General features: G+C 45.7%; 2 protein-coding genes and 1 long non-coding RNA gene across 8 annotated transcripts; all 3 read right to left on the bottom strand.

Moving 5' to 3' along the window:
• Positions 1 to 29886: 29886 nt before the first annotated feature.
• On the bottom strand, positions 29887 to 72351 carry EHF (ETS homologous factor). 6 transcript variants are annotated; one of them, XM_006098074.3, is made up of 9 exons: positions 72207 to 72351; positions 50750 to 50849; positions 46322 to 46567; positions 43770 to 43832; positions 41110 to 41178; positions 40924 to 40992; positions 35919 to 35981; positions 34450 to 34645; positions 29887 to 34349 (listed from the first exon to the last, which is right to left on the bottom strand). In XM_006098074.3, exons 2-9 carry the CDS (start codon positions 50844 to 50846, stop codon positions 34250 to 34252), a joined length of 903 nt encoding a protein of 300 aa, XP_006098136.1. In that variant the 5' UTR covers positions 50847 to 50849; positions 72207 to 72351; the 3' UTR covers positions 29887 to 34249. The 6 variants fall into 6 exon arrangements, with proteins under 6 accessions (XP_006098136.1, XP_023617579.1, XP_006098134.1 ...); XM_023761811.1 differs by having other exon boundaries at positions 50750 to 50886; positions 72207 to 72348; XM_006098072.3 differs by having other exon boundaries at positions 72086 to 72220.
• An 8968-nt stretch (positions 72352 to 81319) lies between these two features.
• On the bottom strand, positions 81320 to 82548 carry LOC111827772. The gene is made up of 2 exons (XR_002831500.1): positions 82457 to 82548; positions 81320 to 81850 (listed from the first exon to the last, which is right to left on the bottom strand). It is a non-coding gene; the product is annotated as an uncharacterized LOC111827772 (long non-coding RNA).
• A 19361-nt stretch (positions 82549 to 101909) lies between these two features.
• On the bottom strand, positions 101910 to 105506 carry LOC102427557 (spermatogenesis-associated protein 31E1). Its single transcript, XM_023761817.1, has 2 exons — positions 104586 to 105506; positions 101910 to 104348 (listed from the first exon to the last, which is right to left on the bottom strand). Exons 1-2 carry the CDS (start codon positions 105504 to 105506, stop codon positions 101910 to 101912), a joined length of 3360 nt encoding a protein of 1119 aa, XP_023617585.1.
• Positions 105507 to 144179: the final 38673 nt, after the last annotated feature.

Here is a 144179-nt window from a genome sequence, read left to right as displayed (position 1 = left end):
CTTCCCCAAGAGGCATGATTGCCCAGGAGCCCCCTCTTTGCAAGCCTTACTCCAGAAGCCTATGGTTTCTGGCTTGCTGTAGCACATGCTTGAGCAGACAAGGCTGCAGGTGGCCAGGAGATTGGGTGTTGGCCTTGGCCACAAGGGTCCCGGCCACCCACGTAAGGTTGGTGAGTCAGGGCTTGCTCTATGCTGTTGCAAGAAGCATCCAAGCATCAAACCTGGAGTTCACAGAAAGGTCATCTCCCATCAGAAGCCCTTACAAAGGTGACGATGTGGTAGAGGAAGCCTTTCCTTAGGGCAGATTCCGGAAGCCACCCCACAGCCCTGAACTGCGTTTCACCTGCCTTCTAGTTAACGTTTAGCTTAGGTGCAACTATGCTCACTACCTGCCCCAAACGAACTGCTCATTCTCACAACAAGATATTGACCATTCACTGCCGTCTATTGATCACCAGCTATGCGCCAGACACTATGCTAGGTTTGTCTATAGACATTGTTTCCCAACCCTTGCAATTCTGTAAGCCAGACATAACTGTCTCTACTTTTCAAGGCGGGAACTCGGTGACATGCCCAGCATCTCATATGAAGGAGCCGAGCTGGGATTTGAACAGGGTCTGTGTCACTTCACACACAAGGCTGCTTTCAATCCCTCTGCCCACAGTCTAGCATCACCCATAGACTGCCTTGGGGTGGACCCTATCGTTTTTAGCTGTGTCAGCAACTGAGTCTCCCTTCCTCTGGGTCTCACGGAGTGCCCGCCATGTACTGTTCCATTGTGAATGAAGGACATCAAAGTTCAGGGCTAGCGAAACCATGTTAGGAAGAGTTGCAACTTTTCCCCCATCTCTCACCTCCCCTCAACCTCTGCCCCATCCTAAACGTCTATGGTGATATTCAAAATTCTTCCAAAGCTTGAGGTTATTCTCAGGCAGTGGTGGGGGAGGGCACCCGGGTCTCCTCTGGTTGTTTCTTTACCTGCCTGTCCTGCCTTGACACCTGTCTTCCCTCACCTCAGTCCTCAAGGCCAGTCAGCAGGGCTTCCTTTTGTCCCTGAACATTCCCACCTCCAAGGCTGTGTCCCCGGTGTGTGCACTGCCTGGAGTGCCTGACACTGAGGAAGCACGCAATAAATAGTCGTTGAGTGAGTCAACGCAAGGCAAATGGATGCATGAATGCCTTCCAATTCATCTAGTTAAGTCCTGCCCTTCCTCCAGGGTCAAGCTCCAGCCCCACCATCTCTGTGAAGCCTTTTCCCCAACATCCCAGCCCGCAGAGCCAGTGGTTCACTCACAACACGTAGAACACGTAAAACCACATGTTTGCCACTCAGCATGCACTGTCTTATACATGTAAGGTGTTTTGTGTGTCCTTCACCATGAAGGCAGGGAATGTGTTGCATTATTCAGTGACGTTGGAGCCAGAGAGAACTGGGTTCAAGTCCCGATTCATCGCCTCCAAGCAGAGTGATCTTGAGAAGGTTGCTTAACCTCTCGGAGGCTCAGTTCCTTAATCTGTTAAAAAGGGACAATGCCCCACCTTACAAGTAAGTTGTGATGAGAGGTAAGTGCCCTTTCTCGCAAGCATCAATGAGTCAAATTACAAAATAATGTGTACAGCATGACCCCATTTTCATAAATTTTGTAAATTTGCAGACTTATAGATCTGTTTGTGTGTGAGTATGTATATAAAGTCTGGAAGTATACACACTTACCTATTAACACTTATAGTTAATCCCACTGTGAGTATTCTATATAGTAGTTGTTCATACGTAAAAGTATATAAGGCCAAAGCTGACTTTCTCAGTTACAATGGGTTGATCATTCAGTGTAACTACCTCAAAATCTCAGTGCTGAAAAGCAAGGTTATTTCTCGCTTGTGGGGAATACATGTCCACTGTACTTCTGGCTGGCTCTGCACATCAACGTCACTGAGATGCAAAGCTGCCAGACCACTGCCATCTCAAATGTTACCAGGGAGCCTGTTGAAGGGAAAAGATAGAGGGAGAAAGCCTTTGCTCAGAGCTCTTGGACAAAGTAAGTGACATGGCCACACTGAACTTCTCAGAAAGGTCATCTCCCATCAGAAGGCCTTGTAAAGGTGAACTTCAAGTGTACAGAGAGGTGAAATCTTCTCTTGTGCCTGGAAGGAGGGAGAGTCCAGATATCTATGAAGTACTTGGCAGACTATGCCACTGACTTAGCTGTATGTCTCTACTCGAGATAATGCTGGGCACATCGTGGTCACTCTCATAGTACAGATGGTTTAATGCCATGCATTAGAATTCAGGTACTGTTTGAGGCTCTGGAGGAAAATATGAAAATGAGTAAGGCTTAGTCCATATAATAAGAAGTTAGCCAGAGACAAATATACATACTCCAGCAATGACAGTGGGTACAGTGACACAAATGGTATAATAAAATTATAACACCCTATGAAAGTGTATTAGTTTCCTATGGCTGCTGTAACAAATAACCACATATTTAGTGGCTTAAAACAAACAGATTTATTAGTTTACAGTTCCATAGGTCAGAGGTCTAACATAGGTCTTGCTGAACTAAAATCAAGGTGCTGACAGGCTATATTCCTTCCTGAAGGCTCTTAAATTCATTTCCTGCTCATTCAGTTTGTTGGCAGAATTCAGTTCCTTGGGGTTGTAGGACTGTCGACCCACTTTTTGCTGGCTGTCAGCTGAGGACTGTTCCCAGTTTCTAGAAGCCACCACATTCCTTGGCTCATAAACCCCTCCTTTATCTTCAAAGCTAGTAATAGTGGGTCTAGTTCTTCTCATCTCTCTGACTTTCTTTCTTTCTTTCTTTTTCTTTCTCTTCTACTTTTAAAGACACGGTGATAAGATTTAGACTACCCAGATATCTCAGGGAAATCTCCCCTCTCAAAGTCCTTAATCTTAAACATATCTGCAAAGTTCCTTTTGATACATAAGGTAACATAATTATAGATTCCAGTGACTAGGGCATGGATATATTTGGGGGACCATTATTCTGCCTCCCAAGGGAGTTTTTAAAACCATATATGTATAAATTGTATATGTGTTATGCGTAGGTGTCTGTGTACATATATATCATTGTGATTGAGCCAAGAAGGGAAAGATTAATTCCCAATAGGAAGACAAGGAAGACCTGATCTGGCCAGAAGGAATTACTCAAACTTGAACAGACAGCAGTGGAGGGATTGCAAGCTGAGGGTGGAGCATGCATAAAGAAGACAGTGAGTCTGTGCCTGGTGTGTTCACGGAACTGAGAGTCGGCTAGTGTGCCTGCAGTGGAGGGAGTGGAGACATGGGAGGTTAGGCAGAACATGAAGGTGAGGTGGCTTGACTTGGTGAGTTTGGCGAGGCAGCATGTTGCTGGAGATGAGCCCATGGGGGCTGTGCAGTCAGACAGACCTCGGTTTGAGTCTCGGCTCTGCCACTTAGCTGCGTGATGATGACAAGTTGACAGCCTCTGTGCATGTCAACTGCCTCGACTGGGAACAGAAACTACTAACAATAGTACCTATCCCATAGGGTTGTTGGGAGGCTTAATTAAGATAACATTCAAAATGCTTAAGATGTAATGAAGGGTGCTGCTATTAGATTCACCAGTCATGCCCTTCCTGCTGTGGTTGGGCCACCTGCACTGAAGGCACAGAATCTGGGAGAACCAGACAGGTGTCTGTAGGAGAATTCTGCCCAGCCTCCTCACCCACCTCCAGAGCTAACTCCATAGGTGGCGTGGGTGACTTTCCCACACACCAGATGCCTTTGTTGTGCCTCGAGGGGAGAGCCTGGTTTAGTCTACAAAAGCTGCCCACCCTGAACTTGCCCTGGCACTGCACTTAACCACGAGGGACAAAGGGACAGTATCAAGACCAATCCTCAGACAAAACTGTGTTCCCGTGCCCTGAAAAGGGGCTGGGCACCTCTTCAATTCCAAGGTGATCTTACCAACACATTCTTCTATGACCCCAGGTAGTGAGCTTGCTATGTCCAGATCTCCGTTTCTCAGTCTACACATTCTGGGCTCTACCTACCATGACGCGAGTGTTCCGCATAATTGAATTGGAGTCAAGTGTTTAGAACCCATCTTCAGAGGATTTGGGGGAGGACACCAATAGGAAGATAGTATGCATGCATGTGTACATCAATAAATATACTTCTCAGGAATTATGCTAAGTGAAATAAGCCAGTCAATGAAGGAAAAATACCACATGATCTCACTCATTCATGGATAATAAAGACCATTACAAACTTATGAACAATAATAGATACAGAGGCAGAGCTGCCTCAAACAGATTGTCAAACTGCAGCGGGAAGGCCATGGAGGGTTGGGGGGCAGGAGGGAGGGGGGTAAGAGATCAACCGAAGGACTTGTATGCATGCATATAAGCATAACCAATGGACATAAGACACTGGGGGGTAGGGGAGGCCAGGCGATTGTCAAGGGCGGGGAAAAAAAAGAGACATATGTAATACTCCTTGTAATACTTTAAGCAATAAAACAATAAAATAAAATATATATATATAAAATAAATATACTTCTCAGGATTGTTGATTCCGAAGCACTTTGTAACTCTAAGCTAAAAAGCAAATGAAGGAGGAGGAACATGTGTATCAGAATTAACAATAAGTTTTCAATTCTTAATTTTCTCTGCAGGGCTCTAGAGCTAGTACAAGCCCTGCTAAGAGAACAGCACAGAACTTGAAGCTCTAATTGCCCTCGACAAGGCAGGCAGCAGATCAGAGGAATGTCTGTTATCCTCACCACCACAACCTCCACCCCAACTATGATCGTTTTTTCATATGGCCAAGGTGATAAGTAATAATTTCAGAAAATACAGATTACTAAACAAGAAGGTTCAGGTACAGACCCACCTCCTAGATAAAACCGTTAATATTTTGTAATTTCCTTTTCATTTTATTCCCACACAAGCACTTTTCAATTTAACCAAAATGAAATGATGATGCATATGCTATCTTGAGAAAATGAATATTTATTAAGCACCTGTATGTCACCTTTCTGAACCCTAGTTTCCTGCCATATATCTCATAAGGTATTTGTAAACTGGTAATATAAATGTAAACATATTCCATACATGTTAACAATTATCGTTATCATAAACCAGAATCATAATTATTATTATCTTGCTTAATCATCACAGAAACTCTGCCAAATGATTACAGATGAAAACAACAACAACAACAACAACTGAGGCTCAGATAATTAAGTCATTTACTCAGTATACATAAATTATAAGTCGTGAATTTGGGATTTGAACCTAGATTTATTTGATTCAAAGCCCAAGATCAGTGCTGCCCCCAAAAAGGTGAACAAAGAGAGAAAGCAAAGTTTCTATAGGGTTTTTAGTCTGGGATAAGACGGTTTGCTCCAGAACCTTCTCAGTGCCATCAACTAAACTGATTTGTAGTCAATAGTTTCAAACCAGATTTTTGCTCCAAAAGTTCCCTTTGGATAAGGACCTGCAAGTAAACCACAGCTATTCAAGATGGACTTTCCAAACCCTGGGCACCCCCAATCCTCCCTCACTGTCTTTATTTCCAATCAGTCAATTCCTTGTTTATAATAATAACCCAACTATAAATCAGAAGTCTTCCAGTAACCAACTGGTTATTCCTAAACCCTTATCAATAGTTTGAGATTGGCCATTGCACCACTGTGCTTCTCTAGACCCTCATTAGAGTCATAATTGAGAACTGACTTAAACAAAGTTCAATTTGTCATTCATCTGTACTTTATTAGACTTCATTCATTTGGTTCCCACAGGCCTCCCAGCTAGAGTGACTTGAACAGGAATCATCCTTCTAGGGGTCACCTTTGCTGCTCTGTCTCACACACAGGCAGACACACGCACATACATACACACGCGCATTCACACATGCATGCACGCATTGGGCCACTGTGAGTCATGTGTTTGACTATCCCAAAATCTGGCACCATATGCTGGGCCTGCCCAGATCACACCAGGGCAAAGGTTGGCTTGGCACACAGCTTGGCTGTCTGAGGGATGTGGATCTAGGTGGAGTTAATTAAGGACGAACTGGCTTCCAGCTCTTAATTAATGTGTTCCTCCTACATCTAGGTTGGTTGTTCTCTTCAGTTCCTACAGAGGGAGTTAATGATGAAACTCAAGCAAGAGAAGGGTCTTAGGGGGCAGCGTCAGCAAGATCCTCAAGCTTACATGGCCTGCAGGATTGTGTGAGAAACTTCTCCCTGAAGAGCACCATTGCTAGTGTAGCTTGTCAACTGAGGGTGACAAGTGCCTGGCATTCCACCATTAGAACTTCATCTCTATGGATTACAGCTTCAGAAGACCCTCTGTTAAAATGCACATACTTGGGGAGGGGGGAGGAAATAAAATAAGGCATATTGATCAGTAATGCTTCCATGTAAATTATTGCATTGGACTGTCTCCTTATTTTACATGAACCAGGACACATAAGTTGGATGGGAGGCTCTCTGGAAACAAGTAAATTGGGGAGAAAGGCAGTAGGGACACATTGGATCCTGGGAAGGTATGTGTGAGAGCAGCGCTGATTTCCTAACCTTGATTCCTACTGGCTGGTGAGGTGAAGGCTGCAGACACTTGGTGACCTTAGCCAATCCCTGGACTATCTTGGTGACTCAGCCACACCCTGAAGGTAATCAAGGTGACCTACAGCTCGGGGCATCTGGGTGCAGAATTAATTAATGACTATGAAGAAGCTTGAAACACAAGCCCACTGATATGCAAGGCATGGTTATTAAGTTATTAGGACTTGTTAATTATCATTTCAAGAGTTGCTAATGGAAGGGGGCAACCACCTGTTGCTCTAGATGGGGAAAACCTTGAGGGAGCTGTGGAAAAGGGTGGGGAAGGTGGAAGGGACAGAGGTGTAGCCCTCACCACTTGTTCTCAGCCTGTGCTGGAAAACCGGGTCTTTCTACTACCCATGGAACAATAATGGCATGTGTTAGGATATATGAAGAGTGGTATCTGTAATGGGTTTTCTGGGCTTCTGACTGGGCTGTTGGTCTTTTCACCAGGATCCTACCTGACAATTAGCTCTTGCAGGAATTGGGACTACCAAGCACTAATAAGAGGAACTGGTCTGTGGTGGCTCCACACCTACTGTAGGTAAGTGTGAAAAAGTGTTCTACAGACCAGGTAGGGAGGACGAACTCAAGGAAGGTGAGGCTAAACTCAGCCACTAGACGGGTGTGTGATTTTGTGCAAATTATTCCTTCAACTTCTTAGCCTCCATCCTTTCATCTAAAAAACTGGGGGTCACAAACCCTATCACAGTTTTATCCTTCAAGGATTGATGTAAATATTGAATGAGACAACAGATATCAAAGTTCTTTGTGCAGCATAAAATGCTAGTTGACTATTATCTCTATAATTATGATCTTCAGTGTCAGAGTCTGAACTGTATCTATGTCTCCCAGACACTTGTTCAGACTTCACTTGGGGATAGAAATGTCTTAAGTTTGACATATGAATCAATGAGGAAGAAGATGCCTTGGGGTGTCATGTGAGGAAGCCTTACAAGACCCAGTGTGTCTCACCCAACAGTCGGCCACAAGCACCTAACATTTTGAGCAGTTGTCAGTGTTTTCTTTTTCTTTTTTTTTTTTAATATATTTTATTGATTTTTTACAGAGAGGAAGGGAGAGAGAGATAGAGAGTTAGAAACATCGATGAGAGAGAAACATCGACCAGCTGCCTCCTGCACATCTCCTACTGGGGATGTGCCCGCAACCCAGGTACATGCCCTTGACCGGAATCGAACCTGGGACCTTTCAGTCCGCAGGCCGACGCTCTATCCACTGAGCCAAACCGGTTTCGGCAGTTGTCAGTGTTTTCATTAAAGAATTTTCCCTCCTGAAGGTTCACCTTTAAAGTGCCTACATGAGCCTAGCCAGTGTGGCTTAGTGGTTGAACATTGACCCAGGAATCAAGAGGTTGCAGGTTCGAGTCCTGGTCAGGGCAAATGCCTGGGTTGAAGGCTAAATCCCCAGTAGGGGCTGTGCAGGAGGCAGTTGATCAATGATGTTCCTCTCTCATTGATGTTTCTCTCTATCTTTCTCCCTTCCTCTCTCTAAAAATCAATAAAAACATATTTTTTTAAAGTGCCTACATGACAGCTGTCATACAATAAATAGATGGGGAGGCATGGAGGAATCCACGGTTATCTACCGGTAGATCCATATACAGTATATTTATCATCAGGTCAGCCTGTTCTCTAGCAAGACCCTGAGCTATGGGACTTGGGGGGAGTGATTTTGATAAATAGTTGGGAGAATTCAAGGAAGCAGGAGCCCTGGGACCAGCAATAGGATGCTGGGTACCAAAAAATTTCAGAGAGGAGAATTTTGCAAAGAAGGGTGAAAAATACTATTGATGTTATTAAGACTTTCGTACCTTTGCAGATTGGGCCTTTTGTGCATATTTTCTCTCCAAATCCTCACAGCAGCCTTTCTTTTTTATGGAGAATAAACTGAGACTTAAAGAGCTTAAATGCCTCGCCACAAGTTACAGATCTGATACGTGGTGAAGGCAGGACTCAGATGCAGGCCTGGAGTCTCAGTCCTGCGTTCTTTCCACCACACCCTCATACCGGGCTTCACATTTTACCTGGAGGGAATACTCTTCTAATTTGGAGTTACCGCCCTGAAGATTTTATCTGCCCTTCTTTTAGGGAGTGACCAAGAGGTTTGAGATGCTCAGCAAGCAGCTGGCTCCCATCCTCTCTTTTTCGTTCTTTGTAGGTCACTGTGCGACCTGTTTCATGGCACGGGAATTGTTAATTATCAGGTAGTAAGGCTGTCTGTTAGTTGGCATCTGAACATTACTAAGGGCTGGGTGTTTTGCATGTGATATACGGTACTGTTGTCTGTATCTATGAGGTTTGTGTTGCTGGTTTGTTTTGTTTTGTTTAATCCCTTCACCTATTTCATCCAGCCCCCCAGCCCCACTCCCCTCAGACAGCTGTCAATCTGTTCTCTGTACCTACCAGTCTGTTTCTATTTTATTTGTTTATTTTGTTCATTAGATTCCACATATAAGTGAAATCACATGGTATTTCTCTGACTTGCATATTTCACTTAGCATAATAATCTCCAGGTCCATCCATGCTGTTGCAAAAGATAAGATTTCCTTCTTTTTACAGCACAGTAATATTCCCTGGTGTAAACGTACCACAGCTTTTCTATCCACTCATCTACTAATGGGCACTTGGGCTACTTCCAAATCTTGGCTATTGTAAATAATGCTGCAATGATTTTTTTTAATCCATATTGTCTTTTCTTTTTCTTAGGTGATGTATATTTCACTACAATAGCTATTGATTTCATTAAATTTATCCCGCTTGTCATTTGTTGGACTTTCTAATCTGTATATTTCTTAAAATCTGGAAAATTCTTAGTATGTATCTTCTCAACATTGTTTTTTCCAAATCTTTCTATTCCCTCCTTCTGCAACTCCAATTAGATATGTTAGCTTTTCTTAGTGTATCACCAACCCAGTTTTTTCTTTCATCCTTCCATGTCTTTCAATTTTTTTTTTCAGATTTTCCACTTCTTGATCTCAATATGCTACATATTTGGGTAATTTCTTCAGATGTATCTTCAAGTCAATAATTAATCCTTCAGCCAGGAGATTTTGATTTCTAGAAAGATTTTCACTCCTATTACTGTTGTGTTTTTTTCATTACTAGATGTTCTATTTGATTATTATTTAAATCTGCCTGGCCCTATTTATTCGTCATATTTTTACTATTCAATTTTTATGCTTTATCTGTGAATCAAGTAGCTTCATTTTGGGGGACCTATTTCTCATTTATTGTGGCTTGTTTTTTCATGTATATTGATTTTTATTTATGTGATCGTTAAGACATTACCTATGGGCATTCTTTGTGGTTGGGTTTAAATGGCAACTCACCAGAGAGGACTCATGTTTGCACCTGCCAGTTACTTGAGAGAGTTCACTCAGGAACTACTTTTGAGATTTGGGTTGGAGGGTTTTGTACCACACAGGTAGTCTGGGTTTTAGATCTAAGTTCATATGAGGGCATGCTTGTAGATAGGAACTCTTCGAGGAAGCCATTCTCCTCTACTCAGAGCCAAAACTGACACACACCCCTCTCCTCACCAGCCCTCTTTCTGGGTGGAGCTTGTTTTCTTATACATTGTTGCACTGAGGAAGTAGTCCTCTCAAAGTCTCAATGTTGTAGAATCTCTGTTCTGACTCCCACCTGGAGGATTCAAGCCCTGCTCCTTGTCTTCATTTGTTACAAGTGTAGTTGTCAAAAACAAAACAAGTAGGAGAGGGAGGGCGGGTGATCTGGAGAGAACAACCAGAAGACTTGTATGCATGCATATAAGCATAAGCAATGGATGCAGACAACAGCGGATGAGGGTAAGGGCAGGATTGGGATGGGGGGTGGGGAACAATAGGGGATAAGGACACATTTGTAATACCTTAATCAATAAAGGAAAAATAATACTAAAATAAGTGATTAGATAAACAAAAACTAAAACAAAAAAACAAACAAACAAAAAAAACCAAGGTTATAGGTTACTAGAGAAGGGTCCAGATGTAGTACTTAACTTCTCTCGGGTTTGCATTCCAATTTTGGATTTAGTATCTGAAGGGTTCTCTTCTCACAATATCACTTAGGTTGCTTAAAAGATTTTTGCTTAACATTTTACCTAGCATTTGTAGTTTTTCCTCCTTACTTTTTCAGTCTTTCTTTTTCCCCCCCAGAAGAATTTTACACTATCCAGTCCTCTATATTGCTGAAAATAGAAACCCCCATAATGTTCTTGCTCCCATTTTTTTTTCCCTGGAAAGCTCTCACTCATCATCTCCTCTGGAGAACATTCACTGTCCCCTAGAAAGCAGAATAAACTAGTGCATTGTCTGTGTTCTCACATACTTAAAACATACCTAGAATAAAGACCTCCCACATTTTTTATTGTAGTTATTTGCTTATCTGTTTCCTCCTACTAGTCTGCAAATTCCTGGTGGACTGTTTTAATTATCATTCTAAGTGGGACACTTAACAAAGTGCAGGACACAAAAATAAACATATTTATTTGAATTTGAATACATACATGAATAAAACATCATTGTTTGCCAAATGAAGCCCAAACTCATTAGCATGTCACTCAGGTACCTCCACAATCTAACTACAACCTACTCCTCCAGCCTTATTACTCATTTAATGCATTGTTAATTCAGGTATTGATTATCTACTAACTCATTCATTCATACATTTATTCGTTATCCAGGTATTTTTGAGTAACCATTATGTGAAAGACTCTATGCCAAATAGTGGGACTATCTCCCTGAATAAGACAAATATGACCTTCCTCTTCATAGAGTATGCTAGTAAAGAGGAACAAATATTAACAAGGAACTACATAAATATTTAATGAACTGTGATAAGTGTTATGAAGGAGAGATAGAAACTCTATGAGATACTCAGCAAAATGTGGTGATGTGCTGGTGGGAAGAGCATCCCAGGCAAACTGGATAGCTGGAAGGCTCTTAGGCAAGAAAGGGCCCAATGAGTTCGCCCACTCTTTCCTCTCACGCACTCTGCAACAATAGCAATGAACCAATCACTGTCCCCTGAATAGGTCTACAATGACGTCTCGGTTCAACTTGTCCCCTCTGTCTGACCTATCCTTATCAGTTGCCTATCTCCTAACACTTTTGTCAAAATATCAAGATCCCACTTCTTTCCCAAAGGTGTTACCCAGCAAGTCTCCTTTGGAATTTATTTGACTGCTCTTTGCTCCCACGTGGCATTTCCATGCTGGCATTTATCTTCTAAGTCAGCTGTCTGTGTACGTGAGCTACGTGAGGGCAAGGGATACTTTTCAGCTTGGTCACTTTCTGCCGTGAAGAATCTCAGTTTGGCCACAGTTTATTTCTGTGGCTAAGTTACATCCAGCTTGTTGTGCCAGACCAGAAACCGCAATGACGTCAGAAAAGAACTTCAAACTGGTTTACCAAGAGAAGTGTTTTTTGAAAAATCAACCAAGCCAAACCACAAGTTCATGAGGTTGTGGACAGGTAGGCAAGGCTTAGGAACTTTTCAAGCTTTCTTAGCTCTGTGAACCTGTCGATTTGGAATGAAATAAAATGTCCTGAAATATTAATCTGGCCATGCCCAATAACACCAACTATCCAGCTCTCCGGGCGGAGAGTTGGGGTGGTATGTTTAACCACCTGCTCCTTCTATAAGGAATGGACTCCAAGGACTACCTGCCCCAAATCATGCTGGATTGGAGGACGAGGTGTCTGGGATGAGAGGACACTTAGGTGAGCTCAAAGCAAGAGTTAAAATGAAGACCCACATACCATATTTTTAAATATTTAAAAATTATAAACTAAGTTCACACAGTTAAATAAAGCATGTTCTAGCCTCCTACCTTGACAAATACACCTTGAAAACAACATGAAAGTTCAGGTTTCAATTTGGGAAGAACCAGCTCCTGGCATTTTCCAGGAACCCTTCTCCTTCTTGTCCCACCCCTGATACCATCCTACACTAAGAGAGTCCTACATGCACACATATGTAGATATCATAGCCCACACATCCAACCTCCACCATACCTCTCACAAATTGGTGCCTGACGACTAACTCTCCTAAAGGCACAGTGGTCCTCAGGAGAATAGACCTAGGGAAGAAGCCTATACAAACCCAACAAGCAAGTTCAAGATCATTTGAACAGGGGAATTATTGGGTTTAGAAGCATGGTCTTGAAGGAAGGATATGGGCTCCAGGTGAGCCCCTTCCTTTGCTCCCATGGACCCTTCACCTTATTGGGAGAAGCCTAGTAAGAGAAGAGCCAGAGTGGAACCTTCTGAAGGGCGGGGCCTGGCTCAGGAGCCCCTCTTACTTGCATGGAAAGGGACTGTGGTCTGGGTGCTAAATGGTGGTAACAAAGAGAAAGGCAGCTTCTAACACTTGAAGGTAGTAAGGCCAATGCATCTTAAAATATCTCCTGTATTTACACTCACTTAGATGATCTCATCCAGTTTTATAAATGTCAATTTTATCTCCATGCTGACAGTGCCCAAGTTTTTACCAGTAGCTCACACTTCTCCCTGACCCCAGACTTGTATATCCACCTGCCTACTCAGTATCTCCATTTGAATGTCTGATAATCATCTCACTTAACATGCTCAAACCTGAGGTCCTTCCTTTTCCCCTCTAGATCTGCCCTCAGGAAGACTCTCTATTCGGGTATTGATGACTCCATCTTTTCATCTTCTCAGGCCAAAATCCTCACCATCCTTGACTTCTCTTTTTCCTTATATCCCACAACAAATTATGACATTAAAAAAATTTTTTTGTAATATGTTTTTATTGATCTCAGAGAGAGGAAGGGAGAGGGAACAAGAGAGAAACATCAATGATGAAAATCATCAATCGGCTGCCTCCTGCACACCTCTAACTGGGTGGGGATCTAACCCACAACCTGGGCATGTGCCCCAACTGGGAATTGAACCGTGACCTCCTGGGTCATGGGTCAATGCTCAACCACTAAGCAACACTGGCCAGGCAAATTATAACATTTTATCTTCAAAATATATCCAGATTATGATAATGTATCCAATCATTTAATACCTTCAATGCTACCCTTGTGGTTCAAGCCACCATCATCTGTTTCTTGGATTGTTGCAATAGCCCAGCTGACTTTGTTTCTATTTTACACCTCCATTTCCCCCACTCCCCCATTACCACCCACTTTTCTCAACACAGCTGCCAAATTCATTTTTTTCAAACATTAGAGTATGTTTGAAAAACATGCTCAAAGTAGCAGCTTTGTCTCTCATTCAAAGTGAGACTTAGCAATAGCCAACCAGGCCCTGTGTAATCAGCTCAGCTACCTGCCTGCTTTCATTCCTATGTACCTCCTCCCTCTCCTACTCTGCTCCAGCCACACCGGTCTCCTTTTATTTGAATACATCAAGTTGTCTCCTGCCCCAGAGCCTATGCTATCAGCTCCTAGTATGTAGGATACAATTGTTTTTTGTATGTCAACCTATATCTTGTAACTTTGCTAAATTCACATTAATTTTAATGATCATTTCATGGATTTTTAAGAGGATTTCCTATGTAAGAATTTTTTTCTCTAAAGTGCAGTTTTCATTACTTCTGTCCACTCTGTATGCCTTTTATTTATATTTAGTGTGTGCTATTATTAAGTGAGCTCTGGGTAGCAGAATTCATTCTCTCGGTTCATTGTGTGATCTTAAGACATGGTGAACCCTCACGGACTTACTTGTCTTTGCTGATATCCTGAGATTACGCAGAGGCAGGTGGGAACTTCTTCTCTCCTTGGTGTCACACATACCTTTCCTTAGAAAATTATTGCTAACCATTTGACATAATGGTTTAAGAAGGCTGTGGGCCCAGGGACAAAAGGAGACATAAACTTGTGACCTGAAAGTAAACCAAGCCACCTTGAGTTTATCTTGGGTTGGGTTCCCAAGAAGCAGAGTCTGAGATGGGGAGATTGATTAACTGAGAGAGTCCTCTCAGGACAAACCTGTAATGACATGAGGAAAGCAGACTAATGTAGAAGAAGCTCGGCACAGACATCATTTCAGGGAAAGGCTCATCTCAGCCTGATCCCACAAGGAGCCCTGGAGATAAATTGTGTCATGAAGGTTGCCCTCCTCGGAGCTTTGGAAAGGGGGATAAGCTCTTATACTCCTGCTTTAATCAGTCAATGAGCACATGCCTACTCCCAAAGCGAAGTTGAGAATCCTTCAGGAATAGAACTTCTGTCGGTCAAGGCAACTGGCTGGAGAAGAATGCAAGTGTGGTCCTTTAGCATCAACACCCCAAACAGCTAGTGGAGTAAAACCAGCATCTGTTACAGCAGGTGACTCTCTCTGTGAGAACCCGACTCGTGGTAGGAGCAGGAGCTCCAAAATGCCATTATGAAACTTGGTTCTGAATGGGAAAGCCAGATGGAAGCAATCACAAAGCCATAGAAGAGCGTGGACACAGAGTTTGGGGAGTGGGGAGCTAAGAATGAATATAAAGCGTTCACACAAAAATAAGACTTCGACCAAAATTCCACCACCAAAGAGAAATCATATGCTAAGAAAGACAGCAATCAAAATCAACAATCAAGGCACAGATTCACTCCTAATGAAATTAATGTTATGCAGCATTCTGACAGAGACTTTCAAATAAATCTTTTTTAGATACTCACATAATTAAATAAAAAACATAACTCCCAAGGGAAAGCAAAATATTATACAACAAAAAATAGAAATGAAACAGCCCTAGCTGGTTTGGCTCAGTGGATAGAGCGTTGACCTGTGAACTGAAGGGTCCCAGGTTTGATTCCAATCAAGGGCACATGCCAGGGTTGTGGGCTCTATCCTCAGTAGGGGGCATGCAGGAGGCAGCTGATCAATGATTCTCATCATTAATGTTTCTATCTCTCTCTCCCTCTCCCTTCCTCCCTGAAATCAATAAAAATATATTTTAAAAAATAGAAATGAAACAAGTAGGAGGATGAAAAAGAAACAGTTAGAAATATTGGACATAAATAAAAACAGTTGTAGTCCTGGCTGGTATGGCTCAGTTGGTTGAGCATTTTTTCATGAACTGAGAGTTTCTGGTTTAATTCCTAGTCAGGGCACATGCCGGGATCGCAGGCTCAATCCCCAATAGAGGGCCTGCAGGAGATAGCTGATTGATCTCTCTCTCTCTCTCTCCCTCTCTCTCTCTCATCAATAAAAACATATTTTAAAAATACAGTCATAATGGAAATACAGTGGAACCTTGATTCTCGAATGTCTCCTGTCTCGCACAAATTAGTTCTTGACCAAGCTGTTCACAGGAAAAATGTCTTGTTTGTGGAACAAAGTTTCAGTTCTCAACCTGACAATCCTTTTATGCTGATCTTCAACATAACAAAGTGTCTCTCAGGCCCTAACCAAGGAGAGAATGTGAGTCAGTTACCCCTAAACCTCTGGGACAACTTCAAGTGCACCAACATCCGAATTATGGGGGTGTCAGAAGAAGAGAGAGAGCAAGATATTGAAAACCTATTTGAAGAAATAATGACAGAAAACTTCCCCTACCTGGTGAAAGAAATAGACTAACAAGTCCAGGAAGCACAGAGAATCCCAAACAAAAGGAATCCAAAGAGGACCACACCAAGACACATCATAATTAAAATGCCAAGAGCAAAAGACAAAGAGAGAATCTTAAAAGCAGCAAGAGAAAAAAGTCAGTTACCTACAAGGGAGTATCCATATGACTGTCAGCTGATTTCTCAACAGAAACTATGCAGGCCAGGAGGGAGTGGCAAGAAATATTCAAAGTGATGAATAGCAAGAACCTACAAACAAGATTACTTTACCCAGCAAAGCTATCCTTCAGAATTGAAGGTCAGATAAAGAGCTTCACAGATAAGAAAAAGCTAAAGGAGTTCATCACCACCAAACCAGTATTATATGAAATGCTGAAAGGTATCCTTTAAGAAGAGGAAGAGGAAGAAAAAGGTAAAGATACAAATTATGAACAACAAATACACATCTATCAACAAGTGAATCTAAAAATCAAGTGAATAAATAATCTGATGAACAGAATAAACTGGTGAATAGAATAGAATCAGGGGCATAGAAAGGGAGTGGACTGACTATTCTTGGGGTGGGGGAGAAGAGGTGTGGGGGGTGCGGGAAGAGACTGAACAAAAATCGTACACCTATGGATGAGGACAGTGCGGGTGGAGGGAGGTAAGGGCAGAGGGTGGGGTGGGAACCGGGTGGAGGAGAACTATGGGGGGAAAAAAGAGGAACAACTGTATTAATCTGAACAATAAAGATTTAATTTAAAAAAAAGAATGAGAAGATAAGTCACAGACTGGGAGAAAATATTTGCAAAAAACCCATCTGGTAAAGGACTGTTATCCAAAATACACAAAGAACTCTTAAAACAAAATAAGAAAACAAATAACCTGACTTAAAAATGGGTCCAAGTCCAAATCAAAGAAGATATAGGAATGGCAAATAAATATATGAAAAGATGCTCCACATCATAAGTCATCGGGGCAATGCAAATTAAAGCAGTAAGATACCACTACAAACCTATTAGAATCGCCAAAATCCAGAACACCGATAACACCAAATGTTGGTAAGGATGTGGACAGAGACTCTTGTTCATTGCCAATGGGAATGCAAAATGGTGCAGCCACTTTGGAAGTAAGTTTGGCAATTTCTTACCAAAGTAAATATATTTTTACCACATGATCCAGCAATCATGTATCTTGGTATTTACTCAAAGGAGTCTACACAAAAACCTGCTCATAGATGTTTATAGCTGTTTTATTCACAATTGCCAAAAGTTGGAAGCAACCCAGATGTGCTTCAGTGGGTGCATGTAGAAACTGTGGTATAGCCAAACAATGGAACATTATTCAGAGGTAAAAAGAAATGAGCTATGAAGCCATGGAAAGATATGGAAGAGAGTTTAATGCACTTACTAAATGAAAGAAGATAATTTGAAAAGGTGATATGCTATATGATTCCAAGTACGTGACATCTGGAAAAAGCAACACTAGAAGAGGCAGTAAAAAGATCAGGGTTATATGTTATTATACATTTGTCTAAACCCACAGAATGTACAACACCAAGAGTGAACCCTACGGTAAACTATGGGCTTTGGTGATAATGATGTGTCAATGTAGGTTCATCAGTTGGAACATGTATATACTCTGGTAAAGAATGTTGATGGTGGAGGAGACTATACATGTGTGGGGGCAAGGAATATATGGAAAATCTCCATATCTTCCCCTCAATTTTGCTGTGAACCTAAAACTGTTCAAAATAACACTCTTGGTTTTTTTAAAAGACAAACTATGTACAAAGTATAGGTACTTCCAAAATATATAGCCAAATGGTTCATATCCAGAGTATATTAAAAATGTTTGCAAAAAAATCCATGTCATGAAAAATGGAACAAGTATATTAACAGGCAATTTGCAGTAAAGAAAAATTGAAAAGATGAAAAATATGTGAAAATGTGCTCAACCTCATTAATTTTTGTGGAATGTAACTTTTAACAATGGGATACCATTTCACATCCATCATATTAACAACAATTCAAAGTAAAGGCATGCCAAGTGTTTGTGAAGACACTGAACAATGGTGACCCTACGCCTGCTGGTGGGAGGTTTAAATTGACACCACTGCTTTGGGAAACATGTTGGCATTACCTGGGAGCACAGAAGACACTCGCACTCTTCAATGCCACATTCTGGAGAAATTCCAACATGTGCACAAGAAAATATGTGCAGCTTTTTCATAGGAACAAACATTTGGAAAGGATTTAATTATCTATCAATAGAAAAATGGATAAATTGAGACATTTGTATATTATAGAATACCATTTAGCACTTCAAATGAAGGTAAGAGAGGAGCATATGTGAATATTGGTAAAACTTAAATTACATAAAGTTTTTTAACAGTGACCATCACTGGGTCTGTGAATTAATGTTGTTTTAGGATTTCTTTTCCTTTACTTCATCTTTTTGTTGTTCAGAAGGGCATTTTTTACTGAATATGGAAGACTCGGATTTTCCTCCATCTGAATAATTTGAATGTGTGTATATGTGTATATGTATGACATAGCACATATTCCTTTAATAATAACAAGGACAGTTGACACAATTGAAGAATTTTTTTCTCCATCAATCATCTAGAACAGTGGTTCTCAACCTGTGGGTCGAGACCCCTTTGGGGGTCGAACGACCCTTTCACAGGGGTCGCCTAAGACCATCAGAAAACACATATATAATTACATATTGTTTTTGTGATTAATCACTATGCTTTAATTATGTTCAATTTGTAACAATGAAATTGGGGGTCACCACAACATGAGGAACTGTATTAAAGGGTCGCAGCACTAGGAAGGGTGAGAACCACTGATCTAGAACATTTGGTGGAAAAGTGATTTTTCCAGACTCTGCAGATGGTAATCTCATAAAGGTCTTGGCATGTATGGAATGACCTCACCGACGGTGGTTTCCAGGGTTTGGATGGGAACCAGTTTCTGGCTATTTCACCACCTTAGGAGAAGTGGAGGTGTTGTTCTGGGGGCCCCAGTCAGCACTGTATCTACTAAGAGGCCCTGCCCAGTCATGCAATTGTTTCTGAAACTAATGAGATCAGCAGCTTTTTACGAAACCATGAGTCATCTCTACTGGTGAGGATTTCCAGGAGCCTGAGGAGTGCCTTGAAGTGCTGGCTTCACCAGATGTGCTGGCATCACCAAGCCTTCTCCTCACACCGAGCGCCACATCCGGCCCCTTGCCAACGTCACAAGGTCACCAACAGCCAAAAACACTCTTGGGCTCCAGATGAGGACCTGTAACATTAATGCAATCCCAATAGAAATTCCAGTTGGATTGTTTTTCAGGAACTTGATCTAACATTTATATTGGCTCACAACTAATCAAGACATCATTATTTTAAGACATATTTTAAAAAAATAATAAAAACAGTGTGATCTTGGTTCAGACACAGACAAATCAGCCAATGGTAGAGAAGAAATTAGTGTCTAGATAAGTTTGATGACAGATAGATAGATAGATAGACCCACAGGTAATTGAGAGGGACACTTGATTAATAAATAGCACTGGGAAACTACAAAACTGACTACTACAGGAAGAAAATAAAAACTAGATTTCTATCTAATTACATGGATTAAAAACCCAAATGTGAATAGCAAAACTATAGAATTAATAGAGAAAATGTAGAATACCTTTGGGACCTAGGAATTAGTGAAGTTTCATAAAACTTCCAGAACATTAATGCTATGACAAGAAAAAAAGAATGAATTTTACTATAACAAAACTAAGTATTTTTTGTTCCCTGAAGGACACCATGAACAAAAGTAATAGGTGAATAACAGAATAAGAAAAGAATGATCTCTAAAACCAACACCTAAACATTTCAAGGAAATTCAATATAACCCTAATAGGAAAATGAGCAGAGGGTTAAAAGGCAGTATATAGAAGAGGAAATACAGAAGGTTATTTAGTATATGAAATGCACTCAAAATTATTAGTAACCAGAGAAAAGCAATTTGAGATAAGATATCACTTTATCGACAAGTTTCCCAAAGCTGGACAATGAAGTCTTGGTGAGGACAAGGAGCCACAAGAACCTTCATGCACTACGGGTGGGAGTTTAGACCCAGCAATTCCACCCCTAAGTGTACATCGTAAATGAATTCTTTACCAAATCCCATAAGAGACCAAGTCCTGCAGTGTTATCACAGTGCCGGCAGAGCACTGGAGACAGGCAGCGTATTCATGGGTGGAAGAGGAGAGAAGTAAATTGTGGAGACACTTACCTTGGGCATTATGTAGCATTGAGAAACAATGGATTAGGTATAAATATACAGTCACGCGTCGCTTAACGACGGAGATACACTTTGAGAAATGTGACATGAAGCTATTTCATGGTTGTGTGAACCTCATAGAGTGCACTTACACAAACCTAGATGCTACTGTCTACTACACACCTACAGATGGTACAGGCTATTGCTCCTAGGCTACAAACCTGTGCAACATGTTACTGCACTGAAAACTGTACACAATGGTAAGTATTTGTGTATCAAAACATATCTAAACATAGAATAAAAGGTACAGTAAAACTATAGTATAAAAGATAAAAGTGTTAGCTGTATAGGGCACTTACCATGGGTGTATTTTGCAGGACTGGAAGTTGCTCTAAGTGAGTCAGTGAGTAAGTGATGAGCGAACGTGAAGGCCTAGGACAGTGATGGCGAACCTTTTGAGCTCGGCGTGTCAGCATTTTGAAAAACCCTAACTTAACTCTGGTGCCGTGTCACATATAGAAATTTTTTGATATTTGCAACCATAGTAAAACAAAGATTTCTATTTTTGATATTTATTTTATATATTTAAATACCATTTAACAAAGAAAAATCAACCGAAAAAATGAGTTCGCGTATCACCTCTTCGCACGCGTGTCATAGGTTCGCCATCACTGGCCTAGGACATTCCTGAACACAACTTTAGACTTTACAAACACTGTCTTGCGAGGCCTACCCCTGATTCCTTCCAGCAGGATCTGAAATAGGCCATCGAAGCTACCAATGCTGTTCCATGAACAGGGATGTGGGCTGGACTGATTGGAAATATCAAGTAGAAACTAGCTGGGTAAGGTGTAGACTACAATAATAGTGACTGTCAGGTGGGAGTGAAAGTTGCCCTGAGGAGCAATAGTGATAAGAAATCAAGTTGGGTACCACCACTGAATGAGTAAACAAATCCACTGATTGGAGGGTCAACCAATGTGTCTGCAAAGTATCTATCCTATCACTTCTCATCAAGGACACTGCTAATCAATCACACCCCCCATGACTCTCCCCCTGAATCCTACCTGAAACTTAGAATTCTTCTCAATACAGTAGCCAGGTTTTTCCTTCTTATCAATTGAAGTAGTACAACGGTGAAGCCTATCTCTGCCTTCATGCATTATTCCTACCTGGGATATTTACATGTTAACTGCTAATATATTTGATCACGAGATCAAAAACTTTAGGCTAAAGACAAAAACTCAAGGTGGAATTCCCAATATATGGGATAGGAGATCTGGAAAGAGGTGCCTTTCAATCCCAACAACTTCAATGTCCTTTACCAAAAGATAGGATTAATGGCAGAGACCCATATTTTAAACCTATGGCAGAATTCCAGGTTTTTCTAAACAGTCATAATAGCAACTATTTCACCACTTATGCTGGTCAGGCAATGTGTTCCAACCTTGGTTTTGCCTCTAAGGTCCCATGTACTCATCGCTTTTTATGTTTCAGGGACGTGGCTCTCAACAGATTTTATGGCAAATCAATTGGTTGCCCAATGATCAATTTTCCTAGCAAAAAGATCTTCTTTCCCAGCAGTCATGAATCCCCCTCCCCCACTTCCTCCAATCCACCCAACCAGAATGACACAGTGCGTGACTGACATGTAGACTAGTCCTCCCACGTATGTCCTAAGAGCCAGTTTCCAGGGAAACAGAATAACAGAACAGGTGGTCAGGGCCATGCCATGCCCATGCTTTGGAAAGCCACTGGAAATGACTGGTGGGTGAGTCATGTGGTTGTGTCACTGCGTTTGCTTACAGGGACCAAAGCTGTATTTGTGTCCATTCAAGCTTATAGATTTAGGGAAGAAACAATCTCAGGAAAAAGCCAGAGGCTCACATTACTCCAAATTATCCACAAAAGGTAGGTGCTAAGTTTCCTGAGGATGGAGATAGGATAGACTTTGAAACTTTATTGAAAAGTACCTGTCCCCATTGTAGTGGGCAATTTGCAAAGAGATGTTTACCTATGAAAAAAGGAGATTTTGTCCTTCCATATATCCAGAGGGGCAGGTGGGAGGCGATTCTAGGGCAGCCTTTGAAATTGCTGGTTGATATAATAGAAAGAACATATAACTTGGTTTCAGAAAACCTGCCTTCAAGTTCTGCATGGCCATATAATCTCGGGTGAGTCTCTTAACTCCCCCGACCCTCCGTTTTATCAACTGTAAAATGGTGACAATAATTATAGGGTACTGAGATGAAACGTCGAGACAGCTTATGTGAATCTCCTGGTGTGTAGTAGGTGCTCAATGAACATTTCATTCCTTATTCATTCTCTTCCCAGTTTTCTCAGATATAGGAGGTTAGGCTTGGAGAGATTCGATGATTTGCCAAAGAATTTCACGCATCAATGGTGAAGAACAGACATCCATTCTCTGTCTGGAAAGTGGGAGAACTGGGGCTCAAGTCTAGTTAGTTTTCTGATTTAAAATTTAATGCATTTTTTGAAAATTCTTTTTGCCTTCTCGCCTACCAACATCCGTTGGTGGGGGCCTGGCTGGGACTGAGATTGAGGAGGGGGTCACAAGTTCTTTGGATCGAGAGAGAAGAAAACCCCGACAGGGCGAGCTCACTGGGAGAAGCACTTCGCTCTGTGGTGGTGGTGTCTTCTCCAGCGAGAGAACGAGGCAGAGGCAGCACGTGGAGGGTCCAGCCCAGCATCACTGCATGTGGGCGCTCACAGCAGTCACCTGGCACAGCCCACCCAACACCATGTCTCTGTAAAAGCAAAACCATGTAATGACAACTCCCACGTACTGACTGCTTCTCGTGTGGCCAGTCACAGACCAAATAGCCAACTTCACAAGGTGGTTGTGAAGTTGCAAAAGGGCATCATATATAAAACACTTAGTAGAGCCCTGGCATCTAGTAACTGCTCAACAAACGGTAGCTGCTGGCACTGTGTATACATGGTCTCATTTCATCTTTCCTTCCAAGGCCAATGACTATCCCACTCCTTTGTGAAGAGTTTCCTGGTTGTCGGGACCAAAAATTAACCTTTCTCTTCTCTGTGCCCGAATCCCTTACTCTGCACCACTCACACACCACATACATACTCCCTAAGACCAGTGCTATTTGTGGACATGCATGCATTCCTGCCGCAGGGGCTGGACGGAGTCCAATGTGTGGTTCCACCATTATTATTACTGGGACCAACCAGACTCAAGAAAAGTCAGTACCTCTCATGAGTCTTGAATTTTGTGTTTTCGGCAAAATTCGACTTCCTATTTCTAAGAAAGCTTACTCAAAGAAGGAAGGTTTGAACAGATGAATGAAGTTCCTTCTTTGAGTAAGCTTTCTTAGAAACAGGAAGTAGTATTTTGCTGAAAACACAAAAATAAACAGGTCCCTGGGGCATTGAGTATAATTTGAAATTCAAAACTCATCAAATTTATTTAATAAAAAAAGAATTTAGCCCTGTCCAGGTAGCTCAGTGGGTTAGAGTTGTCCCAGTATACCATAGTTGAGGGTTTGATCCCATTCAGGGCACATACATACTAAATCGACCAATGAATGCATAAATAAGTAGAACAACAAATCTCTCTCTCTCTCTCTCTCTCTCTCTCTCTCTTCAATTAAAAAAGAAAATATAAAGAATTTACAAGTCACTTTAATAAATATAATTTAATTTATTCTCAAAATAAATAAATAGTTTGACAAAATTATAAAGATTGAAATAAATGCTGGGCTAGATCCAAACTTATTTTCATAAATTTCTGGGACTTTCTATTTGGAACAACCTCAGAGATGACCCGGTCTAACCTGTTGATTTACAGATGAAGAAACCAAAGCAAGAGAGTTTCAGAAACTTGCCTAAGGGCCCATGGCCACTCAATGGCAGAGCTATGACTGGAACCCAAGTTCCATCTTCCTGCATTTTTCTATTATTGATCACACTGCCATGCATTACCCTGGTTATTTGGCGTCTCCCCCATAAAGCAGAAGCTCCAACTTAGAATGCCTGCTTGTTCATGAGGAAGCTGAGGCTTAAAGAAGTTAAGTCAGTTGTCCAAGGCCACCCAGCTTGTAAGTGAAGGTGTGAGATTTGGAACTGGGGTTGTTCCAACTAAAATGGTGTGATTTTTTACTCTATGAGCCTGTTTTTCAGTCCTGGGACTTAAAGATATCTCCTTCCCAAAGAAAGAATGGGCATCAAGGATGGAGGCAGCATGGTGAGGTAGTACTGGAAGTCAAGTGAGCTCTCACACTGACCTGCCAGGTGAACTTGGACCTGTCACTTGACTTTGCCTTTACTCTGTCGTGGGCACTGTGGCAGCAGCTGGTGCAGTGCTAGGGCCTGGGTTGTGATCAACACATAGCTACCAATTGTTGACTAGGTGAAGCACTTTTCCCCCTGTACATGCCAGACAGCCACATCCTTTACTTTTTGCTTTCTCTCTCACGGGGAACCTCAGGACAGAGTCCAACATGGGCCCAGAATCCCGTGTACCCCCATTAAGGTGAGATGTGTCCTCAGATCAAATTTAAGAGATGTCCTGTTTTCACAGCTTCAGCAGGGATCCCAGGCTCTATCTTACGTGAATACACTGTTTGTTTTTCTTCTTCTCTGTCTGTTTGCCATTGGAAAAGACCATTCATGCTGAATGACATGACTAAACAGTCAAGGAGAGAACAGTTGGTGTGTTTATAGCTCTTAGGTAAATACCACTTGTTATTGTCACTCTGAGGCTTTCAGAGAGGTGGCACCATTCCTGGTCCGGGACTGTCCTCTTGTCAGTTCTGTCTCTCAGCAACCTGGAAAGACGGGTTTGAAGAAAAAGGGAGCCTGAAAGGGACTGGTGAGTAAGGGGAAGGAAGGGTATGAGAAAGAAACCGGGACACTGAACGAGACACAGAGAGTACGAGAGAGAGAAGACAGGCATGCACACAACCATGTGCACACATGCGTGTGCGCACACACACACACACAGACGTGCACAATGAAGCAGAGCAAAGACGTCAGAGAGCTAATGATTTGATGCTTAATGGGATCTTTTGCCAGATACACACTCTCGTGTGCTCCTTCCTTAGCACTGCTAGGGGCCTCTGCATGCATCATTTCTCAGCAGCTCTTGCCTTGTTCTTTCTGGCTCCACACCTGCTTCCACTAACATCTAGGATGTGCAATTTTTCCTCCCAGACATGGCTGGGACCCAGATGGGAGATGATGTTGGCTGGATTAGAAGAATCAGCATAAGAAGGTTGCAGGGCATCACCAGGAAGGCCAGGAGGAAAAGGAGCCTTTTTGAGGACGTCTCTATGTTGGCGATGGAAGATCCATGTGATTATGAGAAACACAGGACTCGGAAAGCTCACATGTGGATGAGAGGGTGCATGAACGGGAGCTCCCCTCCTCGCTAAGAGCCTGGGTGACCTGGAGTCTGTGCATTAAGCTCTCTGTGCTCTTATGATGGGAGTTTGCACAAATGAGCATCTCTTAGACTAAAAAGTATTTGGATCAGACACCAAATCCTCTTTGAATTTTAGTCCCTGGTTGGAAACGATCAGGTATGGCTTTAACTCAGGGTAAAATGGCTTGAAAACACCCCTGTTGGCTAGGTATCATTGTGCTCTCAGACTAACCACTCTAAATACTTCTCTTTGAGTTGTCACAAATTCAGTAATAATTCCTTTACTTCATTCAGAGCCTCATTCTTTTCATAACACTTTCCAAAAAAGACAATAGAGTATCATGATAAAGACCCAAACTCTGGACTCAGCCAGACAGTGGTTCAAATCTCAGCTCAGACACATACCAGGAAAGTGAGTTCAAGCAAGAGTCTCTACCTCTGTGAACCTCAGTTTCCTCATCTGCAGAATGGAGATAACAGTAGTAACTGTCTCACGGGGTTAGAATGAGCATTAAAAGAAAAGAAAAAAAAAGCAAAGTGTTTAGCACAGTGCCTTCATGTATAAACCATCCATAAATTATAGAATTATTAAATATTAGGATCTCTCCACTCCATTCCCACAATACGAACAGGAAATTGGTATTTATCTCCATCTAAAAGGTGAAGAAACTAAAGAATAGAGAATTTGAGTGACATGTCCACAGTCTGAAGCCAGGACCAGAAAGAGAACAACCTGTATCTACCTGTATCCTTATGACATCTCTGAACTGAGTGTTCAAGGGGCTAAGCTTTGGGGGAGAGAATGTAGAGAGAGAGGAGAGCTGAGATTTAATCTTGGGAAGCACACACAGTTAGAAGGATGGGGAGAATAAGAACTGAAGAGTGAGTACTCAGGAAAGCAGAAGAAGAAAACTGTTACGGAAAACAAGGGAATAGATCTTTTCCAAAAGTAGAGAGCAGGTCACCTGTGTCAAAAATCATAAAGTCAAATAAAAGATTTTGGAATCTGAATATATTTAATTCAACAAATACTTATGGAATCACATACATACGTTAGACACCTCCTAGCTCTAGGAATATGTTGGTGCACATGGCAGACTAGGTCCCCACTCTCCTGGAGCTTACTATTTGGCAGGAAAAGTAAAATACTAGAAAAGTAAACTAATAAATTAAAAATATAATTTCAGATAGTGTAAGTTCTGAGAAGAAGATAAAAGGAAGATAATGCACTAGGAAGTGATGGGAGGTAGGTGAGCCACTGGAGCCAGTGTGATCAGTTAGCAAAGGCGACTTCTTGAACTGAGACCCGCATGACTAGAAGGAGCCAGCCTCATGAAGATCCAAAGTGCATTTTAGAAAAAAGGAACCACTAATGCAAAGTCCCTGAGGCCAGGATGAATTTGACTATGTCCTTTAATAGGGCATTTTCAGTGACTTGATGTGAACAGAAGCCAGATTGTGATAGACAATGGGAGAGAACTGACTTATAGGGAAATAGATTGCCTATGGGTGAACTACTTATTCAGAAAGGTGGTCTTAAAAAGAAGGAAGAATATGGTACTACTGTCTTTTAGAGCAGAGAGTGGGCAGTGCCAGCCATTCCTATTTGGGGATCTTGCCTTTCCCTTACCATTTCATGATCTCCCCCCACTGCCAAGATTCTCAACCTGAAAGCCACCTCCTTGGAACGAACATTCATATTAATGACTGTAGGGTATTTGTGGGGTTTGGAGATAAGAATAATCAAAGCCTCCCACACCAAGACTCCACTGACAGCATCAAACTTGTTTGCACTGGTAGATGCTGTCACCATTCCAGCAAACACAGAGATATTTGCTTTGGGTCTTTATTTTTTTGTTCTCTATGATTCAGGGTCACCTTTGGTTTCTATGGCTAACTGGATCTTATTTCACTGTTGGTTAGTTTTGCTCACTACCCTTCCCACCCTTACCTCATCCTCCCAGGCTAGATTCTAGAGTAGTTCTGTCCAATAGAACTTTCGTTGATTATGGAAATGTTCTATAGCTGCACTGTCCAATACAGTAACCACCAGCTGCATGTGGCTATTCAACATTTGGGATGTGGATAGTGCAATTAAGAAACTACATTTTTTATTAATATAATTTAAACTAATTTAAGCTTAAATAGCCACATGTGGCTAGTCCCTGTAGTTTTGCACAGATAATTATAAAGAGTTAACATTCAGGAGAGCCTGGACAGAGTGGCTCAGTGGTTGAGCATTGACCTAGCTGTATTTCTAGCTCTACAGCCTTGACCAGGTTCAATTCCTGGTCAGGGCATATGCCCGGGTTGCAGGCTTGATCCCCAGTGTGGGGCATGCAGGAGGCAACCAATCAATGATTCTCGCTCATCATTGATGTTTCTATCTCTCCCTCCCTCTCCTTTCCTCTCTGAAATCAATAAAAATATATTTTTTAAAAAATCAGGAGAGTTTATAGTTCCCAAAGAAGTCACTTTGCAAGTTCATGGTGATTTCTGAGAAATGCATTAATGAAAATAAGTAATGCCCAAGGCAGTGAGGGGATTTCTTTTCATTGAGAATAAAAGAAAAGGAATATACACAAAGTTGGCCAAGTTTGAGGTGCATGAATATTTTCAGCATACTAATTTGGCCCGATATGAAAATACTGCTTCTTCTACATCAGAGAAGTAGTCTTTAAAGAACATCATTTCCATAAGTGTGTTTTAAAGGGTACTGGTTTCATAAAAATGTCTTTGATGAAAAGAATCTGTTGTCAAATGGGCTCGGGAAATTGGGAACACTTTTTCCCTCTCATAGATTAACAATGCACATTGTCACAATAAAGGCTCTGAGAAATTCTAACAGTAGGTAACTCTGAAATACATTGTTTAACTCAGTATTATATGCAACTGTGTGTGTATGTGCATGTGTGTGTGTGATATTAGTATCGTGGCAAACTGGAGAATATTAGGGTTAAGTGTATGGACTTTGGGAAAAGTCCCACATATTTTTAGCTGTTCAACCTTGAGGAAGTCATTTAACCTTTTCTGACCTTCATTTTTCCCTCTTTTAAAAATTGGGAGTAATATCTCTCTATCACAGCCTTCCATGAAGATCAAATGGATGTCAAGAATATATCACAGATTCTGGGACCAAGGGGATCTTCCCAAAATGGTTGGCTATTATTATTTTCATTATTATTTATGAAGTCAAGTGACTGAATGGCTGGGACTTTCTGGGCCCGGGAGAAATATGTTATGAACTGGTAGTGCTCACTACTGTTTTGAAATATTTTTAAGTATTGTATTGGAAACTTGAATGCGAGAGCAATCTTTTCTACCTTCCTTTGTATATCCTTCACTTAGAATGTACACTCGGCATTGAATGCCTTCTTGCATTCATTCTCAACACAAAGCCAGAGGGGTCTTTTTAAACCAGAAGTTGGAGCATGTCACTCTTCTGTGTCTCTCCCCTCACCCCCTCCCCACTCCCCCCCCCCCTCACTCAAAAGAAAACCTAGAGCCTTCATTAATGGCCTCTAAGTTCTACGTGATCTGGTCGACTGGGGCCTCTTTTACGCTATTTCCTTCTATTGCTTAGTCTATCTACTCTGATAAACAGATTTTCTTGCTGTTCCTTGGATATGTTAGAAACACACTTACCTCAGGACCTTTGCACTTGCTGGTCCCTTTAATAAAGAATCATTTCCCCAGTTATCATCATGGCTCCTTCCCTTATATCCTTCAGATATTTACTGGGATGTTTCATTCTTAACCCTGCCTAAACTTGCGATATATCCCTACATACTCCAGCATGCTCCTCTTCTTGCTCTTCATTTCTTGACTACACATCGGACATGCTCTGTTTTGTCCATTAGTGCTTCGTTTCTTGTCCATTTCCATTTGATAGAACATAAACTTCACAAGAGCAGTGTGTTTTGTCTCTCATTCTGTGCCATAACTCAGTGCCTAGGACAGTGCCTGGCACAGAGTGGATGCTCAATAAACACTTACTGAATAAATAAATGGGAAAACTGCATAGGTTTTGTTGCTATAGACTACGTGCATTTCCTCTAAGCCCAGCTGTGGATGGCTTGTGGAAGCACGGAACACACAGTTACAAGATGGTCTATGTGGTTTTTATTAGCGCTTTCTGGGACCCAGCAAACAAAAAACCAAAACAAACGTATTTTGAAAAATATAATTCTTTCATAGAAGAGGAATACTCAATTTGAATTTAACATAGTTTAAAGGGCGAGATTTCTGATCTTTAAAAAATAGTTGTAATAGGGTCATTTCCTACAAATTGTCTACCCAGAAATCAGATGGGAAGAAAAGCAAGATTTATGCAGATAGCTATGAAAAGATTAATCCCAATTCAGCTAAATTTGTGACCGTTTACACATTTCAGTGGTTCATAAGGCACAGCTTCAATGTGTTTTTATTAAACGCTGTATCTCTTATTGCAGAAATGAGGTGAATTCAGCTCTGATATTGTGACTGCTAGGTTGTTCTTTCAGACAGTAAGTGTTCGTCCATTAGGTTCATATGGAGCATCTATTACACCCCATATAATTAGATAAACTCTTCACATACTTGGTTTCATGCAATGCATATCATAGGCACTTGACAAATGTTTTTTTTTAAACTACAGAAGAATAATATGATTGCTTTCCTTCTTACTATTTTTCCTATCTTTTATACATTTGGAAAACATCACACTTGCAAAACTAAAATCTAACATGCATGACTCACCTTATCAAAAGATCCCTCATATTTTTCAAAAAGAAAAAAATATATATAAACCAATCCCCAAATACTAAAACTTAGAACTGCTTTACACTTAAATAGCAATTTACATCATATAAACACATTCATAATCTTCATTGGTTAAAACAGGTCAAAGGTATATTCCTGGTTTCTTATACCAGACAAATCTCACAGTTCCTAATAAAGCAACAGAATTCTCATCCAACACATGACTTTCGGGAGCAAACGGCATGTTTTGGTTTCATTTCAGCGAAGGTTGGAAGGCAAAGTAAGGAGTTTCACAATAAAATGTTCATCTAATAGGGTCACATGTCCTTGAAGTTATGGCCGTTGTGCTCTTATTCCAGTAAAGAAATGATTCACATCCCAATTCTGGGTCTGGCCTCCCAATCCAAGGAGTCTTCCAGAAGACATTCATTTGTTAACTCAACGAATATGTATTGAGCACCTATCTCATGCTAGTTGCAGGGGGGAAATATTGATAAGATGTAGTCCCTGCCCACAAAGAGCTTACAGTCTAGAAAGGCAAACACTTTGAGAAAGGACTAGCTTGTCTAAAGGAAAACTCATAACCTGGGTCTGCCTGGCTCAGAAGGCAAGTTCAAGAAGCTGTCGGTATGGCCCTGGGAGCCAGGGCCATACTCAAGTTTCATCAAGTCAAATAACTAGGCACCATGGATAACCTGAGTCTGGTAAGATCTTAGCAATACATCTCCTGCCTCGGGTTCCCATGAAAACTACATATAAGAGTCTAAGCCTTTAGCTTAAGGAAGGTTCAAGGAGACCATGTGCAGTGACCATGTGAGCACCCAGCACAGACAAGCTTCTCAAGGGAGAAGCTGTGTGTCCCCCACAAAGAAGGGGTTGCTTCACTTGATGCTGGCTTATCTCTGGGATTTTACTCTCCCTTTCAACACTGTGGTGGGAAGTGTTCTGTTCACACCCCAAGTTGGCATGGCTCGATTACCTTGAGTTCTCCAAGTCACGAACAGCACAGAGAAAATGCATCAAACTCAAGCCAAGACAATAGAGAGATAATCTGAGAACTTAATACTCCAGCCTATTTAAGTAGGAACTGGGTGCCAAGAAACCGTCATTCTCAAGAAATAACACAATCTGCTAATTATCTGCAGAACTGTTCCAGTCCGTACTCCCCAGTCTCGCTTACTACCTAGCAAAGATTGCTCTTCAACAGAGAAGGTGCAGAAAGAGCCAATTTGGAGGACTGTAAGAAACTTACAGGGGAAGGGCAAACTCAGAGAACAATCTAGTCACCTTAAGTGACAAATAACAAAGCCAAGGGAGGAATAGCAGAGAGAGGATTAGCAGGTGCCCCTAATATCTTCACACAATTCGGACGCACACAGACACTCAAACAGTCATGTGTTGACACCAATTCAAATATCTGGATGTTTTATTCATTCTGTGTGAAGTATAGTCAAATGCTGGGAAGGCCTCATAGTTCTTAGCCTGGCTTGGAAAACAAGGTGTGCCTTTTACGGGAATGTGTCGGAGCTGGGTTGCTCACTGTTATTTCTCTCGGTTCCCTCAGTAACTGTTACTTAACACTAAGTAACACCTTTGTGGAGGTGACCAAGCCAGGCAGAAACAAAAATGAACTTGGTTGTACCTTCAGAAGGTCATTCATCTCACTACCCTGGTGTGCAAAGATCACCATTCATAATGGTTGTCATTATAAGGAAGACAAATTGTTAATTCTTCTTACTCCTAGCCTTCTAGATACATTACAAACACTTTGCAATCTTTGACTAAGAATTGCTCACCTCTGCTGGCTAAGACATGGTGTCAGGCGGGCCATTAGTTGATGAAGAGCACTCCCTCTTATTGGTACATGTCTTCCGCCCCACAGTATTGCTCAAGAGAGGCAGGAGGGAGGAGAAAGCCAAGGACATGGGGATCCCAAAAGAAAAGTTGCAAAAGGGTGGATGTTCAAATCCATTTGCAAAGTGTCTACAGGCTCACAGACCTCCCAGATTACAAGACCCAGTGAGAAGTCCCCAGGTACCCCCAAACAACCCCACCACTGAAGTCTCCAACTCCTTACTGACTATAGCTCCTAAGCTCTTCTCTGTTTTTCTCTTTCATCCTTTTTTCTATGTCTTTTTTCTTTTTAAACTTTCCTCTGGTTGCAAATCTGCACAATACACCATTCACTTTGGGATGAGTTCATATGAGACAAGAAAAAGATGATCCCAAAGAAGAAAGACTAAGAATTAATATCTGCAAAGCAGTTTTCCCCTGGAACACACACACTCTCTCTCTCTCTCTCTCTCTCTCTCTCTCTCTCACACACACACACACATTTTCTCTTAGCATTTCTTTCTACAATATAATTTTTAGTCTGCTTTGTGATCCCAGAGAAAATGTCTTCTTTTCGTTCTTGCTACATTACTTTGTTCAATTTGTCTGACTTTGTCTCTCATCTGGGGTTCAGAAAAGAAGTCCCTCTAGTTACTTAAGCCCACTTTCCTTAATATTTTAAAAATTAAAAAGAAGCTGGACTTTGAATCTTGCTTCTGCTTCTTCTTAGGGACTAAAAGATCTTACATATCTTATTCTTCTGAGAATAAGTCACCATTGTCATCTTGACTGGCTAAATCGGTGGTTCTCAATCAAGTGCAATTTTACCCCCCTCCCCGCCCCTCCGCCATGGGGGACACTTGAAAATGTCTGGAGACATTTTTGGTTGTCACAACTTTGGAACAGGAGTGCTACTGGCCTCTAGAGGGTAGAGGTCATGGACAGTGCCACACATCCTGCAATGCACAGGGGAGTCAAATAATGCACAACAAAGAATTATTCAGCCAAAAATGTCAACTGTGTTCACTGAGAAACCATGGACTATAGGAATACAAGAGCAAACTCATTGCCACCTCCTTTTTCCCATTTAGTTTTTCAGCAATTGGGACAAAAAATAACCAAGACTGGACCCTTTCTTAAGTATCTAGAAGTGAGCAGAGGTGGTGATTGAAGTTTGTTCCACCAATCATCCACGGGGAAGGGAGGAAGACAGCCTTGGCATCAGAATCATTTCTGAGTGAGAAAAAAAAAGCCCCCACCCTTATTCTTCTGGCTGATTTACTGATTGCAAGTCATGTGATTATGCAATGGTTACAGTCCACCTGGATTTTTGGAAGTCCTCCTTCTCCACTCAGTGGCTCCTAAGGGTCAGGTGAAACTTCCCAGCAGCCTCCAGTTCATGCCGTCAATAGGAGACCCTGGATGGAGCTCATCCTTGCGACCACGCCCACCTCTCTTAATGAGGCCATGTCGTTGCTTAGGTACGAAGGACACATGCCACCTTTTCCTAAATCACTTGCATATAAAAATATTTAATGCCTTCCAATTTTCCCCCCTTCTCTCGGCAAGAAGCATGAAGGCCACAGACCCATTCTTCTTGCAAGTGGAATGAACTTCACAATAAAGGCAAACACCAATCACAACCACATACAGCATCGTAATTCACAGAAAACTGTGTACGCTGGCTCCCCAAACAGGATGTACTTCAAAGTAACAAAATGAGTTTATCAACTGTAGTGTTCCTTCTTCCCGTTAGAAGTCGATTTTTTTTTCTCCCTCTCTCCCTCATGGTACATAAATAGCAGAGAAAAGTCGTCTTGGACATATTTACATCCAGGGGTTCCCGGCTTGCTGGGATGTGGGGTCTGTTTTGGGTTGTGTTCCAAGGGTCAGTTTTCATTTTCTCTCCAGCCACGTGCGTTCTTCCCAAATTTATACACCAGTCTCCGTCCGTCCACCCGCTCCAGGATCTCTCTTTTGTAGTAATATCTGTAACAGAGGACATTGGTAAGGTGGCTGCTCAGATGAGCCTGCCGGGGACTACCTGGTCGTGCGGCCGTCTCGTGTGCGGAGACCAGCACCCCCTCACCTCATGGCCCGGCTGAGTTTCTCGTAGGTCATGCTGCTGTTGTTCTTCTTTTTGCCCCACAGCTGAGCCACCGCCTCCGACTTCAAGAACCTGAAGATGCCCTCCGACCTGTCTTCCCACTTGATTAACCCTGGATTCTTGTCTGGGTTCAGGAGGATGTCCCGGATGAATTCCCATAAGTGAGTCCCTCGCGGGTCTGAGAAGCAGAAAGAGGAGTTTAGTGATGGCCAAAGTCACAGTGAACCAGGCGCCAAGCAAGCATAGAGTTGGAACATGAACCAGGTGCCAAGCAAGCATAGAGTTGGAACATCTTCCATCCGACGGGAGATCCTCAATTCTCCCCCTACCCACCCGCGAAGCCAGATCACAGAATTCCCAAATATTGCACATATTAACAAGATGTTTGACAATGAACGAGCACAGTTTTTTGTTTGTTTGTTTGCTTTGTTTTTAGTTTGCAAAACAGGAAACTGGGACACAGAATTTAAGTGACTTGACCAAGGTTACGTAGTTAACTAGTGGCAAAATCAAGAGGAAAGAATAGGTGTTAGGTGGCCTATTTTTAGAGTATCTTCTAAGTATTGTTGACAACTGTTCTGGGATTCATTTCAACGTGTTACTTCCCCAGAAGGCAACTTTCAACCACTTTTATTTAGCAAGTACTTCACCCATTAAATCACTCCCACCCAGCAACTGTGCACACCGACTGGGTTCTAGTATTGTAACTCCTAGAACAGATGGGGGTGAGGTCTCCCTGAGGTTGCGGGGGTCAATTTAAAAATGAAGGGGTAACTGTAATAAGATTAGCAAATTCAATTATATCCCCCAGTAGACTTGTGACACACAAACCCACCCACGCCTGCCAGTTTGAGGGGCTCTGTGGGATGACCTGGAGTAGCAGATAAGGAAGATGGCCAGTTCCCTGCAATTTCTAGATTACACCATCTTCATTTATTTCTACACAACCCCCCCGCCCCTACACACACACACCTTATCTCTGATATTTCGCACACTTTCATAAGGTTTTATTATTGGGGACATACAACTTCAACCAAGGAGCACGGTTGAATCTTAAGAATAAAGTCATTTCTTGGAACAACAAGTCTACAAAGGTAGGAAGCCAACATTCAGCAAAAGCAAATAATACTGCATCTCAGCTGTTTCTCTCTATCTTTCTCCTCCTCCCCCGCTTTTTTTTTCTGGAGAAAGGGAACCTGCTAGCCCCATGGCTATAGGAAATCTCAGTTTTATAAGAACAAAGAACAGAATGAGACCATATATTCATTGGGGCTCCACTTCAGGGGGTTACTCTGCCAGTAAGTGTTGCCTCTATTTTCTCACCCTCCCCAGTCTGAGGTGAAGAATTGGAGGCAGCAGGCAGAGGCAACATTTGTCTAAAAACTAGTGGCCTCCAAGTATACCCAAGTTGAAGAACGGGCTAAGTGCCATCTGAAAGCCAGCCGACTTACTGTGCTTTTTGGTGTGGGACTTGGCAGGGTGGTCTTGCTCCTTCTTCACATCAGGCGACTCTGCTGAAGAGAAAAACAAGAGCTGTTTAATTTCCCTCTTCCCTTCAATTGTCATTTTCATTTCTTCATCTACCCCTGTAACCAATATTTATTGAGCACCTACTACATGCCTGGCACATTTCCAATACAAAACAGAGAGGATAACTGCTCTGGAAAAAATACTGCAGGGTAAGAACTGAGGATAGAAGTATGGAGATGGGACTAATTGGCAATTTCATATGAGGTGGTGGTTACAGAAGAGACCAGAAGGGCGTCAGGGAGACAGCCATGCAGAGAGCTTGTGCAAGAGTCTTCCAAGAATGAGAATAGTAAGTGCAAAGGCCCTGAGGTCAGTGTGAGTTTGCTATGTCCACAGAGCAGCAGGAAGCCAGTGTGCCAGTGAGCAAGGGGCAGAGGGGAGGAGGCCCGTACCATTAAGGCTTTGTGGGATCTTAGCCTGTATTCTGAGAGATCTGTTGAGCCACTGAAGGATTTAGGTCATTGAAAGGGTTTTTGTTTTTCATGATACAAAAATGTAAACATTTATAACAAAGAAAGACGGCTTTTAAGCCAAAGGAGGGCCTTTTTTGGCATGCAAGTTTACATTTTAATCAGCCTGACAAAGAGGCCATTGACTGGCCTGAGCTCAGTACAGAGGGCCACGCGGGCTATGGAAACACAGATTAGTTTAACAAATGACTCATTATGGTAACCCTGTGACTATCACCAGCAAGGAGATGACAGAGGCGGAATAAAACTTCTTGAAAAGAAAAATAAATGATCTAGCTCTGTGTGTGTGTGTGTGTGTGTGTGTACTTCCCATGTCCAAGGCAGATCTTAGCACACACAAAAAATCACACAATCAAAAATCCACCAGTTTTAATAGAGTAGTCCCTAAATGCAAGCCAGTTTTGCTAAGAAACTGGGCCAGCAAAATGCATCGCTTCTGCGTGTGTTACATTGGGACTTCTTAACCTAGGCTTCACTATCGTAGGTGTGGCCTTCAAGGGCATTTTGTACTGGCTGCATATATGCAAAGGGAGAGGGGCTGAAGCATTCATTCCATTGTCAAGAGTGGGCCATTATTCAAAAAAAAGTTTGAATAACCATTCACTCCTATTTTAAGTAGTTAAGAAGAACAGCTACTGATATTGAGCACTTACTATGGACAAGGCACAGAGCTAGGCATATTACCTGACTCACTTTATTTCATTCACACAATAACCCTGTGAGGTAGGTACTATTAAGACCCAGCATTTACAGCAATGAAGGAGCTGAGACACAGAGAGGTCAAATGACTTGTCTAAAGTCACACAGCCTGAGAGGGGAGCCAAGATGCTAACACGGTCAGTTTGAACCCAGAGCCTTTACTATAACCACTAGTCTCTGCCATTTCTTAAGCTGGTGGCACATAACAGATGTGATGAAAGTCTCCCCTGACGAGAATCAGGGCCAGTTCTCTAATTATGCTCTAGTTAGTGGGGGAAAGTCATTCCGTATTTCCCAGTGCGCAGGGACACACTCGCCGCTCTGATCACCCAGCCTGCCAGGACGCGGGGCTCCCAGCAGTTTCCCCGAGAGCCGTGGCAAGTTGGGGGAGAGAGATTTAATAAGATCTGGTCAGAAAAGGAACCTCTTGTTCTGGGTAAGATTTCCTCCCCTGGCTTTGTCAGCCAGAGACCCGCACCTGCCTTGGGTTTCTCTGAAATCCAGAAGGACAAATTCACAGGAAATGCAAGGAGACTTCACTCTCCCTCCCTGTAGGTTTCAGGGTGAGGTTGCAACATCCCATCAGGATGTGACAATATTGCAACAGGCCTGGCGCTCACCCCGGTTTCCAAGTGTACATCACTCTGACAGGGCCACGTTGTTCTTCAGACAAAGAGTGGCATTTACCCAGCAGGCCACAAGCAAAGCTCGTCTTCAAATGGCAGGGCCTTTATTTCAAAGCCAAGGTTGAATTCAGAAAAAAAAAAACCAGTGTCTCCCAGTTTATTGGCCCCAATCATTGCGTATGGGTTCCATGCTGGTGTCGAATCAATTTAAGGTAACTTTGTGAATAAGACGGAAACCTTAGACCCTTCTCCCCAGGAAAAAATGCACATATTGTTCACTTGTGAAAATCTGTGAACAATCCCAGCAGTTCATGGCTCACTTCCGAGTCCATGGACTCCAGATTAAAAAACCCCAGGCCAGATAGACCATGAGGGAATTTTCTCTCTGAGATGTCAGCCATTTACCTAGGCTAGATCTCCGTCCAGTTCGGAAAAGACCAAATAGAAATTATTCCCCAATACAAATGTTTCCATCATCGTACGGAGGATTATGCAGCCCAAAGCTAAAGGAAACCCTCATTCTTCCAGCCTCCTTGTGCGGTCCCGAGCGCGAGGGCAAGCTCTGGAATCCCTGAGCTGCCTTCACACTAAAACCTTTTGATCTGAAACCTCCCTTTAATATGATGGCCTCTCCCCCTCCTATTCCCCTCACCCCCAATAAAAGTCAAAACCTTTGAAGGCAGCCATGTGGTTAGGTGACTCATGCTTATAAAAGGAGGGCTCGCTCTGGGGCAGTGGTCCAGCTTGGCTTTCTCTCGCGGGGCGCCCAGGCCTCTCAGGCCAAGGTCTGGCCAGGGCAGGGGCAGCACGAAGCCCCGGGTTTATGATGCAAGAGCCAGATGGTGACTTCAGCTAAGCTGCTTCGCAAGAAGCGAAGATTAGAAGCATTTGCATATGATTCAGCTGTGAGCCATTTCTTTACGGGATATACAAATTTGAGTGTTATAATAGACCGTGCCACCCTAGCTTTAGGCTCAGCAAGTCGGTGAATAAACACATCAGGCCCGAGTTGGCGTGATTGGCTCGAGGACTATCGGGCAGATCAGGAACACTGGCGGCAGCCATTTTATGAAATGGGCAGATGGCAGGGAAATCAAAACAAAGGCCACTGCCCCGCCCGCCTTTATCACCGAGGGCATCAGTTTACCGGGCCTCGCCTTCGCTCCACTGGTAACTTGCATTAAAACATAGAAAGGTACTTAACTGCATTCATTCTAATGGGAGCATGAAAGGTAAAGACTCAGACAAACGACCACGCTCTCTCTCTCTTTTTTTTTTTTTTTGCTGGGGGAGGGGCTCTGGTCCCATCCAATAGACACTAAACTATACTGAAAGGAATTAATAATCACATATCCTACTGGAGGGCTGTTATGCCAAAGAATTTGGCAACCCCTGACACTCAATTGGTTCTTTAAGGGATAATTCTGGTGGAAGGCCTGAATTGATTATCTCATTTTCCAGCCTGTGTTACACTCTACACTCGTGGGGTAGGGATGAGGGGCAGGGGGATCATGGGGAGCAGATTTGTAAAGCCCATTTAAAGAAGGCCTTTTCAGAAATAGGAGACTGTGAGTTTTCTGCCGCTGCCAATCTGAAAGCAGGAACTGGCCTCTGGGGCCCCGCAGACGCTGAGGTTCAGAAGTCAGGACACGGAAGAGAGGCCTGGCGGGGAGGGCAGCAGGGCTGTGATTATGGCTTTTAGGCTTCCTAGGCGCCTCAAGACCTACCAACCCCCGAGGCTCAGGAAGTGGTTGGTTCCACCTTACTTCTGGTTGGAATCTTTTGCCATAAGCCAAAGACCCAACCGGAAGGACGTGGGAGGCGACACCTTAGGAAGTGTGAGAGGAAGTCAGAGGGGAGCAGGCGGGTGGTTTCCTCCGCTCTGAAACCTTGCTCAGGACGGGGTGGCAACGATTGCCACAGAAATGTTACCTCGATTGGCTCAGTTCCCCCAGAAGGGCAGATCCAGTGTTGGATCTGTTTCTTAATTTCCACAGATATGTAGAGTGACACAAAGTATGGGTCACTGGGGGGAGGGGGAAGTAGAGAGATGAATTGGCCTCAGTTCTTAACCTCAATTCCAGAAGCATTTACACTGGCTCCCAGCCCTGTCTCGTTCCAGGGGCTTGACCGTACAAAACCTCAAACCAAAAGCTTTCATTATTTCAGTTCTCAAAAACATACTCAGCAAAAGCAAAAAAAAAAAAAAAAGAGAGGGAGGAGGGGTTGTTGTTTGATTCTGTGCTTTCTTCCCCAAACACTCATTTAAATCCAAGGTCTGAAGTTGTCCCAAATTCAATTCCAAGAAAGGGCGATTCACTTGCGACAAGTCTAAGCTCCGTTTCACAGACCCAGACAGATCCACAAGTGCGCACCCAGATTGAAGGTCAACGGGAAACCCTCTATTCATCTCCCCAATGCACTCAGTCCTACCTGCTACATGCCAAGGTACCTATTTGTAAACGGAGGGGGGAGCATAATCTGAAAGGCCCTCTCTCAGACTTTGAGCAGACCAACCCTCTCATTCAATGTAACCTTGATTGAGTCATGGATAGCCAACAGGTGCATCTAATCTTAACCAAATACATACAACTAACGTGAACAGAATTCAAAAAGTGACTGGAGAGTCCTGATGAGCCAGGCTTCAAGAACTGACAAAATAGTGTGATTTCTGGGCTTCTGAAAATTTCCAGTTGCTCCCCCTCTACCCAAAGACCATTGCCACAGGTTCATGGACCTCCGTTAGACCTTCTTTCTCTAAAGCCAAATAGTTTATCGAAAATCAAATATAGCCTTCTTCCCCCATAAGTATACTCAAGTATGAATAATTTTATCAGACAGTTTCCCAAGAGCCAGTTTTTGTTGAAAAGAGAGTTTTTGTTATCACAAGAAGAGTGACGTGGTTTCACAGGAGACAAACACTTTTCCTAGAGGCACCCGCACTGGTCATATTCCATGTACAAATATTGGCTCAAAAGCAGATCTTTTATGAATAGTAACTCTGTCCCTTTCCTCGCCTTTTAAGGAGAAAGACTCCAGCAAAGTGGAAACATAGGATGTTGGCCATTCTCATTAACGCTCAGTAAACGACTTACATGAGGCACACAGCCTCTGATGTCAGGACAACTTACCTACAGGAAGGTGATTGGTGGTTGTCATGGAGATCTGGGCTCGGCAGAATGTTTTGCTGTCCAACAAATCTGTAGCCATGAAAAGATAAAGGACATTGAAAGCTCCCTCTGACGACAGAACTTTTTAGCTATTAGGAGAGCAAAATCAGAAAGTAAAAGGGCATGCAGTGCTGGGGAGTTAGTTACCTACTGTGCTACCATAGTTGGTGTCATATAAATAGTTTTCTTCTTTCCAGGTGTTCATGATGGAAGGGTCTACAAAGGACAGAAAATGGGAACGGTCAGCAATCATCATCCCTGGGGAGGAGCTTCCCTTTTCTAACTCATGGCTCATTAGGGAGGCATAGGAGCTAGGGGGTGGTCCCCAGAGAGTAGGGAGACAATGCTACTCCAGCCACCTGTTACTTTATAATAATGTTACCCTCTGTTTCTTCCAGTGTCCTGGGGAAATGGACTTTGCTATAGCCCTATCCGTGTGTTCTGCACCCGTTGCATTGTGGGGGAAGTTGCAACAGTGGAATTCTGACCTAGACCAATGCTTGGGTTTCCTAGGAATTTTCTCAGACTGCACATGGCAGGGGGTGGGTTCAGGAGCCTGACCTTGTCTTGCATTCTACTACACAGGGACCGGAATATTTTTACACTAGAAAAAGACATTGTTAGAGACAAATAAATTCATGATTAATGAACAGCTTTTTTTTTCCAGTAATATGTTCCTGGGAGAATTAATGATGTTTCCGTCAGAAAAAAAAAAGTCTAGTCATTTTCATCATAGTGTCTTCATTGCTGCAATCCAGAGAGATCTCTCCTCAAGTTGAGCGACAGCCCCCTCCCTCTAGGATTTCTCCAATTAGCTTAAGGGACAACGTGAAATTCTCAAAACACAAATCCAACAACTGTTAAGAGTAGGGCCCCATTGCCTCATCTTGCAAAAGCATCTCTCTCTCTCTCTCTCTCTCAGCAAGCATGCCTGACTCTGATTGACTCTTCAGATTTCAGATTCAAAGGAAACTCCCCTCTACCTACCCCAAATGAAGCCCAACTCCTACGCAACCCCCACATCTGGGCTAGTCTCCAACAGAAGCATTTTCTTTCCTGGCTGGCCGAGAGCTGCAAGATCTGGCAAGGAGTTCTCACCTCGCTCGTCCCTACCAGGAACTTCCTGCTTTCTTCTCTTCACAGATCAAGGCTGCCCTCGGCTCCCCTCCTGCCCGGCTTCTGAATTTCTGGGCCGGGTGGTAAGTCACTGGCCGAGTTTCATTTTGTTTTTACAACATAAAAGGTATAAAACCTGAGTCACTGGCTAAGTCCTCTTGTTTACGACACAGGGATTTAGCTGGTATTTTAACTAATAGCTACGTGTTTGGGCACTCCAAGCCCAATCTCTTGGGGTTACACCCTCTCTCCTTGTTGGGTCACCTCGTACACCTGTTGTTGTCTCTGAAAACAAACTGAACCAAAAGGTTTGGAGGTGTTGGCCCCTCTGTGAGCCTCTTCTCCCCTCCTCCCTGGGCGGACCTTCTCCTCCACCCTTTGGCTTAGCTTTTCTGAACTGGCAACACAAGAATGTCTGGATGGTCAAGGAGGAATTATCAAGTTACTTGGGACCTCTGCATGCCATCCTGGCTACGGTGGGGCTATCTGCCCGGTCACTGTGGGGGTGGGGCACACCATCTCTCTACTAACCCCTTGTGTCTGCCTCTACGACAGCCAGACCCATAAAGCACAGACCATCCAGGTAACCCAACCCCTGGTCTGTGGGAGAAGGCAGAGCTAGGAAAAGCTAATTAACATGCTTAGCAGCTATTGTTTTTGGCTTTAATGATAGTAGACTAGCCCCCTTATAAAAGAGCAAATAATTGCATGGGGCCAATTTGGGCTCTGGGTGGCTCACAAATCACTCCTACTCCTAGGTGCAATTCTGCCCTTAATGGCTGGCACGCAACCCTCAGGCAGGCCTGCGGGCTCTCATGGCTTGCAGCCTCACCGATGAGGACCTGGGCCCTGGAGCAGTGGCAGCTGCACAGTCTCATCATGGCCAGTGGACTTTCAGGGACTTGCATAGCTCCCCTTAGACCAAGAGGCCATAGGCCAAAGGTCAATGTGCAAGGACATCTGATTTGTGCAAGGCCACTGGGCAAAACTTCTTGAGGCAGTTATTGCCCCCTGCAAGTCTCCAGGGGTGACCGGAAGTCCCCAGGTGAGAGATTAGGATGGGGGAAGGAGAACAAAAATGAATAGAGATACCATGGGACTGCAGACCCCATTGAGAGCCCAGAGTAATCTTTCACCTAAAAGAGCACAGAAAGCAGAAGTTGGGTTCCATAGCTGCCTTTGACATTCCTACGGAACCTCTGAGAGCCCTAGAAACCACAGTAAGTACAACAGCAAGTCTGCATCTTCGTCCTTTTTGTGTAACACTCCTACCAAGGGAGGGGGAGAGGGAGAAACATAAACCCTTCCTCTTCTCTCCCCTTGCTTCTCCTAACTTGGTCAAGTCCCCTGACTCTGTGGTGAGAAGGAGGCCCACAGAGACTCTGCAATTTTCCCAGCTCCTGGAGCGGAGCCTGGATGATGTCCTGACCAGTAGTGGGAAGCAGAGAAGTGTGGGCAGAATTGGTCTCACCATCAGTCTAGAAATCAGAAATAGTTGGCAGTCACTGGTCCCAAGCCCAGGGGATGAGGCTCACAGAGGGTGGCCCCTTGGAGACAGCCAGGGAAGAGGCGTCCCTGGGTTTCCTGCCAAAATACTGGCTCCTTCCTGCTCCCACACTCCCTCGCACTCACTCCCCATTGTCCCCCTCAGGGATTTGCCTACCAAGTTGGCTCTCTTTGCTACTACTCACCCGTTTGTTCAGTCTTGACAATGACATTGTGTGTGGACTGGAACAGGTCACTGCTGCACTGGCCTGTGAAGGGCAGAGTGGGAAAGTCAGAGCGGGCCTGCAGGGAGCCAAAACTTAAACAAGGACGGAGCTGACTTCTGGGAAGAGCTTCTGCTAGTCCCACTGCCTGATCGCCTGACCACCTCTGTTTGCTTATGGGAGGGGGCTTCCCTCTCTGGATCTAAAAACTCAAGCCTGCACTTCCTGGCACAGAAAAATCGGTAGCTCGGGCACCCACATCGGATGGAATTATTTGGCCTTGTATAGGGAAGGCATCCAGTCTGGTGGCAATAGAATTTCAGAAGTTAGAAGACCAGTGTTCCACTAGGAACTGCAAGGTACTTCGCCTTCCTGGGTCTTGGTTTCCTCATCTGTAAATTTAGGGGATTAAACTAGATAAAGTCATTACTAGATGGTATCTAAGGTGCTTTCCCAGCTAAGATATGACACGAGATGAAAACGCAAATATAAGGAAAACCAGTTTAATTTAACTGGCTTTATTCTTCTTTGATCTTAAAAGTAATCAAATTTATTTTTATTAGATCCAATCTATGAGCTATGGCTGGGTAAATGCAGTGATTCTTCCCTTCTTTATTCCTTGTAATTCCTCTCTGGATGTGTCATAAGTAAAAAAGCATGTATAAACAGATGAATAAAAGTCATATGATTTTTCTCCCTAGCCAGATTATAAATATCTCAGGAGCAGGGGTCATGCTCTAACCTCTCTGGCCTTCAGTTGTCCCATCTGTAAAATGGGTACAATATTTATTTTCTCAGAAAGTCATTAAATGAATCAACTCACTTAGCATGCCTAGGATACGTAAACACTTAATAAATGTAAGTTAATGGAATGTCTACAAAAAGGCAAACAATAATCAAAGGTGAGAAATCTGGTCATTAGCCACTTCCAGAGGCACCAGCAGCACCCAATGGGACCAAACAAGTCATGGAAGGTCAGAGATGGAAGGTCAAAGACAGCCACATCACCTCCCAGGACTCCCCACCTTGGGCTTCAATCAGGGCAAAGCTTTGAAGGTCTGGATTTAATTGGAGGTGGGAAGGTAAATATTTTTAATTCCTCAAGTGTAAGTCTGCTCTTTCTGAAGATTCCTGGGGATTATTTATAGAGCCTTGTTTGGTTTGGTTCTAGTAAAAGAAAAATGTGCAACCATGTCTGTGAGGTGGGGGGGCGGGGGGGGGGGGGAGAAGGAAGTGCCCAGGAGCTGAATGAGGTCATCCAAAATGGCCAGCACCGAAGCCGGCTCGGTGCCCAGGCGGGGACCTGCTCAGCGTTGACGGCAGCTGTCAGGGACCAAATATGGCACATAGCCCTGGGTCTCATGCTTTCCAAAGCCCCAGCTACCTGCCCACATACAGGTTCTGCTAAGACAGACTTGACCATTCTGATGTGGACAGGCCAGCTCACTCTTGTTGTCTATCACTGCTTTCCAAAATAGCCGTCGTTCTCAGAGGAGCCAGTTGTTTTTTTTTTTTTTTACAGCCATTAGCAGGGCAACTTTATGCCAGTGTCAAAGACATTCTGCAAGACAAGTTGTCTGCCCACTATGTCTTACAAGCCATAGAATGTGTGCGTGTGTGTATAAGCTATCGCGATGCACAGTGTTTAAATGGTGGCTGGCAGGGGGCTAGGTGAGACCTTGAAAGAGAGACATTTGACCTGGCCTGAATGGCTCAATGGTTGAGCATCAACTTGTGAGCCAGGAGGTCACAGTTTGATTCCCAGTCAGGGCACATGCCCAGGTTGCAGGCTCAAACCCCAGTGTGGAGTGTGTAGGAGGCAGCAGATCAATGACTCTCTCATCATTGTTGTTTCTCTCTCCCTCTCCCTTCCTCTCTGAAATATATATATATATATATATATATATATATATGATTTTTTTTTTAAGAAAGACATTTGGCTCTAAGGGCAGCACCAACTCCAGAAATCACTGCAGAAACTTCCTACACGTGTCCAGACCATTAGCTCTAACTCCCTTTTTTGTTGTTGTTACTTAACAGAACTTCTAAGAATCTGCTGAAATATTGTAAGTCTGCTCCCCTTCCCTCCCAAAACACAAACATAGACCTAATTTTGCATATCTTCTTACTATCTTAGGTTCCATCTTAAGAACCTCGGTCTGGAAGTTTTGAAAAAAAAATAGTCATGATGATCTCAGCAAGCAAGTAACTGGGAATTAAGCTATCAAACCCTGTTTGCAAGTCAAAGAGGAAAGGTTTTCTGAGAGGAGCGAGTATTCTGTGAATACCCTGCTAGCACATCTCCTGGATCATCGGCCACAGGAGAGAGTTAAATTACACTTTGTTTGTATGGGTCTTGACACACTCACAGCCTAGTTTTTCTGCTTGTTCTCTCCCCTCCCTTCTACTTCCCTGTCTTGGAAACAGTAATTTGGAGGTGAGACCATCCTTTGATGCCCCTGACTAGGATCCCTGCTGGCTGCAGAGACTTTGCTCTTCTCAGCTGACTCCTAGCGAGATGGAAAGACAATCACCGTTCCACTTGAGATGCTGCAAGTTGCTGTAAAGGAGCTGCCCCGCCGTCCCCGCCGCCCGGATGAACTCCTGCAAACTCATGTTGCACAGGTGCTCGCCGTTGATGTCGAACTCCTGGAAAGGGATGCAGCTGGCGTCCAGCTGGTTGGTGTCCAGCAGGTGCTGGAGCCATTCCCACACCTGGTACTTGGTCCAATACTGAGGATGGATTTCATGCCACTGGCCTCCAAAAAATCCACTGGAAACTGCAAAACAGGGGGTGGTTCTGAGTGACCCATGGTTGTTCCTGGGCATAATCCCAGACAGGGGTGGGGTGGGGTGGGGATGCATCACTGGCTGCCGGAAGTCATGAGGATCAGATCACAACCACAGTCCCTGTGCACCAGAGGGGGCCGGAGCAGGAGACAAGCTCTGTAGAGGAGGCCCTTGGAAGTGTGGTCCTATTTCTAGTTGTGATGGGGCCATGCATTTAGCCCCTGTGCATCTTGATGCCTTCTTCAGTATCAAATACTTACCCCTGGGAGCTGGATGAGGACAGGAGGCCTGAAATACTCTGAGATCTTGAGTTTATTCCCCACCTTCCCCAAAGTTCCATGAAAGAGAAAGCATTGCTGGTTTCAGCAACTTATTAGATATTGTTCACCCCTACATAGTTCTCTTTCTCTCTTCTTCCCCCTGTCTCCCTCCCATCTTCTTCTCTCTCTTACACACACATATACACATCCACATCTCAAATTCAGACCATTTTCAGCCAAAAGTGAGGCCTGAGAGTAAGGTTCTTTTCTCTATGATGCCTTTGCTTCTCCTCACAGTGGTCCAGGTTCCTCATCCGCTAACTGTGCTGACCCATCCCTGCCCCACACTGGTTACTATAGCTACTACGAGGTCATTTCCTTACACAGTTACCTTAACTTAGGTCGCTTCCCATCAGCCACTGAAATTAGGCACAAAACTGCCAAGCCACGCATTGAGGCTCTTCACTAGCTATTGATTCTTCTATGGCCTTTTTTCTATGTTGTTCTTTCAGGCAAGTTTCTATTCTACCAATCGCTCCCTGTTGAATTCCTACCCAGCTTTCAAACTCTGACCACCCCACGAGGGAAGTCATCACAGACTCCCATTCACTGTGAGGGCTGCTGTCCTGTGAATCGCCAGGAGACGTGTTGGGTATTTCTCATAATGACTTTTGTCGTGTTCTGCTTTCCTTTAGGAGTATCTAAGTACTGTCTTATTCTCCTCTGTAAATTGTATGCTCAAGGTCATGGGCCCTGTCTCACGCATCTTTGTACCTCCAATGAAAACTATCTTAGAGGCCTTGCCATCTTAGGCCCTCGCTATAGATTTCTTTAGTGGAATTTGTTGCTGAAAAAGAAATAATGTGGGCACCTGAAAGAGTTGTGAGGTGCATTCACAAGATGGTTAGTTCAAATACCAGTGAAGAAAATTTCATTCCAGCCAATAAGAGTTGCTACGTTTAGTATAGGCTAACCATCTGTGTATGGTTACCATCTCATGCTCTCTTCAGAGAACATCATCAGCCCAAAGTCCTAGGGGATGGAGAAGAGAGAGCCAGCCAGCCTTTGGGGGCATGTAACAGGGCTGAGAGGTCTTATGGTCTCCTTGTAAACAGAGATCTAGGGGGAATAGCTCTCTTCTGGAAAGGTGGGGGACAGGGGCTAGGGCAGTGATGGCGAACTCATTTTTTTGGTTGATTTTTCTTTGTTAAATGGCATTTAAATATATAAAATAAATATCAAAAATATAAGTCTTTGTTTTACTATGGTTGCAAATATCAAAAAATTTCTATATGTGACACGGCACCAGAGTTAAGTTAGGGTTTTTCAAAATGCTGACACGCCGAGCTCAAAAGGTTCGCCATAGCTGGGCTAGGGGAATACACTGTTGCAGCCCACTAAGCTGAAGCAGGGGAAATCTGGCTGAACCTGATACACAGATATTCCTATAAACTCAAGGGTGGAATGTGTAGCACAAGAAAACTGTCCCTAACTTTTGCTTCAAGGTCATCATACACCAGTACTTCTCAAACCTTGATGTAGATATGAATCACCAGGGAATGTAGTTCAAATGCAGATTCTGATTCCAAAGAATCCTGAGCGTCTGCATTCCTAACAAGCTTCCACTGGATGATGATGATGATGGTGGTGGTGATGGTAATGGTGATTATCTGTAGATACAGTTTGAGTTGCAAGGAGCTAAAGAACCCCTAAAGATTGGATTCCCATAATGCCCACGGCCTAGCTCTCAGGAGAGGCTGAAGGGGGAATGTTCCCAACCCAATCCCACTTTTGCTCACACCTTCAGAATCCATCCCCCGCTTCCAGATTTCAGGAGCACTAAGACCAGGAGGTCCAGATGATTTAGGCATGAAGGTGGCTGCTTGGGTAACAGCTGCCACTCACAGTGGGTACTTTATCTCTCATACCTCACGGCCAGACAAAAGCAGCCCTACACCCTCAGCTTGGGCCCTGAAGCAGAAGCCAGTGGTAGAGAGGAATGGGGACAAGGATTGGGAAAATCTAGTCCAAAAATTAAATTACATAGAAATATTTCCAGATATATAAACACACAGAGCTTAGACTGGATGTTTCCAATTCCTCTTCATTTTGGAGGTCTCACAATACAGCTGTTTAAGGAGGGGATATTTTCGTGTGGTTCCACGAGTCTTTGTTCTCTTTTTTCTAAAATAATTGTGTCGCCCTAACCGGTTTGGCTCAGTGGATAGAGCATCGGCCTGCGGACTGAAGGGTCCCAGGTTCGATTCCGGTCAAGGGCATGTACCTGGGTTGCGGGCACATCCCTAGCAGGGAGTGTGCAGGAGGCAGCTGATTGATGTTTCTCTCTCATCGATGTTTCTAACTCTCTATCCCTCTCCCTTCCTCTCTGTAAAAAATCAATAAAATATATATTTTTTAAAAAATAAATAGAATAAAATAATTGTGTTGTTATGACAGTGCAGCTCTGGGAGTGCAAACAAGAGGCAGTCGCTCTCAATAACCCAACAACCTGCCTGCAGTAATTTCTTCTCTCAACTGCACATGACCCAGATGAAAGGATCGCTCCTGACAGTGCATCTTGTCGGAACTTCAAAGCACCAGAGACTTTTATATGAAATTGCCTGGAAAATTCTCCCCATCAGCCAGTGGACTGGTCAGATTCCTGAAATTTTAGATTCCTAAGAGTTCAGCTCTTCTCGGTCTTTCAAAGGACTTCCCCCACCCCATCAATCATGACCAGGAGCTGGGCCTTCTGGGAGGCCTCTGGAAATTAAGAAATAGAAGCAGCACCTACATTCTACTCCCTGCTGAACAAATGGCCCCAGCTTTCAACTAAGCAAACAGGAAAAATGCCGTTTAATGGAGGGTCCAGTCTGAAGACCCTTCCTGCTCTATTTAGAGTCCTCCTTGGAGGTCCCACAGCAACAGAAAACGACACTGCCCAGAAAAGGCAGCAGTGTGGTGGGCCAGGTGACCATGCAAGGGAAGGTCACCTGTGCACGCTTTCAACCATGTTTGGCTGGGGTTCCGTGTTAAGAGACAGAGCTGCACATGGACCAGCTGCAATTGGAGAGCATAATCCTTCGATTATCCTCCCACTCCTCCTCGGACTCTGCTCACAACAGGCCTTTTCCATTTTTTAGGGGAGTCGGAGCAGCCTCTGGAGTGGAGATCAGCAGCAGGTGCGGGGGTAGAAGACTCAGAGCTCCTTAAAGCCCCGCAGTTCACCGCCCAGCAGTCTGCCCCAACTGAATGCCTTCACACGGGGTGTGGGGCCCTGATTCAGCAACCACTTTATTCAGTTTCGCTTCTACAGTAAGCCACGGGCTTGGTCACCAAACCCTCTCTAAGCCCCACCACCAACCCCTCCCTCTTCTAATCAATAGGTTCTAGATTAAAGCACCAAAGGGGGGCCCATGGTCTCCTGGCAAGTGTCTTCTCCCCTGACAAAGGTAGGTCACTGGAGCATGAAATAAAAAGTTGAAGCCGCTAAACCCTCTCCTCCTCGAATTCCATGCTTCCGTGCAACACACACACACACACACACACACACACACACACACACACACGCCTTTCTCTCCTATCCTATCTGGATATCCTAAGCCAAATACTGTTAAAAGTTTCAACAGGCGGCCTTCCCTTTGGGCATCTCCTCTCCAACCCTATCTGCCAGGCTGCCCACCCAGAACCTTGAATCTTGGGAGGAAACCATGACATCTATCAAGTGGGCTTCAGCCTGCAGCACCGGGGGCCTAGAGAGAACTCCAGCACGAAGACTTTCCCCCGTCCCCGCGGTTCCTCACATCTCCTGCCGCATCTCATACCTTAAGTTGGAAAACGAAGCCTCATAAAAGCGAAGCAAAACCCCCCTGAGACTCAGCACCCACAGGAGGGGGGCAGGGAGGGGCTTACCATTGCACATGGGGTAGCTGTCTGTCCAGGTGGGCTGCTGGTGGAGGAGGTTGTTGCTGGGGTTGAGATTCATCACACCACTTCCTTCCAGAATCATGATCTGTAAGGCGATCACACAACCTGTTCAGTCAGTGCCTCTTGGACAAACGTCACCGGAGAGTACAGGTCAGAGAGTTAATTTAGGAGGAAAGGGAAAAAGAATTTGCCCTTCCCACCATGGCCTCCAAAGCCTATTGCTACGGCCCTTTCCGTAAAAGCAAAACTCACTGGCAATTAAAAATTCCCAGGTTCAGTTTTCATATGCACGAGGCAAGTTTTTACAGCCGCCCATTCATAAATGAATAATCTCCGATCGGGAGTGAAGCGAAGGGAAAACGCAATACCTGCTCACCGGGCGCGTCTGGCCAGAAGCCAAGCCTTTTTTTTTTTTTTTTTTTTAACAATAGTGAAAATGCCAAAGAGATTTTGTTTAAAGTGGAATTGCAAACAATGAAAATCCAAGCTGGTAGAGGCACAGACCTGGCACCTGCGTGGGAGTCCTAGCCCACCAGGCAGGCCCTCACCCGGGCACCCAGCAAGTGTATCTGCCACGGGTGGGCAGGGGTCAGAGGGCCTCGGTCATATTTCATCCAGAGCTCCTCTAGCATCTGGCTGCATGATAACATCAGGAATCCATTGGTTTCCCTGACAAGATACTGCCCCTCCCCTGCCTTCCCAATACGAATTCTGACCAGCTTTCTCTCTCCTCTTAGACTATCATAAGCTCCGAAAGTGACCGAGCGGTGACTTTTTCAGTCTGAGGGCTCATTTTCTCAGTAAAGGGCCTAGGAGAAGAGCCTGTCTTCCATGGGCTTGCTTGAATTTGTTAAACAATGTACAAATTTTACACTTTGAAAATACTTCTTCACTTCTCCAGCATCTATCATGTTCTCACCCCAAGCCAGGCAACCTTCCACCTTCAGACCTCAGCCCCATGCGAATGAATGAATGCTCAGTCATTCAAAAGGAGATCAGCCAGGTTCCAGAGGTGCTTGACCCTTACTGGGATCTGGAAGGGAACCTGCACTCCCTAAATGTTGGGGTAGGGACAGGGAGCCAGCTTCATAGCAGCAGATCATGGAAAATGTTCTGCCTGTTTGGGGGGGGGAAGATCTTGTATCCTTAAGTGTCCCCCAGGATCAAAGTGCCCACCCAGAGTGGTTCCAGCCCAGAAAACCCCTTGCTCTGATTTAGCCACCGCTCCTTTGGTTCTGTGGAGGGCCTGGGGGGCGGGGGGGGGGGCCTGGAAAAGGAATACAAAATCATTCGTGTATTCATTTATTCAACAAAAATGTATCAGCCCTATAATAGTCTGGGCATTGTCTTAGGTACTAGGGACAGAGGAGTGATGAGGAGTTAATTAGGTTAGACAGAAACCTTTATGATGATTATAACTAAATAGATCTGAGCCTGTTCTTATCGTCATCACAGTTGTTTGGCAGAAATTGGGCCTGAATCCAGTCTATGTAGAAGATGAGAACGGGCCTTGATTGGAGATTAAATTAGTTCCTACACCTTAAGCACTTGGCACAAAATAGGACACGGCTCCATGAAGGTGTCACTATGAGGAGAGGCGCAATCTTTTTGGATAACCTGAACCAGAAACAGCCATGGGTTTCAGTTCTCTGACGCAAACACCTAAAGAAAGTGACTAAATTGATTTTTTAAAAATATGTTATTGCTTTTTAGAGAGAGAAGAAGGGAGAGGGAAAGACTCAGAGAGAGAAACATCAATCCGTTGTCTCCCGCACACACCCTGACCAGGGATTGAACCCACAACCTGGGCATGTGCCCTGACTGGGAATCGAAACAGAGCCCTTTCCTTACACAGGATGACGCTCAACCAACTGAGCCACCCTGGCCAGGGCGACCAAATTGCTTTTTAAGTTCCCTTACAGAAACCTCTTTGATTCTTACCCTCAGAGAAGGAAAAACAAGCAAACAAAAAAACAACTGAAAGCTTTCCCTTTTCCACAATAACTGGGCCTTTTCCCATCCAACTTTTTAGAACAATCTCCGTAAAGCTAAGAAATCAGGTGAGGGACTTCAAGGCAAAAGAAAACCTCTCAGTCCCCAGAAGGGTGGCTGGGGAAGGGAAGGGGCATGGCCGGTCTCCTGTTTGCTCAAGGCCGGGCTTGTTCCTCACCAAAATGTGCTCAACCACAAGCAGTAAAAAGGTTACTGTTTAACCCTGAAAGGGCTGAAGCTCAGAGCCCAGCCCATCTGCAGGGAGGAATAGGCCCTCCAGGCTGGGGGGATGGGCAGGGAAGCCTTCCCTGAAACTATTATTTCACAAGGATCTGCCTGCAGGGCTGTTTCTAAGTGGCCATTTCAGTGGAAGCGAGACCTGCCCTGGCCAATTCTGAGTTACCTCCTTGGTTGGCTCAGACCTGTCACCACTTCCCAAAAGAAAACCCCAGGAGGCAGGGTGATGTAAGGGCTAAACTCCGGGGTTTGGGAGCTGGGGAGACGCAGGCTCAGATCCTCGTTCCCCCGGTTACTGTGCCTGACCTTGAGCCGCTTCCAAGTCTCTTTAGCCAAACACTTTCTGATGTTCACTTTCTCCACCTGCAAAATGGGAACAACCCCACACTCAAAGTCCTAGGAGGCCATTGAGGCCGTGCCCGGAGAGAACTTAGCGGGCAGCAAAAAAAGAATTCAATGAATGTCACAGGACAACGTGGACCAGTTCTCCCCTGGAGATCTGGTGCCCACCAGCCCCTTTCCTCAGGGCAGACATCATTTCTTGCCATGACCTTCGGGCGGCATCCAGAACTCCTCAACCCACAGAAGAACCTTGAGGGCTACAAGGTCGCAGCTGCCCATCACCACCTCCCCCCCCCCCCCAAGAGGCTGGCATGCATGAGCACTGCTCCCAGCTGGCACCCCCTTTCGTAGGGAAAGCAGCCAGCATAGCGAGGGCCCCTTTTTTACAGGGCGCAGTAAATGGTTACTACTCATAAAAGAGTTTATGTGACTTAATCCTTAGTGAGTCAGAGTTCACTTGAGCTTCACCCAGGCTTGTGAGAAAAGGAGGTCAGTGTCTCTAGTCCAGCATGTCACTGCAGGGACAGTGCCCCTGGAGTGGGCACGGAAGGCCCCGGGCTCACACAGCTGAAGGCCTTTCACCAAGCCCTACCCCCTCCCTCCATCCCCCAGCCCAGGGCCTAGTCCTTCAGGTGTAAAACGAGGGCATTTGCACCCCAACAGCCTCAAGGACTGTTGTGGAGATCAAATGAGATCATGGATAATAAATGTGCCTTGAAATTTATTTTTTTTAAGCATTATTATAACCAACCCACCCACACTCCCATTTACTAATACAGAATTTCTGTGGTACCTTGTGATTCCTTTATGGGGTATGAAAAGCAATGTTTTTCATTTAAAAGTAAGGGGATCGTTTAATGTCCTTCTTTAAGCTTCCTACTTTACCTTCATCATCGCTTTTATTGTTTTCTACCAAAAGAAAAAATTTAAAAAAAACACACAAAAAAAACAGCAAAGCATCTAGGATGTGAGGTGGAGACTTGGGATCTTTGAAACCTGGGGTAGAATTCAGGCTCCATTCTGAGCCAGGTGACTTTGAGTATGTTAACTTATTTCTTCCCTAGTTTAAAAGGGGGAGTCAGGGAAAACATTGATGTCCCTTAAGCCTAGGACTGCTTTGAAGGATAAGTAGTCTAATGGGTTTAAAGGAGTCTAACCCAGCACCAGCACACGTGCCCCCAATAAAAATCAGTTTCCTTTCCTTTCTTTAAACATCCATTCTCAAGATATTGCTCTAACACACTTTACTTTTTCCAGGACTGAAGAAGTAAATTCAGAGCCTAAAGTAAGGCTGACTCCACCCTTCGAGTCAAAAGCAAGCTGGAGAAAGGACTCACCCCTCCTCATCTCTAGCTCAAGGGGGAATTCTGGGAGGTGGTCCTCAGTCATGTGCAGTAGGTGAAAAGCAGCATTTTTCAGCCTCTGCATGACTGATGTTTTGGGCTGGGGTGGTTCTTTGTTGCAGGATCATGCTGTGCATTACAGGATGTCTAGCTGCATCCCTGGCCTCTAGAATCTAGTAGCATCCCCAACCCCCCAAAATGTCCCCTAAAGCTAAATCATCCCCAGCTGAGAACACCGGATTAAAAGTAGAGCCTATGGCAGTGACAGCTCTGACTTTGATCTTCCTAGTGTGATGACCTTGGCCTGTCCTCTACCCTTTGTGAGTGTCTCTATTCTCTCCTGGGAAACAGACATGGCATTACTACCTACCACTAGGCTTGTGGGAGGATGAAATGAGATAGGGGACAGTAAGGCCCCAGTACAGTGCCTGGCCCAAACCAAGTAATCCAAGTAATGGCGTCCTAAGTGGAGGTTTAAGAAAATGCACTGGGTATCAAGGCCAACTTTGTCTATTCCCAGGTGGCATTCTGGAAATATAGCATAAATTGTTGCTTGGGCTACTAAAAATTACACACACACACACACACACACACACACACACACACACACAAACTGTAAATTGCATTTCAAACCCAAGGACTGAAATGGAAGGTAGGTTATCCAGGGGGGGTTTCATCTCCATTCTCTTATCCCCCTTCACATATAAGAAAAATGGGAGGAGCAGTATTTGGCTCCAGACTCCCATTCATCATCCAAACTTTCACACTGACCAAGACGTTACCTCCGTGCAACAGCTTCTAAGACGGACACTTTTGGAGACAGACATGCACAATTTCTTGGAAGAGGAGGAGCCATGCTCCTGCCCAGTAGACTAGAGTATGTATGGATGGGAACCTCACACCAGGCTTCCAGCCAGGACCTCTTAGGCAGCAGCCACCCTGCAAATGACGACGGGCCAGGAGGGCTTGGCCAACCCAAAACTCGTTTTTGCCAAAGCAGCGCTGTGCTGTGCTGGGGTGGCCCCTGCCTGTGTGGTGGTGGGAGAGCGAGGCCACTCTCTGCTCCCCACTTCATTAATGGGCAGTTTCAGGTTGAACACAAATTCCCACACAGCCCCAAGTTGCTTCTGTGCCACCCACACATGGAGACAACCCACCACCCTGTGCCCACACCTCTTCTAGGTCTTCATCAAAGTTAGAGTCCCTTCTGGCCCCAGCTCTACCACCCCCACTCCTGGGGGGCAGGGACCGCAACACTTGGCGTGACCCTAACGTTTCAGAGTCTCACATTTTGCCCGCAGCTCAGTGGCACACATGGGAGAGGGTGAGCCTGGCCACAGAGACGGGAGCTCACTGGCATCTGAATTGAAAGGACAAATTCCAGGTGAGAGGAGCTTCACACCAGCCCAGTGTCGCTGTGTTTCTCAGGGCAGAGTCAGAGCTCATGCGTCAGATTGGAAGTGAGGGTGGAAAGCGAGGGTGGAAATCTCAATTCCGCCAGCCAGCTGGCTGTGTTGACCTTAGGGAAGTACTACCCTCTCTAAAGCCTCAGTTTCCCCATATGACAAAAAGCAGGGAGGGGATGGAGTTGATGTGCAGATTCAACGAGAATGTCTGTAAAATCCTCGGCATGTCATCTCGTACATGGCAAGTGCCAGGAAATGTTAGTGATTGTCACAAGGCCTGTCCCTGAGTCTCCTTAAACTGTGTTGGTTGGAGTTGGAAACATCCTTGGAGCCAGAGCGGACTCTTCAGAGGCAGGATAGTATAATGGTTACCCCCCATCCCCCCGACTCAGGAGTCAAAGAGCCACAGTTCAAATCCTGCCTGGCTTTGCCAATTTGCTGAAGGGGCAAGTTTGGACAAGGAATTCAACTTCTCTGGGCCTTAGCTTCCTCATTTACAAAACAAAGAAGATATGAAAAGGGTTGTTGAAAGATAAAATGAGAGGATACTGTAAAATGCATAGAGAAGTGTTTGATGCATAGTAAGCACTTGTCAATGTTAGCTGGTTCTTATCATAATACTTGTTATTTGTTGTGTTGTTACTATTTTGTTGAATATCCAAGGAGGAAATTGAGGGCCAAGTTAATTTCAAGCAAGGCCTGTAGCCTCTTCCATCTACACCATCTACTAGCTGGCACCATGGAGCCTAGAGCTGGATTTTCCGCCTCCTCACCCCCCATTCCGGCTGCTATGTGGATGCACCATTAGGCCGAGCTATGAGCAGCATCTCTCAGCCATTGCTCACAGAAGCCGTGCTATGCCCCTGTGGGCATGGTGCCTGCCTGGGGGACTGAAAGCCATTCCTCCTGCCCCCATTCCTCCCACTGTGCCCGAGGCTGCCAGGAGCAGTGGGAGGGCACACCTCCACAGACCCCGGGTATCGCTCTGCGTTGCACTCCCACACCACAGCTGGTGTACAGGTGCAAAGGAGAGCATCATGTCTAAATGGGAGCTCCTGCCAGAGAGTGGCCACAGGGCTCCTTTTACCCACAGGGCCCCTTCGCATGAGGAATGCTCAGTCACCACAAAGCATAGGGTCTGGGATTGGAGCAAATAGAGACAAGAAAGCAAGAGGAAGGAGGCACCACTCGGACTCTGGCAGGGAGCTGGGGCCATGTACCCCAGAACCCAGGAGGCTATGTCCAGACTCAGGACTCCTATCAAGGCCAAGGATTGCTCAACAGGCTTTTCCTCTTAAATGCCGAGAGAGAACCTCCCAGCAAAGACAAATACAGCCCAGCTGGGCTTGTTCAGCTGGAGGGAATGTCTTTTGCTCCATGGTGGGGTTACTGAGATCTGGGACTGAATGCTATAAAAATAATGATAATTATCATTATTACTATAGGCCCAGTGCATGAAATTCATGCATGGTAGGGTACCACAGCCCGGCCTGCACCCTCTCACAATCCGGGACATTCCTCTCGTAATCTGGGACCACTGGCTCCTAATGGCTCACCTGCCTGCCTGTCTGATCACCCCTAACTGCCTCTGCCTGCCTGCCTGATTGCCCCTAACCACTCTGCCTGCCTGCCTGGTCGCCCCTAACTGCTACTGCCTTGGTTCCCACCATGGTGGCTTCGTCTGAAAGGACGTCCGGAATGACATCTGGAAGGTCGTTCAGCTGTCCAGTCTAATTAGCATCTTATGCTTTTATTATAATAGATTACATTAAAGTATCTAGGGCTTACTGGACACTTAAAATGTGCCAGCTCTTTGTTAATAGTTTTAAATGTAGTCGAGACAATAACTCCATAAGGCTAATATTCAGTTATTTCACAGATGGCCAATCTGAGGCTCAGAGAAGTTAGGTAACTTGTCCAAGGTTGCACAGCTTAGCAAGAATTGGAGCTAGAAGAGAATTTAATCTTGGACTGTCTAGTAACAAACCCTGGGAATTTAGCCACTTTCTGCTGAGAAGAAGGTATTTCCCAGAGAAGAATGTTGCCCTCAGCTCATCCTCACACCCTTCCATACATAGTCATGCATTCTCCCTGTGCCATTTGGGGCCGCACGCCTTTACCACACTTCTCCAAGGTGATAAAATTCTCTGGCCCATCAATCATGCAGGACCCTGATTGAGACCCTCTTTCCCTTTTGCCAGAGCAATCTCAGACCGTCTCACATTCTAGTATATCCAAGAGCTCCTTTCAGGATGAAAGAATAGGAAGCTGCCTTCATTTTGCCTCTCCTACAATATGCTTAGGCAGGAATATGCTAGTGGTTCCAAAGCTGGGACAGTTTCATCCATGATACTTTTTTAGCCATTAAAGCAGAACTATGCACATATACATAGGTACACACTTACAGGCATACATATACACATACGTGTATACACACATACACACAGGATAGGGCAAGTGTAGGTTTAGTTGTTCGTATGGAAAACAATACAATAATTAATAAATAATAATAATACAGGAATAAACTCTGTGCTTTAGGTACTCACAACTTTTGCCATATCCTGGCAAAATACTTTCTCTATGACTCTATAAAGTCATTTTCTTTTATATTTTGGAATTAAACTGGTCCATAATTATTTGTGCTTTACCTGAATGAGACCTCAGGCCAAAAAGCACAGTTTGGTCCTGCTGCAAGGCTAAGACAGACTGGGGGCACTAAGGGCCACAGAGCAGACTTGAAGCAGGGCTTGTGCCTGTATTCTCTGTCCCCAGCCCCAGGGGACTGGAATCAAAGCCATGGTCTGCCGTCGTCCCAGCTCTTGTATTCATTCAACCACACCATCCCCAAATTGCCACGAAACTGGGTAATTTTACTCCTCCAGCCAGAAGAGCAAGTAGGCATTTGAACAACTGCTGTGGCAATGACAACAATCTCCAGACCATTCTCGGTCCTTAATCAGTTGCCAGCAGGTGAAGTCCAAGTCTTTGCCTTACGGATGTTGCAACAGTGTCCTGACTTCCCGTTTCAGTATGACTGTCATTTCAAAGGAACTACACTCCCAACCAGGAGGGAAGAAAATTCACGTACGTGCGAAGTCTCGCTGAATGCAATACAGGCAAAATTCATGTTTTTCAAGTGAATCAAAATGTGAATCAAGCCTGGGGAATGTATTTGATCCTCTCGGGATGACATCACAGGTAATTTCATAACCCTGTAATGTGTTCTGAAGCAGACATTTCATGCTCCCAGGGGCAACATCTGAAGTACTATTCCTGGGCTTTCAAGCGTTTTCGTGAGCAATGATGCAGATTTGGGAGGCCAAGTGTTGATCCATTATAGATACACTTTACTGACTGTAAGCCATTTGGAAATAAATATACATATTATGCTGATCTTTATCATTCATGGTGCCAGACTCAGACAAGACGAAGATACTGACAGCAGACAAGCGCTGAAGTTGATTGAAAGACAAGATGACCGTACATGGCCTCCGGAGCCTTTATCAGTCCCATTCAGATGTAACAAACAGAAGAATAAGGCAAGCTTTGAATCTAAAGGTCACAGCGCCTTTCAAGATCTCAGTAGAAGCCAGGCTCTTCCCTTTTACCAAAACTGCACGTCCACACCTGGTTTTGCATGTATTCTGTGGGGCCTGGGCTTTCCAAAGACCTTCCATTGACCCCTACAGGTCTATGGACACCAAGGATCTTTAAGAATTCTCTCTTGCACTCAAGCTGGATTGAAATTTAAAGAAGACTTTTTAGTGGAGTCGGGGTTGGGAGACACCTTTATTCCAACCGACAAGAGAAGGCCTGAGAGATTCTCTTCTTCTCTCTTATTTGGCCTTGTTGCCTTGTTCCCCTACAGGGACACCAGAAGGGCCCCGCTGGCCCTCTCCTTCAGCAGTTGATGTGGGAGCCACGCATTCAGCAAGGTCACCCTGGACCTCTGTTTGGCAATGAAGTGAAGAATTCAGCAAATTTTCCTGAACTTCAATCTGTCTTCCCACTAACCCTCTTTCTCTGTTCCAAAGCCAAATGATCCCAAAGTAAAGAAAGTATAGCAAAACAAAACAAAAAAAAAGAGGCCTCACCTCTTATTATAACCAAAGGCTCTCATAGGTCTTTGGAGAGGCAGAGGGACTGTTGTATCTAGGATGACCCTTATGACCTTACTTTCCTGCTTAGCTAAGAGGCCACACAGGTATTTCAATAGACCACCTGCATCCTCATCACCTGAGGAGGAGTTAAACTTGAAGTTTCCTGGGATCTTACCCATGATCTCAGAATCAGGACCTGCATTTTTACCAACCTCCCTTCACCAATGCTTAAGCCCTCTCATGGGTAAGAACTTCTGGTCATAGGTTCACTTACTTGCCTTCCCTCATTTCCCACAATAAGGAGATCTCAGTCTTGAAGGAAACATCCATAAATGCCAGGAAATCCTTGAAAAAGTCAGAGACTACACTTTCACTCCGGAGAACTTAACCTCCAATCTGTCTGTGTGATTCTATCACCACGTTGTCTGTCAACTTGACCCAAAGCAGGTCCCAATGCCCGGTACCACCTAGCTGGGAAATTCAGCAGGGCTCAGCTGCGTATGAGCATGAGTCTCTGAAGCCTGAACAAACAAACCCGGCCCCAGAGCACAGCATTTGCAGAGGATTTTTATGATGGTTCCTCCTACGAAGAGAATCTCGTGGCTGGCTGAGTCACCCCTTACCTGATCCCACCCCCACCTTAGCCTTTCAAAAGGTTACTTAACCACCCTGGATTTGAGGCCTCATATCCAGGAAAATTGGGGTCTCAGCCTTTTAAACTTCAGGGGAGAGAAATGATCATCAAGAAAGTCTTGTCATGCTACTATAAGTATTTATCCATTTCCATAAATAATAACATCTGTATACATATAGTGTCTACTAGATGCTGGGCACTATGCTGGGTGCTGGGTACAAAACACAGACGCTATCCTCCCCCGGTAGACTATTCAGCAAGCACAGCACTTCCAAAACAATGGTAGCTCTCTCCAAAGTCATCTGAGCTCAGTCCCCACCTCTGGTTGGGGACAGAGGGGAGCAAGAGCAGAGAGAGACAGACAACCTTCTCTGGCATTTGGAAATGACCAACCTTGAAAAGAACTTGAACTACGTTTAAAAGCAGGACCGATCCTCTTCTCTCCGGCAACCCCATGCCCTTGCCTTCACAAGGAAAGCCTTACGCAGTCATCAAGTTGGCAGGCAGGGTAAGGCCCCTGAGCTTCACAGAGCAGCCTCAGCCAAAACCAATCACCACTGGGGCAGAATAAAGCCGTCGGTTGTCTGGATGGCTGAATGTCTCTCCCCGAGACAATGGCGTGTTTATGTGTAGGAGGGTTAGGAGCAGGTTGTTAACATGAAACCCACCGTAAACAGAGCAGTGAATTCGGGTGCTGGCAGGGGCTTCTGTTATCTTCGGAATACCCCCCAGAGGGTATAAGCCGTACCTTTTCATTTGAGTTGGCAGCAGAGTTATTTTTTTGCACCTGTTGCTCTGCTCCGATAACAACCAGTTAAGCATTGATTTGTTGGAAAATAAACAGGAAAAAAAAAAGCAAAGAAAGGCATCTGCCCAAACAGCCTGAGCTGGTTTGACTGAGCATTCATGCCAATTTGTTTTTCCTATAAAAACCAAAATAAAAAAAACACACACAAAAAAAACCCAACACACACACAAAACCCTGCATTTTCAGTTCAGATGCTACCCTCCCACTCCCTCGGAAGTAAGAGGGAATCAGGTAGGCCAGCCAGAGCTGGTCGGGCCTAGAGGCCAGAAGACACTGTACTTTTCCATTGGCTGGCTCCGTGGTGGCGCTGAGGGGTGTCCAAGATCTGCAGAATGACATGGCCAGCCTCCAGCCAGCCCAGGGTAAGATCATGAATCAGATTAACATGGGCAGAGAAGGGGCTGCTGGGATAGGATCAAAACCAAACCACACTCCTCCAAATTGTCGACTTCCGAAAGTCAATATGGTCCTGGGAGTAGGTGTGGTCTGCAGGTTACCTCCTGAAACAGAGCCTGGGAGTGCCTGAACGCAGTCTGGCCTCTCCCACAGACTTCCTATGTCCAGCCCTGGGCAAACAGTATAATTTGAAAACCCCAGTCCCCAGACCATAGCTTTCCCACTGGGGAAATGAAGTTACCCATACCTACCTCAAAGGCGGGCTGTGCAGACTCACCCATGTCCTGCCAAGTGACTTGAGGTCCCACGTCCCAGGTAGAAAGGACCTAAGCTCAAGGTGTGATTTCTGCATTAATCCGAGCATCATCACACTCTCATTTCTCATCACTTTGTCAATATCACATGATGAGCTCAAGCCAAAAAGGGCCACAGAGAGCTAAACAAATCATTCAAATGGAGATCATGACAACACCAATTAAGCAATGGCATCATCACCCAGAGAGCAGAAGCCTCTTAACATCTCTTTTTAAGCTTCGAGAAGAAAGCACAGGGCGTGGGCAACGCACGATGTTTCCCTAGGTGACCACCTTCCCCAGCTGTCTCTGTGCCCTTGACCTTCATTACCACCAGACCACTGGCTCAGTGGGGGGTCAGGGCAGTGGGAAGGGCCTCAGAAACACCGCTTCTCAAGGAGCGTTAAGAACAGGGTGTTCCAACAGGGGAGGGATGTGGCTGGCTGAGCATTCCCAAGCATTCTTGTCATGAGCAGGGTAGGGAGTGGAGTGCCTCAGAACCAAATCGGGCAGCCCGAAAAAGAAAAGATTTAACAACACCCTCAGTCGACTGAAAAATAAATAAGATCAACCGCGTAGGAATGCAGAAAGGGTGGAGGGAGGTGAGAGTGGAGGATTGGAGTCAGGGAGGGGCTGGGATGGACTGGGATCATGGATTTGACCATTTTAAGATTCATGTTTCGTCCCAAGAAAAGATCAAGACACTCTATCTAAGGAAAGGTCAACAGCCACTAATTTGGAATCTCAAAGACTGTATAATTACAAAACAACAACTCAAACTATGACAGTGATGACAGTTCATATTTACTGAGCATTCTCGGTGTGGTAGGAATTGAGCTAGGCTTGACAGGAATGACCTCATTGACTCCTTGCAATAACCCTGGACATCGGTACTAATATTATTCATTTTATAGATGAGGAGGCACAGAGAGGCTAAGCAACTTGCCCAAAGACACAGAGCTAGTAAATGAACTGGATTTATTATCATAAATATATCGGAGGGGGGAGGGCCACATAATTCTTTGTAGCTTTGAAAACGAATTCTTATATTTCTAAAGAGGGGGGGGGGAATGTCTCTTAGCATTTCATACTTTTATTTTGGAAGTTGAGATTCCTTCAAGTACAGCTCCTATAATTTTCCCCCTACATGTGAGGAGGAGGCATACTAATCATCCTTGTGCCCTGGTATAAAAGTTCCCTCCAGCCCTAACCGGTTTGGCTCAGCGGATAGAGCATCGGCCTGCGGACTCAAGGGTTCCAGGTTCGATTCCGGTCAAGGGCACCTACCTTGGTTGCGGGCACATCCCAGTGGGGAGTGTGCAGGAGGCAGCTGATCGATGTTTCTCTCTCATCGATGTTTCTAACTCTCTATCCCTCTCCCTTTCTCTCTGTAAAAAATCAATAAAATATATTTAAAAAAAAAAGTTCCCCCCAGCATACATCAGTGTGGGCGCTACAGGAGCACTGTTTCATGGCCACTCACACCCGTCCATCAAAACTTCAGCCTGGCTTCCTGCTGAAGGCCCCTGATTGACGCAGGGGTTGGGCTTAGCTGCCTGCAGCCGCCTCTGACTTCTTAGCCATGACCAAAGAGCAGGTATTGTTACTGAAAAATTAAGGGGGAACTAGGGCTTCTTTGGAAAAGCATCTGATGTCTGAGTTGCCACGGGTCCTGATGACAGACCTGCCGTGTTGTGGACATCACAGCGACGAGAGAAAGACCGTGGCTATGTCATTCTAGGAGCCTGAATAAATAATCCATCACTCCAATCCTCCTCCACCGAGTCCACCCTGTTTGAAACCTTGGAACAGTTTGTAAAAACTTAGAACCTCACCAGGCGTATTCCATGATCATCTTTGCAGTTTAGGAAGCAAATAATATTTGAGTTTTCCTTTCTTTTCTTTTTTTTTTTTAATCCTCACCCGAGGATATTTTTCTATTGATGTTTAGGGAGAGTGGAAGAGAGAGGGGAAGACAGAGAGAAACATCAATGTGAAAGAAACACATCGATTGGTTGCCTCCTGCACAAGCCCTGACTAGGGCCCAAGTGGGGGAGGAATCTGAAACCAAGGCACATGCCCTTGACTGGAATCGAACCCAGGACCCCTTGGTCCACAGGCTAACGCTCTATCCACTGAGCCAAACTGGCTAGGGCAATATCTGAATTTTTCCTCACAGATCAGCAGATATCCTATTTAGAAGAATTGGGGTGTGTGTTTTCTTTTGTACCAATAATCACTAAATGACAGCAAGAAAGCTCAAGTTTCTTTTTAGTGCCTTCACACAAGAAGGATAGACTTGGCTCACTGTGTCCCATTTTCCCTTCCGGAACACACTTTACTCTGCCTCTCCCAGCTCACTGGTCTAGGCAGTAAACCCTCTGGGAAATAAAAAATGCAAAAGGAGGAGAGTCAATAATATTGTCATAACTGTGCATGGTGTCAAGTGAGTACTAGACTTACTGAGGGGGGGGTCACTTTGTAAGGTATATAAATGTCTAACCACTATGTTGTACGCCTGAAACTAATATAATATTGTATGTCAACTGTAATTGAAAAAACTTTTAAATTATTTTAAAATCTTGGGCGGGGTGGGGGCGGGGGCGGGAGAATCATCTGCAAGGCAAGTAACTCCTCACCAGAAAGGTTTTCCAAGGAATCAAATTCTTTCCCGCTGTTCTCCCATTCCTCCAGGTGATTCAGAGGAAGTCTTTGGTGCTCAAACAACATTAGAAGATGCACCAACTCAAAAAACACACACAGCATCCTGCTGGCCAGGCCTCAGCTTTCCCCCTGCGCTCAGCCAGACGGGCCAGAGGAGAAGGGGCAGGGGCTGGCTCTCCACAGTAGCGTCCCGGCCTCGGGAGCCATCACCTGTTGGAACAATTTCACCGCATCCAGAGGCAGGCTCAGCTCCATAATTTGCAAAAGGGAAACGCAGGGCCCCTGTTCACAGTGTATTGAGAATTGCAAGGCAGCAACAACCGGCAGGAAACCGAGCACAGTGTCTTTCGAAGGGAGGGGCCCTGCGTGACGGCACAGGTTGCAGATCTGGACACTGACTGGTCCAGGGGCCGGTCCCCACTTTGGCCTCCACCTGCACCAGTGCTCTATCACCATGGGGGACAGGAGGGGGATCTTGTCTACCTTTGCCCCACCAATGACCACCTGAAGTCGTTGGGGAAGTTAAACTAAATATGACACCAAAAAATAAAATAAAAAGATAAACGAAAGATGACATTGAGCGCGCCTATGAAGGCACCTGGCTTACAGCAGGCCCTCCGCAAAAGTTAGCTGTTATCACCATTATTATTATTGCTGTTGCCATTGTTCTCATTATGCCGACGTCCCGCCGCAACTCTAAAGCTCCCCATAGGCAGGAACAAGGCGTGGGAAACACATACTCGTGTTTTGACAGAGACCATCCATTAGCTGACGCTGCTCAGAAGTCTTTTCATTAGCCCTGTGCGAGGGAATGCTCTCAATTAGGGGTTCCTCACCCTTGATTTATAACATAGACGCATTTTTGAAGTCTGATGAGACCTATGGACCCCTCCTCAAAATTGTTTTAAATGGCAAAATCAATTACATAAGAGTAGAAAGCAAGTTTCTATTGAAATACAATGATCAAAACACTTTTTAAAATAAATGTGCGATATAACAAGATATGTACATCTTTATTAAGACATAAACTAAGATAATGTAGTGCGGGTCTAATAACCTCCATGAAATATAGGAGTGCTGAATGTCACTATTTGGAGACAATTTGTGACGAGTGCAATGTGACAGGAACATGCCTGCACCGTCTCCGGGTCACAGTCACAGTTACAGCTCATGCTACTGCGGAGTTTCTCCTACATTCATGTCACAGGAAAACGTTAAATTCTAGTTAGCTTGCTGAACATAAAAACAATTTCTTCACATCCAAGCTCACAAATTCCCTGGATTCTCTCCATGGACACCAAGAGACCCTCGGATCCCAGATTAGGAACGCTTCCTGTTTTATTAACAGCAAAGACTGCTTGTTCAACTCAGACAGCTTCTAGAAACCACTTCCACGTGGCCAGAAGCCTCATTTGAACAAACTACAGGAGGCAGGTCCCATAATAAGTAAGTAAAGGAATTTTTTCTGAAGCCCGTGGAGCACCCAGGGCAATGCCTTCACTGCAGTGGGCAGTAGTGGTGGAAGCAAGCTCCAGAGTTGCAGGGGTGGGCAGTGGCAGGTGAAGTTGCAGTTAGTCATGTGCACTGCCTGGAGGGGGGTCCGTTTCTTCTGGAGGCTCCTGCCTGCCGGCCATCCGGAGACAGGGATAAGAACGAGCTGTGCTCTCCCCCGTCAGCTCTTCCGCACCCCCATGGGGTGTGGTTTGCAGCCAGCTCGAGACAAGGCTCAGTTACGATGATTTAGCTCATCTCCCTGCCACCCCCCTTCCCCAGTGAAAACCTATCGCATTTCTTTCCCAAGGTCACAGTGCAGAACCATCATCAATCATTTCAAAAAACAAAATCCCAGAATTATTCATACACTTCAGCCCAATAGAGACTCACTGAACAGATTCATGCTGAGGCGCTATCCTCAATTTCCACTCCATATATTACCAAATATTTACTCACAAGCATTTGTCTCGGTGCTTTCAGATTCTGTGTCTAACTTAATCCGGACAGCAGTCCTGTGCAGATGTCATTAACCCCATTTCCCAGGTAAGGAAACTTAGATCCTAGGGCTTATATAACTCACGCAGAGTCACTCAGCTACCCACAGTGCGGTCAGATTTGAACCCAGGTATTTTGACTAACCCTAATGTTCTTTGTACCCTTCCAGCTGTTTCCAGGCAACCAAAACTCATAGCCTCCTGCCCCTTTAATATACAAGCAAAGTCTGCCCTTCATCTGCGTTCCTCAAGCCATCACCTTCTGACCAGTGGAATTAAAATCGGACTGAGGTGCTTCTAATTTCACAAGTGGACATAATTGAGACTGAGGCTGGATTTGGGCCAAATCTAACACCCACTGCAAAGACTAAATAAGTCTTGTTGGTAGTCGGCATGCAGACATGGCTGAAAACAGCCTCACCTTTTCGACCACACTTACCTGAGCCACCAGAACACATCACTATCTCCACTAAGGGAACTATTGAAAAGGGTCCTGAGAGGGATCCCAAAGTAATCTCTACAAGACAGCCACATTCTCCAAGATCCTTTGTCATATGCAAAAAATAGAAGACCTTCTTCATATTCCAGGAAAGACTATTCAGACAGTTAGAAGAAGTTTACATCCAGCGGAGAAAGAGCCAGCGGGGTGGTGGAAATTTCTCAAATCCACAATTGGGTAAATGATGGCTAACCCCCAAGATTGTTTGTGTCTGTAATACAGAGTGAGGGGGGAGTGGGCAGAATATGAAAGTATAAGTTCACCACAATTACAACAGTATCACAGGACGTGTGCATCTAGATAAGGTCGTACAAAAGTAAAAGTAAGTCCGTGTGTTAAAACAGTGGGGTTAATGAGGTGGGCTATTAGTCTAATAATCAAAATACTATCATAGGCATTGGGGCTCCTTTTTGTCTTCGGCTTTGTTTTCATCAGAAAGCATGTTTTGAATGAACCTATGCTGGCCAGATTTTAAATAACTAGGCAGACAACTTTAATAATGATGAAGATGCTTCTGAGAAAGGAAGGAGAGGGGGCTCTGAGGGTCAGGGTGTGGAAGAAGATTGTAGAGAGTAAAAAAGATAATGTGGATCTAATGAACTACAAGAGGGGCCCAGCCCTGTAAAAACAAGGGGCCCGGCCCTGTAAAACAAACTGGAGACAGAGTGTGGTTAGGTGCTAGTGAAATCAATTTTTAAAAGAGTATTTTTACAACAGGTCTCTTTTAAAACGGGGCCAATTAAAACCCTGGGAGCCTCTTTACATGGGCCACCCTGCTTCACCCTGGTGCAGGCCTGGTTGCTGCAGACATAGGCTGAGGCCCTCTGGGAACACCCACGTCCCCAGGTTGGCTGCTCAGTGGCTCAGCCAATTATGCGCCCCTTCTGCTACCCCTAGGGTGTCCTCTAGAAGTGAGTCCCTGTCTATCCAATCTACCCAATAATCCATGGACTGTCAGTCAAGCGAGCTGATCAGCACCACGCAAGCTGAGTGGCTCCATGAGTGTCTGTATGTTCACTTTCCAACAGACGGCTTTGGTGTTTTATAGAAGACGTCAGTAGAGTGCCTTCTCATGTACACCCACTGCTCCCTGTGGTCACAAAACAGTCAGCTTCATCCACCTCGACACTCCCGCCAACCTTGGACACAGGAGGCAGATTGATCAAGATGGGATGCTGTCGTGGGAACAGACTCTAACACCCCAATAGAGGCTCCAGGTATCCGGTCTTGGAACCTCCACCTGTATCCCTTAGCCAACATTCTGAAGACCCCAAGGAAGCCATGTAAGGCTCCTACTGGTGTTTTTTCCTGTCTCATCCTGAAGAGGGAGGGTGTCTCCACCCCATTCTCAGCTTTCACAGACTCCAGGAAAACCTGTTGACCTCCAGGCACAGGAAGGTCGTCAGAATCTAGGGGTTGGAATGGATTCCGCTGACCTTTCATTCTATCCCGGTCATCAGACTCCAGGGGTTGAAATGAATCTTAAAGACAATCAGAGTCAAGCTCCTTTGTCCTGATGAGAGACTAAATTCCAGAGAGGTGGAGTGTGTGGCTCCGAGCACGTAGCTTTGCCGGAGCTAGAAAAGCAGGCCTTCTGACTGCCAGTCCTGGGCGCTGTCCTGCACACCCCCTGTCCACGCTGTGCTCCAATCACTCCCAAGGTGAATCTGAAATTCTTCAGGGACAATTCTTAAAGAAATGTGTGTGTTTTTTCCCTTCTGAAGTCCAATGCATTTTTTATCAAATAACTCTGAGGGACCCATGGAAATTTCTCCTCCCGCTTCCTGACATCGGTGCTGTTCAGCTTGAACACACGCCCCATTCAATATTAGCACCATTCTCCCTACCACACTGTTCATTTCCTGCACAGCTTAATGGTCTGGCCCTTTAACACCCTGTCCAATTTAAATAAAAACATAGCAGTCACATATTTCTAATAAGAGCACAAGTGCCTGTTCCTTAGGACAAATCATATTATTTAAAATCTTTTTAAAACTGCCATCAGAACACACTAAATAAAGTTTATCTTTCCCACCTCCGCAGTCGTCCAACGGATTTAAGGGAAAACTGGCGAGATATGGCTGCCACCCTGACTCTGTCTTCAGATGACGATCGGCTGACCCACTCGGCTGGTTACCCCCAGTAACCACGCCAGGGTGAGAACACGTGGGCTCTAAACACCAAGCCTGCCGTGCAGTCAATGCCTCCCGACCAGGGCCCCACCCACAACAGAAGTGATTGTCACTTTAATTCTAGCAGAAAGCCATCTTTACAAGAGAAATGAGCTGAAACACAGCAAAAGGGTGTCACCAAAAAATCAGGTTCCAACTTTATAGTATCTGGTTCCTTAAAACTGTGGCATTGCTTCTCCAGTGTTAGCAGGTTCTGTCATGGCTGTCACCCCACCCAGAGGCCTTTGAAAATCACCTCTCTTTGAAAGGACTTAGAAATGACTGCATCTGAGGTCGGGGGAGACCGAATAACCTTTTAACAACTTGTATAAATCTCTGTGTCTGTGTTTGATGCTTTAACATTGAACAAGGCTCTTAGCGCTGGGCTTTCAGAAAAGCAAGATGGTCTCAAGAACACAGCCCAGGGCTAAAATCCCCTAATTTGGAGGAGCGGGTGAGGGGTACGAGGGGGAAATAAAACAGTACAAGATTCACAAAAGCTAAATTCCACTGCCTAGCAGGGAACGGTGACCCAAAGCACTCACATTCTGACCCGAGACCTGCTATGAATTCCTTCCAGTTTCCAATTCACGAATTGAATGCAGTTGAGCAAATAGTTTAACCTCTCGGTTTTCATTTTGTCTCAGCCTCTCAGGGAGTCGAAAGGCATTGAAAGAGGATCTGGGTAAAGTTGGTGAATGAATGGGTGCATTAACACAGGATGGGAAGTGTGAAGGGACCAGGCTTCTCAGAGGTTCAGGAAGGAACAAGGCATTTCCATGCTGGGGAGCTCACAATATATTTTTGAAAAGAAATAAAAATGTCACCAAAAGGATTGTTTGAATTTAACAAATAGAAGCTTATTAGCACAAAAAGAAAATATATCATTGAATTTGAGCTCTTTTGTACATATGGCACCTGGATCAAAGGCACCACCCTATCCATAGCCACCCTAAGACGGCCCAGTCTGGGCCGCCATCTCACATAGTAACACGAGAGAACTTACAGCACAGTGGTTCCCTCAAAGTTACTTTTTTTAAAAAACATGCCTTTGTAAAATACTTTGGAATCATGGAAAAGGATTGTCTCCATTGTATTCATTTTTTTTCAAATGTGATTACAAACTTCCAAATGACCCTCATTTCTTGTTTCCAGGTTCCAACTTTTAAAATATCTAGCCACATAAGCCATCAGCCACTGGCGTGGAAGTGGCGTGATCCTACAGGACTTCAGATTACAAAATGGCTTTCGAGTTATTTGACAGTCTCAGGATTCCGGGCCACCAAAAGAGGACCAGGGGGCCTTCTCCAAACTCCAAATGCAGCGATTAATGTCACTCTTACAATCTCCGGAGAGCCTTTTCGGATAGTGTTGCTTCTCCGTGCAGTTCTTCCTAACAACAGAACTTCATCGCTCCTCTTGGAAACTGGCTCTTCCTTGGACCTCGGAAATTAGCACACGTCCACTCATGATCCCCAGCTGCCCTTTTATACAGGGAAAGGCTCTCTCTGACCACATCCTCACACCCGTGTCTCCAGAATCAATGCCTGAATTAGACCTTCCGTCTGAAAGTCTCCGAATCCGCACACTCACTCTCTACCTGCCTCTAAGGTAAGTGACCGGCACGCACACCTGTGTACATAGGCTCACAGAATTGTACACTTCATCTGAAAAAGACACACACTCCCTCAATACCGGGAGTATACTGAACCTTGCCAAAGGCAGATGGCGAACACGTCACCTTCCCAACTCGGTGTTGTTATTTACCAACAAGAAGATGAATTCCTCACTGTTCCCAGCTGCATCCACCCTGGGGCCAATATTTCTCCATGGTGTCCAAGCAAAATCAAAAAGAGTCCCTGCCTTAGAAGGCGTTTGTTGCTGCTGACTCACGTTCTGCCTGTGTGGCCATAGTAGTCCATTATGGGACACACAAAAGGTTATTTTGTCACCTTGTGATATGGCGAAACTCTTTGCCAATTTTTTTTTTTCTGGGCAAAGTCATTTTTTAGGCAAGCAGCTCTCCCCAATGCCCTTGCCTACCTGGGCTGCCTGGCCACTTTTCCCGGGGTGGATGCGAACGCCCTTGCTTATTTCCGGCCATCTTCCACCACCGAATATACTAAAAAGGACTCTGCCTTTTCCTACAACCGAGTCAGAAAAGTTACCAACAGCAGACATCTCTAGAACGTGAGAACATGAGCCCCAACATCTACTGAGCCAACCAGTTCTGCACCAAGCTAGCTGCCTATTGGGTTCAGAATTCAACCCAGGGAAATGGCTTTGTCACACAGATAGAGGGACACCAGGGGCTTCTAAATTCACGGTGACTAGACATCCAGGCTCAATACAAGGAATTCACAGCGCACATCCAACGCAGCCCACCTGCCCCCCAACATACACTTCTGTTAAGACCCAGTGAGGCAAGCACAGGTGAGTGGAGCTTACTTCCTGCCTGCTGCCTCCGGGAGTCTGCTTTAGTTTCATCTGTCTGATTCCAGCAGGCTTCTCTTTCCACTCAGGTGGTTGAATTCCAGATTCCAAAGAAGGTTTAAAAATAAGGACTTACCTCATTTGCTAAAGATTCTGGGTGGGAAATCCAATAGCTGTGGCTAATGGAGGGGAGGCGGCCGGCAGCCGTCACGCCAGCTCCTGCGGGGATGGGGAACCTGGGCTGTTATCACGTCTGAGCCCTCATCAGAGTGAAGATAAATGCATATGACAATAATTTTAAATCATTTTGTAGGATGTTAAGCAATAAGCCACCAACCGGGAATTCCCTAAGTCACTTCCTCCTCTTCTGATTGGCTGCCGGGCCCTTTAAAAAAATAAAATAAAGGATTACAAACATTGGCTCATTTGCATTTGGCCAACTCACACGTTAGTGTTCAAACAAAACAGGTCTAACCAGGTTATGCCTGTGTCTCAGGAGCAGAGAGACAACCTATTAATGGGTGAGGAATTGATTTGGTGGTGACTGTTCTTTTCGGCTGTTTCAGGTGAAAAGTACCTGTGCGCTCCCTTCCCATCAGGAAGGGAGAATGTAAAAGCAAAGTGAGCAGAAATTCAAGTCTGGAGGAGACGATGGGATAGGGGAGTGACATCTGTCTCATGTACTAACTTATATTTAGTCTCCTCTGCTTTGGCATCAAGATCTTTGCCCTGGCTATGCAGGTAGCAGGTTCTAAAGGGACTCCCAGCTAGGTACCCCCCCCCGCCCCCCCCCCCACACACACATGGGTTCTCTTCTTAGGCACCACAATCACCTGTTGGGCAGTGGCAATTTCAATGGACTTTGAAAAGCCCGTCTCCCCCACCCCCAGGTAACAGCCTAGAGAGAAAGGTTGAAGGGAGGATCCCAGGAGAGAGGACCCCCTGAGTCCTTTCATGTGGAACAGCTGACTATCTGGTTGGTGGGTTATCCAGAATCTTTCCTTCCTCCTGACACTTACATGGTCTTTTTAACTATTTATTGACAGAGGAAAATGCCAAGATGCTGAAACCAGAAATAAAACACCTTTTGGGCAAGAGCCCCCTAGGGAGGGTCTTTGGATTTTAAATACCCATGCAGTCCCCGTGGGACAAGGGCCTGCTTCACTGGGCCCCCAGGGCACACAGGTGAGGGACTGTTCCTGGCACGGAAACGTTCCCTCCCCTAACCATTAACTTTCTCCCAGGTCTTTCTGGCCACTGGCCTGGCATGAGCTAAGCGTCCAAGCAGATTTCTTTAACTCCTCTCTGGGAGAGGAAAGGGAAATTGAGTTTTGGCAAAGACACAAAGATTCTGTGATTGAAACCAAGAAGTTCCTTGTGTGAAAAAGAAAAGTCTGTGTATGCGCAAAGGCCAAATCGAACAAAAACTAAGTGGTTGTCATGTTAAGGTGAGTGAGCAGTAGTAACATTCCTTTTCTTGGTTGTCTGCCTAGTTTAATGCAACATGAATGCCAAGGTTTGTGACGGTGGAGAAGACTTGGGGGGGGGAGGTTCGGGTGGGTTTGGTGGGGTCTTGGAGCTCAGGCAGGTGTGGAAGGTTTCTGAGGTTAGGGATACCACTTAGGGAGGCTCCGAAAAGCCCCTCTGCCTCCTTTCCTTCACTAAACATTCCCCACCATTCCCTCTCTTCAATCATGTCTTTCCCAAGAGCCTTGTTAAAATGTAAATGTCTGATAAAAACAGTAACTGTCATTATTGCCCATTATCACATTAGCCCCAATTAGTCTATCAGCTCCAGATCTGAGAGCAGGGCCTGAAGGAACAGCCTGGTGATGTATGAGGTTTTTTTGTTTGTTTGTTTGGTGTTTTGTTTGTTTGTTTTTCTTGAGTGATGAATCAGGAGTAGCAACTGAAGTAGCACTCCACCCGCTACAGGGCATGTGTGTGTGCATGTACGTGTGTGTGTGTGTGTGTGTGTGTGTGTGTGTGTGTGTTGGAGAAGCAGGGTATTATTAGTGCCAGTGGGACTCCTTTTACAGTTTTGTCTGAGATCAGCCTGAAGACAACAGAGGGCACAGAGGGGAGGTGGATAGGGGCTGTGTGGTCAAGAGGTGGTGAACGTCAAAAGCAACTCCAAAAGTGACGTCACTCTCTGGGCCAGTGCCAACCACCTTTAATTGTAAGCCCTTTATTTTCTAGCTGAAAAGTTCCAGTAACATCTCCATTTCTTTATCCTGCCCATTTTAGATCAGGGGAAGGCTCCCTTAAGACACTCTTGAGAAGAATCATTTTGGGATGGTGGAGACAAAAGGGGATGGAAAGATGTCACCTCATACTCATGAGCCACCGTATTTGTGGAGTTTTTATGTCTATAAAGTACTTAACAATGTGTCTGGTATTTAGTGGGTACTTACTATTGGTTCTCTTCTTTACTTAGGACTTAGTTGAACTACCCAGAAGAAAAACAAAAATAATACCCCCCATCTCCTCCCCACTCCCCCCAAAAACTAGATTTTTAGACATGTTGCAGGCATAGAGAAATTCCTTCAGAGTATGTATGACCTAGAGCCCCGATGCACAAAATTCATGCAAGGGGCTCACCCCTCGCAGCCGTGGTGGTTACCTCAGCCCTTACAGCCCTGGCTTTGTCCAGAAGGTTATCAGGAAGGTCATTTGGCTATCAGGTCTAATTAGCATATTACGCTTTTATTATTATAGACTAGTAGCCCATTGTGTGATATCGCATGCAGTAGGCTGCCTGTCACTTCTGTGGGAGCCAGCAGGAACCGCAGCGGGCCACCAGGAGCCAGTGGTAACCATGGCACACTGCCGAGAGCCGCACTGCTTCCACAGGAGCCATGTGGCTTCCACAGGAGGCGGAAGCAAGCCGCCGGTGCCCACGGGAGCCAGGAGTGAGCCAAGCCGCTTCCACAGGAGCCAGGAGGGACCTGGACCCACGCCGATTCTGCGGGAGGTGGGAGGGAGCCATGCTGCTCCGTAGGAGGTGGGCTCGCCGTCTCCTCTCTGGGCCTGTGCTCGGCTGCAGAGGCTGCAGGCCGGCACCCCTGTCCCTGTCTGTGTCCGCTCCAGCTCCGGGGGGGGGCCGGCCCGAGCCAGGCGTGGTGGCTCACCAGCCCCCCTGTCTTTGCCTTCGTCTCCACTCCAGGCCTCACCTACGTGCACACCCTCCTCTTGTCCAGTAGTGACCCATTACAGCGTCCCGGCCTAATTTGCATATTTCCTCTTTATATGTATAGATGAAGTCTTTTACCCTATGATCAACTTCAAGAAGATAGTACTTGCATCAAAGATTGATGACAGAGATAGATAGACCAATGATAGATAGATAGATAGATAGATAGATAGATAGATAGATAGAATGGATAAAGTTCTGATATTTAACTGAGAATACTAAAAGTTGGATTTGAGGCTGAGGACTTCTATCGCATGAGTCTCAAATAGTCAACCATGTCTCTCATGGATCAGAAGTTTAAAGGTATAATCACAAAAATATCAAACACACCAGAGCCTTTATATCCTCAAGCCAAGATCAAGATAACACTGGGAACTGGGACCAACTTTACAGACCCAATTGCTCTGCAGAGAGATCTTCCTGGTCTTCCCTATTACTGCCTCAGACCCACACAAAAACATGGAGGATTTGAATGGAGTCCTGACGCTGGTTCCCATGGAGGAAAAGGGGGCAGAGCAAACCAGAAGAGGTTGTGTGCAGCAGCCTGGGGATCCTGCTTTTGGTTGGATTGTCTGTTAGAAGATATACATTACAGAACCAAAGAAGCCCAAAGACCTTAATTCCGAAATCAAGGCCAAGACAAAGAATCACTCTAAGCCAAGTATCAAGCCCTAAGGGGTCTGAGTCTTAATACCAACACAGGCTGTGGTTACAAGGTCGATGAGAGTGTGTGCCTGCTTTGCAAGGAAGAGAATGCTTGCTTACTTTACACAGCACCTTTTAGAAGCCCTATATTTATTTTTGAAAGCAAGTGTGTGTTTATGTATGTTTCTGTCTATCATCCCCTCCTGATGACATGGAGTTACTTCCAGGGCAGAACATGACAACTATTTAGTGAGCGACACCTACGAATATAACTGTAGGACTGACAGGAACAAGAACCTCTATCTAGTGTTGGGGAAGGGATTACATAGAGCAGGAGGCAGTTAAACCTCAATTCTCCAACGTCTCCCATCTCAAACAATTCGGTTCTTGACCAAGTTGTTCACCAAAAAATTTCTCTGTTGTCAAACCAAAGTTCTGTTTTCTATCTGACCACCCTCTCATGCTGATACCTCAGCATGACAAAAAACGTCTCTCAGGCAACAAACAAAGGAGATTAGCACAATTTCAAAACATAAAGAGGCCACAAGAGTGCTAATGTTGCTGAGGGTGTGAAAGAAGCAATGATCACAAGCAATTGAAGAGGTAGAAAAGCTGTTCAGAGGCAATGATATGTGAAAAAGTGATGATGCCAAGCCCTGGCCGGTTTTGCTCATTGGTTGGAGCATTGGCCCGTGGATTGAAGGGTCGAGGTTTGATTCTGGGTCAAAGGCTTGGTCAGTTAGGGTATGAACTGGAGGCAACCCATCGGTGTGTCTCTTTCACATCAATGTTTCTCTTTCTTCCCCCTTCTTCCTCCCCTCTATTCTCTAAAAAAAAACATCAATGGAAAAACGAGCCACTTCCTGATGCCAAAAACTGACTTCTTGAAAGACACCCATGGAATGAATCCTGAAAGTGATTCTTTTAAGGCTAGTAGGGGGCGGTTCAATAAATTTAAGAAAAAGGAGGGTTTTTTTTTTTAAATAAATTAAACAGTACATTCGACATGTATTCAAAAAAAAAGGTTAAGACAATCATGTGGGGGGTCTGGAATGAATTAATTGAATTTACATTATTTCTAAAGGGGGAAAAATTCTTCAGTTTTTGGACAAATCACTTCTTGAACAGCCTTCAGAACCAAGGTCCCACTGTATTATCATCCATTACTTTGGATAGAGTCAAGTAAGGAATTAAGGTTAACAAATATAATCTTGCTTCTTACTCTTCTGCTCAACCACTAAAAGCCACATTTTCAAAATCTTTATATTTGGGCTTAGATTAGATGCCTGGCCCTTTAAAAATCCTCTGAGGAGAAGCATGGCACATAAAGGTGCCCCGAGTTCTGTTTGGGAGGTCTGACATCGACAGCTGTCCTAACAGATTTGCGGGGCATCCTCTGATTGTGTCTTTGCCATCACATCCAGGCCTACACACTGAGCAAATCCTCTGCCAAAGGCACATACCACTGAACTGCTGAGGTGGGAGGCAACCTCAGTGCTGGAGGGGGGCAGGTGGCTCACCATTTTTGGAAAGAATGACCCACTGCACGTGCGCACACACACAGACACGCAATCTTAATATGTCACCAATCTTACCTATGTACCAAAGATGAATTTTCTGAACTCCCTCTCATATTTTAATTATTCTCAAGATACTTCCATTCATGCCTAACTTAGCTCACCTCTGTGATACTCCATCTGCCTCACCTATATCTTATTGCTCTCTTTGTGGCCTTATCTTTCCTCACAAATCGCTGTACATAGTGCCCTGTCTTAATGCCAACTTCACTGCCGACCTCATTTTCAATGAAACCATTTGGGATTCTAAACAAGTTTTCCATCAGGTCTTTAGGAAGGCTCAGTTCTCAGTCCCTGAGCGGGAGGGAAGGCCAGGCAAAAGTTGGCCACTTCCAAGCAAACTTCCTACAGCCAGTATTTTCTTTTTTTGTGTGGGAAAGAGTTTCTTGTAATTACAACAGTTGTTTTTTTACACATTATTTTAGCAGAATTCCTTTTCCGTGATCATGGAACCCCCAAATATAAAGCAGATTATAGAGCTGTGGCTGCATAGGGAATGGAGGTGAGTCAGCTGCAGTCTCCTTTAATCAGTCACCCTTCCCCTCACCCATCAGCACTCAGCCTTTTCTACTATATCATCCTTTGGACTCTGTGTCCTCGCTCCAAGCTAATGGAGCATCAGAATCCCTTTTACAGGTTCTGATTCTTGAGTTCCTCACCATATAATTGGCACCTCTAGGGGTGGAGTGATCGCAGAGATAATAATCAATGTTGCGCCCATCACCAACCATTTAGATGGTGTGGACTCCCATATCATTCCACTGCCGATAAACCAGAAGACGTGGTTGCTACCATCTCAGGAGACATTTGAATTGAGCTGACCTTGGGTGTGGGTCTCAGTGCTTGGTCTCTCACCCAGAGACCATGAGAGATAGCAAACTCTCAACCCATCTAGAAAATGTTTAAAATCACCATCTACATGTCAAATGATCTGGGAGAACCTTGGTATTAGAAGACTAGGGGTGCTCAGAACCTATTTCTTTACCCTAAAAAGACAAATTGGCTCAGCTTTCTTAGAAATAGCCTGTGCGGTAGAAAGAACTTTGATTTTGAAGCCAAACAGACCAGGAAAAACTTGTCACATTTACTTAAAATTTAAGTCTCACTTTCTCCATCTGTTTATTGGGAATATGAATGTTCTCCTTTTGGAAAGTTAGGTGGGAATTTGCATAAAGCACTTGCAGAGTGCCTGGCACTTCTTGGTAGGGTCTTGGGAAATGTTTACCTCATCCTCCAAGTATAGAACTTGAATCCCAAGAGACCCCCTCCACAGTATATGAAGTCACCTACAGGTGGTTAGGTAACTCCACATTTCAAAATACAAAGCAGGAGAAGGGGGCAGAAGTGGAAAAGTTCTAGGAAAAAGGAAGAGTAATCATGACCATTCACACATACATTAAGCTTTAACCACGTCCCAGTCCCTAGACTAAGAATTTAACCCGTATCACCTCGTTTAATCCTTACCAGACTCCATCAGGAAGGTACCATTACTATTCTCACTTTACAGATGAGGAAACAGCCTCACAGGCTTGATAAGTAACTTGGCCAAGGTCACACAGTGGAGCAAGTAGCCAGAGTTACTGTCATTCCAAAAGAAGATTTCTTAACCACAACCCTCTTCAAAAAAGAGAAGCTTAACAGCCTGTTGAAATTTGGACTATAATATCTTACACTGACATGGAGAACCAAGCTGAGTTCTGGAAGGCAATTAGAAATGTAAATCTTTCTTAGAAGACAGATTGTAAAGTTGAAAAAAATGTCTGAAATAGGGAAACAGACGTGTGGTGGATCTCCAAGGACAGTCTTCGGCCCTTGTCCTTCAACACCAAATATTTTAAACATTAAATTAGAATAAGAATTGAGGGGAAACCCATTGGAAGAAGCTGTGACTTGGTCTTGCCTGGGAAGTCATGAGGCTCTTTTAACACAAAGGTCACCCTGTCCTCCTCTTCCCCCCAGACCTCATGGCGCTGAAGCAGGTTAAATACCACAGTGAGAAATCCTTCGGCACCTGGATCCAGAAACAGCAGAGGAATAGAGCAAAGAGATGGAGTGATGATGAAGGCATTAAGTATGAAGGTTGAGGGCAGCAGGGGAACCTTGTTGGGCGTGGGGCTGCCCCCCACTAAATCAGTTTCTCAATCCCCATTTTTCATAAACAATTGAGAGTGCCTCAAGAAAATGTAAAATGATCATCAACCAGATTCTGCTCCTAAATGCCCTCCAGATAGAAATCAGGAATTCTGGACCTGATCATTCCTCTGGAAAGAATGCATCTAGAAACCTCCTAGAAATGAGATCAGAGAATTGACAAGTGCTGGGACTATGCAAACAAACAAACAAACTCATCTGCATAAATAAATGATCCATTGGGTCCATTCAAAACATAGGCACCTGTAGGCTGGTGGCATGTCAAGAAAGAAGCCCTTGGAGTTATTTCAGAATAATTCCATATTGGGGGGAAGTCCAGATGAATCTCCCCACGTGTATCATGGTATGTATGTGATTGTTTCCCCTTTCTCTCCCCCACCCCCATTCTTGGTGACCTCATGTGAGTTCAGGGTTTGGAATTAGTCATCCTGTTTTCCTGAACAAGGACTGCATACAGAACAGTCCCATTTTGAGACCTAGTTTCTTTTATGACAGGGCCCCAGGAAAGTTTTATGAGAATCCTGATTTAAGGTTGGAGGTTAACAGCTCTGAAATTCTGGGAACCAAAAAATATTGTGTAGGTGGGTGTACAGTAAAAGTGAAATAAGGAACTCCTCTGCAAACCCAGCCCCAAATCTACAGTCGGTTAATCTGAAAACTTCTGGGAGGACAGCCCAGCTGTGAAAGGGACCAGCCACAGTCTACCCCTTCCTTACAGTGGAACACAAGGAGGCCCTTGAACTCTGTTATGCTGGAAAGAACGGGATACAGAGGGCAAGGGTCAGGAGCCACCCTGACAAGGTGAGTGTGCATGAAGGGCATGGTCAGCTTGCTGTGGACACTCTCCACCAACACCAAAGTCCGACTCTGATGGACTTTTCCCATCAACACTTGAAGACTTCAAAGTCTACCCAGGGTTTACTGTTCTCAGATTCACCAGTTTGTGGTTCTCCAAGAGTTGCCAGACCACTAGAGCAGAAAACTTCAGGGAGTCCCACCTTAGATCTCACAATTGTGTGTGGTTGTGGTGGAGGAGGCTACCCTTGGCAAATGTCTGAGATTTGCTAATCCCTTTTCTTTCTAGCTTGGCAGGTCACCTTAACTTGGAAACTGAATGGGCAGCTGGGAAAATGGGTTTATTAGGGGTTGGGTCAATGCTCTGAGAACTTGAGCCTTGGCTGGGGGTAACATTTGTGGAAAGGTAAGATGCCTAGGAAGCCACAGTACTGTGCCAAAATAAACACGATTACCGGGTATCCAGATCCACCATAGGTCACTGCGTGGCCCACAGCCTCACTTGGAGTGGACTGTTCATTCCTCTATCTGCAGATCCTCTCCATCCCGCAGAGCAGCTGGCATCAAGCACCAGCAGTAGAGAAAGTTGCTGGGAAAGAGGGTAAAGTGAGACGAAAAAGGAAACAGACAGAAGAGGGGCGGGGGGGAGTTTCTGTATGTTTTATCCCAGTGCCCCCAAAACTCACCTTGGTAATATTTCTTATCATTGTAGTCACAACTGTACCAGAATTTTATACACACACGCCCATTCCTTGGCTGCCTTCTCAAAAAGCAACTAGATCATTCCCTTGTTCACAAATCTTTGCCAACTCTCCTTTCCTTAGGGCTGTACTCCTCAGAGGGAAGTACACCTACCAAGGCTGTGGCGCAAGATGATTTTCAATGCAATTAATTATTTTTATTTTAACAGTTCTATCATTCTGATATGAAAACAAACTTAGTAAAGTAAAAGAGAGAATCAATGTGAAAATCATTAAGTCAATAATAGAGGTGGGTACACAGAGATTGCAAAAGTAGTGGCAAGGAAATGTGAAGTTTTAGAAACAGTGGCTCAAAGACAGACAGGGCAGACTCCCTGAGGGTGTGCCATTTACCCATCCTCCACCAACTGCTCTTCACCCACGTCCTAAGTCCCCTGGTCTCCAACGGACCCGTAAGCTACATCCCAGACATAGTGGACCAGGTCGTTTCTGCACAGGTATCACCTGCTTCCCGGCTTCCTGCTCCTCCCACCATGTGGACTGTCCTTTCCTATCTGTGCTCAGTGGAACCCAACCCATTTCCTCATCAGTCAATCCCAATCGCTTCATCAGAATTTAAATCTCCCAGAACGATGTGTTGGGACTTGGAGCCATTCAATTGTCAACATTCTACAAATATTCATTGAGCTTCTACCGTGCCAGGCGACGAGAATTCAGCCTTAGGAGGAAAGAAAGGATGAAAATTCTGCTGTCATGAAACAAAGATTCTAATGAAGTGAGACATCAGCACGTGTCCTATTCTGCTGTGTGGGGCCACTTTGGGGTGTGGCTTTGCCCAGTGAACCTGGGTGCCCGGGCAGACAGGGTCTTCATTGTCCTATCCCCAGAAAAGCCTGGCATGACTCCTGAGAATTGACATTGTTCAGAGGTTGAAAGACCAGAGTTGGGGCTCTGGTGTCTGGTCTCATAACCCACATATCCTGTGTGTCTATGACACTTGAGAAATTGTTTCCTCTGTGCATCTCCTGAGATCCTCCCCACGTCCCTGCAACGTGTGATGCCCACGAAATGGTTTCAAGGATGCCCCCACTGGGCTTCCTGTCTTTCCAGAGGCCACGCATCAGTGGTCAAGTCCATGGTTCCCATGGCTCCTCTGCCTCTGTGGTGAGCCGCAGGGAGACACCTTCAGCACAGACAACTCTGATTCCCCACAGGAATCAGACCCACAGAATATATTGAGCACCTACAGGTGCAAGGCTCTGTAGCTACTGCTGAAGAGAGGAGGACCCTCAAAAACTCCGGCAGGGATGGGAAAAGCCTGGACCTCTTTTCAGAAAGAAACAGCGCAGAGTTCTCCTGCTGTCCTCTCCTCGCAGCTCCCTCTCACCGTCTCTCTTCCAGAAGCACAGCCGAAACTGGCTGCAATGAGTAACCAACTCACCTAAACGTTCCCAGCTTTAGTACTGAACGTCCCATCTCCCGGGGAACTCCGTGATCCCAAGCAAACCAGAAAGGGCTGTCGATCTGGCTGTGGGTCACGTAGGCTGTGCTCCCATCTGATCTTTTCTAACCGCTGTGTGTCCTCGGGCAGTTATCTACCATCTCTGAGATCCTATTTTCTCCTCTGCAAATGGAGATAACACCACCCCCCAGGGCTGCGGTGGGGAAAAAGAGGGAATGTATGTTTAGGGAGTTGGCCAGGGCATCCTAAGTAGTTTTGTTCGTAATACCTTTGGAGGCTAGACTGAGAACAGTGTAGAAAGACATTGCCACATTGGCAAAGGACCTATGAGCTGGTGAATGCCTGCTGAATATCTATGAGCTGCCGACATGCCAAGGATCATGTAGCCACAACAGAGGTGGTCTCCACCAGGGTCTCTGAATGGCAGCAAACAAGAGACTTGCCAGCAAAACAAAAGAAACCCACCATCCGCCCAGCTCTGTGTTACTGCTTTTATCAAGCACTTACTATGTGCCAGATACTAAGTACCGTGTGCGCAGTTAATCCTCACAACAGCCCCTCCACGTAGCAATCTAATCCCCAATTTTAAGGACGAGGAAACTGAAGCCGAGAGAGATTTAATAACTTGCCCAAGGTCGCACTGCTGGGAAGGACAGACCTCAGGGCCTCTAGCCCCAACTACCATCTAACCATATGCAGAAGCCACTCTCTCCCCGTGCCTCGGTAGAAGCCGACCACTTTCTCCCCCCCTTCGAATAGAAGGAAACTGGCATTTGATGGGGCACAGGGCAATCTGATCAGCCTTGGAGAGAAGTGGAATTAGCAGGCGAGCCCTTGCTTGCTGGGAGATGGCTTACCCTGAAACCCTGCTGGGTTTCCCAGAACCCTGCATAAGTATTTACATAATTACATTACACTGCTCCTCAGCTGCAGACTGAGGAGAAAGCATAGAACCCACCCAGGCCTGTGAACCACTGAAGTTTGAACATGTATTTTTTCAACAGTCTATTATGCAGACCCCTTCCTGCAAACTGTCCAGCACAGAGGAAGGGGCTCCTCACTTGGAAACGGACAGGCTTTCATCCCAGCTCTACCGCTGACAAGCAACGCCACTTCGGACAACTCGGGGCTCAGTTCTCCCATCTGCAAAATGGGCAGAATGTCCATCCAGTATCATCATCATCATCATTGTCACCCCTTGTGAAGTACAGTGTGCTCAGCACTCCCATCTTCGCATCAAATCCACTCAAAAGCCCATCGATGCAGTTACTGTTTTTATCTGTATTTTACAATTGAGAAAATTGAGGCTCAGAGGAAGTCGAAAATTTGGCCAACATCCTACATCTAAAGTGGCAGAGCTGGGTCTGAAACCCAGGCGGTCCAACAGAAGAACCTTGCTCTCTACCCTCTCTCCTTCGTTACCCTGTGTACTATCTCTTGTAACATGTTCTGTAAAGCTTTCAATGAGATCACACATGTGAACATGCCCAACTCACAGGAACGTACCCGTCCACAATTCTCAGAGTCCTGCTTCTTAGTAGTGGCTGGAAAGGACAGTGAGGGACCCTGGGTGGGCACAGTCCCTCCATGGGAGCACCCCCTCCTTCCCTAACAGTATTGCCCTTTGAGGTGATAGCAAATTATTCAGCAGTCCCGATAAGCATCTGTGAACCTAAGAGTGACTCAGCAACCCCCAGGGACCAAGGCAAGAGCATCTTCCCGCAGAACAAAGCCAGGCAGTAACCTGTGGCAAAGGTAATTACAGGCAGAGAGGCAGCAGGAGGCAAAGGGCTGGCTGGGTTATAGAACTTTGAGGATGAGTCACAACCTCAAAGTCTTTGAGGAGGTCTACAGGTTCCACCAAGCCACTGGGGACCCAACTAGAACTTTTTAAACAAAAGTACAAGAAACTCCCCACTCGCCATCCAACTACCACCTCACATAACCTCCTTGCCTCTCCTCTCTCCGTAACTCCATGCCTAAGTCCCCCAAGACTGCCCCCACTAGCCCAATTCTCTCAAAAAGGATGGAGGAGGGCGTGATAGAATTATCAAATATACAGGAAACAGCAATGTGGTTGAAAAATGGAATTCATGGCTCCTCGTGGTGTCCTACAACCGGTTATAAATAGGTCCTTTTTCATCGAGATAGAAAATAAAAACCTACCACTGTCAAACCCAGCAATTTATGGCAGCGTTTTGGGTTAGGGTCAGATAGACCTAAGTTTGTGTTCCACATCTGGCTGTGTGACTTGGCCAAGTGACTTACCTCTCTGAGTTTCCACTTCCTCGTTTATTAAATGTGGGCTATAACAATACTTACTCTGTAGGGTCATTTAAGGGAACTAAATTAGATAATACATGCAAAGGGAAACTTTTGTCAGTTATTTGATTTATTACTTCCATAATCTGAATTCTGCCTCCTCCTTCCCCGGTGCTCAGCCTTCTGTCTTTCACGATTTTCATTTTGATCACCATCTCCCCATTGTTCGTTGGGGTTGACACCCTGCCCCTACTTATGGGAGCTTTAAAATGGGGCCAGTGCCCTGACCGGTTTGGCTCAGTGGATAGAGCATCGGCCTGCGGACTCAAGGGTCCCGGGTTCAATTCCGGTCAAGGACATGTACCTCGGTTGCGGGCACATCCCCAGTGGGGGATGTGCAGGAGGCAGCTGATCGATGCTTCTCTCTCATCGATGTTTCTAACTCTCTATCCCTCTCCCTTCCTCTCTGTAAAAAAATCAATAAAATCTATTTTTAAAAAATGGGGCCAGTTGAGTTGGCGATCAACTGCAAACTCAGGTTCTTAAGTCTTTGGTTACCCCAGACTTGCCAGCAGTGGGGCCTGTGTTGTCCGTAATCAGGTTCCGGAACTTTCCAATGGCCCCTTGTTTTAGGTTGCAGAGGCTAGAGAGGCTCCTTACCCTCCCTCTCCACTCTGCTCCTCCCCCCCCCCCCACCCCCGCTTTCTGAGAGTCTCACCTGCACATGGCACCAAAGGTCACAGGCTCTTTCCACGGAAATGCTATTTGATTACCTGGTGTTTTGCATGTTGTAACACCCAAGGCCTGATGTGACCAGGACATGTGACCAGCCACAGCTTGACAATAACAAAGTCACACTTTTTTAAAAAATATATATATATATATTTTATTGATTTCAGAGAGGAAGGGAGAGGGGGAGAAAGATAGAAACATCAATGATGAAAGGGAATCATTGATCAGCTGCCTCCTGCACACCCCACTCTGGGGGTCAAGCCTGCAACCCGAGCATGTGCCCTGATCAGAAATTGAACCATGACCCCCTGCTTCATAGGTTGATGCTCAGCCACTGAGCCACATCAGTCAGGCCAAAGTCATACTTTTTCAAACTAACAACTTCCATCTTGTCCACACCCTTCTCCCATCTCAAACTACCGTCCCTCCAAACGCAACAAAAATCTGTGCTATGCTGTTTAAACATCAAAGCAATCTTTCCATATAGCCTCAGGCCGGATTCCTACCATCTTGTTGGATAACCATTTCTCAGATGGCTCCTGCCTCCTGTGTCACAGAGCACTCTGCCTGTTCGGCACAGGAGCAGTGAGACAAAGTTGCTCAGTGGCCGCATGGCCAGTGGAGGGAGGAGGAGGATTTCATCGTTAAAGCCCCACCAGAACTGATGACACCAAGGTTGGTTGGGGACTGGGGAGGCAGGCACACCACTTGAGGGAGTTGAGGGAGGGTATGTGTGCACAATCTTTACGGAGAGTAATTTGGTGGTATCTTATCAAAATGTGAATGTTCATATCCTTGAAAACCCCACTTCTCAGAATTTCCCCCTAGATATATGTACACAAGACCACAGAAATATTTGCTGAAAATAACACTAGAGTCCCTCAATAGGAGAATACTTACATAAAACTGTGGACTACATACCATCTATATATATAAAAGCTTAAGCGCCCAAACAACCGGAACAACCGGTTGCTATGATGTGCACTGACCACCAGGGGGCAGATGCTCAATGCAGAAGCTGCCCCCTGGTGGTCAGTGTGCTCACACAGCAGGAGCACTGCTCAGCTGAGACGGGTCCCAGGTGGCCCACCAGCCCACCTGCAGCTACCACTCCCTCAGTAGTCCTGCAGGTCCAATCTCCAGAGAACCAACCAGGCACCGATGGACCAGCGCCACCAGCACAATCCCAACAGCGCTGTCTGCCTCCTGGAAGTCAGCCGCCTTCCCTCCCTAGAAGCTCCCGCAAGGACGAAACACTATAAAAGCAGCCATCAGGTGGCTCCCGACAACCAGCGCGAATGTCAGCAGGATGGATCCAGAACCCTGGCGGGCAAGGGCGTCCCACAGCTGGCCGATCACATCCCCACCTCTCCCCAGGCCCCTCGGGAGCCCACCCATGCACGAATTTGTGCACCAGACCTCTAGTGAAGTAATATTAGGAAGATAGAGTTACATCTATGTGTTATGATATTAAAAAATGTCCATATTCAGTAAAAAAAAAAAGTTAAAAACAAGGCTTATCATGTGATATAGTATTTTTGTTTAAACATATATATTTTGTGTGTATCTGAGAGAATATACAGCAAAAAAAATGAATATTGTTGCTGGGAACAGGGTTGGGAGGAAAGTTCACATTCTTTGTACAAATTTTGTCACAGGCATATATTTACCTATATTTATATCTACAGGACTAAGATATCCTAACACAACAGATCTCTCCATTTCTCTCCCTGCCATCCCTCCAGTAGAATCCTCTAATAAAGTGTAATAGTCCCAAATAAACATGTATTCAGAGCTTTGCCGTTTATAAAGCATTTTCACAAGTAAAACCTCCTTTAAATCCCACACCATCCCGTAAGACTATCCTAGTTTACAGAAGAGAAACTCAGAAAGGAAACATGTTCTCCCCCACATCAATGGCTGGTGGTTGGTGGAGCCAGGACGAGGAGCCCAGGTTGTCCGCCTCCAGCACCACTAGGCACCTTTCTAGCCCTCCCAGCCGATACCTGCAATATTTCTTCCATGGCCCAAATCACATGACGCCTGCCTCACAAGTCCTCTGGCACAGGTGAGACCCAGAATACCTGGGCATGGCTAAGAACATTGTGGGTGGAGGAGAGAAAGGGGGAGGTGAAAGGCATGGTGAAGCACAAGGCCCCATGGGATCTGGCACCTATTTTTTCAGCCTCATCTTAAGTTATTTCTCACCTGTCATTCTACATATTGACTCCATTCAGGACCCCAAACAGGCCAGCCAATCTCCCCCTCTTTCTCTTTCTGCTTATGCCAGGGGTGGGGAACCTTTTTTCTGCCAAGGGTCATTTGGATATTTATAACATCATTTGAGGACCCTACAAAATTACCAATTTAAAAATTAGCCTGCTATATATGGTCAAACATTAATTAACTCACCCCTACTGCCTTGGTAGGGCCAGACCAAATGATTTCATGGGTCTTATAAGGTCCACAGGCCAGATGTTCCCCACCCCTGTGTTAATCCATTACCTATGCTAAACCATTCATCCAGAGCACACTTGTTCCACTTGTTCTTCCTTTCTTCCCTGGCTAACTGCTACACATCCTTCAGATCTCAGCCCAAACATGGCTTGGCTCTTGGGGGCGAGGGCGAGGGGAGAAGGAGGTGGGAGGGGGCTTTCCTGATCGATTAGCTCACCCTGCCACCATTTCCCCCACTCCTGAGTTGTTGCCTCCCCTCTCCCTTGGTCTTCCTCTCTCTGGCACCTACTGCATTGCATTGTAATGGCTTCGTTGCTTCTCTCTCTCTGGCTGGACCAGCTCAGTGGACCCCCTAAGTGTGTAATCAATGAAAGGAGAATGATGCAGTATGTCTGTCACCCCACAGTAGAAGACAGGTACCAGACTTCAGCAATAGAACATAGCCTCACAGCCCTGGCAGGTGTCACATAAAGGCTGCTGCCTTCATCTACGGGGCCAGTTCCTCTCTGCCCCTGGCTGGGAACTCTTAAGCCTTAAATGACAAGACATGTGACAAAAGACAGTGATTCTTGGGAGAAACGTTGTGAGAAATTTCTGGCAGGTTCTAACCACAATGTCTTAGTGAAAAAGCAGAACATCCTCAGGTTTACAAGGTGGTAATAGAACCGGAGGGCTGTGACCAGGCTCAGAAGGCCAGGAGGCCATTCCCTGCCTTCAGGCAAGGTTGGCTCGATCACAGACAAGTGGGTGTCTCCTTGCATGATTAGTTGGATTATATTGTTAATAATATTATTAGCAGTATAATCATGGTTCCACTAAAAATAAGCACTCAACATCCTTCCTGGGTCACCCTTCCCAGGAGTCAGCAGAACACAGAAACCGGTCTCAATCTCAGCAGTGTAAGGTCTGACTGTGACCCCCATGTCAGCATGACTGTCCAATGCTAAGAGAAGGAAAGCAAGTGGGTTCTCCCTAAGATGAGGGCAGAGAAAATTCTAGGGGCAGGTTTGGGGTGCAGAGTCATTGGGATCACACTCAGGCATCTCCCCTGCCATTACTCAACCCTTCCCCTGTGCACAGAGCTTGACAGCACACAAAGTCCTCACCCACCCAGGATCTCATTGGGTCCTCACCACACCACCAGGTGACACGGGCAGCCAAGTTGTGGGAAGCTGAGGCTGGGACAGAAGATTCTGGGTCAGTTTCCTCGAGTTCTGAGTCCTACGTGAATGTCTGGACTAGGATCAAGGAACCGAGATATTTGGTTACCAGTCAGATGCCCTCCACACTTTGACATCCTGCTTCTCAGTCTGGAAAGAAGAGAGGGAGGGAAAGGAACAACCCAGTCCACGTGCCCCACAGTGCATGCTTTCAATAAGTACATGAGCACCTATTGTGTCCCAGGCACTGCTGCAGGCTCTAGGCATAGAGCAGGGACTACAACAGATTTAAACAAACAAAAGCCTGTCCTCATGGATGTTACATTCTGGTGCTGTATTTATTTATTTGTTTGTTTTTTAAATATATATTTTACTGATCAGAGAGGAAGGGAGAGGGAGAGAGAGAAACATCAATGATGACAGAGAACCATTGATTGGTTGTCTCCTACACGCCCCCCACTGGGGATCGAGCCCGGAACCCAGGCATGTGCCCTTGACAGGAATCGAACCCGGGACCCTTCAGTCTGCAAGCCGACGCTCTATCCACTGAGCCAAACCAGCTAGGGCTGGTGCTATATTTATAAAGGGGCTGTCAGATGATACATGGGCCTGGATCTCACCATATTGACTCACATAGTGACAAATACGCACCCTTTCCAGTTCTTTCAATCCTTCACAGACTTTCCAGAAGACCTCAGTCCACTGCTACCCCGTTTCCCCAGGATGGGCGTAGTTGCAGGATCCAGTGTGACGTTAATCTCATTGTTGGGTTTTCATCCTGTTTATTAACAGTTTACGTCTATGCATACAAGTGATGCTAATATCCCATTAAAGATAGTGATATAATCACTTTTTTAACGTCTTTTCATCAGTGAGTCATTTTAAACAAGGATCTAAGAGGCTAACAGGACAGGTGGTCAATGGATGTGGCAAAGCACCTGGTGTCTGGGAGACTTCACCTGGGCTGAGCCAAGAGTGTGGCCAAGGGCAGCGTTGCATCTCAACGCCCGAAAAGCTCGGGTCACCTTGTTCCTGGGCTTTTAAACACCAGAATGGGGATAACCCCAAGGTTCACTGCTTAATGCTTTCATTCATCCCACACCTGTCACCTTCGTTCCCCCACCCACCCTCCAGCACCCCTGGGCCCGCCCCACACTGTCTCGGGGAGAGAGGCCACAGGAGCTCAGACGGTAAACCTCCTGCCCTTTCCCCAGTGGCTATCTCCCTTATCTCAGTCTCCACACTTTCACTGAGGGCAAAGGTCACTGGCGGGAAGCTCCCTCCACGTTAATTACCTTCACTCTCAGAAGCCAACAAGCTCTCCTGCACTGAGTGAGGAAGGACTGCGTCCAGCCCCCACTGCTCCCGTCTGTCCCCGGCTCCATGGGGCCCCTCACAGGCTCAGCATCGGGAGCACCTGAGGGGCAGTGCCAAAGTGCAAGGCACCTGGGCCGCCAGAGTCACTGAGAGATGGGGCCTGGAACGCTGAATACTGTGCTCCTTCCGAGAGTCTGAGCGTCAGCTGGCTCTGGGAGCCAACCTTCTTGCTTGGAAACGCCTGTTCAGTCCCCTTCCCGCGTGGCTGAGTAACTGCCCACAGTTATATCAGGGCAGTGGGTGCCCTGCTCTAGTACTTGGGCTTTGGCATCCCGCAACCCTGGCTTCAAATGTGGGCTGTCCAGGAGGAGGAAGCGGCTGAGGGCCAGGCAAGTGGCTTACCCACTCAGCCCCAGCCCTCTCGGCTCTCAGGTGGGAGTAACGATGATTCTTATGTGTCCTCGGGTCATTTGAAGGATTCTGTTGCATTATGTGTGTAAAGTGCATTGTGCGGGGACTGGGAGCTAGAGAAATGCTGGCTAGTGTTAACATGGGGCTGGTTTTTATCTTGGTAACTGAAAGGGTCTCAAAGGGTTTTGCAGGAAGACAGAGGACAGGAGAGAAGAGGGAGCCCCGACACAATCCACACTGTCCAGGTCGTATCTGCCCCTTTCCCTTCGAAACACCAGGTCCCTAACGTCAGAGGCCGGGATCCTCGGCCTCTCCTCACCACTCGCCCTATCCGATTTCTACCCACACTGGACGTGTGGCCGAAGTCACCCACTCACTGCTGTGGGCAGGATTTCACCAAGAGAAATAAATGAGGATGGAACCTCCCCCCCCCCCCGCCCCCCGAGCTATCTAGGACCCTCGGGTTCTGGATGAGGAGTTTGGGAAAGCCCTGTCTCTTGGCTGCAGAGGGGAAGGGACTCCTGTCTCCCTTACACTGGAGGCCTTTTCACCTGGGACCAAGGAAGGTGAAATGACTCAGCCACGGTCTCACTGACAGCATCCCGGCTCGCACCACCTCACCCCACTCCACACGGAGGGCACGGCCAACAGTTCGGTGACGATGTTTGTCTTTTGGCCTCCATCACTTGCCTGGGACAGTGTCCAGAGCTGGGGAATTATTCACCACTCGAATAAATGAACCAACTCTCCTACCGGGAGGAGAGCGTAGGGGTTAGCAGGGGCAGCGCCTCTCAGACTGTCATGCCGCAGGACTCACCTGGGGATGGTGTATGCAACGGAGGTGCTGATTCAGGGAGTTGGGGATGGACTGGGATTCTGCTTTCCTGGCAGGCTTCTGGGTGATTCTGACACAGCTGGCCCCAGACCATAACCTGGAGCCTGATCTCCTGGATTCGAAGCCCAGCTCTGCTACTCACCAGCAGTGTAGCCTTGAGCCAGTTACTGGTCCCAGGTTTGCTTGCCCATAGAGGGGGGAGGGGATGATAACAGTCAATGTTTGATGGAGTTATTGGGAAGTTTAATTCATTCATAGGTGCTGAGCACTCTGCCGAGTGCTTGCTACATATGAGGCGCTCCAAAGCTTTGGCTGTTGTCAGCAGGTAGAAGGAGAGCCTACCTTGTAGTAGGGAAGGCAATCTTCCTGCTGTCGGTCCTGAGCCCCCACCCCGGAAGAGTCAACACGTTTTCCTCCCGCATCCGGCTAGTTTGGCCCTGAGACCCAAAAGAAGGAGTTCACCTGGCCAAATGGTGGTGGGAGCAGCCCAGGACACTCCCCCCCACCCCCGCCCCTGCCCCCGCCCCAACGGAGGTGCAGCTGGGAGGGCTGGGTGGGCGGAGGTCAGGCTCCAGCTGGCGGTCCTTTGGGTGTTTCTCTACAAGCCTCTTAGAGCTCTCAGGAGGCAGAGCGTTTTTATCTCCGAGATCCCGAAGAGCCAGGAGGTAATAAAGATGATGAGGTAACTGTGTGGAACCCTGATACCATCTGGGGAAAGGCAGGCATGTTTCCCAGGGGAGTTCTCAGAAGACAGAAATGAAAAACTATCAGGTCAGCAGGGTAAGAAAAGTGGGAAAAGGGGAACCAGGTGCCCACAGGTTGGCTCCGTTTCCTCTAGCCGGGGGACCCTTTTTCTCTACTCTCAGCAAGCATACCCCACCACCACCACCTTCCTGCCCTAAAGCCACATAAGCATCCACATCAGTCATATGAAGGCAGGAATGGCTGCCAGCAGCTTGAGCGGAAGTCTGGAACTTCGCTTTTCCCCAGCATCCAAGTCGTTGGAAGGAAAGTGATGTCATTTAAGGTCAAGAAGCCCTGAGTTCCAATCCCAGCTCCAGCATTTACCAGCTGTGTGTATCCATGTGCAACGGAGGGCTAACAGCTCCCATGCAGGGGGGTTGTGGGTAAGAGATACTGTATAGGAAGCACCTAGGACAGTGGTTCTCAACCTTCTGGCCCTTTAAATACCATAAAATTATTTTCGTTGCTACTTCATAACTGTAATGTTGCTACTGTTATGAATCGTCATGTAAATACCTGATATGCAGGATGGTCTTAGGCGACCCCTGTGAAAGGGTCGTTCGACCGCCAGAGGGGTCGCGACCCACAGGTTGAGAACTGCTGGCCTAGGACAATGCCTGAGGCTGACATTGGCAATTCCTCGGTGAATGACGGTGAGTGTCCTTCCCGACCTCCCCAGGGAGGGCTGGCCCTTCCCTCCTAGATCCCAGCCTGTCTGTCTTCCCCTCTCCCAGCTTAGCAAGGTAGTGGAAACCGTGTCATTCGTGTCTGTTTCTTCCCCCCTCTTCCCACCACGGGCAGGGGAGGGCAGGGAGACTGATTTATCTTTGATCTCCATGTCCGGCACCGGCTGCCGGCTGCTGTAACAAATGGGCCCATCCGCACTTCAGAGCCTCACCATAGAGATAAAGGAAGCCTCCCTGGGTACCTGCCCCTTTGTCCCTGGGGCCCAGGCTTAGCTGGAGGAAAGGGCCTGTGGGGAAGGGGCCGTGGCCCCTGTCAGACCCTCAGTCCCGGGTTGGTGCAGCCCTGCCAAGACTGCATGTCACTTCTCCCTCATGAACAACCTCCATTTGATCCCAGCCCCCCCGGCGGGTGAGGTCCTGGCATGTGCAGGCAGGGAGGCTCTAAGCTCTGGGTTGGGCATGTTCTCCATTGTTTCCCTCTCCCTCTCTTATCTCCAGCTAGTTAGTGATTAACTGCTCTTTGACGGTTTCCCAGCCTCCAGAGTTCCCCAGAAGCACAGGTGGCCACCGGGTTGGAGCAGAGGGCCTGACTCAGGGCCCATGTCTCTCGGCAAGACCAGGAGCACCCAGAGGCACAGCCCCAGGGTCATGGGACCAGCAGGGCGGAGCCAAGACGTTTGGCACTGCAGTAACTGGCAGGGGGTGCTAGGGGGGGCTTCTGCGGGTGCTGTTTCCTTGGAAGTGTGTGTGTGTGTGTGTGTGTGTGTGTGTGTGTGTGTGTGTGTGTGTTTGGGGCCTGTGGGGGGTGACAACCACGACCTGGGAGAGAGAAGGTTGTCTTTCTCTCACCACCTGCCTCCACCCCACTCCCAGGGTTTCTGCACAGACCCTGACCTATGTCGCTGGCATCAGATAAGATGTCGCTGGCATCAGATAAGAGCTGCAATCTGATGGCAGCGACCCAGGTCAGGGTTAGTACATGAGCTGGAGCAGCCCCCTCTCCACCCCCCCCCCCCACACACACACCCATTGGAGGCCCCAAGTCAGGTGGGCCAGCAGGGACGCCAGGTAGGAGAAGGGCCTTCCCAGGGGCATGAAGACCATTTCCTTTCAGAGTGTGGGCTCCGCCTTTTCCTTTCTTTAATGCCAGGATTTTTTAGTTGAGGTTTGGACTCCCTTAGACGGACTTTCAGGAAGACCTTTGAAGCCCTAAAAATACAATTAGCAAAACGATTGGGTGTGCGCTCCCAAGTACTTGCTTCTAGAAATGGGCTTCCACGCTCAGCCAAAATGATCTGAATCGGACCTTGTCACCTCTCAGCCCAAATCCCTTTTACCACTTCCTGTTTATTCCATTGCTTGGGGGAGGGGGGGGTGGAGGAAGACCTTTATCATGACATAGAGGCCCCTGCCTGTCCTTGTCCCCCTCTCCTTCGGCCCCAGCCTGGATCCCAGGGCTCGGGCCCCTCTGGCTCCCTCTCTGCCTCTAGCTTTCCTCCTGCTCTTCTCACAGATGCCCCTTCTCACAACTCAGGTTCAACTCCAATGTCTCACCCTCAGAGAGGCCTGCTCCACCAGCCCTGCCCGAATCGGCTTCACTCCCTCCTGCCCCCAGTTCCCTGCAGCACCCCGTTTATATCTTCATATCGCCACGAGGTCTTGCTTTGCTTGCTTATTTAGTGTTTAGAACGCAAGCTCCTTGAGGGCAGGACTTCCTGGCGCTCACTGCTACAGCTCCAGTGGCAGGGGCACAGGAGACCTCACACACCTTGCAGGATAGATGGATGAATGAAGGAAGGATAGATGAAGGATAGATGGATGAATGAATGAAGGATAGATGGATGGATGAATGAATGTGAAACTTTCTCAGATCCTCAGAGGGGTTGGTTGTAAACCCCCAAATTAAGAACTATTATTCTAAATCAAACTAGAGCCTCTGAGACACTGTTTTTGTACAGCTGGCAAGCTAAGAATGTCCTCTATGTTTTGAAATGATTGAAAAGATCAAAAGAAAGATAATATGTAACATGCAAAAAATATATGAAATTCAACTTTCAGTGCCCATAACAAGTTACATCGGAATCATCCACTTGTGTATTTTCTATGGCTGCTCTCACACTACAGCAGCAGAGCTGAGCAGCTGTGCCAGAGACTGTCTGGCCTGCGAAGCCTGGCCCTTTACAAAGATGCTTGCCAACCACTGCTCTAACTCATGCCAAGAAGGGGGCTAGAGGTGAAATCCCATCAGATACAGGAATGAAGGGAGGAAGGGAAAGAAATAAAAGTAAAAGAGAAGGTAGAAAGGAAAAGAGAAACAATAAGGAGAAAAGAAAAATAACACTGTAGCCCTGGCCAGCGTGGCTCAGTTGGTTGAGCATGGTCCCATGCATCACAGGGTCGCTGGTTCGATTCCCAGTCAGGGCACACGTCCAGATTCAATCCCCAGCCAGGGTGCATGTGGAAGGCAACTGATTGATGTTTCTCTCTCACATTGATGTCTCTCTTTCTAAAAATCAATAAAAACATATATTTTTAAAAAAGAAAAATAACACTTTATTGAGCACCTATTATGTACCATGCTCTGTATTTGGTGCTTTACCTACCTTAGTTCTCAGCTCTAGATAAAACACCAAGGAGAGGCAAACTCGTTGGTCAGGAAGTCTTCATTCCCAGATTCTGTCTACCTCTGAGTACCTGTTGCTTGTTGACCGTCCAGGCCCCTCTCCTGTCATTAAGGCACTCAGCTCTGACCCCTTTCCCATAGCATCTTCTGTTCCAGACATTTCTCTCTTCAGAGATCAAAGCTAGCTTGTCCCTTTTAGTCCCTTAAAGTCCTGCTCTCTACTAAGTGACAGGGGGGATGAAGACAGGTTTTCTCTGTATTGCTCTCACCACCACCCATGCTACTCAGCATGATATACGACACATCGTAGGAACTCAGTAAATATTTGCTGAAGGACTAAAGTAGAAAATCAACCACACAGAACCTCAGCTCGGTGTGCCATCATGTCTCAGGGTAGAGGACCCCAGTGGGGGCACTTCTGTAAGAAAGACGGGTGGCATCAGATAGATCCTTGTCAGCGATGTGGCAATCCCCCCAAAAGAGACCTGAGGGCCCTCAGCCCACTCCCCCACCTTCCTGCCCTGCTGCCCCTCCGTGGAGCTGCCCAAAGCCCTGTCCCTCTGCTTGTCCTATCACTGCTCTAGGCTCTTGACTGTCCAGCGGTAAAACAAGTAATAGAATGAGTGTTGGCAAAGGTGGACAATACAGCAGAAAGGAGGGATTATAATTAGAAACTGCACACACCCTTCCTCCTCCCCCCATCATGGTTGCTCTAAAACAGGAGTAGGAACAACCAAGCCAGCAGGCTCCTTCAGAAACCTGTCCCAGTGACCTCCCTGCGTGATAAGAGGTGACAACACATCTTTCTGGTATTTCCTGTGAGTGGTGATGACTCTTCCTTTGGTGGCTGGTTTGAGAAAGAGGACAGGCCTCCTTATACAAGAGAAGAGAGAAACTCACAAACACTGGTCCTGGGAATTCACAGAGAGAGGAGGGTGTGGAGATGGGGACAGGTTTATTTCAGAAGAAATATGACTGATGCATTAGTGAAGCCAACTGGAAGAGGCCTAACCCTAACTTGGCCTGGTTCCTTTGTTTGCTTTTGATGACACCATCGGCTGAAGACTCTCCATCCCTTGTGCCTGCCCCGCATTTGTTGAGCGGCTTCTAGTGACAAGTACCGATAACTCCCAGAGGGCCCCAAGATTGGAGGGGAGACAAAGACTCTGCGTCACAAAGTCCCTCTTTGCAGGCAACAGGAAGGTCCCCTCTGTAGGAAGAAAACCAGACGGCAGTCCCAGAGAAGAAACAGGAAGATCAGTCCTCAGAGGCCGCGGGAGAAGAAAGCTGGCCCCGGGTGGACTGCCCTGACTTTCAGAAGTGACCCGTCTTTTCCAGGGTAGAGCAGGCCCTTCCTAAGGATTTCCCCAGCTGCGCCTTCATTTCACAAAAGGCCCCGATCTCTTCCGGGGTGAGCAGCTGTTTTTGCACGGGTGAAATCCAGAAAGAAAATACAAATGTGTGCACAACATATTGTCTTTTTTCTTGCAAATAAAATTCACTTTATTGCGGGGAGTACCAGGTTAAAAGACATATATCTCCTCACAACTTAAGCTCGCTAAAAAATCTTTTTAAAAAGTCAATTTTAAAATGAGCATCTTTAAACGCATGAAACGATGCTCAGCCTCACTAATCAGAGAAACGCTATGTGAGAGGCCGCCCCATATCCTTCAAATTGGCAACACTGAAAAGTCCAGTGAGAATGAATGTTAGCCAGAAGGTAACAGGAAAGAACGCCAACCCACTGCTGGTTCAGGACTGTGGATTGTTGCGCCTTCATTTCACAAAAGGCCCCGATCTCTTCCGGGGTGAGCAGCTGTTTTTGCACCGGTGAAATCCAGAAAGAAAATACAAATGTGTGCACAACATATTGTCTTTTTTCTTGCAAATAAAATTCACTTTATTGCGTCGCTGTTTGTAAAATGGACAAGTAGAAACAGTCATGTCCTTCAGTAGAAGAGTGGCTAAATTGTGGATAGCGTCCACCTTTGTTGTTTCATTCATTCTTTCATTCATTTTTCATTCAACGCATGTTCATGTGTTCTTATTAGTGTGTGTAAGAACCATCTAGGAAAGTCTGTGAAAATGGCAGACTTCCTAGCCGCATCCTCAGAGTCTGAGCTTGAGTCTGGAAAGGGGTCTGAGGAAGGGGGTGCGTGCTAGTGTGACATGTGATGCCAATGCGTGTGGTCTTGGAATCACGTTGTAGCTGATCATGCATCCTGACATTGTCATTCATGGTGGATTGCAAATCTAGACAGGCCACATGTGGTCTCTGGTTGCTTAGGGAGAGTTCTGCAAAGGCAGGATAGGGGACTCTATAGGACTCAGTCTGCTCGTATAATGAGGAAGCCAGAGCAGAGGATGGCTCAGTGTTTCCTTCCCTTTCTCACTTTCATTCTCTCCCTGGAGGGGTGTGCTGCCCAGTAAGTAGGCAGTTTTCTAAAGGAGCCCACAGCACCACCTCTACAGTCAACAGCGCTCCTTTAACCAGAAATCCCTGTTAATGAACAGGCACCTTCGGCTCCTTCCATTCCCATGTGGTCCCTGCACAACCCTAAGGCATCTTCATCAGAGAAGCATTAAGTTATGTTTAGAGACCATTTCCCAATGAACAGAGATAATGGGATTCTAATGACCTGAAAATTTCAACACTCGCATGGTAGATTGATTAACTATAAAACTCAGGAGATCTGATTAATTAGTTGACCGTTATTAAACTAGGTAGGGCTCAGGCAAACGTTGGCCAGATTCCCTACGCATACTTACTGTCTCTGTGGACAAGGGAAAACAGTATTGACCAAAAGTTCAAATAAAAACTTGATTCCATGCCATATCTTTTCTCATGAATCTTGGTCATTGTGGAGGCAGTGCCTGACCTAGAATCTTACAGCCTTTGGGCCATTTTTAACTTTTTAATTGAGCCATTAAGTGCTGCTGAGGTGCAGGGTGAAGTAGCATAGCTTTCTCAGCTCCAAGACAACTCAGCTAACAAGGCCTGTGGGTAGACCTATGTCCAGGCAGACAATGGAAAGATGTGCTTGTTCTGGTCTGTTTGCCCTGAGATCCATTCCCTACCCTTTTCCTCTCTCAGCCCTGCTGCCTTTCTGCTCTCTTCCTTCAGGTCTGATGGCTGAAGCTGTAGAGGTTTCTCCGGCTCTCCTGCCAGCCAGCTTCAGCCTGGGTTCAGCCAGTGGAAATGCCAACAGGAGTCCGGAGGCAAGTGAGAGACAGGTATTTCTTCCCACTGCGGCCACTCCATTTCTCCCTCGACAAACCCAGCAGGGACTCTAGCAGCATACCTCCCCCTTTTCTCTCTTCAGTCTATACCTACTAGTGACTTTCTGCTCTTGCTAACCTATTACTTTGTCACCCTCTCTTTGGCTTTGCAGTTCTTCCAACACTAGTGTGACCCATCCCCTTCATTCAATTCTCTCTGTTGAAAACAAGTGAGTTCCTTTCTGCTTTCTTGGTTAGACTCCAACTGATACCTAACTGGGCTCTACTTTCCAGCCCAATCAATACTCTAACACTTAAGTCTTCCATACTCACAAACCAGTTTGCCCTTTGCAAAACCTGTTCATCTCACTTAAGCCCATAGTATCCCTGCGACGTAGACAGGACAGGGATTACCATTGTCACTTTACAGAAGAGAAAATGGATCTAGAGATGCTAACGTGAGATGACAAGGTTGCACAGCTAGTGAACTACAGACCAAAAGGTAGGAGCCAGGTGTCTTGTGGGCTGGTGGTAATTTCCCTATGGCATCCAGGCCCTTCTGTCTCTTCCCAACCTCACCACCAGAAGACATTCTTTATGGGTCAAAATAAGGATTCATTTGGGTCTCGTTTGCATGTGGTGAAAAGGTGCTATAACTATGCAAATTGCACACCCAGAGGGGTTAGGGAGTATTCATTTCTATTTGGGGCTTTAGAAGAATATTTTGCATTTACATCAACCAGGCTTTGTCAGCATTCTGTAAATCCTAGATGATAAACACTAGCAGTGTTTCTCAGAATTGCATTTAGAGTGGGGTGGGGAGGGGCATTCTTGGTAAAAAACTGCAATTCCCGGACCCCACCCTCACCTACTGAAATAGAAATTTTGGGTAAGGGACACTGGGAAGGTGTATTTTTAACTAGCAATCCAGGTAATTCTCATGAAAAAAATTTTTTGAGGGTCACCATTCCATGAGAAAGAGAAAAGTAGTCATTGTCCACAGATGAGGCGATATCAGCAAGGTGATAAGAGGGCTGGTTTCTGGCCAATCAAAAAAGGCCCAGCCCCTCAGGCTTCCGTCTCCCTAAGACAGTGGTTCTCAACCTTCTGGCCCTTTAAATACAGTTCCTCATGTTGTGACCCGACCATAAAATTATTTTCGTTGCTACTTCATAACTGTAATGTTGCTACTGTTGTGAATCGTCATGTAAATATCTGTTATGCAGGATGGTCTTAGGCGACCCCTGTGAAAGGGTCGTTCAACCGCCAAAGGGGTCGCGACCCACAGGTTGAGAACCGCTTCCCTAAGAGGTACCACTTATGACACCCAACTGTGAGTCAGGCTTAGTTTCTGACACTACATGTACATGGTTCCATTTACCCTACGAGTAGATATTATAGTTCCCATTTGATACATGAGAAATCTGAGACTCGGATTAAAAGGTGCCACTGGGTCCCCTAGCTATGACCCAAATTCCAATCCAGTTCTGCTTGGCTACAAAGCCAGGCTCTGTCGGTCCACGTCACCCTTCCCAGAATGGAGCCTGCTTCATCTCCAAACAATCATGGGGATAATATATGCTGAGCTGGCTGCCTGAGGGGCATTCTGTTCCAGAGGTCTGAGTTTTTTCCTGCTTGCACCTGAATGAGATGCCAGTGAGCTGCAAAGGGGGCAGGTGAATGGAGGCCCCCCTCCCCTGCCCCTTTCTGACCCACCAGGTGCTAGGAAGGTCTCTTGGCAGATGAGGTTCCCAGTGGTTTCTTGATTGTCTCCTCCATCTCCCCAGGGGCTCTTGGACGCTCTTCTACCTTGCTCTTGGCTCAGAAGCTTTTGGTTTTGCCCCAAACCAGTAGGAACCAATCAGAAAGCCTAAAGCAGCAGCTGTCTGCATTAATCCATCCAGGGAGGCCCCAAGGGAAGAAGCCCAACTGGCATTGTTATCACAAATGTTTAAAAAGTTACTGACATGAATGGGCAAGTGTGCAAGCACAGGGTGTTTGACATCTGGGTGATCTTGCATCATCTGAGCTGCCTTTGCTTTTTTCCAAGTGCATTGCTGTACGTGTCTGGTCACCACTCTGTTGACACTGCTGTTTGGATCAGCTCAGCTAGTGAAGCCTCCAGCTAGAGACTGAGGGAGGCAGGGCTGGGGGATTCTCACCTCTGGACTCAGGGCTGGCACAGCTGCCAAAGGCCCCTTCCCACATTGTGACCCTTCCTGGGGCCTGAGGGTATTTCAGCCTCTGTAATCCCTTCCCCTGTAGCGCATAAGTTCAAGTAGAGAGAAGGCAGAGAGGACGGCTGAGCCAGATCTTAAACGTTTTTGCTCATCGTAACAACCCCTGAATGCTTTCATTTGTCTTTGTGATGATGAATTATGGAAACAGGTGTATTGAGGGAATGGGGGTGAGGGTAGGTGTGCCTCAGTGTTGTCAACCTCCCTTCATGGCCCCCTTCCTCCAGGAAGAACGAACCCTGATCCCTTCTCTTCTCCCTGCAGGGCACAGATGGAGGCCACCAGCTCTGAGGAAAATCATATATTTCAGAAACAAATATGTGGTAGGAAGAAGGCATTAGTGCAGAGGATGTGCTAAGAAGAAAAAAAACAGGTTTTCTATGAACTGAATTTTTTTTAAAAAAAATTCTTCTACCAGGAAAAAAGTGAGAAGCACATTGCAATTGACCAGAGGAGAGACGATTTTTAAATTTAATTTTTAAATTATTTTTTCCATCACCATTTTTCCCCACTATGTCCTCTTCCACTTCCAGGCTCGGTGACTGGAGGTCATCTCATTACTCTTCTCTGCTTTGGAGAGGAGAGACCCTGTGGCCATGCCCACCTCCTGGGGCCTGGAATTGTTTTGTGTGCTAATTGAACTCCTGGCCATGAAGTTCTTGGTGACATGCTAACTTCTCCACCAGGATCTGCCCCACAGCTGTCATGATCGCCTGAGCTTCAGCGGGCCCAGTGTCCACACACGATCTGCTTTTGACTGGTTCCTGGCTCCGGCCAATGGCTGAGGCAGGCAGGCCTTTTTGAAGGGGGTCTTTTGATCCTTTGTCCTGTAGAGAGTGCCTCATCTTTTTTGTACAGTTGCATTCTACAAAAACCATTTCTTCCTCTGGCAGGCGTTGGAGGTATTTCCTCCCGAGGGTGTCTCCTTTACCCCTCACATGAGGGGGGTGGCTCATCCCTCTGGCTTGTGAGGTCCTCCGTTCTGCCAGCCCTTCTTTGTGCGGTCCTGGTTTGGGCCTCCTCTTGTCCTCCCTCTGATCAGTGGGGACCAACATTTCTCTTTGGCTCTGCCAGGGGGCCTTAACTTTGGCTATCCCGGGTGCCTGCTGCCCCTGGCTGCTCTGTCTACTCCATATGAGGTTATATGGCCCCTGGGCAGCTGGCATGTCCCCACTGGTTTTTTTCCCCTGGGAACCGCACAGTGCCCAGTGAGAAGCCAAGATGTCGGCAGCGAGCAGCACATCCGTGTGAGGGTCTTGCAGGAGCACGTTGGTGACGTCGTCTTGGATGAGCATGCCGGTGGCGTAGTCTTGCAGGAATACGTCACTGTAACAGTCTGGAAGAAGCAAGCCAGGGGCGTGGTCTGGAAGCTGGCTCCCTGACTCTACCTTCCCTTGGAGCTCATACTTACTGGTCTTCTTTGTTGTAAGGCATGGCTCTTTTAGATCTTGGGCAACTGAGTTTGCAAGGGGTGAGGACCTTTGAGTGGGTCCTGGAGACCCTGATCTCTTCATATCCATATTAGTGGTTTGGATATAGCCCAGCACGCTGGGTCCCACAATGACTTCCCAAGCAGGATCCGTCTCAGCCTCCACTGCCTTCCTGGACTCTTCAGCCCTTGAAGAGTGGGATGATACCTTCTTTTCTAGTATCGCTGGTCTCTGGCAGGGATCTTCTGGAGTCTGAGTCCCTTTCTCCTGCTTTGCCTCCTTCCTGGCTACTGTTGAACTTGGATTTGGCTTCGGGCTCTTTTTCTTGACAGCCATGACAGTACCGTTCTGCTGGGTTTTTCCGCGGAGGTTGGGTGTGAGGGACTGAGAAGACGGCCTGTTCTCCTCTTTAGTCCGAGGGGCCTCTGAGAGCCCATGGCCAGAACCAGACGGTGTCCCTTCAATGGACGTCTGGCTTTTCTCAAAGGACCCCTGGCTGCTTTTACTTGCATTCGCAGAGGTGGTGGGGAGGCGACCTGACTCTTTTGTTATCACCTCTTCTGAAAAGGCCTGAGGAGGTTTTCCCAAGGCCTTGGTGAACTTGGCTTCTGAGTGGACCTCGGGTACACAAGCAGCTGAACCGGGCAAAGGCGACTGTGGAAGGTGCGAATATTGAGCCTCATGTAGCTTGAGATTTATGGGCTCCAAGGCCGGGAGGGACAGGCCACACTCGCACCTCACCTGAAACTTTAGAAAATGTACTTCCAGCATCTGTCGAGTGCTGGGACTGAGGAAGGAAAGCTCGCGGGAGGTGTTCACATAATGTTCCCGACTCTCTGAAGTTGCTGGATTTCTGGTTTCCATGTGAGTGTTGCCCTTGGGAAAAGCATGGTTGTCAGCTAGCCAGGGTTGATCGACTCTCAGAGGGTCCAAGTCCTGATCGATCTGCTCTAACTTCCCGACCAAATGGTTCTGATCTGTGCTTCTGGGTAAGCAAGTTCCTGAGTCACTCTTTGGGGGCTTCAAGTCTCTTTCTGACTTCTTTTTGGAGCTGATTCCCAGAGCCTTCACTACAAAGGTAGCTGAGTCTCTGGAGAGACCTTCTGGGCTCCTCTTCCTCCTACATTGCCGTAGACGCCTACTGACGTCTTTGCTTGGCTGGCCCTTCCCTTGGGACTTTCTCTGGTGCCTGGACTCCATCTTCTGTGGGTCCTGGCTGCTTTTACTTGCAAACACAGAGACATGCAAGGGCCCCTGCTTATCTTGTACCTGACACACCTGGGGCACTTGGCCTTGAGGCTGCTTCAATTCCAGAGACACCTGGACCTTGAAGTGCAGACCACCACGCTGCTCATCTTCCACGAGCCCCTTTTGAAGATGTAGCTTCTGGAGATTAGGGCTGATAAAGTCCCTCTGAAAACCAGAAACTGACCCGGGGCCTTGGGAGACCCCACTATGCTGGGGAAGGTTGGGAGTGGGTTGGCTAAAGACGTCCTGAGATCTTTTGGTCACAGAGGGTAAAGCCTTCTCCCTTTTCTGTTGCTTCTGCAACAAGGAACATTCCAGATGTTGAATTTCATTTGGGATGCAAGGGATATTTTTGTTCTGGGCAGTAGGGCAAGACACCCCAGAGGTCCCCATCTGGTGCGGAGAAGAAGGTGATCCGATTGAGAGGGAGGATGTGAGATTCTGGGTCTGGGTCTGGATCGGAGCCAGAGGTGGGGGCTGGGAAGGTAGGGGTTGGGCCCCAGGAAGGGGCAAGGGTGGGGCCTGGGAAAGCCCTGCCGGTGCTCTAAGCTGCACTGGAACTGGGAAGTCATTAGAGTTTCCATTGAATAAAACTGAAAGAGGCTGTAGGTAAGAAGAGCTCTTTGAAACCCAGGCAGTAGCCACCAGGGACTCGCTGTGCAGAGAGGGGAGACCCCAGAAGAGCTGGCTGCATTTGTGCTGGAGATGCTCCTCCAGGAACTTGATATGTGACTGCTGAGAACCAGGCACCTGCTCTTGTTTGTCCCTCAGGCTCCAGCGGGGTTGGGGGGTTGGGGTGTCCTGCTCAGCACCCAGGGACTTCCACATACTCCCCAAAGAGCGCAGGTGGCATCCTGGGACCATTTGTTTTGAAAGTGACCCCTCCTTTTCCTTCTCCTTCCACATCATCAGTTCTGCCCTCTTGGTGAGCAGAATCTCCAGCAGCCTCTGGACTCCAGGGTTGACAAATGCGAGGCTACCAGGCTCTACCTGCCTGTCTGTGGGGTCTCCCCGGAATGAGGCCTTGGGTGGGTGGTGGGACAGGTGCTCTTGCTGGGACTTGCGCTGTGATGAGGTTGAGAGGTACAAGGCTCTGGCAGCCTCCTGCCACCAGGTCAGGGCTGGAAGGGGACAGCTTGAGTGGCCAACTCGGGAGATGGCTCGGCTGGGCAGTGCCACAATGGCATTACTGGGAGGTGAGCTCTTTGCAATGGTACCCAGTGGGGTTCCCTTCAAGTCAGATTGGTCTTGATGTTCTGCTGACAGGGTAGAGGCCAGAGGTAGAGGAGCCAGAGAAGCCGACGGGGATTTGGTGGGAGCAGCATCTTCCGCGGGCTCCCCGCCGGGCAGGTGGGCTCCGTCCGGCAGGTGGGCTTCAGCGGGCGCTGCTGTGCACACCTCATCAGGAGAGTCTTGACAGGAGAACTGATGAAGGCCACCCTGTTCAGGGGGCCTCCCAAGGTGGCTGCAGGAGATGGAGGCACAGGCTGCAGCCAGGAGCAGGTGGGCAGGCCTGGCGGTGGTGGGCACCTGGGGCACAGGGTTCTCCATGGCCCCCAGGCTGACTTCCCCATGCTCCTGCTGTCCCTCACCCCAGGGCCATAGCCAAACCCAAACCCATGGTCCCCTCGCCCCCAACCAGGTGAGTCCAAGGCAGCCTCTAAGCCCCGGAGTCACATCAGAGATTCAGGAGAGAAGGGGGAGATGCTTTACCTTCCAAGGAGAGAAATGAGGCTCCGAGCCTCCTCTAGTTCTTGCAGGCACTCTCTGCAGGCTGCAAAGCAGGAGACTGGGTCACATGATGGAGCAGGGCCTGGTGGCCCTTTAAGAGAGACACCTGGGAGAGTGGACTCCGGAGCCCAAGTATCAGGGCCAAGGTCACATGAACCCTGGCAGTGACGGCAAGGCTTGTAACAGGAGTGCTTTGTCATTTACAAAGTGCTTTCACATCCTCTACATCTGTGGCCCTCCCAACATCCCTGAGGGTGGGGGAGGCAGGGGGCACCTCGGAGGGATCTGAGCGAAGGTCAACACCGTGCCCACAGTCGGACCTGGAGGTCCCACCTCCCCATCGGGCACTATTGGTCCCTAACATCCCTGCTGGGAAGTATCCGCTTTCTGACCTCCTTCCCCAGCTCTGCGGTTGGCATCCTCCCGGCCCTGGCCCTGGGCCATGGAGGCCAACTCTCGGGCACAGGGCTGAGGGGCAGCTCACCTTTCAAAACTCCACTTTTCTTCCTGCTCCTGCTCCTGCTCCTCCTTTTAGGCTCCATTGAACGCTGGGAGACAAGACACAAACGAGGGGCTGGGACCCCGTGCTCACCCTCCTCTCTCTAGACCAGCAGCAGGCGCTCAGGGTTCGTGAACAATATGACCTTCTACATGGAACTACTGGGGCGCTCTGGGTTTCCCCCTTTTATTTTTGAAGTGGATCAGCATCATCGCAGGTTTTCTTCTTTGCAAAAAGTAAAGAAAGGTTTTCTATTTGAGACCGACCATGGACTTCCTCCATCACTGTTCCTCCACCCGAGAAACACACCGAGAAACTCAGACCTGCAGGCCCGTAGGAGCGCCCTGCGCCACGACTCTGCTTCCTGCGGCTCCAGCCCCACCCCAGCCTCTGCTCCCCGCTCTCAGGGTCTCTGCCCTGCCCTCTGACCAGCCCCCAACAGAGGGGAGGCTCACCCGAGATGCCTGCTGTGGGAAGGCGGCTGGTGAGCCAGGGCTCTGGGCCTGTCCCCCACAGCGATCCAACTCTTAGTATCCAACCCTTGGCCACTGGTCACTGTGCCCTAGAGCCCTCCACCGCACCTGGCCTCCTGGTCGGAGATCTTTGCACAGAAATCCTCCCTCCTGCTCTAACCCCTGCCCCACGTGGCTTGTTCCTTGAAGGATGAAGTTCGATTCTCTCCTGACAACAGGCATTCTATCCCTTCCCGTCTGGGGAGTCTCTCTAGGTGATTCAGAAAAGTGGATATAAGGTTGGAAAAAAGATCACCTCTGTTTTTTCTGGGCCCAGGGCGCCTTACCTTCCTGCTGTTTCTATGTTTCCTTGGTGGTGGTAAGGACTGATCTCTCTCCCAGAAATGGACTGTCACAAGGAAGAGCAGCAGTCCGCACAGGAGGCCAAAGATGGTATCCAATACCCAGGAAGGACTGGTGTTCTGCCAGGTAGCAATAACATTTTTCAGAGAAAAGAGGGGGTTCTCCATCATCTGAATCGCACTGCTGCCCTCAGGCAACTGAGCGCTGGGAGTGGCTTGCGGCCTAGAGGCCCAGGTTCGCATCACAGGGCTGTGGTCTGGTCACAAAGGGCTCCTGAGTGTGGGGGAGGGGGCAGAAGGGAGTCCAGCCCCTCCCCGCTCCCCCGGCCTAGCAGGCTCCACCCCTCCACTCTCCTGGACCTTCTAGACCAGCGGTTCTCAACCTGAGGGTCGCGACCCCTTTGGGAGTCGAATGACCCTTTCACAGGGGTCACCTAAGACCATCGGAAAACACATATATAATTACATATTGTTTTTGTGACTAATCACTATGCTTTAATTATGGTCAATTTGTAACAATGAAAATACATCCTGCATATCAGATATTTACATTACGATTCAGAACAGTAGCAAAATTACAGTTATGAAGTAGCAACGAAAATAATTTTATGGCTGGGGGTCACCACAACATGAGGAACTGTATGAAAGGGTCGCGGCATTAGGAAGGTTGAGAACCACTGTTCTAGACCTTGATCAGTTTCTATGTACTCCACTTGGAAGCCAGGTATTGCCTGGTTTCTGTGTCTCTTGGTGCTCTTGGTTGGAATCCACCAAACTCCAATTTCATAGCTTTTGAAAGTCTGAAGTTCTCTTGGGAATTTGGGCTATTTCACAGGGATTGATACTATCAGAATCTCCTCTGTCCTCAACTCCATTTTTTTTCACCGCACATGTTTACTTTTATTTATTTATTTTTTTGTGGGGGAATATTTAAGTTCTACTCTCAGCAGATTTCAGATACGATGCAGTGTGATCAACTATTAGATCTCCAGGTCTTCTTCATCTTGTAACTGAAAATGTGTACCCTGTGACCAGCTTCTCTCTGCTGATTCTACCAGCCCCAGCCTCTAGCAGCACTTTTTATTCTTTCTGTGAGTTCACATTTGTGTGTGTTTTACTTCCCCATATAAGTGACAATATGCACTATTTGTCTTTGTCTGTCTGGCTTATTTCACTTAGCATAATGCCCTTCAGTTTCATCCACGTTGTTACAATCTCAACCTATTTTCCCCTCGTAATAAGTTTTACTTTCATCATGCAGAAGTAGACCCTTACTTTATACTTATCTAAGTATTTAAACTTGTCTCTATAATTTGTTATTGTTTTCATCAACCTTTGCCATTTTCACTTGGAAATAATGATTTGTTATTTAAAATTCACAAAATGAAATAAGTATAATAAAAATTAAAGCTCCAAATCATATGTTTTATGATAGCATTTACACTTCTAAAGTTAGAAAAACTTCAGAGACTTATGATACATGCCGTCTACACATACACACACATCCATTGCACACACACATTTTGACAGACCAGTTCAGTAGTTTCACATTCAAGAATTAAGCACTTCCTCATTTTCTTTAAATCTTTTATGTTTTGTCTTGACCCTATCTGTTCTATGTGCCCCAAATAGACAGTCTCCATTCTCCACAAGTTAGAAGCATGTATGTTACACCCAGAAGCCAGGAATGGGTTAGTGGAGGTCAAGTTCTGATCTTAGGAGTGGGCATTGGGACTGGGGGACAAAGGCTTGGGTGGGAGTCTAGTCTTAAGCAGTCTTTTCTTTTTTTTCTTTTTAAATATTTATTGTTGAAAGTATTACACAGGCCTTTACCCCCCATTAACCCCCTTCAATCCACCACCCCCCGCCCCCGCCCCAGGCCTTCAGCACCCTATTGTCTGTGTCCATGGGCTATGCATATATACATACAAGGTCTTTGGTTGATTACCTCCTACCCACCCACCCTCTCCCGCCTTCCCTCTCGGATTCCTCACTCTGTTTCATGCTTCCATGTCTCTGGAGCCACTCCGTTCATCGGTTTATTTTGTTACTTAGGTACCACTGTGATACGTGTCTTTCTCTGACTTATTTCACTTAGAATGATACTCTCCAGGTCTCTCCACGCTGTCTTAAAGGGTAAGAGATTCTCCTTTTTTACTGCTGCCTAGTATTCCATGGTATAAATGTACCACAGCTTTTTTTATCCACTCATCTACTGGTGGGCATTTGAGCTGTTTCCAGATCTCGGCTATTGTAAATTGTGCTCATAAGCAGTCTTTTCTGATATTCCTAGTGAGTTCTATACCTATTCACTTTTTCAGAGTATGCCCTGCCTTCCTCCTCCTGCCCCCTGCGGACCTCTGGAACCTCAGGCCTTGCCTGTACCACAGAGAGAGCGCACTTTGAGTCCTATAGGAAATTCCCTTGTGACATCACTGAATATCCCTTTTGGCAGCGGGAACTGGGGATTTACTTAGGGCTGGTCCTTTATAATCACATCATGGTTACTTTTTCTTAATACTTGAAATATAGGCTTAAAAAATAATATATGTTCTCTGTTGGTCATTTATAAAGCTTTAAGGAAATGAGAGCATTTCATGTATTTGGCTAAACTGTCATGAATGTTCAGTTCAAGAGCACATCTTCAGCCTCAATGGTGGTTTTTATCTGTCTACAGTCTCTTCACCCTTTATGATATTGTCAATGGGTCATGACAGTCCCCAGAATGGACAACTAGGATACCTGGGGAGCGTGGTGAGTCCAAATCTGGACAACTAAGATCAATGGGGAACATGGTGGGCCCTGAGGTCTGCTTCATTTTTAGGGGGCCTTATAACTCTAACCCTAACCCCTAACCCAGCAAGGCTATCATTTAAAATTGAAGGAGAAATAAAAAGCTTCCCAGGGGGCAGGGGGGCAGGGGGAGCTTTCCAGGGGGCTGAAGGAGTTTGGTACCACCAAACCAGTATTATAAGAAATATTATAGGGCTTGCTTTAAGAAGAGGAAAAAAAGAATAGGAAGAAGAAAACATAGTTAAAAAATGCCAAGAAATATGTACCTGTCAATAATCATTTTAAATATAAATGGCTTAAATCCTCCAATCAAAAGACATAGGGTAGCTGAATGAATAAGAAAGCAAGACCCATTTATATGTCGTCTATAAGAGACCCACCACAGAAGGAAAGATACACAAAGACTAAAAGTAAAAGGATGGAAAAAAGATATTTCATGCAACTGGAAATTTTTTTTTAAAGTTTGGGTAGCAATACTTATATCTGACAAAATAGACTTTAAAACAAAGGCTATAGTAAGAGACAAAAAAGGACACTACGTAATGATAAAAAGAGCAATCTCACAAGAGGATATAACTATAAACTTTCATGCAGCCAATGTAGGAGCACTTAATATGTAAAGCAAATCTTGATGGACATAAAGGGAGATATTGACAGTAACACAGTCATAGTAGGGAATTTTAACACCCCATTGACATCAATGGATAGATCTCCCAGACAAAATCAACGAGGAGACAGCAGCCTTAAATGACACACTAGATCAAATAGATTTACTAGTAATTGATATCTTCAGAGCATTTCACCCCAAAGCAGCAGAATATACATTCTATTCAAGTGTACATGGAATGTTTTCCAGGATAGACCACATGTTAGGACACAAAACAAGCCTCAATAAATTTAAGAAGATTGAAATCATATCAAGCATCTTCTCTGACCATAATGGAACAAAACTAGAAATCAACCAAAGAAAATAATTGAAAAAGACACAAAGTCATGGAGACTAAATAACATGTTACTAAACAATGAATGGGTTAACAATGAGATCAAGACAGAAATCAGAAATTACCTTGAAACAAATAAAAATGAGAACACAACAACCCAAAATCTATGGGACACTGCGAAAGACATCTTAGGAGGAAAATTCACAGCATTACAGGCCTACCTCAAGAAACAAGAAAAATCTCAAATAGCAATTTAATTTTATACTTAAAGGATTTGGAGGCGGGAGACCATAGTGACTCCCTATTTATTACATTAGAGCAGAAATAAATAGAGTTTTAAAAAATACAAAAGATCAATGAAACCAAGAACAGGTTTTTTAAAAATTTAAATAAGATTGACAAACCTTTAACCAGACACCTCGGGGTGGGGGGAAGAGGACCCAAATAGATAAAATCAGAAATGAGAGAGAAGTAACAATTGACACCAGATAAATACAAAGGATTTTAAGAAAATATTAAAAAGAACTATATGCCAACAAATTAGACAATAGAGAGGAAATGGATAAATTCCTACAAGCATAATCTTTTAAAACTGAATCAGGAAGAATCAGAGAATCTGAATGGGCAGATTACAACTAGTGAAATTGAAACAGTAATTTAAAAACTCCCAACAAATAAAAGTTCTGGACTGGATGGCGTCACCGGTGAATTTCATCAAACATTCAAATACCAACTAACACTTATTTTTCTCAAAATATTCCAGAAAATCCAAGAGGAGGGACAACTCCCAAGCTCATTTTATGAGGCCAGAATTACCCTAATTCCAAAACAAGATAAATACACTACAAAGAAAGAAAATTATAAACCAATATCCCTGATGAATATAGCTGCTAAAATTCTCAACAAAACGTTAGCAAACCAGATCTAGCGATACATTAAAAAGATCATGCCCTGGCCAGTTTGGCTCACTGAATAGAGCGTCAGGCTGGGGACTGAAGGGTCCCAGGTTCGATTCTGGTCAAGGGCATGTACCTTGGTTGCAGGCACATCCCCAGTGGGGGGTGTGCAGGAGGCAACTGATCGATGCTTCTTTCTCATCAATGTTTCTAACTCTCTATCCCTCTCCCTTCCTTTCTGTAAAAAATCAAATATATATATATACCATGATCAAGTGAGATTTATTCTGGGGAGGCAAGATTGGTAAAATATCTGCAAATCAAGAAACGTGATTTACCACATAAACAAAATGGAAAATAAAAACCACATGAGCATATCAGTAGATGCAGAAAAACACTTAATAAAATCCAGCACCCATTTATGATAAAAACTCAGCAAAGTGGGAATATGCCATTGGGAATAGAGGGAACATACCACAATGTAATAAATGCCATATATAACAAAACCACAGCAAACATCATACTCAATGGACAAAAAGTAAAAGTGTTTCCCTTAAGAGTAGGACCAAAACATGGATGTCTGCTTTCACCACTCTTATTTAACATAGAAGCGGAAATTCTATCCACAGCCATCAGACAAGAAGAAGAAATAAAAGGCATCCAAATTGGAAGGGAGGAAATATAACTGTCACTATTCACAGATGACATGATATTGTACATAGAAAACCCTAAAGACACCACCAAAACAAAGTACTAGATCTAAGAAATAATTCTGGCAAGATAGCAGGATACAAAATTAATATTCAGAAATCAGAGGCATTTCTATACACCAATAATAAACTATCAGCAAGAGAAACTAAGAAAACAATACAATTTACTGTTGCTGTGCAAAAAAAATAATGTACCTAGGAATATATTTAACTGAGAAGGTAAAAGACCTGCATTCAAAAAACTATAGTACACTGAAGAAAGAAATTGAGGGAGATACAAATAAGTGCAAGCATATACCATGTTCATGGATTGGAAGAATTAACATAATGAAATGTTCCTACTACCCAAAGCAACCCATAGATTCAACACGATTCCCGTTAAAATACAATGGCATATTTCACAGATCTAGAACTAATATTGCAAAAATTTATATGGAACTCAAAAAGATCCCAAATAGTCTCAGCAATCTTGAGCAAGAACAACATTAGAAATATCACAATACATGATATCAAACTATAATACAAGGCCCTAGTAGTCAAAACAGTTGGGTATTCACTTAAGAACAGGCATATAGATCAATAAAACAGAACATAGAGCCCAGAAATCAACCCAGATCAATTAATACTTAACAATGGTGGCAAGAACATATAATGGAATGAAGAGTCTCATCAATAGATGGTGTTAATAAATAATCTGATGAACAGAATAAACTGGTAAATATAACAGAATCAGGGGCATAGAAAGGGAGTGGACTGGCTATTCTCAGGGGGAAAAGGGTGTGGGGGTGCAGGAAGAGACTGGACAAAAATCCTACACCTATGGATGAGGACAGTGGGGGGGGGGTAAGGGCAGAGGGTGGGGTGGGAACCGGGTGGAGGGGAGCTATGGGGGGAAAAAATAGGAACAACTGTAATAATCTGAACAATAAAGATTTAATTTTAAAAAAATAAAACATTAAAAAAAGATGAGGTTGAAAGAATTGGGCAGGTACATGGAAAAAAATATGAAACTAGACCACCAACTGACACCATACACAAGAATAAACTCAAAATGGATAAAAGACATAAATATAAGTCACAAAACCATAAAAATCCTAGAAGAAACTAGGGGCATTAAAATCTCAGACATGTCTCATAGCAATATTTTTTTCTGATATGTCTCCTTGGGTAAGGAAAAAGGAACAATGGGACTACATCAAACTAAAAAGCTTCTGCACAGCAAAAGAAACCATCAACCAAATGGAAAGAGAGCCCACCGTATGGGAGAACATATATGCCAATGATGCATCTGATAAAGGGTTGATTTCCAAAATTTATAAAGAACTCATACAACACCAGGGAGACAAACAATCCAATTAAAAAATGGGTAAAGGACCTGAATAGACACTTCTTCACAGAGAACATACAGATGGCCAATGGACATATGAAAAAATGCTAAACGCTACTAATTATCAGAGATGCAAATTAAAATCACAATGAGACATCACCTCACACCTGCCAGAACAGCTATCATAAATAAAATCAACAAACAAGTGGTGGCGAGGATATGGAGAAAAGGAAACCCTGGTGCACTGCTGGTGGGAATGCGAACCGGTGGTTTCCTCAAAAAATGGAAAATGGAGCTGCCTTTTGACCCAGGTGACTGTCCATCCAGCCTCCCCATGTTGGATACTTGCCCTTTCCTTCGGTCACACCACTCCAGTCCTTTGTAAAATCTTTCTGACACACATTTGGCTCTCAGCAGCCTGAATATAAATTTAAGATCTAAAGCACATGTAAGGATACTTATTTTTACTCTTGGTTTTTATAGTGTTATTGTCTCTTATTTATTCATTGAACATTTATTGGGCATGGGGAATAAATGCATCATAGACCAAGGCTGCTGAAGCCCTGAGAATTCACTACCTCAATTCTAGAGTCTGGCAAAAACATATACAGATGTTGTATTATAAATTTGTACACCTGAAACGTATATAATGTTATTAACCAATGTTGCCCCAATCAATTTAATAAAAATTAAGTAAATGAATGAATAAATAGTAAAATTTAAATCTTTTTTATTAAATTGAGGAAGAGGGAGATACAGAAACATCAATGATGAGAGAGAATCATTGATCTGTTGCCTCCTGCACACCCCCTACTGGGGACAGAGCCTGCAACACTGGCATGTGCCCCAACCAGGAATCAAACTGGCGACCTTTCAGTGCACAGGACAATATCCAACCAACTGAGCCCCACATACCAGGGTGTAAAAAAATTTTTTTAAATGGAACAGAAACATGGAGGATGAAGGTCTTCCAGAGACAAATGAGCTCTCAACAAGCAGACACAGAAGGGCCTTCGAGGTAATTGGCCTTTAAATGGGTTCAGAGATTCGAAAGGGGCTCCCAGTGTTCATAAAGAAGGATCTGGGCTAAGGCTGGGCCGTGAGCTGGAAGAGCATTGAGAGCAGCCACCTTCCTTGTCATCACGGGTATTTACTGAACGCGGACTATGCTGCCGAAACTACGCCAGGCCCTCGACATACACGATGTCATTTAATGTCACAGCAGCCCTGGGATGTATTGTATAAAATCGTCCCCTTCTGGAAGATGATGAAATTGAGACTCAGCAGAGGTGAGGTAATTTGCCCGAGGTCCCATGGTTAGAAGGGGATGGGGTTGGTTCGGGAATCCAACTTTGTCAGACTGGAAATCCTCGTCTCTTCTTCTGTGACAGTAAGCACTGCTCTGGGCGCTGACTGTTAAGTTCATCTACATCTTATTTCCATTTCACACCCTGTGGAGGGAAATCAGGAACCTCGATTTCAGAAGACCATTTGTGTCTGGCATCCATTTCTTTAGGACGATTTCCTGTATTTGCTACATTGTCCTCCCCTGTGAGGTGGGGACACAGTAGTCATGGGGACCAAACGAGATCATGCCTCCAGAATTTCCAAACAAACTGATTCTAATTGAGTCCTTGATTCTGAAGCTGACAGCTTTCAGGAGTATCTCTCATCAACCAGGTGGCCATGTTCTGAGTGTCCTGTGGGCGTGTCTCTGATGTCACCAAGTCTCCAGGCTCTGAGCTGGCTCACTATCACCGAGCCTTCATGCCACAACAGGAAAATGGTGAGATAGCGACTGGTGTTTCAGTAAGAAACGCCAATAAGTTTCTATCTCAGGTCCTATCCAGGAGACAGCGTCATGAAATACAACGTGGAGGCGAATTTGGCGTTAGGTAAATCAGGGTGTGAAGGTTGGCTCAGCTGTGTGACCTTGGGAGGGTTACTTAACCTCTCTGAGCATGTATAAATAACTGAATAGTAATAGCTACTTCACAGCTTTGTTAGGGGGATTACCATATGATATAATGATGTCAAGAGCTTAACACAGAGCCTAGTCCATAGGAAATACTAAATGCTCATTATTATTATTACATGCAAAAATAAAAACAGCAATCCATACTATGAGATTTGTCTTATAGGAATAAACAATTATCTTAAAAGACTTTTCTTCCCTGCTGTCTTTAACAAATCAGTCAGCTCTTGGAGTCTTGTTCAGTGAGCATGTCCGGTGTGCATACTCGCAGGGGCTTGGCACCCCGAGGCCAGCAGTTTAAACAAGGGGTGCTAGCCCAGAACGAGAGATGAGGCATTGGAAAAGCCGATTTGAAATGTGCAAGTAAAAAGTAATTTGGCAAGGAGGTAGAATCAGGAGAACGGACTCACCCTGGGCCTCAGTTTCCCTGTCTGCGTGAGAAGGGCGCTGGGCCCACATGCTGCTCTCTTGCATCTCTGACCTTCAGGTAAAGCAATCTGATTCTGACAGAACCATCTTTGCTCAGGCGTTCCCCCAGCAACTCCTAGTCCTGCGTGGCCTGGGAACGCCTGGTGCCCCTCTCTGGATGGAGTTTTGCGGGACTCATGCATGCCCACCGGCTAGGGTACATCTGCACTGCCTACTAAGCCTCCCCAGGGCCCACCAGTTCCAACCTCTCCCAGCTCTCTATGTATTAATATGTAACCACAGAAGATAAAATTCCTCCTGGTGTTGCCTGAAGAGAGGAGAAATCTCTAAACAAGGTACCTGTCGGTTTCCAGCAGAAACTGCCCACGTTGTTCGGAAAACAGTTTTCCTTTTTTACTCCACAGCGTTGGAGAATCATTCTTTTGCAGGTTCGGGCAATAAAACTTGGCTCCCACCCCCTCCCCCACAGTGAAAGCTTGCTTTGGGGTTAAGGAAACATCGCCACCTGGTGGAATGACATTGAAATAATTAGACTGAGACCAATGGCTTTCTAGTCTCCAAAAAGGTGAAGTCACAGAATCCCATCAAGAAAGAACTAGAAGGCTCCGTGGAGCTTGGATCCCACTTCTTTATTGAGCAATGGAAGTGTTGTACAGAGATGGTCTGTGAATGTCAAGGCTAGAACCCAGATCCACGGACCCTGTAAGTGAGAAATCCAGCCCTCTCCCATCTCTGTAACCGCCTCAACATACACTTACCCCATGCGTTAGCCTAAAATGAATTCAGAATCAAGACTAGCATGGTCATAATCGTTTTCACCCCGCACGTTCCCGCTTGCTGTTCATCAGCTTCATGTGCTTGATCAGTCAGCTCGTCCTCCTAATTCTTCAGGCCAACAGGAAGCGTATGACATCATCGTGGGGGATGCTCTCCCGTCTGTTTGGAATGTGGGGGTCCTGAAGGTAGTAAGGGTGTTGAGTATGAATAGAAATCCTGACTGTTTATACAAAGGGTGAACATCCATTATTGTGCCAATGGAGCCATCTTATTATCGGCGCGGTCATTTCCGCTTCTATATTTGCATCTCACTTTGCTTTAATCTATTTAAAATTATTTAATCTTTATAAACACCCTATGATGGGAAAAATTAGTCATTACTGATAAGGAAATGGAGGTTCAGAGAAGTTAAGCAATTTTCCTGAGGCCACACAGCTACCAGTGAGAACACTGACACTCGAAAGAAGGGAAGACACTTACATTGAAGCTACTGTGGTGCTTGTGACACAGCTCTCCAGGGCTCTCCGCTGGGGAGGAGCAAGTTCACTGGCTTCTTGTTCTTCCAGCCTGGCCACTGCAGAAGCGCCCAGTGTTCCCGTGGCCGCCATTGCTATTTGCTTGGCTGTAGAAGACACTAGAACAGTGATGGCGAACCTATGACACGCGTGTCAGAGGTGACACGCGAACTCATTTTTTCGGTTGATTTTTCTTTGTTAAATGGCATTTAAATATATAAAATAAATATCAAAAATATAAGTCTTTGTTTTACTATGGTTGCAAATATCAAAAAATTTCTATATGTGACACGGCACCAGAGTTAAGTTAGGGTTTTTCAAAATGCTGACACGCCGAGCTCAAAAGGTTCGCCATCACTGCACTAGGAAGTCATATGACTTACATTTTAATTTAAAACTGATGTGAAGAAAGTTTGCCAAATATCACTATGGCTTCTCTGAGAAAGAGTGACACAGCAAGAAGCACTCACTGTCGCAGCGGCCATGAGCTTGTGTCCATGGGACTAGTAAGAGGGCTTTCTGTCATTTACTACCCAAACCATTTCAAGTAATGCTTTTATAAATGCCCCGACAAAGAGGAGTCTTTGTGCCTCCTCGTTGTTTAAAAATATTTTTATTGATTTCAGGGAGGGCGAGGGAGAGAGAGATAGAAACATCAAGGATGAGAATCATTGATCGGCTGCCTCCAGTGCGCCCCCTACTGGGGATCAATGTGCCCTTGACTGGATTCAAACCCGGGACCCTTCAGTCCGCAGGCCGATGCTCTACCCACCGAGCCAAACCAGCCAGGGCTGTGCCTCCTCATTTTATAAATACAGGGTCTCCTTTACTGGGTCCTCACCAAAACCTAATCCTCGGGTACTTCTCCTCTATATCTGATCTCCCTCAACAATGGGGTAATCCAGTCTCATGCCTTCAAATGCCATCTACCTACTGGTGATTCCTAAAGTATGCACCCACAACCTAGCCTCTCTATATGCATTTCGGACTCATATATGCAGCTGTCTACTCCACACCTCAACGTCTCGGGCATCAACCTAGCACGTCCACTTCAAAACTCTGGGTTTTCCCCAAACACTACAAATCAGCAAACATTACAAACCAAGCACTGCAGATCAAGGCTTGGTTTATTGTTTTGTTGGCAAACGTTATTCTGTAAAGAGCCAGATAATGAATGTTTTCAGCTTTGCGTCTATACAGTCTGTGTCTAACCTGCAGTTGTGCAAAAATAACCATAGGCAACACGGGAAGCGAATGGGCAGGCTGTGTGCCAATAAACTTTACTCACAACAACAGATCGGGCCCACGGACCATGGTTTATTGATCCCTGGTCGAGACTTTTAACACAGTGATGGAGAAATGTTAAAAATTCAGATTAAATTTTAACCTGTGTCTATAATCAACCTGTTGTGAATAGCACAGACAATTGAGTGCAAAAAATCCTGATATTCGAAAACTATCTTTCCATTCAGCAAAGACATTGCTCATGTCACTGACAAATGATTGAAGGCCTGACTTACAGCTTTGCCATTTCACTTTTTTCTTACTCTTCACAAAGGGAAATATCAACTTAAACTCATGTGAAAAGCTACACTTCTTCATGGATTGAAATCATAGATTGGCTACACTCCGGATACAAGAGCCCAGAGCAAACATCAACAACAAAAAAGCATTCTGTGGGAATCCAATGGCTATAAGAAATTTACAATAAAGAATATTTTATCATCTGGAGTTATTTGTAAATTGTGTTTACACGTTATTTATGTGAAATAAATACTTAACTGAACACCACTTTCTTTCTTTTTTTAAAATATATTTTATTGATTTTTTACAGCGAGGAAGGGAGAGGGATAGAGAGTTAGAAACATCGATGAGAGAGGAACATCGATCAGCTGTCTCCTGCACACCCCCCACTGGGGATATGCCCGCAACCAAGGTACATGCCCTTGACTGGAATCGAACCTGGGACCCTTCGGTCCGCAGGCCGACGCTCTATCCACTGAGCCAAACCGGTCAGGGCACCACTTTCTTAATGTACTTCAAACTATTTTGTTAAGGCCTGGATGCGGGAACACGGGATTTTGCAACCTTTGAGAACAAACAATGTGCCATAAGCAACAGTTGTTCTTCCGCCTCGCCTCCCCTCCCCACTCCCCGTCCCCCGCCCCCATTTACCCTAGCCCTCTCCCTACGGCAGCTCAGAGAAGGTCCCCAAGGAACACAGCCCGCATTCCCAAGGGAGTCCCTTGTCTAGAAGCCACGAGATCTGCAGGTCCCTGAATCCCCTTTGCAAACTGAACCTCAGAGCTTCCCTTGGAGACACGCACCGTCAAGTCCCTACCTACCCCTCGTGGGAGGCAAATCCTATTTTCAAACCAAATCTGGGTACATGGTCACACACATGGAAACTAACAATGTTGCAGGAAATGTAGGTCATATTCTCCAACTGCGTACCGTCTGCCCCCAGGACCAAGATGTTCATTCGTGAGAAGGTTTAAAAACATTGACCGATAAAATTCATGAAGATCAATTACTTATTTGGACAGATTATTTGGACTGAAAAAATAATAAAAATAATTTCAAATGTGTTTCTATTGCTCCTGAGAAAGACAATGTCTGGCCAGGATGAGAATCGGGCGAATCTAAGTCTGTTTTAGGAAAATGCAACTTAGTTCTAGGACCATTAAAGGCCTTGCTTGCGGAGAGGGGCGGGGGGGGGGGGGGTGGAGTCAAAGTCAAGAACTGCAGCCCTGGAGTCGGGGAGAACTGGATATGCTTCAGAGCTTCTGTGACTTCCTCGAGTTTCATTTTGGTTTGGGGCCTTGTTTACCTTCCTACTGTCTTTATTAGGCTGTGAGCCCTCAAAGGCAGTGGCTGCGTTTCCTTCTCACATCCCAAATGACTGACATACTGCACAGCGTGTTGTAGGAGCGAGCATGGCACCGGGAAGTCAGAGATTCCTCGTAATTATCGGGTGGTGACTTCGCATCCCAGCCACCGCGCTGGGAGGGAAGGGGCGCCCTGGCACAGAGGAAAACGCAGCTTTTGTGTTAGCTCTGTCACCACCAGAGCTGGCTTCAGACCCCGGCTCTGCTCCCCGTGACCTTCAGCAAGCCCTCTTGCCAAACGCCTCCTGGGTCCCCCCCACTTTTCCCCGTCCCCACCTGCACCCCTCGTGCGAAGCAGCCATCACCTCGGGTGTAATGTCTGGAGCAGCCTCCTCTTGGCTTTGCCTGTGTCCACTTCCATCCCCTCCACGGTCGTGCCCCCACAACAACCAGAATGCGTTTTGACACAGCGAATCTCATCCTTTCAGTCCACCGCGCCCTCGTGATCTCGGAGGTCATGTGCAGGCTTCATAATGGAGCCCACAGGCCCTTCGTGACCTGCTTCCTGATCTGGGTCCCGTCCAGCTGCCTGCCTCACACGCGGCTCTGGTCACACCTGCCTTTCGGTCCCTCCCTTACTCAGAGCCCCTCTCTGCCTCTGAGCCTTCGCTTGTGCTCTTCCTCCTCTCTCCCTTGCGACTGATCTTCATTCCTAAGGCAGGGCCTCCGGAAATTTGCCTCTGACTCCTCAGCCCGGGACACGGCAGCTCACACTTCTTTTTCACAGCACTGTCTCAAATGTATTTCAGAAACTATTTACAAAATCATGTGTTTCATGCCCGTTGCTCTTGGCTGGACCAGACACTTGGCGAGGCCAGGGACATGTGTGTCTGCCCCTGCAGGATCCCCAGCACCTAGCACACAGTAGGTGCTCAGGAAGTGCGTTGAATGAATAGCCGGAGAAGCTTTAATCTCTGAAACTGTCTCCTCATTTACAAACGGCAATAATGCCCACTTCACAGGATTGCCGTAAAGACTGAATCAGAAACACCATGGTAAAGCCCTGCCATGGTGTCTTGTATACGGGAGACAATAAATGTTTGTTGAGTGACTATAAGCACTCCAGCATATAAAATGGCACTTCTTGAAATGGGCCTAGTGTGAAGACGAGGCTGGTAATTAAAAACCTGTGAAGGTTTCTTTATTAGGTGATTAATGCAGCATAAACCTTGGGTGTTGAGGCTAAGGTATTATTAAGACAGTGCTGTTGATTGGCACTTGTCAGGCATGGGCCGTGGCCTCGTGCCAGCTGAGGACATGCAGTACTGTTGTCCTAGGGGATGGGTTCACCACGAGCTGGGAGGCGGGCAGAAGGGGGGTTCACTTTGGTTGGGAAGTGCCAGGGGAGTCCTGGTGTACAAAGAAAGGCACAATGATGCTTCTAGGCTGGTGACTTCAAAACTCAGTCCAGGACTCTAACAATTTACCTCTTGCTCTTTCTCAGGAAGTTCGTAGATGGTGAGTTCAATCAAAGCAAGGAACAGAACGGCATGGGATATGGATGCAGTTGATCCAACACAGAGACTGGGCGACTGGAATTGCTGGGGAGACAGAGAGGAGATGGGAAAACCCAGGAAGACAGTGGAGCAGCTGGCAGGAAGGGCCACTGATCAGGGTGGAGGATTCTGGGAGAGATGGCACCAGGGGAGATGATACAGCTACCAGACTATCTGATGGGAGGACTGTACAGAGAGAAGAGTGGAAGAAAAGAGATGGGAGAAGCTCAGCCAATGTGGCTGAGTGGTTGAACATCGTTTGATTCCAGGTTAGGGCACATGCCTGGGTTGTGGGCTCGCTCGATCCTCTGTGGGTCATACAGGAGGCAGTCAATCATATTTCTATCTCTCTATCCCTCTCCCTTCCTCTCTCCAAAATCAATAAAACCTATTTTTTAAAAAGAGTTGAGGAGAGATATTTAGAAAACGAAATGAAGGGAAAATGAGATAGTTGTGAATGCCATGGTGAGATGGGAGTGAGGGAGGAGGAGGAGGAGTTGTGAAAGAAAGAATATATACTCCTAGCACATTATGTGGCTCAGCTATGAGCACTTTTTGTATAGTTATTATGTAAACACTGACCCCAGACTCACCCAAAAATGGGGCCATTACTACCTGGAGGATGGGGAAGGGGGGTTATGAGTTTAGTGGTGAGAGTGGGCACAGAGGGAAGAGGGCACTTGAAGGGATCTAAGTCCTCATTTTTTAAAAAATATATGTTATTGAATTTTTACAGAGAAGAAGGGAGAGGGATAGAGAGTTAGAAACATCGATGAGAGAGATCGATCAGCTGCCTCCTGCACGCCCCCCAGTAGGGATGTGCCCGAAACCAAGGTACATGCCCTTGACCGGAATCGAACCTGGGACCCTTCAGTCCGCAGGCCGACGCTCTATCCACTGAGCCAAACCAGTTCGGCCTAAGTCCTCATTTTTAATGGCAAAACTCAATCAAATCAATAAATTATAAATAAAGCCATTGAAGCATTTTTTTTTTTTAAGAAACATGGAGGTACAAATCCAGAACAGCACCTGAGAGCCTGAAGGGTACAGGGCGGGAAGAAAGGGAGTTCGGGCCACTGTTGGCCATTCTAAGCCTATAGCAGCGGTTCTCAACCTGCGGGTCGCGACCACCAGAAAACACATAGAGCATATCAGATATTTACATTACGATTCATAACAGTAGCAAAATTACAGTTATGAAGTAGCAACGAAAATAATTTTATGGTTGGGGGTCACCACAACATGAGGAACGGTATTAAAGGGCTGCAGCATTAGGAAGGTTGAGAACCACTGGCCTATAGGAAGTACTATTTGAATGTCTTAAACTATGAACACGTATTTGTTTGGTAAAACAAATAACAATACACTGAAAGTAACCAAGGCTGAGAAATGGCAAGCAGTGTTGGAGTCATTTATTTTTCTATTTCTATATTTCTCAAGTGTTTTTGGGTGTCCACCTGGCTCTTTCATACGAAAGGAAAACAAAATCAGCTTTTGATACCTAAAGAAGAACACCAGGGGAAAGGGGACAGGTTTCCATGGTGATGGAGGGTTCTGCTTGGTCCAGAGGAGCCCCTTCCTTCCTCTACATCCCTGCCCACCAGCCCCCCATCCCTGAAGCACTTTAGCATCCTGGTCCCCCCAACAATAGGACCCCGGGGAATCTCTGCACCTCCACCTCGCTGTGTCCCAGGGCTGAGTCAGTGGGTGTCCACAGAGTCACAGGGCCTGTGCGCCTGTGTAACTCCCCTTCACAGCACCCAGCTCAGGGCAGGGGCAATTAGGTGCTAAAAATACCTAATGAAGATGCAGAGGAAAGGCAGTAAACCTGTCAGGTGACGCACGTGAGCTGGTGAGTCTCGTAGACCCGCTCTGAGTCCTCGCTCCACATCTACGAGCTGCTGGCTGGCTGCAGGACCCCAGGCAGGGCACTTCCCTCTCTGTTTACTCGTCTGCAAAGAGCAGGTTAAGAGCCTCCATCACCGGGTTGTTGTGAAGATTCCCATAGATAACACAGGGCACCTGGCACACACTGCATGTCCAATGCCCAGCACCAGCTTTGAGGACCTGCACTCGTTTGCGGCGTGAATACGGAAAGGTCACCACAACCGGTCAGTCTCGGCACGCACGCATGCTATCGACGCACTCCGCACGGGCACATGTTTTTAACTTGTTTTTGTCTTTAACTGATATTTCTCTTTTCAGCATTGTTCAAAGCAGTTCCTGGGACTAAAAGACTTACAATAACTACAAAGAGGCAAACCAACCAACCAAAACAGCTCAGGTCCTGTTCCCAGAGGTGAGCACGTTTAGCCAAAACAATGCCACTAAGTCATGGTGGAAGCTCCAGCTCACCGGCCAGGCAGCAGCCTGGCACTCGTTCCTACCTCACTTTAAAAAATAAGCTCTGTGCCCGGCCGGCGTGGCTCAGTGGTTGAGCATCAACCTATGAACCTTGGTTCATAGGTCATGGTTCAGTTCCTGGTCAGGGCACATGCCCAGGTTGTGGGCTCAACCCCCAGTAAGGGCGTGCAGGAGGCAGCCGATCAATGATTCTCTCTCATGCTTGATGTTTCTATCTCTCTCTCCCTCTCTCTTCCTCTCTGAAATCAATAAAAATATTTTTTTTAAAAAAGGATGTAGTCCATTCCATTAGAGTCACAAAAAGAAATTTCTTCCTCTTCCCTTGCCTGGGGTCTCTCAGCCAGCTGAGGAAACCCCCCACCCCCACCCCCCCAAAAAAAACGAGTTTGGGAAGGCAATTCCAACTTGTCTGGAATCGCATGACTGTTTGATTATTATTAGATAGGTATGTTTTAGCCCCAAGAATATTTAGAGTTAAGTATAGAACTGATAAACTATTTAAAATCCATAGAATAATATTTTTGTGTTAAAGAATAATCCGTGTACAGTTAGAATTCTAAGAACATGTCATCTCATTCTATAGAATGGCTACTCCATCCCCTAGAATTGGACCCTGGTAATTTTGAGGCTTGGGCAGCACCCCAGTTGGAAAATTGATTTGAAGAAATAAGCATATATTGTTAGGTGTCACAGCTCATTTTCAGACACCCTGGGTGGACACAAAGTGGCCTACAGAAAAGTAAAAATAAAAAATAAGAGGTCATGTGGTGCTACTGGGTTGGAATTTGCTAAAGAGATTAATTCCCAAATCAATGTCTAGAACAAAAGAGTTTGGGTGCTTCTGCTGATGGATCAACCTCAAACTCTTAAATTTCTTCAAAATATACAGTCTGGAGAAGGTGGGGTACGCTTCCCTAAAGCCCAGCAGACAGGGTTAACGGAACCACGCAAGTCCCCAAAGGGCTGAAGGCACATTTTTATTTTAATTCAGCCTTACCTTTTGGCACCACTGGGTACAACACTAGCCTTCCTTTGTCCTGATTTTGGAAAGGAGAAAGCTTTCTGGGGATCCCATATCACTGGGGACTCAGCCCCTCCCAAGAGGCCCCTGAGACCCCTGGGCAGTGGAAGCTGCAGAGCTGAGTGGCAGATTCCCTGGACAAGTGCATTCCAGGTGCTCCCGCCTGACCAGGTTTGGGCATTTGCCCTCAGTTTGCCCAAGTATATGAGTTTGCTCCCTACAATGTCTGCTCTCTCTCTCTCTCAACAGGAAAGACATGAGCCACAACTTGCATGAGGCCACAGAGGGCCACACGGGGCGGGTTTCCGGCACTCTACCCATCGTCCTGAGGGTTGGAGAGGCAGGCTCCTCCACGTGAGTACCAAATAGCCACTGGCTGATGAATAGCCCTGCAGTGCGCAGAGCTCCGCTCCATCTATGAAGCCTGTGTTCAGGCAAGCGCCCCAGAGAAAGACAGACACAGGAACACAGCAGGAGGGCCCAGCAGCAAAACAGATCAGCAAGAACCAGAGGCCAGGAAGGGAGACACAGCCAAACAAGTTAGTCAGCATATTTGTCGGGTGGCTAAGGGAAGGGTTCTTAGGAAAGGCGGGTGCAAGTTTGATGACGTAGATCCGGTAAGGACTGACTTCCGCTTTTGGTCATATTCATCCACCCCAATGTGACCATCCCTGTAACCGTCATCACACTGTCACCTCTATCATCAGTACAAATAAAACTGAGTGAGTGACGATATGTACACTGTGCTATTGATCACACTCAGTATGACCAGCCCCAGCACCACAACACTTGAATAAGTGCCAATGTGTGCATCATGCTGTGTACTCTATAAAAATCAATAAAAACCTACAAAGAACGTATATACGTATATGCATAACCAATATACGGACACAGACAATAGTGGGATGAAGGGAGTCAGTGTGTGTGGGGCGGGGGGGTGGGGGGGGGGGGGAGGACATCTGTAATACTCTCAACAATAAAGATAACTTTTTCAAAAATCAATAAAAACTTAGATACAGCCCAGCCCTCTACTATTGTCATTATTATGATCATAATTATCATTAACTACAATGAATCAAATGCTTACCATGTACCAGGCCCTGCGTAAGGATTAAGCCTTACAAAACCCTGTGAGGTATTAACGCCCTCATATGACTGACAGGAAGACAGATTTAGTGAGGTTAAGTGATGTGCCTAAGATCACACAGCTAAGGCGTGGTGAAGCAGGATTTGAACCCAGACAGTCCAGCTTTGCGATGATTCCTCTGTGTGGTGTATGTTGCCTCTCACTGCTTTTCTCAGTGGTTTTCAAATTGGGGTACTTTCATTGAGAGCAGGAAAAAAAATGTTAGAACTGCTATTCATTTTTGCTTATCATTTCATCCTTTAGTTTCTACTTTATATTCTCTAGTAAACTTCATTTACCACCATAATAGAGTTTATATTCAATTTAAAAATAAATAGTTCATATTATGAATACACACTTCATTCTTGATTGAAAGAAATGTGCAGTCAAAAAATCTTAGAGGCCACCCATCTGGACCAAACTAACATGGTTAACCACCCAGCTGGGCAAATGGAAAATTAAATCGACTGGATCTGAGCTTACCTCTGGGAAAATACATTTCATGTGTATAATTCTGAATCATGATAATAATTGTGTTCTGCAGAATTAAATTCTTGGTTTCAACAAAAATTATAATAATGCCTTTCATAACAGCCCCTCTTTAATTTTATCTAACAAATTACAAAGGCGCGTAGGTTGGAAACAATAAACATAGATTCGCTGTCTCATACATGTTTTAATGAAAGAAATAGAGTCCCATCCCTTCCTGAGTCCTCTGTGAAATGTCTCGAATTTTTCTTCATTTACAAAGTAGATACCAGTATATCTATTTTTAAAGGTAATGCTTACCTCTTCGAGATAATAATGCAATACTTAGGCGTGAAATGACACGATGTCTAAGATATGCTTCAAAAGAATCTGCAGTCAGGGAGTGGATTGGGGATCACTGTCAGGGAGAAGCTCAGAAAAGGGGCTCCGTTGGCCAAGGATTGATCATTCCTGAAGCTCGAAGATAGAACTCTATTTGTTTTTCTGCCAACTTCTGTGCATGCTCTAGTTCATTCATAGTTAAATGTAAAAAAAAAAAAAAAAGAAAAGAAAAGAAAAAGAAAAGTCACGACTTGATTTTTTCTACTGAGCACTGACATCTCACCTGAGAAAGATAAAGACGGATCCAATGTGGATCCATAGAAATCACAGTGTTCCCTTCCATCCGTGAAATCACTCTGTTGTCCAGTAAATGAGCATCCATTTGTTTGCTACTGTGCTGGAATCAACCTCACAGGAGAAATACAATTAAGAGAGGGACTACACTGGATCTGATTTTAAAAATCATTGCATATGTACTGTGCAGGGAAAAACTCAGGAAAGAAACCTCATGAATCATTGAAATAAATATTCTTAGAGAACACCTTTGAGCGGATGTTACGGGTACGGGTAACACTCATAAAGCTTTTCACACCCAGGTGGCTCTCCAGGGTAAGACCGTGGACTTAGAATCTGGTTGGCATCTTGGTGTCCTCAGTCCGAGGGGCCTGATGCAGTTTGAAGGACCCCAGACAATATCTCCAGGGAAACACAGTGCCATGCAGATCAGGGCTCCCACGGGGACAAGAAGAACCAACATAGGGTGAGTGCTCTGCCATTGGAATTAAACCACAGGACAGCCCACCCACATAGTCATCCAATAATGCAGAGAAGGCAGGAGGTGGCCATGTTCGCCATGGCCCATAGCTACTGAGACACCAGGAAATCTCTCCCGAAGGAAACATCCACCTGTGGGCCATACTGTGGCTCCAAGAAACCAGAGCCGCCCCTGCCAAGTGGCCTCCGGCAAGAGTCCTCCCGGAGTTCAGCCTCCAAGCGCTCTTCAATCCTTTGCATTCTGACTAAGAGTTTCCACACAGAGAGCTCAATTCCAATTACACCCCGAGATGGTATCAGAACGATAGGTAAAAATAGGCCGGCTTTCTGGCAGGGCCGGAGCACACAGCGCCGCAGGGAGAACGGGGCAGATTGGGATCTCTGGCCTCCGTGACGTCTTCTTGGAGAGTAGCTGAGGGCACGGGAGGGAGCAATGTCAGCAGACGGTGCTACCAAGAAAGCATTGGGGGGATGCACAGCAGTGCTCATTGCGACATGGGCTTTCCTGGGAAGGGCGAGCACGGGTCCACGCCTCCCTGACTCTGGGAGGTATGGATGAGCCAGGCTGATGTGAGAAAGCTGAAGTTGTTGGGTCCAGCTGGTGGGCTGTGTGGTGGCAGAGCCCTGGAATCACAGAAACTCAGGTGGGAGAGGCTTCAAAGGTCCCTAGTGCCCTGATGGAGGAGCCAAGGTGTGGTTCAGGGGGGTGGCTTTAGCACTTCATAACCTTCATCAGCAAACATCCAGGTCACCCCAAGTAAACACACAATCTAAAGGGAAAACAAGGCTTGCTCTACAAATGCTGCTTCAAGGACAACGCTAGTCACCCCTGATGAAGAGATCAGCATCCCTAAGTCCTGGGAGAAAGCCCACGCCAGCTGTGAATGGCACCGCCTGAAAAGCTTTCCCTAGCCATTTGGTACTAGAGACCGTGAGCCTGAAAGCATTCTCATTCTGCTGAAGCCAGCAATGAATTTCTTGAATCTGCACAAAGAAGGTGACCCTCACTGTGGTAAAAGTTCTACTCAAAACCATGTTTCCACAACATTCTTTCAAATGGCAAACGATTGGAAATTGTGGAAGATTAATGATGGGTGAGGCATTCACCTGATTTGATAATGTTCAGCCATTAAAAATATTTTTGTATCAAGAATGAAGCAATACAGAAAGATGTTTATAATATTAAAAATGTTAAGAAATTAGGACACTGAATTCCATATTCATTATGTTCAATTCATATCTTTTAAGAAGACCTATTCTTAAAATTACTGGAAATGATCCTATTTATCGGAGGCATCTAGAATTGTCCAATTTATAGGGACAAAAATTACAATAGTGGCCATCAGGGGCAAGGGACGGGGGTAATGGAGAGTTATTGGTTAGTGGGTGCAGAGTTTCATTTTGGGATGAAAACGTTCTGGAGATGGATGGTGGTAATGGTTGCATAACAATGTGATGTACTTAATGCCACTGAACTGTATATACTTAGCAACAGTTAAAATGGTAAGTTTGATGGTCTGTAAATTTTACTGCAATAAAAATACACAAAAATATGGCTAGAAGGAGATACACTACAATTTAAGAGAAGCTGTATATGGGTGGAAGAACTTTGTGTGACTTTCCTTATTTCTACTTTTTCGTATTCTCTAAAATGTATGCAATGAATATAGTTAGTCTATCATGGAAAATCCAATAAACCACATTTTAAAAAACAAATGTAAACATGTGATTGAATAAAAAGCATGTTCATTGTCTTTCTAAAGATGTTTAGGGTAACAATGATACACTTAGGTTAATACTCTACCTTGCCTGATATCTCTGCCCATTTTATAGAGGGGGAAACTGAGGCTCAGAGAGGTGCAGTGGCCACTCAGGATCACAGAGAGTATCGATGATAATGACCACCGCGGCCCTTTATGCTGAACGTGGCCAACGCTAATCACCAAGAGCCGAGTGTCTCCAAGGCGGAGAGAAAGAGCCCTTTCATTCATTAGCATCCAACGAGCCTCTACCTTCCTTAACTCTTCGGCTTTCATGGGAAAGAAACCATTCGTTTTAGTTTTGTTTTTAAATCTTGGATTTAATCCAAGCAGACAATTTCTCGGTGGATTTTGTAACCAGAAAGCACATTGCAGCAAACGTTCCCCACTCTTCGCTTCTCAGAATTGGGACCCTGGGGCCTTGAAGCTCTGAATCATTAAGGGCTCAGCTATGCTCGGGAGGTGGAACAGCCTCGGGTAGGAAATTTAGACTCATCTAGGTTGGAGTGACTTTTTATAGGAGAGCTATTAGCCATTTAATATCATAGTTTTGCTCATTTTCACCCATTAGAATATGGTTTTACCCGCAGCACCTGCTACTCCCACATCCTGGTTGATTTCCACTTTAAATAAGGCAGCGGAGAGTCCTTGTATCAAAGAGTCTGAGTGCTTCCATGATGAAGATGGGTTTCACATCTGCTGATGCTGTAGCATCACTTCGCCTAGTCTCCCATCACTCCGATTCCCAGCTATCTTTCGTTTGCCCTGATTGCCAGCCACGTGACCTTTGCACTCCTGGTAATGAAAAATCAGGCAGTTCGTGTGAAGCACGGAACTACTCATGAGTTCTTTGCTAAATGCACTGAAATAAAGGAAATTAATGCTGGTGTCCAACACCTAGTAATTAAGGAGCAACGCCTCATTAGTAATAGAACGTGGAGCAATGAGAGATCTTGGCAGAGCCCTGAGAACCAGCTTGGTCAGTGGAGGAGACAAATAGATACCATGAGTCAGTCCAGGGTAGTCCACACTGAAAGCCATCGATCCAGGGGACACTCAGTGAATCAACACAGAACTGTGCTCTGAGTTCCCAAGTTCTGTGGAGGTCTCAGCAATGAAGTGGGATGCCTCGGGCAGGAGCAACTATACAGGAGTCAGCGAAATGTCTGAACCAGCAGAGGGAACGGGCTTTATCTCCAGTGTCAGCTCTGATTGGCAGCGGCTGCACGGAATGCTGCCTTGAGGAGGATCTGAGGCTACAATCCCACCGAGCAGGGAAGGCGGTGTCTGTGCGAACGTGTGGGGACAAGGGGGGTGGCAGTAACTGTGCCAGGCATTTGCCATCCCTTGCCCAAACTGTCATGAAAATTATTTTTCCAAAAAAGGGAGGCTGCGTAGGTAACCTCAGTCTAAGGCAGCAGTTCTCAACCTGTGGGTCTCGACCCCTATGGGGGTCGAAGGACCCTTTCACAGGGGTCGCCTAAGACCATCGGAAAACACATAATTACATATTGTTTTTGTGATTAATCACTATGCTTTAATTATGTTCAATTTGTAACAATGAAATTGGGGTCACCACAACATGAGGAACTGTATTAAAGGGTCGCGGCACTAGGAAGGTTGAGAACCATTGGTCTAAGGCAACATGGAGAGGAAGGTGAAATTTGCCTGAAGCAAACCAAGCTTTCCTCTGACATCCATCCCACCCCCCTGATCCCACCTCCCCCGCCTCCCCATCTCCAGCACCCAAGTAGCTTTCTGTTCCCTCACTAGTATTTCAGCCCTCCATTTCCTCCAGGGAGCTTATGACAAACCATCTTAAGGATGTACGCTATTTCTTGTATTTTTCTTTAGTTAATTTATTTTAATTTTTTAGTTACCGTTTACATTCAATATTATTTTGTATTCGTTTCACACTGCACAGCAGAATGGTTAGACAATCGCGTGCTTTACGAAGTGTTTGCCCCATTCTTGTACCCCCAGGGAGAGAATGGCACGTACACGACATGGGTACATTGCAAGAGCTTTAGGTCAGGCTGACTTGGGGATAAATCATGGCTCGGTCATTTTTGGCTGAAAAACTCAGCAAGTTGCTTACCCCCTCTGTGTCTCACACTGTAACCAGAGGGTAGTCACACCTACCTCACTGGTATTCTGTGACCTCCACTAGAATGGGAGCTCCACAGAGAGGGGTTGCCAGGCTGCCCCATGTCAGGGCACCCCGATTCCTAAAATAGCCTAGAGTTGTGCATTGCTAATTGCACATGACGTTCTTGCCATGAGGATAGGGATTCTGTCCGCACCGTCCCTTGATCTGCCTTAAGTGCTTAGATTTGTGCATGACTCCAAGTAGGAACTCAATAAATATGTGTTGGGTGAATGAATAAGACCTTTGTAAGAACTTCTGTAAATAGGTGAAGGCTTTGGAGTAAGCGCTCAATAAATGGGAGTAGTGATTATTATTGTTGATGATGTTGCTGAATATAATAGGAAAAACCTTTCCCATGAGCCTGGCTTTTAGAAATCCGTGCGGTGCTGGACTTGAATGCCAAGGGGCATTCCCTCCCAAGCCTCCAGCCCCTGATGAGGGTGGCTTTTCTCATACCCTCCCACCGAGATGCCGGAGACTTTGCTCTTCTGTCCTGCTCGCAGCCCTCCCCGGCCCCAGTCTGACCCCAGGTTGCTGCAGGACACAGGGGTGCCATCTGGCTGCCACGGGGGCAGCTGTCTCATCTTCGTGTAAAAATCAGGACTTTCCTCCTCTCTGCCTTTTCTTGGCTCCTTCACTTGGCACCAGGGTCCCTATTCAGTGGCCCAGTCCTACTCAAAGGCCACGGCTCCTTCTTGGAAATGGCCTGGCCCTGAAAACAAGGGGCCCAAACACTGCTGCCAACAGGGCTGTTGCATAACAACAGCGTGGGGTTCCGGGTGACAGGAACCCAGTTTCAGAGAGGAGGGCAGGGACTCGCCTCTACTCTGGGGCAGGCCGTGTGGATGTTTAAGCGACCTCTCATTCAAAGGGATGGATTTGGTTTTGAAAACCAGACCACCGTCACTACACCCACAGGGACAATATCTTCTTGGAGGACAATATGTGTGGCTGCCATCTTTGTATAAGATGAACAATGTCAGGAAGGAACCCACCCCAGAAAGATGACCTCCCCAAATGCCTGGGATTCCACTATTAGTGATTCACTCCTTTGGGCTCAGCACCACCCACGCTCTGGCCATGCTGGAAACCACGGATTCTCCTGGGAGGGGTAACGCATTAAGTTCCTAACACCTGGAGTGAATAACTTCATCAGACATTTCTTTTCCTCTTCCTGGGAGAGATGTGTGGGTGCTTGGCCCATGGTGTTGGGTTGGGCCTCACAAGAGTGAAAGAGCAGGGAAGGCTTCCCAGGCAAATTGCGGTAGCGCCACCAGCTTTCCTAGAGCTCGACCTGCCTGCTTCCTCCAAAGGCAGCTGTCTCTGTAGCTGGTGATTTTCTTAAGTTAATCACCAAAGAATTCAGAGGCAACCTGAATGCACACAGGCAAACTCCGTGCCCCGCATGGAATGGACATCTGACAAATGTCTGTCCACCCTACCCTTCCCTCGAATGGAAAGATATATTTGTCTTGGGAGAAAAGGCTGGTCCGTGCCTGCCCCCTCATCTTCTGGGAAATACAGGTCAAAGAAATCAGGCTTCCCCTCTACTCCCTGGTACAGTGTGGGCAGGCATTTCTCTGCCCACCAACCCTTGGTCCTTGGATCTTTTACTGCTGCTGTAGGAGAGACAGTAAGAGGCCAGGGGCATGTGTTTAAGCAAATCCCTGGTGGGGACCTAGATTCTTGGTCCCCAGGCTCTGAAGGTGAAGAGCCTCTTGCTTGGTATTTATTCTGCTCTGCTTTCCAGCTCTGAAAACTCCCCTGCTTTGGGCCTCAACAGGCCAGCCACTGTGTACTGCGTTACCAGCCTCCTTTGCCCTCTGCCCTCTAGTTACACTCGGCCAATGGGCAGTGCTAGGAGGAGACTGGGAGACAGAGGAGAGAGAGGCAGGTGATCTATTTCCCCCACTCCCTTCCTACTGGGCCAGGGTTGTGGCAGTAGCCGTGACCCCTGAGCTATGGTCACAGTTCCCATGTAGCAGTCCCTATCCCATGGCCCCAATGTTCCCATGGGGTCAAAATTCTGCCTAGGGGTGGAAAAGAACTTCTCACTCTTGCAGGTCCCCAGGTGTGCAGCCATCTCTTACTAGCACCCTTTACTTCCCATTCACCAGGGTTGTTGTAAGGACCAAATGGAATCCGCATAGCAGTGTCTTCACAAATACCTGCTGAACAATGAAACGTATATGATGTCTATAACCTGACAGATTTACTGATGAATTCCATCATTTTAAGAACAATTACTACTCATTCCTCTTAAAACTTTCCAAAAATTACAACCTGAGAGACCACTTGCAATCTCATTTTACAAGGCCAGCATGACCCTGATACCAAAGCCAGATAAGAATGCTACAAGAAAAGAAAATTACATTCCAATATTCCTGATGAATATAGTTGCAAAAATCCTCAACAAAACACTAGCTTCCAGAATTCAACAGCACATTAAAAGAATCATACATCATTATCAAGTTTGATTTATCCTTGGAATGCAAGGACAATTCAACATATGCAAATTAATAAGTGTGATACATCATATTAAAACAATGAAGAATAAAAGTTGTATGATCATCAATAGATGCAGAAAAAGCAAGTGACAAAATTCAACATTCTTTCATAGTAAGAATTCTTAACAAATTAAGTATAAAAGGAATGTAACTCAACATAATAGAGGCAATATATGACAAGCCCACAGGTAATAACATACTCAACGGTTAATAACTAAAAACTTTTCCTCTAAGATCAGGAACAAGACAAGTATGTACACTTTTGCCACCTCTATCAACATAGTACTAGAAGTCCTAGCCAGAGGAATCAGGCAAGAAAAGGAAATAAAAGTTATTCAATCAGAAAGGAAGAAGTAAAGTTATATCTGTTTGCATATGGCATAATCTTACATATAGAAAACCATTAAGGCTCCACCAAAACACAGAATAAACAAGTTCAGTTAAGTTGCAGGATAGAAAATCTATATATATAAAAGCCTAAGCAACCAAACAACTGAATGACCAAACGACCCTGTCAACAGGTCGCTAATGATGTGCATTGACCACCAGGGGGCAGACACTCAGTGCAGGAGCTGCCCCCTGGTGGTCAGTGCGCTCCCACAGCCAACCTCCCATGGCTGGCCAACATCCTGCAGTCCCTCCCCCTCCCACCCCCCCCCCCCCCCCGCCAGATGGCCCCAATTGGCCCCGATTGCCCGCCAGACCGAGGGACCCCACCCATGCACAAATTCATGCACTGGGCCTCTAGTCAATTTATAAAACTCTATTGCATTTCTACACACTAACAATGAACTATCAAAAAGAGAAATTTAGAAAACAATCTTATTTTTTAATCTTATTCAACCATAAGAAAGAAGGAAATTCTGCCATTTGCAACAAAATGGATAAACCTAGAGGACATTATGCTACATAAAACTAGCTAGACAGAGAAAAATACGTATAATCTCACTTGTATGTGGAATTTTTTTTTTTAAAGTCAAACTCAGAAACAGAAAGTAGAATGATGGTTACCAGGGGCTGGAAAGCAAAGGAGATGGGCAGAGGCTAGTCCAAGGATTATAAGCTTCAGGTATAAAATGAATAGTCTCTGGGGATCTAATGGACAGTTAATAATATTGTGCTGTGCACCTGAAATTTGCTAAGACAGTAGACCTTCAGCGTTCAAACCACACACACACACAAAGGTAACTGTGAGGCAATGGATGAGCTAATTAACAGGGTTGTGGTAACCATTTCGCAAAGTATGTCAAATCATCACATTGAACACTCTAAATAAATACAATTTTATTTGTCAGTTATACCTCATTAAAGCTGAGGGGGAGGAGAAAACAAATTGAGGTCCCCGGAGACTCTGACCAATGGCCCTTCTGTCGTACGATGCCAGCTTTGAATCTTGCTAGAGAAGGCTCCCCTTCCCGATCCACTGGGGACCCACCTGAGGATCACAGAGGACTACGTGTGGCACTGGCTGCTGGGAGCAGGGCAGCGTCTGCCGCATGCTCACAGCATTTAAGATTGTGAAAGACACCCTTTCAATAAAATCTAATGATCAGTATTCGCTTTTACGGCGTGGTTTATAAACATATACAGTCCTCATAAAGAGTAGCCTTTGCCAACCAAAGCCTGTTAAGTGCCTAGAGATTTTATTTCAGAGTTAACCTGAGTGCCTCACATGTCTCCACTAATGATGCCCCGTGTGACCTTGAGCCTCTCGCTTAAACATTGTGTGCCTTATTTTCTCTGTCTGTAAAAAGGGTATAATGACACTAGCTGCTGGATTATGTCGGCAACATGCTTAGAGATCCCCAGATCAAAGGTCCTCTGCCCGGACAAGCACGATGATGATGGTGCTCGCCATCATTAGTTTGTTGTTATTATTGTTGCTTGAGGTGGCCCTGGTGCAGCCCAGGAAACAGGGCTGCATTCGGCACCAGGGATGAATGACGAGGCAGCTTAGCGCTACAAAGGCCGTTGGTACAGAGACCACCCATTTCATCGACACCACACGATAGCACCTCGCTGGGCTCCCCTTGGGGTGGGGGGCATTCTCCTCCCTCAGAGTAGGACCATGCCCAGAGCATCTCCAAGAGGTAAATATCTGTCTTCGGAAGAGGAGGCCAGTGAGCAGAACCCCAACTAAGGAGCCCTGGGACCATAGCCAGGAAGCTTTAGATTTGAGTCCCAGCTCCACCACCTAGAATCTTGTGGCCTTGAGCATGAGTCATCATTTCTCAGGACCCCCCATTCCCTGATTATAAAATAAGGATGTTTCACTAAAGTGATCTTTTGGTCTCCTAGTTCTGATTTTTACAGTTACCCTAAAAATCACAGCAAGGGATTCTTCCCAGAGAAAATCTTGCCTGACACATTTCTCCACAGTACAACGACAGTGCCAGTCACGGCTCTTCCAATAGGCTGTGGCCCCCTCGCCCACACGCTTGCGTAATGTTCTAAGTCTGCGATAAGGAAGTGTACTGAACTTGTTTTAACATTTACCAGCAAAATGGAGACTCAAAATTACAAAGTCAAAGTCTAGGTACCAGTAAACACTTACTGTGGTTTTCAAAGCATGCTCATGCAGGACCACCATGTGCCTGTATGTGGCCTGTGCAAGAGGTGCCCCATCTGGGTGGATGAATTTGAAAAGAAACCTCCTGTGCATGCACCCGGCTCTGTGGACACATGGCTTATAAGCAGACTGTACTCTGTGCAAAGAAAATGCATTCCTCTCCCCAGGTACGTACAGCCCCGTGCCAGAGCCCACGTCTTGAGGAGTGGAACACGGACTGGATTTACAATCTCTGTACCAATGTACAGTCTCTGTACCAATGGCCTTTGTAGCACTAAGCTGCCTCGTCATACAGGTTTTGGCCAGGTTTTTGCAGTATACACACTGCACAGCCATACACGGCAGCTCTGGATCTGTTGATTCCTCGGGGTTCTATGGAGCCCTCTGATGAACCTCAGATGATTGATGAAAATCATCCCCCCCACCACCCACCAGCTGATTTTTACTTGCTTTATATGATATTGGCCATCCATAAAAATTTTTGTTTGAACAAACTGGGACTTTAAAAAGTTTGATAACTACTGTGCATATAAAACATAGAAATAAACAGAAGGAGCTTTTGTTTGGAGATATGTCGAGGCTCAAATCTGAAAAACATTTTCTTTGCCCATAGTTTAAAGAAATAAGTTGAGTTGCTAAGAATTGTCAATCACCAAGAACTCAAAATTCTTTTTCTCCCCCCACCCTGCTCTTTCTCAAATGAGTATACTTTCTACCTGGGATCCCTATTCCGGTCAAATAGAATAATTAATCTAATTCCTCTCAAGTAAACTAAGTCAAAATTCGTGTTTTTATTTTTTTTTTTTTTTTATTTTTTTTACAGGGAAAGACCGATTTATTTCTCCAACGATTTGCTCCAAACCATCCTCTGTTCCTACGGCGTCTGGTGATGCACATGGTGATGCCTGCTGCTGCGGCGACCAGGACGCAGCGCTGCTATGGTGCCCTGGGTGTTTCGTCTGGTTCTGTTTTGTTGCTCTCTCGGTTCAGTAAGAAATCGAGTCCAGGGCCGAGTTCAAGGCGTTCATGGCTTGGCTGGCCGCCAGGCCCACAGGTCGCTGGGTGAGGGACAGGGGGGCCTGTGCACAGCGCGGCTGGGAGGGGAGCAGGTCCCTCCTGGCCCGCGCTCAATGCCAAGTCCAAGTCCGTTTGTGTTCTTTCATTGAGCTGAACAAGGACGGCAGTGCAGCTGCTAATGATGTCGCTTCGACACTGAGGGGGACGCCATAGTGATGGGAGGTGGCTGCCAGAGAACCCCGCGGGCGAGAGCCCCAGGGGCTGTGTCCAGCGGGGATCGCCTCCATCGCTGACATGGGATTCAGGCCATCGAGGGCTAGCAGCCGCATCTGGGGACCATTCTCAGGACTGACCGCTTTGAGCCTCTATCTGCTCTGCTCGCTAAAGGAAGCCACGGGGGGTAGGGTATGGCGGCAGCAAGGACCCGAGAATCAAGGAGAAGGTCCGACTCTTGGTCTCCGCGCTGGGCCTGGCCCGGAACCCAGCGTGAGCCTCTGACCCCCAAAATTTGTGTTTTTAAATAAGAGAGTGTGAGTGTGTGTGTGTGTGTGTGTGTGTGTGTGTGTGTGTACAGTTACCTCACTATCTGCAAATGTCTTGGTCCCATGCTGGCCTTTGGCTCCAAATGTAACTCATCTCAGCTGGTCCTTACCTGTGTCCCATGTAAGCAAATTTTCTGAGATGCAACCATGTCCTCTTCAGATGCCTGGAAGCATGACCCACATTCCAACCTCTGCCATGGGGTCCACACACATTCAGTCAGGGGCTCATGTAGGCCTCCCAGCTCTCATTTCTCATTTCTCTCTCTTCTATACTCTCATCTTCCTCTCCTTTTCCTCCTCTCTCTTCTCCTCTGTACACCAACTTGATGCCACAGGGACATTCAGATGCCTAACCCTCGAAACTCTTAGGCCTGAGGAAAATTGGAATTCTGTCCTTACACCCTATTCTCCCCAGTAGACCTACTATACTATACATTTCTACTCTATGGCAGCCTTTCTCTGATAAATAGAGAACTTACCTGTTCCTTAATGGCTCCCCAGACTATACACTGGCTTGTCACGGGTCCTCTTGACTTCCAGGCAGATTCTATCATGCCCCCCTGCCAGGACTCATCTTGCAAGATGGAGGGAGACATGAGATAGGCCAGTGGTCAGCAAACTCATTAGTCAACAGAGCCAAATATCAACAGTACAACGATTGAAATTTCTTTTGAGAGCCAAATTTTTTAAACTTAAACTATATAGATAGGTACATTGTTATTAACTTAATTAGGGTACTCCTAAGGCTTAGGAAGAGCCACACTCAAGGGGCCAAAGAGCCGCATGTGGCTCGTGAGCCGCAGTTTGCCGACCACGGAGATAGGGCCATTCGCACTCACACCTTGCCCAGTTACATCACCTCCACCTCTCTTCTTCCCTGAGGACCAGAGGTTAGTAGTGAGGGAAGGAAATGGCGGATCACATCTGCTTCTGAAATCTTCCATCTGAACCCTCAGCACTTGAACTTAAAACTGTGCCACATCAGTTTGGAAGTTCCATCATGCCTAGAACGAGAAAAGGTCCTCAAGATGTGAGCAAGTGGAAAGTGGAGGTTGTCACAACCCAGAAGTTAATTTGTCACATGTCATCCTGCCACAAACTAGCACTAGTGGACATAGAGAAGGGGAGGGCAGCCTGAAGGTGGGACAGCCTCTGGGAATGAGGAAACTCTGGAGCAGAGTGACAGCCAAGCAATGACACTAGTACTAGAAGGAGGATGGGAAGACTCTGTCAAGATGTGTATCAAAAATTCTTTTTAAAAAAAAAAAAAATGTGCGCTGAAACCGGTTTAGCTCAGTGGATAGAGCGTCGGCCTGCGGACTGAAAGGTCCCAGGTTCGATTCCAGTCAAGGGCATGTACCTGGGTTGCGGGCACATCCCCAGTAGGAGATGTGCAGGAGGCAGCTGATCGATGTTTCTAACTCTCTATCTCTCTCCCTTCCTCTCTGTAAAAAAAATCAATAAAATATATTTTTATTTATTTTATTTTATTTTTTAAAATACTTTTTATTGATTTTTTTACAGAGAGGAAGAGAGAGAGAAAGAGAGTTAGAAACATTGATCAGCTGCCTCCTGCACATCCCATACTGAAGATGTGCCCGCAACCCAGGTACATGCACTTGACCGGGAATCGAACCTGGGACCCTTGAGTCCACAGGCCGACGCTCTATCCACTGAGCCAAACCGGTTACGGCCAATAAAATATATTTTTTTTAAAAAATGTGCATCCCCTACAGCAGTTTCATTTCTAGGGGGTTATCTCAAGGTAACCCGATGAGCTCACGATGATTATCTACAAAGATGTTCCATGCAGAATTGTTTACAATGGAAAAAAACTTGGAAATAATCTCCACGTTCAACAATAGGGAACAGATATGCAAGCAACTATGCTTGCAATGAAATATTATGTAACCATTTAAAAGTTATGATCTAAACTATACTTATTGGAATGGATAGATATAAAGATCTCTGGTTATGTGAAAAGCAGGTTACTAAGCAAGAAGTAGAGCATAATTACATTCTTATTATATATACATAAGGTATATAAATATTAGCAATAGTTATTCTGGTCTGAGATGCTTTCTGTTTTACTCATCTGTATTTTCTAAATTCTTCACAAAGAACAAGAATTAATTTCAGCTGGAATGTGAAAGAGACAAACATCAAAATGTTTGAGGCCAACATCAAAATGACAGAAACAGAATCATCTGACAAGGATTTCCAAGAAGATATCACAGAAATGTTGCAACGTGCAATGGTGAACATGTTTGAAACAAGTAAAAAACAGAAATGGAATTATAGAACTGAAAAATATAATAACTGAAATAAAAAAAAACAAACTGAATGGATGGGCTCAACAGTGGGATGGAGGAAACAAAGAAAAGAAAGAGTAGACTTTAAAATAGAATGATAGAAATAACTCTGTGTGAACAACACACTGAAATGAAAAAAAAAATCAACAGAGCTTCTGGGGTGGGTCAAACAGAAGATTTAACATTCATGTCACCAGAGAGCCAGAAGGAGAGGAGTAGGAAGGCAGGGTTGAAAAAGCATTCAATTAAATAATAGCTGAAAACTTCCCCAATTTGGCAAAAGACTTAACCTCAGATTCAAGAAGCTGAGCAGCAAGCCCCAAACAGAATAAGACCAAAGAAATCCATTCCAGGATACAACATAGTCAAACTTCTGGGCGGGGGGGGAATTTTAATTACAGTGGATTTCTCATTAGAAACTGTGGAGGCCAGAAGGAGTGGCACAGCATTATTCACATGCTGGAAGAAAAGAACTGTCAATTCAGAATCCAGCAGAAATATTCTTCAGGAATGAATGAGAAGTCAAAGACACTCTCAGATACAGGAAATGAAGAGAATTTGTCACCAGTGGGTCTATCCTAAAATAATAGCTAACAACAGTTCTCTAAACAGAAGAAAATGACAAAAGAAGGAATCTTGGGACATTAGGAAGAAAGAAAGAACATGGTGAGAGTAAAATTTGGCATAAAAGAACAGTCCTTCTTCTCTTCAGTTTTCTAAATTGTGCTTGATGGTTGTAGCAAAAAGTATAATATTGTCTGATGTAGTTCTAAATGTATTTAAAGGAAATATTTAAGGCAATTCTCTGTATAATAAAAGGCTAAATGCAAACAGACTGAATGGCAAAACAACCCAACAACCCATCACTATGACGTGCGCTGACCACCAGGGGGTGTTGCAGAACATGGCGGGCATTGGCCACGGTGGGATGGTGAAGCAGGTGAGTGGGGGCACCAGACCAAGGCGAGGTTCCCGTCACTATCATCAGGGCAAGCCTCTGGTGGTTACTGAAAATTCTTTGCTCCTATGAGCCGCCACTGGTCCCAATCACTCGGCGCCATCAGCAGGTGCAAGTGGAGGCTGCTGGCCCCGATCGCCCCTAAGGGCTTCTCCACATTCCCCTGCACCTGAGGGGCAATCAGGGCAGCAGCCGAGGCTCGCACCATCTGACTACACCAGCCCCAATCACTACATGCCATCACAGGGTGCGAGCCGGGCTGGCGCCATCAGCATGTGGGAGTGGCGGCAGTGTGAGCGGGACTGCGGGCAGACAGGGGACTAGGGACCAGGGCAGAGGCATGGAGGATGGGCTGAGACCTGCCCCTGTGCCTATGGAGCCTCACAGCCCACAGTTCCTTTCAAGGTGCACGAATTTGTGCACTGGGCCCCTAGTTGTATTATAAATGGCAGAGGCTAATAAGGCTTAAAGGGAAATAAGCTTTTATACTTGAATTGGTAAATGTCAATAGCACTAGACTGTGATAAGTTATGTATATATAATGTCATATTAGATCAACCACTAAAAGAGCTTTCAAAATGATACAGTTGAAAACATGACAAATAAATTAAATGTAACTCTAAAAAATATTCGAGTAATCCACAGGAAGACAGATCAAATAAAATAGAGAAACAAAAAAATAGAGACCAAATAGAAAATAAAAAATAAAATAATATACTTAAGGCTGTAATACCAATAATTACATTAAATGTCAATAGTCTAAATATAGAGATTAAATGAGATAGATTGTCAGAGTGGATTTAAAAACATGGCTCAACTATATGCTGTCTGACTTCAAATATAATGATATAGGTAAGTTGGAAGAAAAAAGGAACAGGAAAAGCTATGTGATGCAAACTTTAATCAAAAGAATGCAAAGTATATAATTATATGATAAAGTAAATTCCAGAGCAAAGAAAATTACCAGAAACAGAGGACATTACATAATTTTAAAAGAATTGATTCACAAGAAAGACATAGTAATCCTAAAGGAGCATTCATCAAACAGAGCTGCAAAGTATTTTGCCACTAAAACTTAAAAGGAGAAATAGACAAATCCAACATTATCGTTGGAAACTACAACACTCCTCTCTCAACAACTCATACAACAGCTAAAGAGACTATCAACAGAAACATGCAAGAACTCAACGACACCATCAACCTAAAGAAGCTAATCAACATTTATAGAACACTACCCAGCAACAGCAGAATACACCTGCAAGCATGCATGGAACATTCACAGATAGACCATATGTGGGCCACTAAGCAAACCGCAACAAATCTATAGGATCCTGAGTAGTTCAAATCTCCTGGAGGGTCAGAGTCAGACACAGAAGCTCTGCCACAGTAGGAGCAAGAGTACGACTCAAGCTCGCCCCCGGGAGAGAGGCAGAGGCGCTTCTGCAGAGATGCCCCTGCCACCGCCATGACTGTGCCACACGCTGACTCTGCCAGGACCCCCACCCCCGCTCCCCTGACAATAGCTCCTTTGCAGTGTCACCCTCCTCGTATTACCCTTCCAAGATCAAAGACTGCTTTGGGGGTGTCTCAGTGAAGGAGCCTAAGTTATGACTCTTCACTCAGCTACAAGAGGGGGCTGAGAATGCTAGCATTTAGGTCCTCCACTGGGGAAATCAAGGCTCAGAATGCAGAAACAAACCTAAGGAGATGTGCAAAAAAGATGGATGCCTCCTACAGAATGAATGACCCCTACAGGCCTGCACCAGCGCTGTCCCCCAGCCTCCGCCTCTGGTCCAAGGCCTGGACTCCCAAACATCTGCATAAGGAACCCCGTGGCTCCCCTGGAGAGCTCGGCTGCTTTCCCAGCTTCCCCTGCACGCCTGCCCAGACCCGGGCTCACTCCTCACACAGGAGAACTCTTGGGTGGAATAAGTTACCAGTTAAAATGAACTCACTGCAAGCTTCACATTATCTCACCCTCCAATCTTGCTTGAGTGAATTCTTGTCTTCAGGTCGGGGTTGTTTTTCACTAGAAGGGAATCAAAGTCGGGCACAGGACCAGCTATCTGTCAGGAGGAGCAAGTAAGGGTGGAACAGGCGAGCGCACACGCACATTCACACATGACAGGGCTGTGCTTGCCGGCCTGAGAGAGAAAGACAAGTGACTTGTTTACACTCTGCCCCAAATGCACCGTACAAGGTCCCCCTGGTCCCAGGTTTAAGAAATCACAGGCACACCACCTGGGCAGGCAGCAAATGGCAGCTAGAAAAGCTCTCCGTATCAGCCAAACTGTCCAAGTGCTCGCCCATCCATGAGACACTCAGGACTTCCGGAGGAAGGGGAAGACGGGGGAGGAGACAGGTGGAAAGTTGCATGGCTAGTGGCTAAGAGCTTTGGTGTCAGGCTGACCTGGGCTCAACTCCTCACATCCTGGCCACTTCTCACTGTGTGCCTTGGAGCACATTAATCTCTCCACATTCAGTTTGTTCAACCGTAAAAACAGGATCAACAAGGCCTTTCCCT

Source organism: Myotis lucifugus, unplaced genomic scaffold (genome assembly GCF_000147115.1).
Source record: "Myotis lucifugus unplaced genomic scaffold, Myoluc2.0 scaffold_218, whole genome shotgun sequence".
NCBI lineage: Eukaryota > Metazoa > Chordata > Mammalia > Chiroptera > Vespertilionidae > Myotis > Myotis lucifugus.
The sequence above is the reverse complement of the archived record's forward strand: the minus strand, read 5'-3'. Positions and strand labels throughout refer to the sequence as shown.

Bases quoted from the DNA above. Each gene is read 5' to 3' on its own strand.
- EHF (XM_006098072.3), bottom strand. From the start codon at position 72,124: ATGAAACTAAAGCAGACTCCCGGAGGCAGCAGGCAGGAA. The intron at 40,993-41,109 runs GTAACTAACTCC...TCATGGCTACAG, and splicing joins CAACTATGGTAGCACAGTAG to ATTTGTTGGACAGCAAAACA. The intron at 35,982-40,923 runs GTAAGTTGTCCT...TTTTCTCTTCAG, and splicing joins CACCAATCACCTTCCTGTAG to CAGAGTCGCCTGATGTGAAG.
- LOC102427557 (XM_023761817.1), bottom strand. From the start codon at position 105,506: ATGGAGAACCCTGTGCCCCAGGTGCCCACCACCGCCAGGCCTGCCCAC. The intron at 104,349-104,585 runs GTTTCAAAGAGC...TCTCCGCACCAG, and splicing joins CCCTGGTGGCTACTGCCTGG to ATGGGGACCTCTGGGGTGTC.